Source organism: Podarcis raffonei, chromosome 1, assembly GCF_027172205.1.
Source record: "Podarcis raffonei isolate rPodRaf1 chromosome 1, rPodRaf1.pri, whole genome shotgun sequence".
Classification (NCBI taxonomy): Eukaryota; Metazoa; Chordata; class Lepidosauria; order Squamata; family Lacertidae; genus Podarcis; species Podarcis raffonei.
The window spans coordinates 99493111-99637289 of NC_070602.1; the positions used below are offsets into that span (position 1 = coordinate 99493111).

Consider the following 144179-nt stretch of genomic DNA (forward strand, 5'->3'; position numbering starts at 1 on the left):
GCTAGGTTGGCAGGAGCAGGGACCGAGCAACGGGAGCTCACCCCATCGTGGGGATTCGAACCGCCGACCTTCTGATCTGCAAGTCCTAGGCTCTGTGGTTTAACCCACAGCGCCACCCGCGTCCCTTAATATAGCCCTTATGAAGCAACAAATGAAGCATCTTAAGTGTGCTCGGGAACATGAAGATCAACCATTATTTTTAACCTGTTCTAGTACATGTTTATTCAGGACATTGGAGAGGACAATCACCTGGGATAATATGTTAAGGTGGAGAGCAGAGGACTCCTAACTGATGAAAGCAACTGTAAATCATTTACAAACCTAGGTGTGAGACAGGACTATTTACATTGTATTTGCATTGAATGTTTTTTTGGGGTGGGTACATGGGGTTTGTTTGTTTTATTTGTTTATAGAAACTACAAAACAAGCTTAAGAAGAAAAGAAAGAAAGAAAGAAAGAAAGAAAGAAAGAAAGAAAGAAAGAAAGAAACAGGCAGACCATCAGAACAGAACTACACTTGTTTACGGTTTGGCTTTGAGAGACTTGTTCTGCAGTACAGAGGAAACACAGAAAGCTGAGAGGGTGGAGTGGGTTGCACCATTTCAGACTGTGTGTATGGGGAGGGAGGGACTACAAATCTTCTTTCCGTGAAAACCTGCCAGAATACAGAAAAGGAGCATAGCCGGGAGGAAAGATCTACCCCATCCCTTTGGCCACTGTGCTGTTTTGCTGTGTTTTCAACTGAAGCTCGGTTTTGAATGCAGGACAGCAGTCAAAAAAAGCCCCCCCCCCCTGCTGCCTGGAATGGCACAGCCCATTCTCTTACCTCAGTTGCTGCAACCTGTTTAGGCCCCACCTGAGCTCTCACATCTGAGCTCACCTGCAACCCCCCCCCAACTTCATTCCCAATTTACCTCTCCCTACTTCCCGGAACCAGCCCCCCCCATTTTTCTCTGGCTTTCAGTCTTAAGGAAAACAGAAAAGTTTTTGGGAAATGTAGTCCTTGAACTCAGCACTCATAAGGTCTCTTTGCATTCAGATTTGTCCTAAAAGCCTCAAGCTGGGCTAGGCCCTGACAGTCTCCATTTTCCCCTCAAGCCACGATTAACTGTAAGTACATTTTAATTTTCTGTGGTTTATCCCACCATTCCCCAATTTACTGCTACCGTTCTCCCACTTCTGTCACACTTAAGATTTTTAATTTATTATTATTATTATTATTGATACATTTATTTACATTTTATACATTCTTAAAAAAAATCTTTTTGGACAAAGTAAAGATTTTTAGTTCCTTGTGGAAGCAGGCCCTGTGTTTCGTTTTGCTATATAAATCACCTTTTACTGTGTGGTTGTTGTTGTTGTTACAGTTATTGTTTTTACCACCACCAGCAATTGCAACTGCTTACTTTTAGCAGGGTTGTGTTGAATATCAATCAAAGTAAATAAGGAACATGAAATCTTGAATTTTACCCAATAGATGTTGTATTATGTGTTATTATTATTTCATTTCTATACCGCTTTATATTTTTAAGAAAAATCTCAAAGCGGTTTACAGCATATTAAACATCAATAAAACAATGCACAATCAAACATTTCTGAAGAAAGTCAAACATAAAGTACACAGTCAAAGCAAAACAATTAACAGGAAACCAAAATACCATCTCAAAGGTTTCAAAATAAAACATTACAGTGGAGGTCAACTACAGAATACATATTTAACACACAAAAAGTTAACAAAAAACAAAAACAAAATCTTAAACATTTCAAGGAAAACATTGCTAAGTGAAGTCAAATATAAAATGCACATTTAACCCAGCATAATTAACAAGAACAAAATATTATAAGCATGACACGGCTGTTTGGCAGTAACAAAAAGAGGGGGCAAAAGAATACAATACAGTGGTACCTCGCGTTACATACGCTTCAGGTTACAGACTCTGCTAACCCAGAAATATTACCTCGGGTTAAGAACTTTGCTTCAAGATGAGAACAGAAATCGTGCTCCAGCAGCGCGGCAGCAGCAGGAGGCCCCATTAGCTAAAGTGGTGCTTCAGGTTAAGAACAGTTTCAGGTTAAGAACAGACCTCCAGAATGAATTAAGTTCTTAACCTGAGGTACCACTGTAATTAGGATTTGTTGTCAGGCATAGCAGTGTCCCTCCAGTATCCCCAGGGGCCTCTGTAATAGAGCTGGGTGAGTCTGGGCCCCGCCCTCTCAGCCAGGTGGAAAAGGCCTTGCAGGGAGTGGCCTTCACGACTCATAGGCGGACGTTGTAAATATATTGCAGGTAGGATTCAGCTCCAGGTAAGATGCAGCTCCATTAAATAGATTGAATACTGACTTAATGAGTAAGATAGAAATATGAGGACCTGGTAAAAACCCAGAATTATTTCTCCCACCCCCCACAGTGCTTCAGAGACAAAACAAGGGGGGAAAAAAGAAAATACATTATTGTCAATACATTATTGATTTTATTTATTTGAGAAAAATTCTACACCGCTAACATTAAGGGGGGAAATATGGTGGCGGACAGCATAAAACTTACAATAAAGTTGCATTCATAAAAGAAGTACAAAACACATTAAAGTCGTTATAGGTCTTAATAACGAACAGGCACAAAGGATTCTGGACAGATTCTTGAAGATTCTAATTCCATTTTCTTTGTGAGTGTAAACATGCTTTTCCAAGGAGACTTGCTCCTCCTCCTGCTACTTAGAGCCCCACTGACCACTATGAGTGGAACAGAGCAGGTGAGCAAGAGTGCTGGCCTTGTAGAGGGACAAAGTGTGTGGTGCATAGTTTTGTCACAACTCGTGGCTGGATCTATTGCAGGGGTAAGCAGAAATGATTCCTCACTGGATGACCCTCTTAAGGGATCTTCGGTTGTCACTTCGAGGCCCTGGCCTGTTTGGGAGCTAACAGGCCTGCCACACACCTAGGTTCTACAGATGCTCACGGTACTGAGCTACATGTGAGCTTTCTGACACCCCTCAACATTTTCCTACCATGTAGGCAATGTGGTTGTATTGGCCACTAGTTAGCCTGTTTATTTGGATCCTCACCATAAGCCACACCAAACACTGTAAACTGCCTGAAATCAATAATAGTTGTGACCATGTTAAACCTATTTTTCAACATTGAAATAGATGTTATGCTGCCACACACTGCAGACAAGGGAGAACATAACACTTAAAGTATGGCAGGTTTTTTCACTCTGAAGTATATACATTTTTACTGAGAAACAAATACCATTGATTTCAACTTACTTTCAAATTAGGTACGCTCAGAAATGTAGTTTTTAATTTTGGTCATGTTTGCAGCCTTTGCATTTTTTCCCCAGAGCAGCTGAATTTATTGTAGTTCATTGTGTTGTCTGTTGCTGCTGCTGTGGTTGCCTTAAACTTTTTTATTATAAGCATGCAGTCAATGCCTGCCCTCTTTTATTGGACAGGTTGAAGGATGAACGGAGAAGCAATTGCTTTTTATTAATTGTGTCAATATCAACAAAAATAAAGTAGGATTTTCTCAAGCAGAGTGTTGGATCTATGTGTCACACATCTACTATTGTTACGCAGATGCCTTCCAATCTTTTTGCTATACTCTTTGCTACCTCCATATACTGACTGCTATGTTCTCCACTGCCTTGCTGTTTACTTATCTGCTTACGGTTTAATTACCTTCTCAGTTGAGCTACTCCGGTACATATGTGACAAGCAACACAGATAAGCATTCAGAAACATGTATCTGATTTAAATCTTTGTCCATTCCAGTCATAAATTCTTGCTTTAAAAAACAAACAAACACATCAACCCATTCATATTTCCCACCACAGCTAGAGCAGTGGGATCTTGTATATCGCTTGTCCTCTGAATGACTAATTGCAAGGCTGTAATTATAAATAAGTATTTAAATTTACTATAATGTAGATAAATCTGATTTTTCCCCTCCCACACCTCCTCAAAATATTTGTTTGGAAAAATTCTAACTTGATACACAGTTTGACAAGTTGACCTCTAGTGGTATTTAGTATTTGAACTCTGACAGTATGTTAACGTTGACATCTGTATAGCATTTTGGTATTTTTTTCACCTGAGAAAAAACAGGATGTCAAAAAAGTTACTATGGCAGAATTTGAATTGTGAAGTCAGTCAGTCAGTCAGTCCAGTCTCTCTTTCATTTAGCTGTGAAGTCATTTTTTAAAAAAAAGTTAAATTGAAATTTGTCAAGTTTTCAAAATTTTCTCTTAATTCTGTGTGAGAGACAGGATTTATTTATTTATGGAGTCTTAAACTTCCAACATTGTTGCAGTTTTTGATAAGGTAAATGGACTGTACAAATTATTCTCAGTAACTCAGCCTTTCTCATTCCACCACCCATGCCACAGTCTGTTATTCCAGATGCAAGCACCATATTGCATAACTTACTTAATTACACGATTAGATGTTTGCTGAATGGTTGATTTTGCATTCAGTAGCTATGGCATCAGTAATACAGTTATGAATGCTTACTGACATCTGATCATGGGCACATCTTTTTGGAACCACATCTCAGAGTTCAGTTAAACTTACAGCTTAGAAAGGTTGAACTTCTGAACAAACATGCATAATAATAAACTGCATGTGTGCGTTTTTTTTCTTTCCAAAATATAACCCAAAACCTTTAGCATTGTGTCTTTGTATGATGGTTTACATGAGACTGCATTTTTTTACTCTTTATTTGAGACACTTTATTGGTGCACTAGCAAATATTTTAAAATATTTCAATTCCTTCTGCAGTGTGATAGTTTTTGAATCTCCATGGACTATATGTCATTGCGGTTTGTTTCATGTTGTTTTTAAAAGCGATATTAATATGTAGTATAGCAGATATTTATACTGATAGAATAATAGAGTAGATTTTCCCTAGCTTAATATAGACCGTATCTTGTCTGTTAAATATATAGATTGCCAAAGCTAGTGGTGAGTTCTGTTTTGTGAAATCATTTTCTAAAAGATGAGAACTGGAAGCTGATAGCAACTTTACAAAGCAGAAGTGGAACAGAATATGTACACTTAAAGAATAAGTGTGAGAAGTGGATCATAGAACCATAGCTTAGTAGAGTTGGAAGGGACCCTGAGTGTCATCTAGTCCAGCCCCCTGCAATGCAGGAATCTCAACTAAAGCATCAATGGCAGATGGCCAACCAACCTCTACTTAAAAACTCCAATGAAGGATTGTCCACAACCTCCCAAGGGATTCTGTTCTACTGTTGAACAGCTCTTACTATCAGAAAGCTCTTCCTGATGTTTAGTTGGAATCTCCTTAAGCATTAAATCAAAGATTTGGAGAATGAAATTGAAATGCAGCTTAAACATATGGAGGTTTTAGGTTTGTTGTACAGTGGTACCTCTGGTTACGTACTTAATTGGTTCCCGAGGTCCATTCTTAACCTGAAACTGTTCTTGACCTAAAGCACCACTTTAGCTAATGGGGCCTCCCGCTGCTGCCATGCCGCCGCCGCACTATTTCTGTTCTCATCCTGAAGCAAAGTACTTAACCCGAGGTACTATTTCTGGGTTTGCGGAGTCTGTAACCTGAAGTGTATGTAACCCGAGGTACCACTGTATTGTGCTGTGTGAGATAGGAACAGGATTGCTGACAAGTATGCTCGAGTTCCAGATTGAAGTGGGGGTGAAAAGAGGTCAAAGTCCAAAAAGTAGAAAGGAAAAGCAAACAGAGGAGATAGTAAGGGGAGGGAAATGTGTGTTACGGTGCAAAGGGGAAAAGAGAATGAATTCGTAAGAAGTAACATTGTTAGCTGAAGGTAAGCAAAATCTGTTTCAGGGGGACACAGCACACATTAATTTTCATCTAATTTAAGATTACTAGAAGAATCAGTGGTTCAGTAAAACTGATATTATTCTTGGTGCCAATTGCAAAAGGTCTTGTAACTAGTAGTAGTCACAGTATTTAATTAATGCAAGGGAAAGTTATTCATTGTTATAAAATCTAGTGTGTATTCTAGCCAAAGTTAGGCCTTTTAAAGTAATATCAATAGTGGTGTAGAAATGCATGTATACTTCAATCTCCCACTGAAATGAAAGGACGACTTAAAAGTGCTTAACTTTTGACTTGGGTCACTACCCTAATTGTTATTCTACAAGTAAAATATTTCCCTTATTGGTTTCCTAAAGTTTAGACTTTAGCTGTTGTTGTTTAGTCGTTTAGTTGTGTCCGACTCTTCGTGACCCCATGGACCAGACCATGCCAGGCACTCCTGTCTTCCACTGCCTCCCGCGGTTTGGTCAAACTCAATCCATAGTATTTAATTGATTTTCATTTTAGTTATTTTACTACACTTCATAATTCTTATATTAAATTGAATATTTTCCATTTTTCCACTTAGATGCAGGACTTGTGCATTTACTGCTCTATTTATGTCAAAATTTAATATAACTTAAGTATCCAGATTTAATGAAAATCACTGTTCAGGCACATCAACTGCACTAGAGATGCAGAAGTATTTTAAAAAACAAAACAAAACCCCCCAGAATGCTAGCTGACTGTTAATAAGAGGATAATTGGAAAACCAGGGGATAGGGATCAAATGGAATATGCTCAGACAACATGGCTGGCTGGCTGGCACAATGCAAGATTTTTTTCTGCAAGCACCAGTTGTAATCTGGGCCTAGCTGGTACCTATTAGGGCTGTTCTTATTTTAGGCACAAAAATAAAATGAATTAATGCTGTTTCTCTCTCACACTCTCTCCAAACTATAATTCTGTGGAAGAACCACATTATCTGGTTCTTCAACTCTAGTGATAAGGTGCCATTTAGCTCCTAGCTTTCATATCTCAATTTCTAACACTGGTTAGGCTGAGAGGCATTGACTGGCTCAAGGTTACCCATTGAGCTTCATGGCCAACTTGGGTGATTTGAGCCCTGGTTTCCCAAGTCCTAGTCTGATATTCTAACCACTGTACCATACTAGCTCTCATGATGTGAATGAAACTGCCTCATACTGAATATTTGTATGATTTTTGTGCAATTGTTGGGTATGAGGGAACTGCATTCAAATCTTGTATGTGCCAGCTCCATCCCTTTGTCATCTGGTTCTGAATAGCTGGATCAGTGTTTTGGCCCATGGCGCACAATGGCCTTGTTCACACATAGCACTATGCCAGACTATGCCCTACCAAAAACAAGCACAAGGAGAAAATTTCAGCTGCTTCGTTCTTTCCCCACTTACGCTGTTTCCATGCTACTCAGAGCTAAGTCATGATTTGGCTTAGCATTATCCTAACCCAGACTCATGGTTTGTTTTCCCCCAACAAACCACAAGTAGTTAACCAAGAGCAAATCTTAGCTACAGCATGGTTTGTTTGAAGCGAGACAAACCACTAGCCCAGGTTTGCACATAGCACTGAGCCATACCATGGCCTAGCTTCTGGTAGTGCAGCAGGAGCAGGGGAGAAGCAAAGTGGTTGTGACTTTCTCTTTCTGTACCAGCACACTTGCTCGCTTATGGTAAGCTATAGTTTGGCTTAGTGTTATGTGCAAAACAGGCCAAGGCTTTTGATCAGTTTTCCAGATGCTGCGCTCGATTGTGTCTGATAGTACAAATGAGGCTGTATTTTGAAGCATTCTGTGTGCAATGATGGAGGAAGAATAACTCTCTTGCTCAATTGTGGAACTTAGGTGAATAGCAAATTATGTTTTGAAGGTGACCAAGTGGTGCTCTTCTATTAATTAGGATAAGTAATTAATTAGTAATCAGTACTTACTTTAATTAGTAACAAATGGATTCTGTGCTGCAGAAAAAGCTTGTTTCATAGTGGATGTAGGCTGATTCATCACCTACCACCAAATGAATGACTAATTCATTATTTGCATTAATCAATGGAAGTGGCTAAGTTTTGAATAAACCTTTTGAAAGCCACTATCTGGCCACTTTCCACATAAAAATGGCTTTTCATTAGGGCCTCAAATTTGAGCATGCAGAAATATGTAAAAGAAAATATTTCTGTCTTGTAGCTTTTGTTTGATCTTATTTTTTTTAACTGAAACATGAAGGTAGTGAAGACACTATGAGTGGTGACCACTTTGAATGCTCCAATTGCCAGATTTGTGCTCAACACAATTTTAGTCAACTAGAATGTTGTCTGAGTTAAGACAAGTGGAATCAGGATAAGACTGGAAATAGAAAATAGGAAGGCAAGAGGGTACAATAGTGAGGCCTGGGGAGATGCTGAAACTAAATAAAACTAAATAAAAAATATTATAGAAACCATTTTGAATATGTGATTGTGTTTTTCACTTTCAGTAGGGATCTCATCTGTACCTTGCATTGAGCTTCTTTCTGCCACACAGAAAGAATCACGCTAGTTCATCAAGATGTGTTTTCCAGTGATGCAGACAATCTGATAAATGTAGATGGAGGCCAGAAACTGAATCTGGCTCTATAGGAAATCTTGGTGTCAGTGAAAAGGAATTTTAGGGGACAACTGTTTAGATTTTATAGCCTTGTGGTTTGTGAGAAAACAGCTTTTCTCCAGCAGAGGCCTATTCAACTGAAATTTCCTCTTGCACTATTTCTTTAGTGCCTAGTCTGCCTATTCCAGTCGTGCCTCCCAAGCTAAAAACTTACACATCCACATCAAGAAGCTAAAGGAGCCAAAAGATTGCTCAGGCTTGAAAATGCAAGTTTAAATGTGGCAATGCACCTGCCATTTTCAGGAGCACAGATTGTAGAAACAATAATGCTGCCTGCGGCTTTCTGATTCTGCAAGTTTGAATGACACTATAGAATTTGTTACTGCTATTGGAGCAGTGGTAGAAAACAGAAGTTGCTGATGTAGCTCTATAGAGAAAGCATTGTATTTAAAACTAATGGCTTTAGGGCTACAGCAATATGCTGCCTTGAAAAATGCTGGAATTGAGAACTTCTCACTCTTTCCTTACACTCCTAAGTATTTCACTTTTTAAAGCTGGAAGGCTGTACCTCAGCAGACATAACTATAATCTTTGCATCAGACACTAGCCAACAGAATCTAAATGAAAATATTTTCTCCCTTTTCATTTTTAGAGTGAGAAATGGATCTGTCTTCTTATGCCTCGCCGGCAGCCATTATAGAAACCGTTGCGTCACAGCTAGCATGCAGTCCAGTGGATAAGGAAGTTGCTGTTCAGTTAGATGAAGAAGATGAACTAAAACACCTGCGTGCATGTTTTCATATTCCCAGAGTGAAGGATCTGCCTCCAAGTAAGAACCACAGTTATACCAAGGTGGCTTTGTATCTCCTTGCATATGTTTATTGCAAATCTGCAGGAAGCCTTGCTGCCTAAAGGATAAATGGAGCGATTGGCGCCACATCCTTGATCACAGCATGTCCCCTGCGTTGTAAAATCAGCACCTCAAGTTGAGTGCCTTATATGCTCTCATTCCCATTCTGATTAGAATGGAAGAATACAATACAGCACTTATGCCGTGCTTAGGCTGTCACTCAGTCTCTTTCAACAATATAGTGACTGATTGAAAATTATAGGCAGGAGTGTTTTTTAATGGATTTGAGCTACTTTGCCTCCAGGTGCTTATTGCCAAAAGAAGCTACTACTTTGGGCATTCAGGAAAGTTTTGCACTATCAGTTTTTTATGGTTGATTGGAATCCACTGGGGAGGCCTCCTGCACAAACCTCATTTGGAAGGAGCAGGAACAACACACTTGGCAGGAGGGTTGCGTGCGTGGTTATTGTGGCACTATAAGAGTCTTTCTGAATACTTATACCAGGTATGAGGGTTACAGTGTTGTTTGAGTTGATAAATAAGTTAAATTAATTGACAAAATATTCTGATCAGTTAAACCAATGTCCCTGATTAATTGGACAGCAGGTTTTAATGTCACAGCAATCACCATCTCATGACATGCTGCTTTGTTATACACAGGTGAGAATGCTGCTTCTGAGATGGCTAATGTCAGGGAACTGGAGGCAGAGAGGGAGGAGGGAATGAGAAGTTATCGGGAGACAGCCCCTTTGATTAGCAGCTTTTCGTCTTCCGAAGAGAGAGAAGATGAAGGGGGGTCAGAGGGGAGTGAATCTGAGAGGGAGGAGGTACTTCCGAGGGCAAGTACCTCTCGTCACGGAGGAAGGGGGGGTGTTGGACCTAGACAGTGGTTATGCTGGCCCCCAAAGTGGAAGGAAGTTATTTGGGACAACTTCCCACCATGATCGGATCGCTTTTTGAACTACTTGTAAATATGCCAAGAAGCAATAAAGACTTGTAAAATATGGCTGAAGTCCCGGACTCTTACCTCCCCTGAGCACTCACAACTTAATCTGCTGACAGCTAATGCTGCTACTGTTGCATATATTGCCTAAATTCAAATTTGGAACTACCGTATTTTTCATCTATAAGATGCCTCCATGTATAAGATGCCCCCTATTTTGGGGGACTCAGATTTAAGAAAATGGGGGGAGACGGCTCCGTGTATAAGATGCCCCCTAATTTTTGACATTCTTTTTAAGGGGAAAAGCCTAGTCTTATACATGGAAAAATATGGTATTTTTTATTCATATGTGTTAGGGCTGGGCGGTATTTCAATATATTGCCCAAATCCGGTTTGAAGTCCATATTGTGATATTGGTTTTGTATTTTTTGACCTGGCAATATATCACAAATCATGGGGTGTGCATGCTATGCAAAAATCACAGTGTGGGGAAAAACTCTGAAGCCAGCCAATGCCTCTCTATATAGTAGCTCCATTCTTATTTCAGACATTGTGATATATCGGTATATTGTGATGTTTAGCTGGTGATATATCGCAGTGTTGAAAACCAGGTTATGCCCCTGTCGTAATATGTGTGTGCATAATATGTTTTCAAGTAATATATTAAAACTCATATAATTCATTGGCTAAGATTTCTTTATTCAGGTTGCAACTCTTCTTGTTTTAGGAGATGTGCTTCTGATGTGAAAAAGTAGCAATGGGAAACCAATTCAGCATAATACAATGAGATTTTTTTTTTAAAAAAAGCATGCAAGGAAGGAAGGAAGGAAGGAAGGAAGGAAGGAAGGAAGGAAGGAAAAGGGGAGAGGAATATATTGAATAATTTTTTAGCCAATCCATGACCCGAAATATGAACCATGTCTCCTTAACTCTGTTCCATTACATTCAGTAGGAGTAGATTTATGAGATTTTAGGTGCAAAGTCCAAGGATGTGTAGGGGAATTCACCACATCTGGGACTGCAGCAGGAAATTGGGTTTTCCCTCATCTTTTATTTCAACCCAGGATCCATAGGCTGAACTACCTGCTTTGGCAGCAGGGGATTGTACTGAATGATAACTCTGTCAGCTCATGTGATCTCTGGCTCCTAAACCAGCCCAGCCCTGTCTTAGAGACAGCCATGGGGAATTTCTGAGCCTGGGATGGGCAACCCCCTGCAAGCTTTGCTGGCCTCGGAGAGCTATCCTGGCCCTACAAAGCACATGTCAGCCAGGGAAGCCAACAATTTGTGTGTGTCAGATTTTAATTTGAGCCAGAGAAGAATTCAGGGGCTTGTAAAGCTTATCTTTGCTTTGAGTTCAGTTTTAACAAGTCCCTAAAGTTATTCTGCTGTGCCTGGAAAAGGAAAACTTCACTAGGATATCTGTTAAAAAGTAATGAAGTTTATGGTGATAAAGTTTTAAAGGTTCTTAAGCTAAAGGTTCTTGAGCCAAAAGTAAATCTGGCCAAGGAATCTATAATGAATGCTCCCTTTCTCTTTTTAAAGAATTCTTCAGATTCCCCATTTATGAACTATTTTCAAATCAGTATTTTCTCAGTTATTTTTTCAGAATTATTCACTAACTGATATATATATAGCAATTGAAAGATCTTATTTTCCATTCTGCCTTTGAAATACCTTTTAAATAATTCTTATTAATGATTTTGACAGGCAGTCTAGTTTGGGAATAGATAGCTACTGAAAATGTAAAAAACATACATAATATACAAAGTCACATGACATTTATCCAGTCTCCTAATTGAAGGTTGATATTCAGGGGCAGGGAGGGAGGTCTGTCCCAAACACTCAAATATACGTTTGCAACCCTTCTTTATGAGCATTCTGCAGTGTTTATTTCATAATTAAGCAAGCAGACTGGCTAGAAATCCCCACTTTTCATCCTTGTGTTTGTGACAGCTAATCAATTTTGTGGTAATTTTCTTAGTCTGAAGTCCAAAATAAGCACTGTGGAGCAACTCTGAATTCATGTTGTGGTTGTGAGTGTCGATTGTGAATCCTGGGAACTTCTCTCTCTGTGTAAGCATGTAAAATATTCTCTCTCTATATTTGTTCACCTGATTTCCCATTTTTTAAAAAAAATGTGGGATCAAGGTGTGAGTGTTCAGGATACTGGTGATTTTCTTTTTAAACAACAATCTACTAAACTAGAACATTGAATTGTACAACAGATCTATGCAGCTTGGTGTTACTGCCTATGAAAGTGTTGTTTGCTGTGTTTAAAGATATCAAGATCTGACCTTTATTCTGAAGCATGTGTTTTTTGAAAAAAACATACACCATCCTATTATCTTTAATGTGGTTAAAATAGAACCATCATTTACAGAAACTAATGCTTTCTGGGGGTGTTTTTTTTTTAGTTAGTCTACCATAAATTAGATAATTAGGCAGTTTGATTGATTGGACATCTTTAATGGCTTTGTGTTAGCTTACCAGTGGCACTTAGCAAAACGCCAGTCTAAGGCTTCCAGTCATTTATCAGGCTAAAAAAGATGAACAGAATATATCGTAATGGAAGATCTTGAGATTGTTGTATAATCCGTGAAACTAATCAATACATCAAAAAAGCCAGGGTGTGGTAAACAGAAAGGTGATGATTTCAGGTAAGATAATAAGGACATAAGAAGAGCCTGCTGGATCAGGCCAGTGACCTATCTAGTCCAGGATCCTGTTCTCACAGTGACCAAAGCTGTGCAAAACCTGCAAGCAGGATTCGAGCACAAGAGCACGCTTCCCTCCTTTGGTTTACAGCAACTAGAGCTCAAAACTTTGTAGCTTTCTATTTATTTGTTTACATGATTTGTATCCTGAAACTTCTGCATAAATTTATGTTCCTTGGGTGGCTAACAAGATAGTTAAGAGACAAAAGAGTACAGTTAACAATAACAATCATATTTTTAAAGAAACAAACCAACCAAAAAAAGCAACAGTCTATTCAAATAGACAGTAAAATCAAACTGCTCTGAGGGTGCCTTCACAGTGTCATTATTTTGCAGGAAAGATTCAGTCGCCTACCAGATCTTTAGTTTTGCACTTTTAAAGCCACAACATAAATCTTCTGCCCTAGCAGATGGGCTTGGGCTGTGGCAGTGGCTACATCACTCCTTTTGGCCCTGCTGCTTTCCAGCTGGAAGTTAAGATTGCTCCCTTTAGCTGTCACTAATGCCAGTTACAGATCTAAATAATAGTTGGGGTAAACATAATTTACATGGTGTGTACAAGCATGAGTGATCTTGCTTGACATTTATCTGTGCACCGAATGGATCTTGGATGTCTCACTCATGAAGCTAAAAGAGATAATCCAAGTTCTTTATATATTTACATAAAACATTGTACAGCATTGTCTTGAAAGCAGGGTAGAGCAAATCTTATAATACAGGTATGCCATTTAAAAGGGGGAGGGGAGAAGCTTATAAACTATATATTAATCTTGTCAAAACTAAGTTTTAGTAACAGCTTGTTTTACGTAGTCATGACATAAATCAAGTGAGAAGCTGCCAAAGGGTTTTTTTGCATTCCACTTCTTTCTGCAGTTTAAGGTGGCAGAGATTTAGCCATTGTAATCAAGAAGTGTGCAAGGGAAAATACAACAGACCTATTTTCAAAATGTTCCGTCCAGTACTTGTTAAAGCACTTGATTGCCACATATTTTGTCGGCCTTCACATCATTTGTGTAGATAAAAAAATTAATCAAGACACCCGGGTGTAGATATGCTTCTGTATGTTGAAACAGATTTCTACATTTAGATATCTTGCAGTTTGTCTCAATTTGCGCAGAAGTGAGTTGTGTAAGAGATACTACCCTCTCACACAAACATACATCTTGTCCTTGAATCTCAGTGTTCAAACTCCAGTAGTATCATATCAACTTCTTCTAAGCAGGTAATAAGCAACCTTTATTTAATTGGCAGGGAGATGCTGGTAGGGAGGGTTTTTCTTTAAAATAGTTTTTCCTAATATTGCTTTGAGTCACTGAAGTCTAATGTAAACATGAGTCAACAATAAGTTATTGTACCAAATGTCATATTGGAATTGTATTAAAAGGAACAGATTCAGAATGAAACCAGTCTCCATATTTCCAGCTTGACAGTCTTGATTGGTAAGTGTCAGGGACTGGGCAGAGGAGGAATGATGGAGACCGCCTCCCCATCCGGACCCTTCCAGGGAGGAGGAAGAGGAAGACAGTGTAGATTAACAACAGGGGTTTGAGGGAGGTCACAGCTCAGAGGCAGATGAGGGGGGAAGTTGGGAAATCATAGGAGAGCCAGAGCAGCACCTGGCTGACGCATTGTCATTAGAAAGCGTTCCAGGCCCTCCATCTCCCAGAACCCGATGAGTCTTAAAAGTAGGAGAGCAATGAGCTTGAAGACAGAGGGCACTTAGCAGCACCCATAGAGGAGGTGATGATGGTGACGAATGAGGAAGTGGGAGAGACGGGGGATGGAAATTTACTTGGGACAATGCCATTATCCAAGAGGCTGGGTTCTATAGCCTCTCTCTGTAAAGATTGTAATAAAAAAGGACTGTAAGAAACTTTTAACTCAGAAACTTTGGCCTTCCAGATGTTGCTGGACTACAGCTCTCACCATCCCTAGTCATTGCCCATGCTTGCTGATGCAGGTGTGAGTTGTAATTTAGCAATATCTGGAGCGCCAAAGGTTCCGCACATCTACTCTAACTAATCTTATTTTTCATCTGCTAATCTTTATAGCTTCCCCAGCTTCTTTGTTACACTCACACAAACATATACATATTCAAGGTATGATCTCACTCACAAAGTGGACCAAGCAATCAGTGCTGTTTGTCCTCTGGAATTATTAAACCCTATTCACCACTTAGAGGTCACGTCTTCAGAAGAAATATTAGAGGAGCTAATAAAATGAGCACACTGAATTCCAGACAACAGGAGAAGTAGTACTGCAAAGCAAGGATCTATTTAGTGAAAGTGAGGTGCTGTGAATGATGGACTGTGGTGGCGTTTAGATAGAAAAAATGTAAGTTGATTCAAAGTGGAATGGGCAAGCAAAATGGTGTAAATCTGGACTTAAAAGGGTTGAGTCTATCTAAATCATTGTGCACGTAGAATGATATCTGCAAGTAAAAGGTCACCCCAACATGCTTCTTATGGACAACACAGAGCACATGTGCATGTGTGTTGTGCGTGTGCACATCTGCCCGGGAGGAGGAGAGGGAGGGAAAGTTCTGTTACGCTCATGGAAATGGATCCGTGCTACAGTGATTTGGTTGGATACCACACCCAGTTAAGAAAATATCAGTAAGTAGCAATCTAGTATTGTGCGCCAATGATCAGGAACAATGGTTTTGTATATTTAAAACCCTTTAAAAATGCCTTATATATTAAGCACTAAATGGTATATATTTATTAGGAGCAGATGAAAACATACCTTAACATTGCCTGTTCTAATGCTTGACTGGATTTCAATGAATCCTTCTGAAAATTGCTCAAAGATAATAATAATAATAATAATAGTTTTATTATTATTTGTACCCCACCAATCTGACTGGGTTGCCCCAGCCACAAATAAAATGCTTGCTTCCTCTAATCTCAATGAGACTCCATTATTGTTCTTCAGAATAACGAAGGCCTGTGAACAGAACCAATTTGGAAGTGTGAATAATATTTACACCTCTGTTATTGCTCATTTTAAAAAAGATGCTGATGAAAACAAGGAGAGCGTCTGTAATATAGATTAGATTGAAACTGGTTTTGTGATTTAGGCTTTTTAAAAGCCTTTAAAGCTTTAATTAAGAAGTTATCTTCTTTGTCTCTTATGCCTGGAAAATGTATTAGTGGTTGAGTTCAAAGTAGTATCTTTAAAATGTAGTTTGAGTAGCTTTGTGGTTTAATGTTTCCCTATAGCCCTAAAATGAAATTGCCTCAGACAAATGTAAACTTATTCTTCTTTATATAATGTTAGAAGTGTTTATGTAAATTTTAATGCATTTCCTCAAGCTGCTGACTTGTATACATTCTTGCACAAGCTATTGATGACTGAGACATGCAAAAATGAGCACTGTTCCTTATGACCCTTGGCAGGAAACAGTAGCATATAGAATGAAAGGTGATGAAAAGGGCTAATCACCCCTTTTATCATTTATAGGCATAATAGCGTGCATTTCCCCTATTGAGCAGAAAACATTTTCAACAGTTATTTTCCTCCTTCACAAGTGAACTGTGCTTGCCCACATTTCATCTTGGCAACTTATGAAAGTCTAAAGAAATACTTAAATTTTTTATATACGTATTTCCAGCTTAGGGAATATTTTGCATTATCCATCAAAAAAGATGAGTGTTATCCAACATTAGGCATGCTCAGAGTAGACTCATTGAACTCAGTGGACTTAAGTAACTTAAATACATTAAAATGAATATATCTACTCTCAATACAACTTATTTGGATATTGCCCTATATAGGGATATTGCCCTATATTTTTTAATTTTAGAGGACTAGTGCTACAGTCATATACATGTTTGCTTCTCACTGGATCATCACCTTGTCATGGTAAGTGGGCTTGCATGTTCCTATGATCCTTGTGAGCAAAGCCGTCGGGAGTCTCATACTCCCAGTAGGGTCACCCAAGTCAGTAAGGTCAAGGGGCAGGAGCTAGACAAAGAATGATCCAAGAAGTCCTCAATAGCAGAACAGGCAGAAGATAACAAGCGGTATGTTACAACAGCTGTGAAGGCTGCAGCAGATAAGAATCTACTGGTCGTGGTGATATTCATGCCATCGGAATAGAGCCATACCGCGAAGAATCTGCGTTGGTCAGCGAGCACTGATCTACACACATCAAGCAAATTCACGCATAGGTGTCTTCCAAAAACCCATCCCAATCCAAAAAAGTCTCATGGTGGTCGGCAAATGGTAACGGGGGCAGAACCGTGAAATCTGGAACCCCCTAGTCAGGGACCTGCACATGAGTGGTGGATACAGATTCAGTTGTTCTGACTCGAGGAATGAGGCAGTTGACTAGCTCGGCAGCTGTATCCACAACTGAGCAGTCCTATTTAGGATCTACTCTGCTAACCCCAAAAGGGGAAGGGGCTAGAAAAGGTGCCCTAAACATAGTCTGTCTCCCTTTTTCCCTGACTGGATAACAATGGCTCTCAAAGTGAACCATTCACAGTGGGATCAGGTGTTAAACAGGGATGTGTTATCTTCATTGATGTTTGGATGCCTGACACCATTTCAAATCATGATGATGGACTTGACTTCGGCATGATGACTCCAAACTCTCAAATTGCACTATCCATTTAAAAATCATAGCATTTTTTTTGGTTTCTACAAATTTCTGAGCAGCACAAGACTCCCCCTGCTACTAGAATAAATGATACAGAGGGACCACTTCAAAACATTTATTTATTTTTTGCTTAAAATTTGGAATTAAAATTCGCAGTTGCAAATACATCCCTGTAAACAAAAGATAGAAATGCGAAATCATATGCTAGTGTATAGTATTCCTTTCCTTTCACTGATGTTCTGAGTTCAGTTAGTCTTACCTAACTGCATGTGCAATGGCATTTGACTTCTAATGTCCCCAGTTTGCCCTTTTCGTAGTAAACATTAGGAATTGTCTTTAAAAAAGAAGATGTGATATATGGAATGGAAGAATCTTGTGCTAATATTTTACCACTGAGGCTGCAACCCATGTTAGATCTCTTATTTTTGCCATTTATATGAGCAGGCACTGTTGACTAAGCTTGGAGTATCATGTTGACTTGGATCCACTGAAAGACAGTATCAGGTCCATGGAATTTGTTCCATGCGCAGTGGTACCTCTAGGTGCGAAGGGGATCCGTTCTGGAGCCCTGTTCGCACCCTGAGCAGAACGCAACCCTCGTATGCGCGGGTCACGATTCACCACTTCTGCGCATGCGCGTAATGTCATTTTGAATGTCTGCGCATGTGCGAGTGGTGAAACCTGGAAGTAACCCGTTCCGTTACTTTCGGGTCACCGCAGAACACAACCTGAAAATGCTCAACCTGAAGCATCTTTAACCCGAGGTATGACTGTACATTTATATTTTGCATTGGAACTTGGGGAACGTATAGCTTTTGTGTGATGTCTGGCACCCAACAAACTGCTGAATAGAAGTTTAGCATTATTATTATTATTATTATTATTATTATTATTATTATTATATCAGTATTAAGTACAAGTACTTGTATATCAGTATTAATTAATATACTCTGGTTTCTCTTTAGAAAATAATAGTAATGGAAAAACCAAGAAGTTCCTTTCTCAGATGTTTTGCCTTTTGTTACTGAGAGAAAGGGAATAGCTTGCTTCTACTATACTTTTAACACAGCTGGTATATTTTTCTACACTTGTCTGTACTATGGTGAATTTTATGTCAGTATTTTTGGCATAGTTTTCATAGAATCTATCACATAATGAATAAGTGTTTTTTTAATGAAATGAATTTTATCTGTTTGTTAATTGGAGGGCTATCTCAGGAATATAGTTGTATATTGGGTTCATCATTAGTGAATGGATATGACGTTTTTCATGGGGAATCTTTTGTGTAAAGAAAGGTAATGGTGGCAGCATTTTTAATGGCTTTCTTGGATTTTCCTCCTTCAGCCAATCTAGCCTTAGTGCATAAGAATGAGACCTGTGTCTACTTTGCTGGGAACTCTCTTGGTCTTCAGCCAAAGAAAGTTAAGACTTACTTGGATGAAGAACTTGACAAGTGGGCTAAACTGTGAGTAGTTCCTAGTGACATAAATCACTAACTGTGCTTTTTTGAGGGTAAAGAAAAAGTATTTTATTTTGAAAATGGGCCTGAATATGGTGATACTCTGTTAAAATCCCTTTCTCATGGAAATACAATGAATATTCAGTGCTTTCCCAATAATATACTGTCCTTTCTGTAAGATATGCTCCATAAATTAGGAAAACAAGAAATGGCTGCAGTAACCTTTAACCAGCTCACATTGGAAGGATCCTCCTCAGCTTACAGCTATTTGCCTAATGGTTTTTTAACTGTCCTAGTTCAAGTCTTACCTATTGTCTGTATGTGTGTAGTTGTTGATACTAGTCTATGTGATTATCTCATGCAATCCTTGTATCTATCTCATAATTGCTGTCCTGATCTGTGCATTTCAGGCTACATACACCATATCTATATCTATCTATATCTATATCTATATCATCTATATCTATATCTATATCTATATCTATATCATCTATATCTATATCTATATCTAGATAATGTGTATATCCCAAATAATCATGGGAACTGTAGTTTGTTGAGTGTGCTGGGAACTCTAGCTCTGGTGGGTGAATTGTAGTTCCCACAAATCTTTAGATGTCCTTTGATAGGTAACCTGGTGCCTATTTCAGCAGTATTCAGATTGACCCTTTGCTTGGTCAGTCCTAAATCTGAGACACTAGAATAAAGAATATTGCTTTGTAGCCTCAAACTTTTGAGATGCTTGTAAAATTCACATTCTGAAATCTGAAATTTGTATTTCAAAAAATAAAACAGAGTTGTAAGAAGGTCTATCATAAACTCAGAATTTGGTTCAGTTTCAAAATCTGAAATTGTGGAACTCCAGGCATGCAATATTGCTGTGCTTGCAACTATTTCTTTCTTTTTTCCTTGGCCCCTCATTATTACTAAAATCAGCCACTGAACCCCATTTACTAGTCCCACCAGCATTTTTGTGTCCATGGTAAATTCTTCAAGTGGTTTATTTCAGTTGCCCATATTCACACTCCTCCCGGGAGAAATGGCCCTAGGAAGGTGGTGGAAGATGGAAGGATGGTGTGAGTAAGCATGGATTGGTGGCCATAATTAAAGTTCAGGAAGGGAGAATCAAGCCCAGAGAGTTAAGGTTGTGCTGGGCTGAGGTTCATAGCAGCCTGAAGAAATCAGTGCTCCCGTCTAAGTTGTGAAGAAAGCTTATATCCAGGAAATGTTTTTATCATTCAAGAAAATGGTGTATTTTATCTACTCTTGAAATACTTTTCCTCATGTCCTTAAAGTTTTTCTATTGGTTCAAGCTCATCTTTTGCTCCATCATATTAGATTTAAGACTGATTTGACACAATCTGACTTTGCTGTGTGATAATGCCCACTGATTTCAGTGGGTCTGTTCTGACCATGACTTAGATATCACCTACTAGCAGTTCAATCCTACATCTTCCTACCGGGGAATAAGCACAATTGAACACAATTGGACTTCTGAGTAGACATGCCTATGACTGTGTTATAAGAGGGAAAGAGTTGTCCTTACCTATTCTCTTGTTAAAACAGGAGAGTTGCAATTAATAATAAAAAGGCAGTTGCTTTTTTAGATAGCTGTGAGGGAAGGAAGGAGGGAATAGGAGCATATGAACTTCAGTTAGCACTTCTCTCTGTTCATTTAGCACAGCTCTGCAGTTTTGCCAGCCATTTTAAGAAAATGCAATCCTGTCAATTTTTCTGTGATTATTGCAGTAGCTCAGGGAAATGGCTGACTTCATTCAAGAAGTTAAAGTTAAATAGCTCTCTTCTCCATTTAAAGGGACCAAGAGAGGTAATATTTCATTTCTCACACATTAACTTTGCATTTGTTCATTTTCCATGCATCTGTTTGCCTTGGGTACAATGAAAGAATTTTATACTCAAGACCGATGTACTTAAGTGTGGTGATAATAGTTTGAACAAAATTCACTGCAGTCCAAGGCATTTATTTTCAGGGAGCAGAATCAATTCCCTTCTTTCTCAGTTTGTGAAAAGAAGTAAATATGATTCTGTATATCTTATATGTATCTGTGGTCCATTACCTTTCATGAAACAAGGAATACAGTTTCTGCCTTATCTTTGACACTCCTGTAACGAAACAAACCCATCACACCTACAACATGTTTACTATTCAGCGGGGCTTACTGCCGGGTAAACTGTGCATAAGATTGCAGCCTCCCTTGCTTGGGTCTATCTTCACTCTTATTTTTATATACAGAATGAATGCCAATAGTTATAAATAAAAGAGATGATCATTGTGTTTGGTCTAGAAAACTACAGTTACAACAGTGTGGACAAGCAGTGCTCCTTTTCAATGTTCCAGTCAGCTAGCCAGCCTTGTCCTTTTCCATGGTACTCCAATCTATTATTTACTGCCCCATGCCAATCAGTCAGCTTTCTGAGCATGCTCATTCCTCATTTGGCTGGTTTTTGGTGGGGGTGGGGTGGGGTAGTGTTCTTCTCCCTTAGTAGTTTTTTGGTATGTCTGCAAACTTTGGAGTTACTTGAAGCTTGGTAATATATGCCTGCTAATATGTTCATGGTGCTGTTTTGTGTACAAAAGTATCAACATTCACCTCTGAACTTTGGAGATAGAAAGACTGATATTAAGTATGATTGTGTGCTCATACATGCACACTCCGGACACACCCACACCATACATTTAAAGCACATGACTTCCCCCAAAGAACAGAGTTGTTCCATCACAGAGCTACAATTCCCAAGAACCTTCACATTTCCCAGGATTTATGGGGAAAGCCATTGCTTTAAATGTGTTTTAAATATATAGTGTGGATGGGACCAATTGTAGATAAACATTAGTTTAGATTGTGTAGATAAGACAGTTTCAAAAATATAAACTCAGGCCAAAGCAACGTATTGAGAAAATATTAGAAGTAGATAGCAGTCTGTTATTTCAGAGAAACGAAAGAAAAGAAAATGTCAGAATAAGGCCAGACCAAAATAGAACAGTAAGGGAAGAGCAGCTTATATTTAGAAAAGTCAGTGCCCAAAATCCAGTACAAATGCAAGCCTTTCAGAAGGCTAAAGACTTCTGAAAAATGAATTGGGAACCTTTTGGTCCTATCTGAAGGCAGTGCCAGTCTGTCGTGGCTGAAGGTTGCTATTTCATGGCTACTTAGTAGTTTATAGAGCTACTGAAACTGGCAAATTAGGATTTTGCTGTGCTGAGGCAGAGAAGACTGCAAGAAAGCAATAGAGGCAAATGAATGTTAGGCAAATTTTTGTTACTTTTAAGAAATGCAGTGACTATAATGTTTTACTATAACATCTATCTTACAGTGATTTCAATTTGTTAATGAGGAGCCTGATGTGACAGTGTTTGAAAGTATTCTGTTAGAAAGGGGTACAACATCATTGTTTTACCCTGTATCTTATAAAACACATAGCTTTTCATCACCAACACTATCCCCAAATTATGTTTAAACTGGTCTTCCGTTGCCAAGATCAGACCTTGGCTACTATTTATGCTTTGAAGAGAAACAAACCACAAACCCAAGTACAAATGACACACCAAGACATGTAGCATGTTGCTTGTGGCACAGCCAGGAATGGGGACAAGGTTGGAATTTTGGTGCACTATATATCAGCAAATTGCTTGTTTATATTAATTATGGTTTCATGTAACGTGAAAACCAGTCCTAGGTCATCTATCCTTTTGCTTCATGAAATTAGTTAACATATCATATTGACCATATGCCTTTCAGGTTGGGAGTCGGGAATAAGTGAGTGCTGAGTCTGATATACGGTAAAACTAATTGATATAGGTGTGTTTTAGGGTGCTATATATTGTAAAATTTCACAGCTGTTTTCAGAACTTTCAATCTATATAGTATACCCAGTACTTCAGAATTGAGTACATAGGAAAACTATGACCTATCATCTTATGTAAAAAAAGAAGGTAGGAAAATGCGCCACTGAAATCTGTTTAGTCTAGATTAAATATTAATCTATGAGTCACTAAAGAAATACTTCTGCCTATGTGATAATTGAAACTTTTCATTCAAGTGACTCAAGTGAACCTGTTTCTTACTGTCTTTTCTTTATGTTTAATTTAGTTTCTTGGGTTTGGATTTATTGTACACAGATCTTTTCCCATTGTAATAATAATCACATTGAAAAATCTGTAATAGCTCATAGGAATGTTACATAAAATATTTAAAATGTGAGATCCTTTCTGTTGGGGAATTGGCAGAGAACGAGGAAGTTTAACAGTGAATCTTGTAAAATGACAGAGCAAATGAGAGGATTCATTTGCGGGCACTTTTCTAAATCCTACTAAGTAACTGAGGACAAAGATGTGTAATATAAAAAGAGGACACACCATTAATTTTCTAGTACATTATTTAGCCAGGTTTTGCCTCTGAACTGAGAAATTAGCCCGTCGCCCATTTCTGCCAGACCCATTGCACTCTTGTACGCTATCACCATTTCATCTTGCTTCGTGGACAAGCAAGTTACCTGACATAGAAGAGACAGGACTGTTTTGCATTGTAGGCCCCTGTCTGCAGGTTCACTTTGGATGCATTCACACATAATGATAACCTAAGCTTCCTGGCTTACCGTAGTTTACTCTGAACTTGGTTTACTGTGACTTTCAACCATTCACAGTTCTATTCCCTAGCTGTTCGCTGAGGGCTGTTGCTATTTTTTTTTTCTCTTATAACAAAGCATGAAGATGGCTCATTAGAATCTGTCCCGTGTCTGTTGACTTTTTTTTGCGTGTCGAGGTCCCCAATACACCCCAAAGGAAAATACAATTGACACTTATTTTTTGTTTAAATTTTTTGGCATAATTTTGGCTACAGCTTTATTCAAATACAGCAATGTGAGTGGTTGCTTAGGCATTGGTAGCACTAACTGCCCCCGCACAGGGACAGCTCTGACATTTGCACCCCCCGCGAAGTCAGGAAGGGTAAGTCACCTGGGGAGAGAGATGGGATTGGGAACCATGCCTCACCTCCCCCCAGCATGCTCCCAGGGGCTTGCGTGGCCCTAGCCCCTTGCCAGGGGGTTTCGGACAAAAGCATGGGGGAGCCCCTGGGTTCCTTTAATGGTAAAACCCTTCAGCAGCAGCAGCAGCAGCATTTTGGAGGGGCAGGCACAGCCGAATCCATACCCCTCCACCACCAGCAGCATTTTGGGGGGCAGGCACAGCCGAATCCATACCCCTCCAGCAACCAATTCCAGACCAATGCCTAACCGCAAACCTTACAAGTTGTGACGATTTGCTACGCGGTAGGCGAAAACCAAGTGGCACACACTAATCAGCCACATGGCAAAATTCCTACCGGGCCCCTGCCCCAAAGCAGACGACCCCATGACAGGCAATAGCAAGGTCAAGCAAACAGCCTAACATTAGGGAAGGGAGGGTGGGTGATCCGAAGCACGCAGCGAAAGAGGACGTCCGTTGCTGCATGCCTTGTATTTAACAAATAGGGCTGTCAATCACTAAATGGCAACATCTAATTTTCCCCAGTAACAGCCCGCCCCTGCTTACGAGTTGGCCAAACCATCTGCCCAGAAACAGCAAGGTGTCTTGGAATCCCCAACCGCAACACGTGCTCTCCGTGATGGAGAACACGCTTTGTCTGTGTGCAATACAAAACTACAGTAGACTGCTTGTTTGCTACAGATGGATGTGGTGCAATAAAATTATTTATTTTCTCTTCCAGCTCCCCAATGAGTGTTGCATTCTTGATGTTAGGACTATACCAAAGGCACATATATGAATTTTCATTTGTTCTCTCTTTCAGGGGTGTTCACGGTCATTTCACAGGGAAACGACCTTGGGCTTTAGGGGATGAGTGCATTGTGGAGCTTGTGGCTGATATTGTGGGTAAGAAAATATATTTTTTGGAAAATATTTCATTTTCCCCCCACTGTTTATGTAGCACTAGAAAAGATATCAGACAATGGAACTTTTCTTCCAAAAAAATACCATTGGTTTTTTTTTTGTTCTGCTCTGAGTGCTTCTCAGTAAGTATGTGAAGTAACTGCATTTTAAAACTTTGTACTGAGAAGATTTAATGCAGACAGTAATATATGAGCAAATGTATATCTTGAAACTAATTGCAGTATGTGGTTCTGGGATCGAAATAAACTATTTGGTCTAATGCATGAAACCAAAGAAAACTTGGCACTCCTACAAATGTCACCATGAATCAGTGATCATTTCTTTTGTTTACAAAGCAATAGCTGCTTGTTACATGATAATGTCTTAATTGCTGTCAAGGAAGTCAATTTTTTTTGAAAAAGAATTAATAGTGCAGAAAATGATGAAAATTAGAGTTGATACTACCTGTCAAATTGTCTAAAGAATCTTCAGGGAAGGGAGAGGACTTGGGATAGAAATGAAGTAAACAGTGGAGGTGTGAATAGTGGTGCCACTCCTCTGCAATTATGCCTCAAGCAGCAGTCACTAGATGACTGTAACACTTGAACAACCATTTCCCCCAAAGCGGTCACAAAAGCAATGGATGCAATACCCAGGGTAAGGGTTGGCATTGCTTATTCTCAGACATAATTATTTTACTGTGAGTGATATGAAAATAAATTATCCTCTCAATAACAGTACTACCTTGAAGGAAACATGCCAGCATACAGATCAAATCTGAGGTGTATATTTACTGTGCAAAAATTGATTATACAGAAATAGACACTATTGCGGGTAGCCAGAGTACCCTTCAAATGTTGTTGGGAGTCCTGCTCCCATCAGCCTTAAGCAGAATAGCCAGTGGTGAAGGATATTGGGAGATGTCCAAAAACATCTGGAGGGCCCCATGTTAAGTAGTCCTTCCTTATCTAATATCTCTATTAGTTACACCCCCAACAGCACATATGCTTGTGTGGGCCTCTCTATTAATGAAATACTATATAACAATTAATAGAATCAAAGAGTTGGAAGGGACCCTGAATGGCATCTAGTCGAATGCAGGAACTTCTATTAAAACATCCATGTCTTGGAAAGTTTACCTTCCTTCATGTAACTTTATGCATTTGATGAAGTGGATTGTGGTCCATGAAAGCATAAAACATAATAAAATTGGGAGCCTTTAAGTTATCACAAGACTGCTTGTTCATTATTCTAATTGAAGTTCTTCATCACATCTGTGAGTATTTCCAGAGAGGCACTGCAGTGCTGCCTCTGGTCTCATATCTTGTGTGTGGCCTTGGCTGTCCTTCTCTTGTGCTTCTGTTGCGGGGCTGCTGTAAGATGTGAAGGTGAATACACTGGAGGGGGTGGATATAGAATTCAGTGGCTGGCTGCAAAATCTGGTTTTTCTGCCTCCGTTTGGACTTCTTGCTTCAGCTAGAGAGTCAGAGCTTACCTAATGTCTGTGGCAATCCATGCCACACACAATTAATTCTCTGCTGCAGGGTTGCCATTCTGTCTTTAGCAAAATCTTCAGTAAGGCCACGGTCCACAGTGTCCTTTTTAAAAACAAATGGGGTCCAGAAAATAGCAATGCAAACCAAGAGGAAGGGAAGCTAGAGCCACAGAACGACATAGCAACAAACAAAGCAATTACTGGCTGTGAATGTAACATGAGAAAATGTAATGTAAAATCTGCTAGACAGCCAATAAATCTGTTTTACACTTTCTTGTTCACCTTGGTCAGAAAAAAAAGAATCTTGTTATTTTTAGATCTGGGACCCACATATGCAGTCAAATATAACAACATTTTCTCAAGGAAAACAAGAGTTTTTTTAAAAAAAGACTTTTAAAGCTTTGCTCTTTCAACTATGCCTTTAGCATTCAGACACTTTTTTTAAAGTTTGGAAGTTATTTTGCCTTTAAATACAAGTGGAGTTTTAGAACTAATAGGAACATACTCTATTTGCTGTCACACAGCTTATGTCTGCTCAGTGAGGCCCTTCTGCCCATTTTCCACCAGCTAAGTTTTCCATACCCAAAACAGTAGATCTGTATGCAGAAGCCTATTTGTATTCTCTTTGTTGGGGAACCATGTTTTAAGCTCTCTATAAAAGAAACTATGAATAAAGATCTTCACATCCTTAACCTGTTTTGTTTTGCTTTGGGCAGTATTTCATAGCTCTGTTGCACACCAGGGGCTATTAAGTTTGCTATCATGTTAGTGCTATCATGATCTCTCCCTCCTCGCTTGCACAGATAATCCCACCACACCCCTCAGTGGCTGTACAACTGAATTTCAAAGTGTGGCTTGGCATTCAGCTTCCAAGTCTTAGCATTATTTTATTGTGGGTAAATTTCACTTTATTGATTTTGCCACATGTTAGTGAGTTGCCCCCCTCTCCAATAATGAGAAAGGAAAACAAATTAACTTTTCAAGAATTCCAAATTATGGTCCCGTTATGTTGACAATCTCAACTGGTTAATGACTACATCATTTGCCTTTAGGTAAAAAGAAAAAATGCAAAAAGGAGAAAATACAAAATAAACCACTATTAAAATATTGTCCATCCAGCACCGTATTTAAGATGGATATGCATTCTTTCCAGTAACAATGGATGCAGTTACATGGAGGAAAAGAAGGGATTTGTGTTCCTGTGGTAGGCTTGACAAGAGAAAATAAACTGAATTTTTAAGTTAGTTTTTTTATGCTTAGCATTTTATGGAGGAGGAAGAACCGCTGGAGCTTGTTCTATCTGTAGAACAAAAAGTGAGTGTTGTCTTGTGGGATTTATTCAGGAATACAATAAAGGCAGTAAATGGTTTTTCCTTTGGGCCATTTAAAGGTTTATGTCTCTATAACACCTTGCTTATTAAATGAGCATACCTTTTTCTTGTTAAATGAAGACTCCAATAGTAAATATGTTGTGAAATGCAGAGTCAAGGTCACCAGAGACCCAAACTTTCTCCACCCCTTCTTCCATTCATTCCCATATTAAGCAAAAGAACAGAAAAATAAAAATGTGTTCTTTTTTTCCACAGCATGTTATTAATATATTGCAACCTTGGCAGTATCACCTTCTGATGGAATAAGATTAACTGCATTGCTCCTTTTTATGCTTGTGCTGGGAGAGAATGTATACTGAGCTGTTTTGCAGTAACTTTGAATTATAAGGATTATTTGAAATACCCAAACTGGCTTGTCTTTTCTTTTTGTGAAGTCTTGTCTTCTTTCTTTTTTCCAGTTCATCCATTCATTTCTCCCTTTATTTTACACACAAATTTCAGGCAAGGGCTTGGTTCATGTTGGACTAATGCAACTGCTGTACTTTCCAAAGTTACAGTGGAAATAGTGGTTGGCGCATCACAAGTCATGCTTTTTTCCATTACAGAAAAGATTTATCAGGAAGGACATATGGGGGTTTATGCTGTCCAGGATATGTGGTGCTGAGTAATGAGTTGGAGAGAGCAAACTTCATTTTGTCTACTGGATACTTGTCTTTGAATATTGTAATAGATTAATTGGATCACAGAAGCATCATTTCCGAAATGCAGTGCAGGCTATGAAGGATAACGATTTTCCTAGGGCACAGATAAGGCTTGTTTTGTGGGCACCAAAATCCAATAAAGAAAAGCTTTTAATAAATATATCATTTACAAGAGTCTAAGACTTACATGACAAATGTGGTGTCATATTCAATATAGGATATTGGCATGCATCTAAAGGTGAACTTCAGATTAACCGTTTATTTTTGGTCTGTGCTTTGAACAGCAAGTGAACTAGCAGTAGTTATATTTATACTCTGGAAATATTTTGGAAGTGGATCAGTCAGGTTGTAAAAGCACCAGGATTTGGGGCTTATGTTTCAGTACCCTATCCATAGAGTGGAGTCCCTAAGAGGGGTAGATGGCATCTTGTACGCTTCCTTCTGGCAACTCCTCCAGCCATGATGGTGCCAAAAGGATTGCTCTGCTTTCCTTTGGGGTCACATCAGCAAGGCCGAGAGGAGGGTCTTGTTGTCTGCGCAGCCCAGGACCCCCATACATATTACCCTGGCTTGCTCCCCAGAGAGGTCTTTTTGGTGTTGCTAATGCAACAAAAACAACACAGCAGGCAGCAGTTATGAATCAATGGTCTTTGCAGCCACAGCAGGCACTGTGATTCTCCAGCGGTTTGACTTCACCCCTGGAGGCACATTCCATTGTCTCTTGAGACAGACAGATGACAGCAAGTGTACATCTAGGACCATTACTTTCATAGGCAGAATCTGGCTCAGCCCACTGATGAGCCAAGTTGAAGCTCCCGCCTCGAGTGGAAGAAGCCCTAAACACAATGCCTGCCTTGCGTCTGCCACCCATCCTGCTGTCTTTGCCAGTAGCGGAAAAACTGCACCTTTTATTGGTGAGATCTCACCAAAATCCTGCGAGATCTCACAGAGTGCATGAGATCTCACGAGACTTCAGCAAGCTCTTGCCATGCAATGCAGGTAGCAGAGGCGTGGGAGGGACAGAAGTGGGGTGTGCACAGCAAAACAGAACGGGGCCCCCCTGGGCAGAATTGTATAGACTTGCAGGATCTCTCTTGGAATAGAAAAGGCAGCAGAGAATGCAGATAGCAGTTATCTCTGTGTGTCTGCACACATTACCAAAATCTACAATAAAAATAATGGCATTTAGCAGTAAATGTTTCTCACTCAGGCAGCATATGTGCTGTTGTTCTGCATACAATTCAATATATTCACATACTGCATGTCTGATACATGCAAAATCCAGAAGAGAGATGTAGTGCAGCAATGTGGACTACTATTGGTTTTTTTATGCCGGGGAATTTTTCTTTTTCTTTAAGAGTAAAACTCTGGACAATGTACCATACATTTGTGTAAATTTGATTGGGCCAATTTAAGAAAATGGAGCTACATATTATGCTCACCACATGCAAGCAACATGGCTGTCCCTGTTTAGAAATTGTAGAACTCAATCCTCCTCCTCAGCAGAGAAAGCTGAAGCAAATCCCAGGGAAACATGCAGAGAAGGAGAACCTGAGAACCTGTTGTCCTGGTTTTGTTGTTGTCAATCTCCATCCATTTTTCTCCTTTGCGATTGTTCTCCTGGTTATCTCCCTTGCAACTGCTAGAAAAATGAGCAACTAAGAACCATTGATAGAGAAAAAAGATGATAAAAAACAATCCAGCCAATAACGCCTTCCTCTTTATGACTTAACAAACCACATCAGAGTTAAAAGCTTCTTGTAATGCTTGCATATTTTTCTGGTTCATGTTATTTTCATCTAAACCCTGGGGATGGTTTTTTTTCTTTGTGTTCTTCCATTCGTAATCTGAATTTATTCATCCTTTTCTCTCACCATATTGACTAACAGGAGTCAGAGAGCACATTATTGTTTCTGGTGTATTGGAAAAATCCATTTGTTGTGCTTCTGATTTCCATTAAATTTCATTTATTTTATTAATTGCCATAAAGCTCAGAATCCATGACCAAAATGCAATAGTTTAACCATGTTCCCTTCTTTGCACCAGTTGTCGTACAGACCACCGTTATGTCTACTGTAATGAAGGTCTGAATAATTGTTAGGCAAGACTCTTTGTTTTTATTAAGGGCACATTTTAGCTTGGCATTACAATGGCCACTTTAAAAATAGATGATTGCCCCTAAGACAATTTAGGCCTTTATATTGGAGATATATTTAATGGGCAAAGGCACACTAGTGCTGAATTTGACCAAGTTGTTAATGATAGCAACAAATCAACAGGTAGATTTCAAGGAAGGAAGTGTTACTGCTTCATTATCTGCTTTATTTGCCACAACAGAATGGTAAAAATAAATATTTCCCTGTTAGAATGGTGTACTATGTCAACAGGGGAACTTTTTTTACTTAAATTTCTCCGTGGTGACACATCAAACATGTATTTACTTCTCAGTCATTAGGGAGACATTGACTGCAAGCCAATGTCATGAGGTTTTGCACAGCACTGGCACAGACCTTGCACAGGACAAAAGAAATAAGGAAACATCTGCCTTATTGCTTTTCAGGGGCTCATAAAGAAGAGGTAGCATTAATGAACGGCTTGACAGTTAATCTGCATCTCCTAATGGTAAGTCATAAGAATTTCTTTGCTAGATATATCTAGTTCAGAATTCTGTTTAAAAGAGAGCTTGATTCCTCCGTCTGTGTATGAAGGTATTATTTGTCCATGAGCATCTGATATTGAAAACTACACTGTCTGTGAACATGAAGATTCTATTTTAGTTGTCTTTTTATTTTAATAATTTATATAAATACCACAGTTTCTAAGCAATGTCTACTAGGAATACTAGAAGGATAACAAAGGGATAAAGCATAAAATAAAATAATAAATCAGTTAAAATTAACCATAAAATTAGAAAAAGCTTGCCTACTTAAAATCATGGGTCCGACTTCGATGGATCAGTGAATGCCCTTTTAAAGTCTTCTAACCTAGTTTCCTGCACCATATTTCAAAACAATGCATTCTGTAAGTTATAATAAAATGCATTCTAATTTAGGTGTTGTGTCAGGGTTACTTCTTTTTATAGCCCTAAACAGAGTTTGGGTGGCTTTCTGTCATGTATGATCTAGTTGAGATTCCTGCATTGCATCGGGGTCCCTTCCAACTCTATAATTCTTTGATTCTGTGATTATATGGTTCTAAACCCGTGAGGCCATAAAATCCTTATAAGGAAACATAAGTGGTCTTCTAATTATGTGTGTGCAATACTTCGTTTACAATTTACAGCTTACCACAATTATCCCTAATGTCAAAGCCCTAGTTTTTCATTAATAAACATATTCATTGAACAGTTTGAATTGGAACAAGGTCATGCTAGGAAGACATCTCAGGTTGGAAGCCTAACTGCAAAGAGCCCTTTGCTGCTGTGAGCATCTGCAGGGCTTTCATGAAACTTTTCATTGGCTACCTTGTTTACACAATAAGGTTAGTTCATTCCCAACCGCCCTGCCCTATGAATTTCCTCTCAGAGTTCTACCCACCCACCTCACCCTTTTCAAAGCACTATCAGATGCTCACTCCTGTTACTTTCTTCTTAGGCTTCCACATTCATCTCTAAAATGATATTTTGACTGCTTTCCGGACATTTATCAGAAACTGTTGTAGTTCCGAACCACTTATTTGCCAAAAGAGTGTAGAAGTAAATTTTCAGAGGTCATTGGCAGAGGCAGACTAAATATATTAGATGCATGACAATCAAGGTGGGGTCAGGGAGATAGGGAGGGATAAGCCCTGGTGTGTGTACCCTGAGTATGTCAGACTTATTACTGTGTGGTTCTTGCAGTCAGTTCTAACAATATACTTGGTTACCAGCTTAAACTAAAGAGTTGTTTATTTGAGTAGCATACTTGTGAGCAGTGTATCATGAGAGCCATAAATTCATGTGAGATTGCAGTTCCTCTTTCATAGAAATAAAAATTTGCAGGTCCCATGTTGCACTACCCATGCTAGTATACTGCACGCACCACCAACATATCACTGTCACTGAGTGAGGACTAGAAATAGAGAATTGTTGAGATTGAAATCTTTATTTCCCAAGTTCTGAGCAGTCTTTCTATTGCAAATAGAGATAGATGCCCATGAAACTTGTATTTTTGGAGTTAGGATACAAGTTTCAGGAAGTATTAGGAGCCCCAAATTGTTCTCCTGCTTTGATCAAAATCCAAGTCAGAAACAAATTCCCACCCTACCCAGCAAACTTCCTTCCCTGCCAGCCTCTGGTTCTTTTCATGCTTTCTATTTACTTAGGTAGTGCAGACACATTTCAGCAACGCAAGCAGCTGTGGGGAGAAGGAAGACTGGAGAATTTAGCCACCATGACGGCATGCAGGAACCATTCATCTTGTTCCTCCATCAATTTCCAAAGAACTGGGTTATATGTTGTTGTTGTTGTTGTTGTTGTTAATACCCCACCCAGCTGGCTGGGTTCCTCCAGCTACTCTGGACAGTTATATATCTATTTTGTATTGGCATCCATAAATTTCATAACAGTATCTTGCACCATGTTGATGTGGCTGGTTACTTCTGAAAAACTTGCAACTTAGGGGTAGGGCCGCCTTAAACTAACGAAATGAATAAGTGTTAATAATTATGGACTAATAAATATTTTACCTTTTTTTACAGTTATCATTCTTTAAGCCTACCTCAGATCGCTATAAAATCCTTCTGGAAGCCAAAGCTTTCCCCTCCGACCATGTAAGGAATTAATATTGCATAATATTTGTGTTATCCATTGTGACTTTCAAAAGCATACCAGCAATCCTGTCTCATTATTTATTACCTGATCCTCTTTTAGAAATAACAGGAAATCTGGTCATGTACTCTTGGGCTTGGCATATTTTACTGATCATGCCTTTATTCTTTTTGTTCAAATAAAAACCTTGCACAAGGAAAAGATTGAATGGCCATATTGATTTATTAGTCCTTTTAAAGACATTGAACAAGCTGTTGGTCTAAATCAACAACAGGTTGTAAATGTTTTATTAATTCTTGTTTCTGTTTTACTTTATGAAACCAAATCAATACAAAGCTCACAACATTAACAGTTTTATATCCCTAGACAGATAGGGAAATGCTTGTCCATGGTGCTTTAGATTACTAATTCAAACATCATTTGTGTGCTATAAAATGAGACAATAGCCCATGCATCACAGATTGCAGCAAATTAATCTTCAGATTTGTGACTCACTGCTACTTTATCAAACTCTGTAAACACTCAGAAAATGATGGGATATTTGATCACTGAGGCACTATAAAAATCCTTACAAATGCAACTCACATAGGGTGCAATTCAGACCCTTTCTGGGCTGCCAGACAATTAGTTGACATGACACCTTTTCCCAGCTAATATTCTTTTGTTGCTCATATGTTGTATGAAATACAGACATCTTCCTTCAATGCAGTAGTTTAGTTCTGGGAATATTACAACATTTTTTCAGCTTGGAAACTGTACCTGTAATTTACTTTGCATGAATGGGTGTCTCCTTCACTTCAGTGGGAACATTTCCCCCTCTATGGAATGCATACATGGAGTTCCCTACTTGGATTGGAATGATAATGGAGGACAAAGAGTTCAAGTCCCCTACCCATGTAAGAATTTGGGATAGGGAGTTATGTATGCACTGACAATTTACTTTTAGAAAACCCTGCATTTAAAGGCACAACTGCATAACTAATGTTAGATGTTGTTTGAGCCATAGACAGATTCCAAGGCATCTCTGGGTCTCTGCCCCTGCCTGCCTTCAGCTAGCCCACCAGTATGGTTTTGCCCTTCCGCCCCTGCATGGAGTTCTACCTCAAGTTCTGGCAACCTTCTTTCTACGTCCCAAGCTTTGTTAAGCAGCCCCTCCACTTCTCCAAACTTTTCTGTTTTAAAAGGGAAATGTTTTTTCCCTGCATTGGCATCACACCCCTTCCCTGTAAACTTGGCAACCTCTTTTTTTGCACAGACCCCAGGATCTTTCTTTGATGTGTTGATGTCCAGCCACTGTTTCATAATGGCTTGCACTCAACTAGCCCAGCCAGGCTAGATTGCATAAGCTAAACTTCCACATTTCACCCAGTTCAGGAGAACTTCTGCAGCCTGTATGTCTCCTTCAATACCCCAAGTATTAGCTAAATTCTGACATTCATTAATTTCCAACATTCACTAACTTCCTAGAATTGTGAGGGCCTTTGCACCTTCAGACTCTGTTATCCCAGATCTATAACAATATGAAACCAAGGAAGAGCTGCGTTTTTGTGCTTTGGTCCCACGCGGCTGAGGGCTGCATAGAAATAATACAAACATCCAGGGAGGGCAGATTGCATGAGTGTATTCCATGTAGTTGGCATTTCTCTCCCAGTGCGCTGAGTGGGAAAGACCCCTCAAAGGTCTTTTCTCTTCAGTCTTTTACCATTAACCCTTGTAGCTGTGATAAATCCGATGTGTCTTCTGCCTAGTCTGTTTTCTCCCTAATTGTCTCTGCAGGCTGAGTATTCCTCTTATGTGCTCTGGCATACATTACCCAGATTTTAAAAGGAAGATAGTAGCATGCCTTTCCTCCATCTGATACCGCAGTTCTGCAACTAACTCTCAGTTTAAAGGAAATTGAGTGTGGGGAATGGGGGCAGTGCACCTGTGAGATTAATACAACTTGCTGCTTTTGACTATCAAGCTGGTTATACGTGCTGAATTTCATTTTGTCCTGCAATAACTACTGTATATTTTTTATTATGATTTCTGTTGGTCTCCCCAAGTATACCCATTTAGCAAGCCTACTTCATAATACTATGCATAATCTACCATAGAGGTTGCTGTTGGAAAGTTATTTCTTTCATTTGTATCAAGCCATGGATGCAGTTCCAGAGGACTGGTTTCAGGCCAGGGGTTTGGATGGAAGCTAAGCGTTTTGAGAGTGAATTCCTAATTTGCCTGTTCCACACCATCCAGCTGCACTCAGATAAGGAGTGGGTCCCAAGAAAAAAGTGACAGAAATTCCTGTGTTTGCATATAGCATTGTATCCGAAGAGCTTAGGGGAAAACCCAACCCCCAATAATCTTTAGAAGCACTGAAGCAAGAGAAAGATAGCAATGATCTGTGTGGGCTTAGCAGGGCCTTTTGCTGTTAGAACATGTCAACCATACCACTTAATCAAGTATTATCTACTCCGACTGGCAGCAGCTTTCCAGGCTCTCATGCAGAAGTCTTCAATATCATCTGCCACCTAGTCCTTTAAACTGGAGATGCCAGGCACTGAACCTACAACTTTTATGGATGCAAAGCATGTGTTCTACCACTGAGTTATGTCCTTGGATACTGGCCCTTGGATAACTCAGTTGATTAGAGCATGATGCTAATGATGCCAAAGTTGCAGGTTTGAACCCTGTATGGGACAGCTGCTTATTCCTGCATTGCAGGGGGTTGGACTAGATGAAACATCCTGATGATTGTTGCTATGCGAAAGAAATGCTTCTTTTGTTCTTTACATTTGCTCACTAAAACAATCAATATTTTATTTACAGTACGCTGTTGAGTCTCAACTCCAGTTTCATGGGCTAGATATGGAGAGCAGTATGCTTATGATAGAACCACAAGAGGTTTGTAATGGGTATTTTATATTGATATCTAATCAAGAATGGATATTGGTATGTTTATGCTTTATTTTCTTTGCAACTTATTATAAATAACCTATTGTGAACTTCTGAGACAAGAAAACTAAATGCATATTATTCTTAGAATCTCCTTGTCTTCCCAGATCTACTTTTTTGTCTAAAAATCTTCCACGTCGATGGATGATTGTGAAACCCCTGCTGATGCTATACTTGACTGTATAGGGGTTATTCATCGCACCCTGTCTAATATAGTACATCTCTGTTAGCACTTTGCTAAAGTATATATTCAGTTTTCAGTGTAGCCCTCCAGTGGTTCTTCACAGGAAATTCCCACATCCTTTTAAACATTCATGAGTTTAAGAAGTGATTTGGGATTTTACCAGCATTGATTGTGAAGGTGTATAAAATACTGACAGTGAATTGTTATAACTTCATTGTGCTGTGCATTCATATCTTCTGGATCAGAACCTGTATTTATGATTTCCTTGCTCAGCCCCTATATTTCTTTCTTTGTCTCTAATGTGAGATAATTTGTATTGTCACTAATTTGACCCTGGACCTGCATACTTAAAGGACCACTTTCCCCCATAGAAGCCTGCCCATTTTCACAGACCATAAAACCATGGGCAGGAGCAACTGCGGAAAGGGTGTATATGTTGCTGTTGTTGTTTTGCTCACATGGAATCAGCCCATATGTCTTTTTAACACCAGGCAAAGTCACTGGTTTTTTTTATAGGTGTTACCAGAAAGTATCAGTGCCTCCCTGCATTTTGTCTCTACCTTGACTCAAATTCTCTTGTTTTTTCTGGATATCTTAGCTGGCAAAACCTAACAAACTTGGAAGTAATTTATTTTGCAGGTCTCATTGACATTTCATTGAAATAGAAAAGAGAATGCCCTAACACTATATATGAACACTGTATATATCAGCCTGGCAACATTTGGTTGAACCAAAGCCAAATCTTTGTGTATTATTTCACTCAAGACAACACTGTGCCCCAAATCAATTGGCTGCTGAGAGCCCTGAGTCCTTATATGACCTTTCAATTCATGCTGAAACACACTCTCCTAAGGCCCAAATACCCCTCTATTCAGAAAAGTACAAATGACGATATTTGTCTTTTGTGCACCTGAAAATTTCCCTTTGTGTTGCTGCCCTAGTTTTTGTTCATCATCCTCAGTCTATAACTAGTCTTTGAACCCTGAACATAGTGTGATTTCAGGTTGAGGGGGGAATTGTTGCTGAGATGCACTCAGTAGAGTAGAACCACAGCCACAGTGAAAAAATGTTCTCCTTGCACCAGAACTTCCCCTCTCCAGGGGGACTTATTCTCTGAATGCAGGAAAGTAGATTTTAGATGACTGCAGTGGTACCTTGGTTTAAGAACAGCTTAGTTTATGAACAACTTGGATTAAGAACCCGGAAATAGGTGTTTTGGTTTGTGAACTTTGCCTTGGAATAAGAACATGTTTCGCTTCCTGTTGAGTGTGTTCCATTTGTAAATTGAGTCCCCTGCTGCTATGGGAAAGCACGCCTTGGTTTAAGAACATTTTGGTTTAAGAACGGACTTCCGGAACAGATTAAGTTTGTAAACCAAAGTACCACTGTATATAGACACTTATCCCGAGCAGTTATGATGAAAAAGCTTTTTTTAAAAAAGACGAAGAAGCATTAGCTTAAATGAAATTGATTTTATCCACTCCTCTAAGCTTTAAATCTTACATTTTTAAAACCATTGTTTCATTGTGGATTGTTTTTTACTTTGTTATAGTATTAGATATCCTGATTTTATTCATAATTAAGGGAATTTACACAATTAAATAGGTTTCCACTTTATTATTTTGTATGTGTTTTTAGGACTGTATTAAAAATGGAGTGGACTTATATTTTTCAATATATATATATAAATCATGTTTTTTATTTTTTAAAATGTTTCTACAAATCTAAACTGAATAATTGGAAGATGATATTCCTTACATTGAATACTCCTACACTGATACTCGTATGTTCCTCATACTGTATTTCCTCTGAGTACCGTGTATATATATTTGTGAGCTTCAGTATATGTGAGTCTCAGTATGTAGAATACTCTCTGTTTTATAGAAGTCCTATGAAGACTACATACAGTTTCCTTTATTACTACAGCAACACGTTTCTGCTTGGAGGAGTATGTAATTAGGATCGTTATAAAAGAATGCCATGAAGAACTTTTGTTACTTTATAGTAGAACTGTTGATGACCTTTTGATTCCTGAAAAAAGTCCTTTTCCAGAGAAGTGAGAAGCTACTCTCAAGTCCTTGATAGATGTTGAGAGATCGTTAAGATAATAGGAGCTACTTTCAAATCAGCAAATCTTATCTCAGCTCTTTGCAGTGGCATGTCTAATTTCATTTGGAGTTTTCACTGCTTAATTGATCCCTTGGTGATGGTGTGTTTTACATGATCCCTTGCTAAGAGGAAATAAGGAAAGAGAGTGGGGGATACAGGCTTTAAAGGATAAAAAGTGATTCCACCTCCCACCCCCGTTCAAATTTCTCTATATTTAATGACTTAAGGGTTTTTACATTTTTAAATTATATGAATGCTATTGTTTCTGAAAGACAAATACAGTAACATTTTTAATAGCTTTCTGTGGGATACAAAGTTTGTCTTAAAAGTGTGAAGAGGGATGCGGAGGGCTGCTTTTTAAGTCTTGTGCAGATGTCAGAACTGAAAATGTCATATAAATAGATTGCTGAGTCTTGGACCAGCTTGACATCTTTATGTTGTTGTGTATATGTCAGTGGTGACATGTTGGGACAAATTAGGATGTCACTGAAATCCTAATTTGGCAGGGAACCACAGGATGCACGGTGATTGACACTGCTTTTCCCTTAAGAATGGCAGTGTCCATCAACTGGGGTGTGTGTGGCCATGCTTTAGGCTATACACACAGGTTCACATAAGAAGAGCTCTTCAGAATCGGAACAAAGGCCCATCTATACCAGCATCTTCTTTCCCACAGCCATGTAACTCTGGTGAGTCCACAAGCGCAGTTCAAAGGCGTTAACTCTCTCCCGCTGTTATTCCTCAGAAGCTGCTATTCAGCGGCATATTTAACTCTGAATCTTGAAGTTCCATACATTCCACATATTGCCATGACAAACACCTATGGTTATGGACACATATTCTGTGGATTTTTAAAACTATATGAAGTAGTGCACATTATAACATTTTGTGAAAGCCTGCAAATAATATGACTAAATTAAGGCTCACAGGAGATAGAAATGTGGCATGCTTGGACAATTGTCATGTGTCCATATGGTGATACCATAATTTCCATTCTCAATTGCGAGTGTCTTAATTTTAGATTGGAAAACTGAATCTTCTATTGATGATGCATTGTTGAGAGCAAGCTGGGCCATAGCTTCTTGGGGAAGGCTCACAGTAGTCACCAGCATGTCCCCCTCTGTGTGTGCTCTTTGAATCAAAATTTACATCTTTTTACATCTTAAAAAACAAAAACAAACCCAGTTAAGGGAATCTTGAAGTTCAGGCAAGCAAAACATATAAGGAAGCAACGTGAATATCCTTTTTAATAATAATGATAATGATAATGATAAAAATAGTAATAAGAATAATTTACCATCTTGAAGCTATGTTACTAATGATCATTCACCCATTCAAAGGTTACTCCAGGGCTCTTACTTTCGTAGATTACTGCCATGTTAAGGATTTGCTTTTGATCGCTTACTGAAGTCAGCAAGGCACATCATAAAAAATAGATTATGAAACAAGAAATGACAGTTTCAGCACTGCCAGGGTTGATATAAAATATGTGCTTAAATTTATTTCAGGGGGAGGAGACCTTGAGAACTGAAGATATCCTTGCTGTAATTGAGAAGGAAGGGGACTCTATTGCCATAATTCTGTTCAGTGGTGTGCAGTACTACACAGGACAGCTGTTTGACATCCCAAGAATAACAAAGGCTGGTCAAGAGAAGGTACAGTTGCTACACTAGTAAAGATTCACACATCCTTCCCCACAAAAAAACAGAAACCCTTGACAGCTTTGACACTTTTGTGAAAATGAACCAATGACAAATGTCACCAACAACTAGACCCACCAACTCTATGGGGCCAAGATCTCTCTGATCCCCTCAATATCTGTTGGGAAGGGGCTGAGCCCCCTCGGGGCAGAAGAGGCTGAGCATGGTGCGGCTTCAGTGGCTGGCTCCTCCTGAGCATGAGAGAGTAGGAGCCTCTGGTCATTGAAGCCACGCCATGCTGGTCTCCGTGCTTGGCCTTCTCCAGGCGATGTAACGTATGCATGATTTGTGTCACACACATAATATCACACATGATACACGCATAACACCATGTGTACCGCATGTTGGGCCCCTCAATCTTGGGTGCAAGTCGGCGCCTCTGCCAACAATGGTTCAAGTAGAAATCAAAAATGGTTTCTTGCAAATGTATATTGGTTGCTGCTAGGGAACAGTTGTGCTGGCTAAGTGTTTGACATAATAATGAGCAGCCTGCTTAACAATACTGATACTTAAACAAATTGTCTTTTTTTGAAAAAATTGTCTATTCAGGAGATACTGTTGAGGGATAGGGCTGGGAAGTGAGAGGCTTGTCAAAATAGAATATTAGAACTGCACCCTTTTTCTGCTATTAAGCCTGGCAGCCAGACTGAATTAACCATTGTGCTTAATTAAGGTTACCAGATGTCCCCTTTTCCTGGGGACAGTCCCCGGATTTACAAATCAGTCCCCATAAAAAATCCATTGAAATTGAAAAGTGTCCCCGGATTAATTGAAAAAAATCTGGTAACCTTATGCTAAATGTGCTGTAACGTAGAGCTCCACCTGATGCATCCGCTTTTCTGTACAGGCATACCTCAGGGATATTGCAGTTCCAGACCACCACAATAAAGTGAATGTCGCAATAATACGAGTCAAATAAATTTTGGTTCCCAGTGCACTTAAAAGTTATTTTTAAACTGTACTGTAGTCTATTAAGCCAGGCCCCCTTGGCTGCAGGGGCGGAAGTGGAAAAACCCAGCTCCAGCCCTAGCCAACTCCATTCCCATGGACAGTACAGAGGCTGTAGGGGCTTCCTTCCTTTGGAAATGGCCAGCTGCCTGGAGCTGCACCCACATCCTCATAGGGAGCAATATCTGCGAAGCACAAGAAAGTGGAATGCAATAAAATGAGGTGTGCCTGTATTTGTTCGAAACTACCACCTACTTAGCAAAAGATTGGCTGTGTTTTCTATTCATTGACTCCTTTAACACTAGCTAGTAGACAAAGTTGAAAGGTCTTGAAGTTTCACTCATTTGACACTTGAGTTCCTCCAGTGTCATTGGAACCTATTCTCTGCCTTAAACTCCAGAAATGTTGTATAAAATGATCTCCAAATTGACTGCATTCACACTCCTTAAGTGCTCTTCTGTGTACCATGTCAGGCCTAACTAGTTCTTTGTCCCAACCCTTTCAAGAAATACCCAAGTGCTCACATAGTTCAAAGATCTATTCATGCTGCTGTTGTGAAAAACCATTCCTCTAATTCTCTGGAGAGGCTTTATATTTCAAAGCCAACCATTTTGGGTGTGAGAAGCTTTTCATCGATGAGTGGCACCAACAATTTTATTTATAAAAAAAATCCAAGAATTAAGCACACCCTCTCAGGTCTTCCTTTTTAAAAAAACCAAAACCCTGTAATCAACTTTATACAATTAGTATTGACAACTGTTGCCTAAGATCTGGGTGTATTCTGTTCATCTAAATCACACATGCAGAATTATGTATCCAGAATCTCAAGAAAGGTTGTTGTTTTTTACAGCACAGTCTTGTGCACATTTACTCGGAAGGAAGAAGTAAGTTCAGCTGAGTTCAGTGGGACTTACTTTCAAGTAATTTTTGGGGTTGGTTGTTTAAGGCCATTGTTTTAGTTGCTTAGGTTGTGGAACTATACTTGAAAACATCTGGGCAGTGTATGCTAAGATAAAGTAGGGAAGGAAACAGGACCTCCAGATGTAAAGGGTTTTGTTCTTTGCTAGCAGGCATGCCAAGCTATACATTAAAATTTGCAAATGAATGCACATTTTATTAATATTCACAATATGTTCAGCTAGCAGGATGTTTTTTGGTTAGGAATTAAGGTTTTATTAATGCAGAGTATACATAGCATTCTCCTTGACCAGCTCTTAAAAGCCATGTTGAATTTAAAGGGCTCCGTTCAGGAGCTCTCCAGGGAGCAAGAAGCCTATCTCCGTGGGTGGGTGAAGGAACCCTGAAGTGCAACCCTGACAAATCTAGTTTTTTAGCATGCCTTGCTTTGAAAGTTTGGGGAATAGGTGACAATGTATTATTTGCTTGTTTATAATATTTATGCCTCCTCCAATGCAGTTACAGTGGTACCTCGGGTTAAGTACTTAATTAGTTCCGGAGGTCCGTTCTTAACCTGAAACTGTTCTTAATCTGAAGCACCACTTTAGCTAATGGGACCTCCTGCTGCCGCCATGCCACCGAAGCACGATTTCTGTTCTCATCCAGAAGCAAAGTCCTTAACCCGAGGTACTATTTCTGGGTTAGCGGAGTCTGTAACCTGAAGCGTATGTAACCCGAGGTACCACTGTACTAATAAGAGAAGAACTAATATATAGAAAACAAATAAGCAGTTTCGTATTTACGCATTAGCCTGACAAACAGGTAAGAAGGGAACTGGATGTTGGTGATTGCATGCAGGAGAATGAATGGCTGGTGGAGGAGGGACAGAGTACCTCATTCATATTCACATAGATGTGAAGTAGGCTCTTGCAGGAGGGATGGTGTTCTTAAACCTCCTTCCACCAACCCTGAGCCTACTAGCAAACATTTTTTTCAGGCTAGTAACTGTTACGAACTTATTTACAAGGGATACATAATATGATACCTTTGCAATTCAGTGATGTCTTACAAAAGCCCTGATGGGAAATGTTCACTACCCAGGCTGCAGATAGCACTGTTGCTGATACCGCTTAAACTCCTGCTCTTTGAAAGTACCATGATGGCCATAGTGGGAAATTATTCTCTCTTCTCTCCCTGCCCCCTAGCAACTAGGGTCAGGTAGGACTAGAGGTTTTGGTCCATGGGGGTGGAGTTTCTCCTCACCAGGACAGCTGTACGCTCTGCAGCTCTTGGCTCTTCTCAGTAGCCTGATGAAAGTTCTGAACATGCAAAATAGGGAGGGAGGGCGGATGATTGAGGAAGCGAGCCCCGGCCACGCCCCCCGGCCAGTGGATTGGCTGGCCGGGCTCTGACGTGGCTGGGATCCCCCAGGCAATGGGGAACAAAGTCCCCCATTGCCCCCGGTAGGGAGTGGGTGACCGTGCGGTCCACCGCAACTCCTCCCCACTGGGAAGTGGAGCGGATTAATGGAAAATGTTCACTGCTGGGCCTTCGACACTGCTGCTTATTCTGGCAAGACTGGCATTTGTGAGCTATAAACTCGGTACAAGTTCCACATGATTATGGCCTTGAGGTTGTTGCTAATTTAGTCATTTAATCTTGTAAAGTTGTGGCAAGGAACCACTGGTCTGCTGGCGCAATTAAGCCTGGCAGGGGCCCAGTTTGGCTCGCAAGGCAGTTTTCCCCAAGCCATGCCCACCTGCCCTGCACCTATGGAGTCTGGAGTGGGGCAGGTAAAGAAGTGGCTCCTTTCTGAAAGCAGGGCTTACAGATGTTGATCAACTGATTGTCAGAGCTCATAACTCATTTGCCTTTGCTCATGTGGTTTGATTTCATGGTGATGTCAGGTGACTTAAAAGTGGGCAGTGGAATTGGAAAGGGTTGAGGGAGGGGGAGGCTGGGGGAAGGTCAGGATCTGGTCTGCTGGTTGGATCCAGTTCCACACCCCTGCTATAAAGGAACAAAATTAGGCACAGTTTGCATGGTGGTCTGTTTTTTTAAAAAATGGGCATCCATATTGTCATGTTTTACTCACTTTATTTTTCAGAATGATCTGTACTGGGACTAGAGCAATTGCAAGGCCAGTTCAACATAGCCAAATCCACTGAAACTTTGCATTCCTTTTTAGTTCAACACATTAAAAATGGTCAAGCAAGTTGAAGCTTAATTTGCTTCAAGATAAGAGGTGTTTGTGTATTTCATCAACAGTTGGTTCAGGGACAGCCTTTCCCCCAACTCAATAGCATCTGCTGTTGCAGTATTTTGCATTCTATCAGGAGGGCAGGTTTGCTCCTGGTGGTACTGACAGTATTCCTATTCAGCTCAGCAATTTCACAGGAGACAGGCAGATTATTGAGTATATCACCTCCATGAGGTAACTCATTTTCAGTGACTCATCCTTGGGGGATTTACAAAAAAGACAGACTCTACAGGCATATCTCAGGGATTCTTTTTAACCTCAGGAATCAGAAAGAACAATTGTCAATTAAGTGTTCTTATCAAGAGGTCAACAGAATTTCAGGAGGTGTATCTTTTATTGGATGTGCCTTATCTAGCTAGAGACATTTTTAAAAAGCATTGCAGGAATTGAGAGAGTCACAGTGGACATGCTAGCAATTCTAAATAGTAAGTGAATATCCTAATACATATCAGAACAGAAATGATCTAAACATCTTACAATAGTAAGAAATCCATTTTCATGTAAACAGTTGAGTTTCAATTAATTAAATATTAAAACTAGACATTGTATCTAAAAAGTAGCTAGTCTTTATGCACAGATTAACAGTTTACTAAAATGTAACACTCATTTCAATAAGATCACTTCTAAATACAAGTTCTTTCCATTATGTTCTGAAAATCTCTAAACTGAGGATCAGGAAATTCTCCCTTTGTCTGAAATAGAAGGCTACTTCATGAGAAATACAGTACACATACACCATGCCCTAGTCCTAATAGCTGAATGTTTGGTGGAGGTAAGGGACAGCCTTAAGCTAGGCTTCTTCTGCTGAGCTTTCTTAACAGATGGGTTTCATATTGAGAAAGATGTTTCCTGGTAGGCCTATCAGCGGTTCTCAACCTGTGGGTCCCCAGATGTTGGACTACAACTCCCATCATCCCTGAGCTCTGGCCTTGCTAGCTAGGGGTGATGGGAGTTGTAGTTCAACAACATCTGGGGACCCACAGGTCAGAAAGGGTGGTAGATCATTGCATCTCCTTCTGTAAGTAAGAACATTCAACACATTAAGCTACATATCTCATCTTTGGCCTAAACTAGACATTATGGTGAATATATTGCTGCTATCAAAAATGTCAGCCACACCTGTTGTTGCCAGTTTATTCTCTATATTATCTCATAGATTATATTTGTCACCTGATGTCACGATACCCTGTGTTGGTCTGCCCCTGTTCAATATTATTAGCTGTCACTTGTGGGAGGTGAGAGTGAAAGCACAGAGCACCATGACATTGGTAAGTTCATAACTTATAAAAATGAAACCGTGAATATTAATAAAAGAAGGAAAGCAGACGAGAGCCATTTTGTGAAAATCTGTGCTGTGCAAATATTTATTTATTTAGTAGATAGATTTACAAAAGAAATCAAAAGACAGTTTTTCCTTTTGTAAGTTTGTAATCATTGTTTGAAAACTTGCTTCTGTAAGCAAGTTTTAAACACAATATAAAAGAAGGAACCCACACACAAATGCGTTCCTGCCAAGATTGGCGGTGGAAGAAAGCATTTTGCAAAATAGTTGTCCTAGCATGGTTGGATGCTTTTTCTTTCCCAAAACATAACCACTAACTATATCATGAGTTTGTAATCCGGTTTTATATTGCATGCTTTTTTCCCAACCCATTCAGGAAGCTTTAAAAATAATAATAATGATTGTTTCAGTTTTGTCTTTTATAAAAGAAATATTTCACATTGATTATTTGTGAAAATTATTTGTGAAAATTACGAGTTTAAACTACTGTACTACTGCTATTGTTGTTCTCAACATTATGCGGCAACTGAGCCTGTTCATGGGGGCCACTAGGGGGCGCATTGGAAGATGGCCGACAATACCATCTCTCCGACCCACACGGGGTAATTAAGAGGCTGTTATGGGAGTAGGCAGCCTCCCTTGTTGCCCCAAGGAAATGGGGAACACTGCCCTTGCCTGCTGTGCCCATAAATCACCCCCTAATTCGAAAGAAGGGGGTGAGGGCCCTAGGCAGAATGCCCCCGTGTGGACCTCGGCTCTCCTGGACGCTGTCTCTGATCACGCACTAGTTGCAGCAATTTGGAATAATTAATTACAAAAGAAGCAAATGCACATATTTCAAGTGAAGAAGGGGAGTGAAGTCTGCTAATTTAAGTGACCTCTGCAAAAGAAGACGACGGGTTGGAGAAACAGGAATATTTTACGATGAAGATACACCAAAGGCTGGGTATGTTGACAACAACGGGACTGAATGGGGGGGGGAACCTTTTTTACTTTCCTTCTATGTGATTTACAAGAACCCCTCCTATTAGAATCGTCTGTTGAACTGACCCAAGCAGGATGATTAAGGTCTGTGTGGAGATAAACTTTAACCAAAAGTATGCTTTATGGAGATCGAGAAGCAATAAGAGCTTTTGGGAATGGTGCAGCAATTAATTCGGAGTTGCCATCTTGCCAAAGGATTTATAGCCGGGAGGAAGAACGGACTTGTTTTCAGACTGCATTCCTAGTGAATCTCCTCAGAGGTTTTGAGAAAGGAGGCAGATTGGTGAAGATTAATGACGCTAAGACTGTTTTGATGTATGGAAGTGATGTTATATGGAAAACGTCTGGATATGGCTACTGGATAAAAAAAAACAATATCCACGCAGGATTACAAACTGTTCTAACTAGCTTGCGGAGATTATCAGAGGTCACAAAGAGAAAGGAAAAATATATGAAAATAACAACAAGAGATGTGGAAAAACAATAAGAAAGGACTGGATAGTACTGTGAACATCATAAGATATTTGTGGACATTAAAACAGCAGTAAGAAGCAAGAAGTTGATTGGATCCCCTTCGAAACTTGAAATATGGGTACCCCCAACAAAAATTTAAAATTCGGCTGTGTAATTTGGAATTTATGTAATTTGGTTTGATTTGATGTGATTGGTTGGTTAATAAAAAATTATTCTTAAAAAGAGCCTGTTCATCCCTCATTGGACTGTTTGGTGGTGGTTGTGATTTGGCCCCTTAGAGGGCTTCCCCCTGCATAATTTTTTGGGGGTACTTCTGAGTCTGCTTTTGCTTCTTTATTGTTTGTGGGTGGTGCCTTTGTGACAGGATAAGGATGGATGGTTGGAAAATGAGTTCACTATTAATTAATGAGTTCACTATAAAAACTGGCCCTGCGATAAAATGGGACTGCTCATGTTCAGAGTTTCATTCAAATACTAATACTTACCTCTAGGATTCTCCATTTCATTCTGCTGGTACATGCCTCCCTTTAGATTGTAAATAGTGTCTTATTGGCAACATAGGGATTAGCAAACTCATTATGAGTCTGCTATTAATGCATGTCAGCGTCACCAACATGGTGCTCATGGGTGCTCATGCGTCATCAGAGGCCTTCCCTGGCACCCACAGGATATCACCCTCTGGCTGAAGATAGGTTTGAAAGAAGCATTCTATTGTAGCCATATAATAGGTTGTGGGGTGTGTTTGGTTGTAGGGTGCATCACTACTCATGTGTAATGAAGCCTCAAACATGGCCTCAGCTCAAACAAGTCACTGTTCAGAGAACTGCTCATTATATTCATTTAATTTGGTTAAAGCAAAGTGGATGGTTTTGGGCAACATGTTCACCACTCCCAATGTCTGTCTTAAAAGTGGTGTGATAATTCACCTAGATGAGTAATTATATAATTAAAAATTAAAAACACTTCTAATGTCATCAGAAGAAAGTACATGTATAAGAGTATATTTGGAATGAAATCTATATTTGGAAAGAAGTCTAGACCACAGTGTCTCCATTGCATCTTATCAATTGATTTGTGTCCAGATAGCTAAATCACACTTTTATCATTGGCACATGATAAAAATACTGAAAAGGACAATGAGGTTTTTGCTGCAACTTTTCTGTATTGGTATTCATGAATAGAAGCTAGGTGATGGTATTGTAATTTGTGAAATCTCCTCACCTCAGTTTTTCTTAAGTACATAATGCTTCTGTGACTGTTTACTTGGAAGTAAATGCTACATGCTAAATGAGACAAAGAAGTGTATATAAGATTACCACTTCAGACAGCTAACTGTCTTAGAGAGTCACTGCTTGAGTATTATGATGTTTTGGATTTTTGTGGAGGCATTAATATGTTTTCACCCATGCAATACAAGCCATTTCATCTTTCCAATGCATAAAGCCTTTTATAAGTTATCCCCAAACCAGTCCTTTTTGTGTAACTTTTATTCAAAGGGATTTTCTTGTTTTAGGAACAGAGTATATTCCAGTATTCTTATGAGGTCGTGCTTTTATAGTATTTATACATATACATTGAATATTGCATATACTATACATATTGCATAGTGCTGCAATAACCTGTGTTGGCAAAATGGTAATGGTAGCAAGAGAAGCTCAGCAAATGAAACCTTAACTACTGCTGGAGAGTTCAGCTAAGCTTTCCAGTATATAATAGACTTTGGAACATGGATCTTGATAAGAAAGTAAGAACTATTGATCTGTGCTCTCAGCTGACTTCTCACTTGATGGTCAGATCTGGACTTACTCTGAAGCAACTGAGTTCAAGATCAGGGGGCAGGTTTAGAGTGAGGGAAGATTTTGAGTGAAGCCCACAGTTTTGGTATGCATGGTGTGAAGAAGTACTTTATTTCTGCCTGTCCCGAATCTTCCAGCATTCAGCTTTTCTTTATCCACTTTCTCCTTACCGTGCATATAGCCAGATTGGGTTTAATGCTAAACTCTGGTTAGTTTAAATTATAGCTGCATAAAGAGAGCTTGGTTCTGTGCAAGCCTTACTTCTGTCCCCTCACATAGTGCTAAACTATGGTTTAGCATTATTTATTATTATTTTGTTTATTACCTTTCTATACTGCCCTTCTGCCAAGGATCACAGCGCAGAGCACAACATAAAAATACAAAATGAGAATGCAAAATACATAATAAGAAAACCAACCAACCAACCAACCAACCAATAACCCCTTCCCACAAACACATTTAAAAGGCCATGAAATGTTCACTTAGTCAAAGGCCTGGTTATAGATAAACTTTATGCCTGGCACATAAAGATATGAAATGAAGTCTCCCGGCGAGCCACCCTGGGGAGAGCATTCCACAAATGGGGAGCCACGGCATAAAAGGCCCTTTCTTGTATTGCTGCCCTCCAGGCCTCTCAGAATTATTGCAGCGTCTGGGTCAGGTCATATGGGGAAAGCCGGTCCTTGAGATATTAATATCCTGAGCCATTTAAGGTTTTATAGGTCAAAAGCAGCACTTTGAATTGGGCCCAGATTCTAATTGGCAGCCAATGCAGTTGGGCTAGAATTGTGTGACCTGCATCTAACACAGCACCAAGTAAGTGTCCTGTCAGCACAAGGATTTACACTTGTGTAGTAGGATTTCCCCTTTTACCCGCCCCCCTGGCCCCTTACACCCCCTCTAACTGTACTGGGGTTTCCCCAAAACCTCTGGAGCAGATTTTGGGAGGGAGCAGTTTGTGTGGGGCGTAGGAGAGGGAGAGAAAGTCTTGTTGCACAAGTGTAAATCCTTGTGCTGATGGGACACTCAGCACTGCATTGGCTACAAGCTTCTGTGAAACAGGTCACTGTACTAACTCTATTGAAAAGAAGTCTTGTTTGCTGTGATGTTATGTGTGAGGATTCATTTACATAGTTGCATATGATGAGAAGCTGTGAAAGAGGAAGAACAAGTACTTTTAGTCAGTATGTTACCTAGTCACGAGATGATATCTGCCCTTATCTGAGCCTCGTAATTTCGCACCAACATGTTTTAAATGTGTAACGCATACTCAGCTTCTATCCATAGTTAAGCCATAATTAACTTTCATTAGGTTATCCTCCTGAGTATACCTTCCTTCAAAATCACATACAAAATGTCTTCCCAGTTCAAATCATGCTTGCCCTGTCCAGATTCTTTGCAAGAATCTTAGCAATCTGTCAATAGAATATTGTCTCCCTTTTTCCCACCCCTTATATAGTTTTTTTAAATCCATCATTTCTAGCTACATTTGACAAGTGATGAGGCCTACAAGTTCATCCCTTCATTTTGAAAGAATTTTATAGGCTGACAGCCTCATTAGTGGCTTCATTAGAATTAGCACATCACACTTATAAATGCAATTATTTTCTGAGAGCTACGTAGTTTAGAGGAGATTTAATATACCGAAGTATTGTTTTAATAATTTAGATGGAGCATAAGGAAGAACTCAATAGTCTCAAGCTTTCGTGTTATTTTTAGGTAAAGATACAGGAATTTATGCCCTTGCTATTCATTTTCACACCTTGCTTATAAAGAGACCTTTTGGGGGGGGGGGTAAAATATTCTTTAATTTGTAGTCCATGCACAAAATGTACCATCGTTTTTCTTCAGTTTCATGAATACTGCAGCTTTATAATACTAATTTTTGTATTATTCTTTACTTTAAAAATGCTGCCATCAAGTGGTAATTTCTATGCATGCTTACATAGTTCATTTCTAGTATTTTCTTGGAGTTTCACATCAAAATGCACGTAAGGCCCTGTAGAGCCTGCCTTCCCTCAGAAATCCTCAGTAGATTTTGAGAACCTGCTTCTTCGCTTGCTTCCAGTTGTGGGGAGCTTATTTCCATAGTATGGAACTACAGTAGATGACAGAGCAATCCTATACATATCTACTCAGATGTAAATGCGGCTGAGTTCATCATTGCCAACAAACAACATACTTGAGGCTTCCCAAAGGGTCATGCTGTTGTTTAATCAATGTGCAGTTGTTCTTTGCTGGGGGTTCGGGTATGTTTCCCACAACTAGCATTCTCAGGTAGGAAAAGAGCATGTTCTAGGCATGTACAATATTAGATCCTATCAAAGTGAATCCAGCCCACCCACCCTTGCTTGCTTATGTGCCTGTGACTGAGAGAGGGAGCCTGGGACCACAGGCAGGCCCCATCTAGGTTGTGAGTTGCATTTGCTTTCAGGAGTCCTGGGGTTGAATAGTTTTGGTATACTGGTGGTTGTATCACATATTTTTTGGGCCACAGCTAGCAGTCCTATTACAATAGCGTTGTACAGAGCATTAGTTGTGGAAGGGTCATGATGCTTCTTGCCTAATTTCTAGACAGATGCAGCCCATTTTCTGGCTTTCCAACCATTACATTGCATGGAAATAACGATTTCTGTATATACAAAGCAAACTTAAAATCACTTCTTTGTCCATAAGGGTTGCTTTGTTGGATTTGACCTGGCTCATGCTGTAGGCAACGTGGAACTGCATTTACACGAATGGGGAGTAGACTTTGCCTGCTGGTGTTCCTATAAGGTGAGAATGTCTTTAGTATTCTGGAGTATTTCTAATACAGTTAAAAATCAACAGATATTGCAAAAACAGCCAAACAGAACCCTTGGTTAAAGACTGAAGAGAACTGCTCATTATTTGTTTCATATAAACCTGTGTTATATGTATTACATTTTAAATACATGTAAGCTAGGTAAGCTGCTTCAGTACAGCTTTGCCCTCAACAGTTGGCAATTCAAAACATGGTCATGAAGAAACGCTTTCAAAATATGCTGAAGGTTCTGCAAGATTGTAGGAAAACGGAAATCCACTAATATGGAGCATCATCTGAAGAAACCACTTTACGTGATCTTAGCCAATATTACAAGAAGCTATGCAATTTAAAATATAAAGCTGTTTTAAGGAACACTTTCCTTACTGGTTCACACTCGCTCACATTATACTTAAATCAAAGTCAGTCTGCAGTTTCCAAAGAGAGGTCAGTTATGCTTTCCTGCATGATAAAACTAAAAATATATGTAAATGCTTACTTCTATCTTACAGTACCTCAATTCGGGAGCAGGAGGTCTAGCTGGTGCTTTCATTCATGAGAAACATTCCCAGACTGTAAAACCAACGTAAGTATCTTTCACATTTTCAAAAAACTATCCTAATAATGAAGAGTTTGCTAAACACATTTGTGTGTGTGTGTGTGTGTACTAACATATACAATTCATTTATTTTTGTGTGTTAAACCCAACCCTACAAATGGAAATGTACACTAAGGTTGCAGTCCTATACACACTTACTTCCAGAAAAGTTTTTCCCCTGAGCATTCATTTATAAGATGATGCTGTAAACCAGCCAGTGTTATTTTGCAGGAATACACAGTTTTAAAAGTAACAGTGTTAATACTTTTTTAGACAAATAAAACCCATCTGAAGAAATAAAACAAGCATGGTGTTTGAATTGCTGTTTCAAAATTGTGATAACTTGCTTTGTTTATGTGCACACACAGTCTATTTTGCCTTCATGGAGATTGATATCAGCTCAGTCATACATAGCAGCAAACCAAAATTTCTTAGCGGTATTCTTTTAACCAGGGAATCAAGTAATCAAGAAAACCACCTCCTTCATCCTCGTGATTCTTCATTTTGAAAAATAGCTTCCTAGGAACTAACTGCTTCTACTTCCTTGAGTATTCTTTGTTGTTTTCAACAGCCTTGATTTTCTGAGACTATGGCACTGGGACTGATCACACTGAAAGAATACCACAATGCATTTTATTGTATACATAAATAAATGCATGAAATATATTTTCGCTTCTGTGTGATAGAACTGCAAGAGTGTGCTAGAAGCACAATAACAGGTTCAAATCCACGACCCTGAGATCAAGAGTCTCATGTTTTACTGACTATATAGTATGGAGAATTGACAATGAGATAGCTTTTCTTTTTTTAATACTATGAAAATATGGAGAGCAAAAAGTAATATGGTGATAAATGTGTGTGTGTAATATTGTATTTAGAAGTAGGTAAGTGTAAGAGGTTATATGCAGCTTGCTGTCAGTTGCTGCATATACAAGGAAGCTGTTATAGGCCTTTGTGGTTCATAGTTAAACCTGTCAGCATTTATACAAGATAGGAGGATTCAAAAGGTCACGTTATGAAAGGCCAGTTAATTAACGTTCTGCTGGCTCACATTGACTCATAGTTATAAACCAATGGGATGTCAGATAATAGAAGTGATTGTTGGTGAAAGGTCTGAAATTGTATAAAAGCACACTCCCAGAATTGCTAAGGATCAATGTGTGGCCTGCATGGGCACTGTGAACAGTTCAGGCAGAAAAGAGCCTGAGGAAGTAGCAGGCAGAGGAACAGGAGTTGAGATGAAAGGAAGGCAGAAGGTATGAGAGGGACAGCAGGAGGCAGTTTGCCTCAGGAAACAATAAGGCTTAAGACAAGATACATGTATGACCTGACCCAAAGTCAAACTTCAGGAGAAGCTGAAGGAAACTTGCCAGATCTTTTCAACCCTGTATCTTTCCATTAAGTACTGAATCAGAGAGCAGGTGCAGTCCGAAATGTGAAGATTTTGTTGCCATTCCGCCACCACCTCTTCTACCTGGGCCATGTGGTGGCACCCACTAAGCAGCAGTGGTGATGGAAGTTTCTGGTGATATTTGAGTGGCCACTGCTGCTTCTCCACTAATGGCAGGGTGGGCAGGGGGCGTGCAGGGGCACTGCCTCTTAGTGTTCTACCACCTGAGGCAGCTGACTCAGCCTGCCTCTTGGGTGGGCCGGCCCTTCAGGAGAGAGAGCTTCAAGTCTTGTCCATTAGCGTTTCTGGGATTTTAATCAGGACTGTCCTTTAGCGTTTCTGGGATTTTAATCAGGACAATAAACTGAGATAAGAATATAACCGCTTCCTTAATGTAACAGTACAAATTTGAATCAGAAACAGTTTAAATGTAAAGGTAAAGGGCCCCCTGACCGTTAGGTCCAGTCATGGATGACTCTGGAGTTGTGGCACTCATCTCGCTTTACTGGTCGAGGGAGCTGGCGTTTGTCCGCAGGCAGTTTTTCCAGGTCATGTGGCCAGCATGACTAAGCAGCTTCTGGTGAACCAGAGCAGCGCACGGAAACGCCGTTTACCTTCCCGCCGGAGCGGTACCTATTTATCTACTTGCACTTTGAAGAGCTTTTGAACTGCTAGGTTGGCAGGAGCAGGGACTGAACAACAGGAGCTCACCCCGTTGCAGGGATTCGAACCACCGACTTTCTGATCGGCAAGCCCTAGTCTCTATGGTCCTCTAGTCTATTAATATATATTGTATGGGCAACATCCAGTGCTGTTTGTCTGCATGTGCAATGGGACTTCAGTTTCTCTTCTCACCCACTTGCAGCCCCCTCTTGCCACCCATATCTGCTCTGGAGGGTTCACCAACTTTCCAGAGCTGATCATAGGCACTTGCAGTGCAGTTCAGCAAAGAGAAGAGGAAGTAGAAGCCCCATTGCATGAGTGGATGACAACTTGGGCTTCATTGAATCTCACCCTATATAAACAAAGAGTTTAATAAATGCAAACGTATTTCTTTAACATTTTAAAACACCTGTGCATGTTCATTCCATTATTCAATCATCACCTTATACTACAGTACCAAGGGTGGTTTATAATAAAAGAAAGAAAAAATAAGTTTCAATAAATTACATATAAAGTGGACAAGATAAAATATTATTAAAGATTTTATGGTGGCAGCAGAATTTGTAAACAAAGAAGGTGTGTGTGTGTGTGTGTGTGTGTGTGTGTGTGTGTACGTGTACAGGAAGCCCACAACTTGTGCTTGCTTTACTTAAGCAATTGCAACCTTACACATGATGGGAGACGAATAAGTAAATAAAAAAATGGCAAGTGGGGGAAACCCACTACTCTCCACTTATTTATTTTTCCCACCAGTGGGTTTTCCTTGCTTACTGTGCTTTGGGAAGGCAGTGTAAGGGCTCTGGTAGTATTGCAGAGCCTGTTGAGGAAGATGCCTTCACGCTTCCGGGCTCTGGGATATTCACAGGAAAGCTTTGAGAAGTTCTCAGGGCCCTCCTATGATCTTCCCAGGCCCCAGTAAGCAGCACTCCACATTGTGGGATGGGGCGGTTCTGCGGGTACCTGACTTTTCACAATTTTATCTTTGCATGCAGACCCCCAGAACCGAACACTCACATAAGTGGCAGGCTCACTGCATGTGTGTACACACACACACACCCTAAATATCTGGAAGGGTTGTTAAGCCAAATCTTCCACAGTTTGGTAGCATGGTAGCATCAGTCACAGTTTAGGGAAGCCATCCCAAAGTACTTCAGCTTTGCATTGAGGAGTTCAGCCAATGTCAGTCTGCTGGGAATCTGCTTTCTGCTATAAATGCATCTAATAGTGAAAAAATAATGTTTTAAAATAAGTAACCCCAAGTCATGTCAAATAGATGCTTTAATAGAGTAGTTTCGATTTTTAAAATTATTCTTTTAAACAGTATCTTTAATGTCTTTGGTTTGTGAACAAAACCAAAGAGAAATTCAGCTCTGTGGCTAATGGCTTTTTAATAGTGTCATGTTTTCATTAAAATTATATCCAACTATAAAGCTAGGAAGCATTAGGCAAAGATATGCATTATCAAAGCCTTTATAATCTATGAAAATTAAGTGCTCTTCGATGGTACGCTTGCTGCATGAAAACAAATATTTTTCAGTACATCACATTCTTTAAGAATAGTAGCATTATATATTCTAAAAGATCTTAACAAATGTAAATATTTCTTTCTAGTGCTAATGTTTTAAGACACTGCTGGTTTATATTTTGATATTAGCTAGAATTAGGAAGTCTAAATCTCAGAGTAAAAGTAGTTATGGTACAAGCACAATTGCATTATAAGCAAGGCTGTCTAGACAGATAATATTGTTCGCAACAGTCTAGACACAATAATTCTGATTAATTCTTGGAATCATTTTTAGTACTTCTAATTGAGAAGAACTCATTATGGGAGATAACAGCAATTTACAAGCTGATTCTTGGAGATTCTGATTTGCTTGAGATAAATGTCAAGAAGTTTGTTGCTTCTTTAAACTATTTTCTTTGTTTTTCTTTCACTTGTCTGTCACCTCTCCTGTCCCGTATAAATGTATTTTATGGATCTTCTTACATTGTCTTTGGTAATTTATGCACAAAGGGAGCATGACAGAAATATTACTCCCCCCCCCCCCTGCAATTTCCATCATCCAAATTAAAGAAATAAAAATAGTTGGGGTTACAAGGCTATTGCTTCTCACAGAATACTAGCAATGCCAATTATGTTCTACTGGATGTATAAAATGCTTGCAGCCACTAGTCTCCTGTAACCTTGTTTGAAATTTGCAGGTCTGTTTTAAAAATGCTCCAGGAGGAAGCCTTTTCAGCTTTCTTTGGGACAGAAAGATCCAAGAACCATCACATAGAAGACTAAACTGTAAATTGTGAAACGTTCTATTTTAGGAGCATTTGTTGTAATGTGTTTTTTCTCCCTTGGGTGTTGAATTTCTTCCAATAGACTTAGCTCCCCCTACTGCTCAAAGGAAAGAAACTCTATAATTTAGAATGAAATTGTTGCCTTTCCCTCTCTTTGAGGCCTCAGTTCATTTCCTGTCTTTGCTTGGAGCAGACCATTTGATCTAGGTATACTGTTGTCTGTGTCCTCTTCCCCAGGCCTGTGTATTTTGTCCTTTTCCTTGACTTCTTTGTTGTGTGTGAGGTTAGCCTCTCCACCTGGTCCTTTCTTGATTTTTTTAAATCTCTCAGTCAGCTTCTTAGCTGTGACTGGTGCTTGTTTCTCTCCCCACGGCCACCTCAGTCCTTTCCAAAGGTTCCTTGATTAAATTTCTGGCTAATATTATTTCCATCTGCTTCTGAGCCAAATTCTCTGCATCCCCCCCTCTCAGCATTCTAAAAAAAAATAAAAATATTCTATAGTCTTTCTGGCCCCTTCCCTTCCACACCTCAATTGCCTTTCTGTTGCTCTGGTGAAGGCAAGGTGAGCATCAAAACAATGGGAAAGTCATCTAGGAAAAGATTCACTACCTCTCACAACTCAGTGTGCATGTTTCTCATCAAGCTCAGCAGTAGCTGCTCTCGGAGCACTTGTGGGTATGTGCTAGCTAGGATTCAGGATCTGCAGCACCTCCCAACTGTGGTGTGCACATGCACGCGCGCGCGCACACACACACACACACACACACACACACATGCTTTGGCGGTGGACTGTCCCAGTTCCAGCTGAGTAGACACACGGTTACAGTGTTAGCTCAATAGAGCTAGGGAGGGTGTGGTCAATTCTCCTGCATGGCTTTTGTAGACTGCAGCCTTTTGTAGACTTGGAGAAGGTCCAAAATCCACAGGCCTTGAGAGGGAGCCTGGAACTCCTTCACATCTTCCATCGTGAGCAAGACATGACTCTCAGATGACGACGAGTAACATATTTTGCCATCAAATTTAGACTCGTCCACATCTGAGGATGAGTTTGTGGTGTTTCAGCAGTCCCCATGTCTAGTCTCAAGCAAGGCCCTTCGATTCTTTTGTTTAAGTCAGGGGATCTCAACGCAGATAAAAAGCACCTTATTATTGGACCTTTCAGCTGAGATGCTTGGGCAGAGCAAGGCTTTGGGGTCTCATCCCTCAGCATTGAGTGGTCAGGAGAGCATCCATTCTTCAGGTCCCCCAAGTAACATGCTAAGACTGAAACAGCACTCCTCTTCTGAAGAGGATGTGGAAGGAGCTTCAGAGCTAAAGACAAGCCCTAATAAAAAGAACAACACCTGCACATAGATAACTTTTGCCTGGCAAACTTGACCGCCTGGATCTATTTCTGTTATCCTGAGTTGGAGGATGGGGAATGAAGTGATGGGTCTGAGATGGAAGAGGAGCATACTTGAATTACTAGACAGTTTTGGAAAACCCTTTACTTACCATTATTATGTAAAACATTGATGCTCTGGGACCTGAATGTTTCATCTCTTCAGCCCACAACATTTAGGGCATGAGTTTTGCCAGACCTGATGCCTTCTGGAAAAGGCATTTTTTGTACCTCCCCATTTAAGAAACCAGTCAAAGCTGAATAGACCATGCCTTTGCAAAGCAAAAGAACTGTAGCATATGCTGACTAGGTTTATATTCTGGATCAACCTTTCCTGGATATTCATAATAAACTATGACTGACAGTATAGTCTGTGGAGCAGAGCTATTAACTATGGATTTCCAACATTATTTGGCATAAAAGGTTAAACGCCACTTACACAATGATTCTCTTTATTTCAAATAAAGGTAAAAGGCTATGTTTTGCCATAATTTCTGAAAGCATAATAATGGTAATAATGTGGATTTGTACACCTGCAGAACTGTATGTGCAATCTTTAAAACTAAAAACAAGACAGAACACAGACACACAGCAGAACAAAGCAATGGAAATGCAATGTCTGCTGGAGTATTTTATAGTACCATCAGTGTACAGCATGCTTTTTTCAGTGACATAAACTAGTAATTCTCATGTCCTTCCATGCTCAAACATAAACAGCGGGGAGGGAAATCTAGGAAAGCAAATACAGTTTAAATCTGGGTACCATGGAAAATGTGAAACCTTCAAAGTTAGCCTTAGTATTTAGCATTTATTTGGGACTTTAAGATTAGTCCTCATATTGATTTCGAGCAATTGCATCCTTGTGTTTTTCTGCTTTTTGCTTCCTACGTCACCAGGATGTTCCAGGTCTCCAAATAAGGGAGTGAGACAAAAGTGAATTTGTCTATGTCAGAGTATTCCATTTTATAGCTGATTTAAATGCAGAACAATTTGCTGTATCCCATACAATCAAATAGAGTAGAATTTAACTGCTGTTGAAGTTGCAGGTGTTATGCTGTGTCTGGAAGGTCTTTACTCCTCGTTTGAATCAAGGATGACACCCAGTGGCCATACAGGGTCATTCCAACATATAAACTGGTATTAAGATTTCATTTCCTTGCCTTTTAGTCTCCTCTTAAAGAAGTAATTAAATTCCTATCCACTTGATCTTCCTGATGCCATTTAAATGATTTGATCAATTGCTTTCATCCAATGACCAATCTTATGGCTACCCTTTCCCCTGCCCATTATAGATTTGTTTATAACTTCTCATCTTTCATATTCTCCTCACTTTATTGATATTTATAGGAAAGTAATTTTTCTGAAATTTATTAAATTACAATGTATGCTGTAAATTATAGCTTTCTTTAAACAAAATGCCAATGGGGTAAGCCACAGAAGAGTCCTTATTCTTGTCCACCTGTCAAGGAAGTTTAATATTTAATACGACTTAACAAGATGTATTAAGATGCAATCTTGGTCTCTAATGTAATTTATCTTGCTTTGGATCAGATATGCACTTTATATTTATTCAAAAACACAGGGCATAAAACAACACCATTAGCTACAAACCTTTTTTTTTTTTTACATTTCTGGAACATTCAAGTATTCCCTGTCTTGCCTTGTATCAAGCCCTAGAAACCACAATTGCATCTTAGCAAATGGTGATGTTATTAATGTATCTTGTGAAAGCCGGACTGATGTAATGGCTAGTCTTTAGCTGAAACTGGAGTGACGAAGTTCAAATTTCTACTCAGTCCTGAAGCTTATTGGGTAATCTTGGGCTAGCCATATTCCCTGATAGGGTTGTTATAAAAGTAAAAATGGGGTGTGGGCTGGGAGGGAAAAATCATGTATGATAGCCTGAGATCCTTGATAGGATAAAAAAATCAGTGAATAAGTTAGGGGCTGCGAAGCATATCTGTATGGGAATTTCCATGCTTCCAGTTCAGCACATTATTGAAAAACACAGGGAACCCAATTTTCCTAGACTGGGAAATATTCCTAGAAGTAACAAATATATTGATATGTGATGATATACTATAGATGGCTCTACCATTCTTACAGGCCACCATCAATTGTTTGGACATGGAGCTCCAGAGAGGAATATATGAACTATATTGTTTGATAGCCATTAGATGTTCAATGACATCCATAAAAATGTTGAAACAGATTCTAGCTAGAAAAGGGTTCCAGTGCGTACATAAGCATTAGTCTAGGATACCGTTCTAGCTTATTTGTATTTTTTTTATTTGTACAGTTTGTCTCTTTCCCCTCCTGCTTCTCTCCACAAGACAGACTACAAAAGAACTCCTGCTGCCCACCAGAGAGTACTGTTAACATGCTTTTAAATTGCGTTTTTAATTTTTTTAATTTTTTCTCTCGCAAAAATGAATTGTTTTTAAAGGTTTTTATGTGTTTTGAGGGGGGTTATTTGGCTGATTCTGCTTATGTATTTTGTGTTTTTATTTTGCAATTTTATCTTGTGAACTGCCCTAAGACCTGCAGGTATAGGGTGTTATATAAATTTAATTAAATAATAATAATAGTTATCATGGGTCAGTTCATGACAATTTAAAATATGGTAACAAATAAAGACAAAAAAATAAGCTATAATTTAAAAGAATAGTTACTTACGTGAGGAATTATGAAAAAAGAATGAATTGTATTTGGTGAAAATAATTGATATAGTGCCTCAAAGTAGAGCTGTTGCCATATTTCACAGAAGACATTTTTCTGATAAAATTTCTTTTTCTCTGAAGGCTGCTTTGCCGAATTTCCCTCTAATACTCTTCTCTGCTTTTGTGATGCCCAGCAAGCCACATCTACTAAGGCAGTTGCTGCTGCTTCCACTTGTTGCAGAAGAAGCAGCCACAATACCTTTGGGGCTGGAAAAAGAATACTTTGCTACTGTCACTGGTAGTGAGTTACACCTCCAATAAATTGTTGGAGAATTTCTCTTTCTCCTCCCCAAAGAGATTTAGTGAAATGGGTCCCTCGTTTTCTCTACTTACAAATAAGGTGGGTAATTTCTAGAGTCCATTTGTACACAGCTCTAGTTCAAAGAAGTGTAGAGTCCTGTCACTCTCATAATGATGTTATTGGAGACACAATGTTAGCCTGTTCCTTCCCCTTCTTCATCCCTACACCCAGTGCTTTTTTCAGGGATACCCAAGGGTACATAGTACTGACACCTCTTTTTTATTATTTAAGAGTGTGGCACTTACTTTAACAACTTCGTGGTGAGTACGGACACCTATTTTTCTATTTTAAAAGCCCCTGTCAGGATGCCGTCAGCTGCTCCTGGCTGGTTGCCCAGGAAAGCATAAAGACAAGAAAAAGTTTCTTACCATCCTTTGTTATTCAATATTTACAGAGAGAGGCTATAGAACCCAGCCTCTTGGGTAATGGCATTGTCTTGAGTGACTCTCCACCACCCCATCTCTCCCACGTCCTCATTCGTCACTTCTGCAGGTGTTGCTACATGCCTTCTGTCTATGAGCTCTTTGCTCTCCTACTTTCAAGGCTCGCTGGGTTCTGGGAGATGGAGGGTCTGGGATGCTTTCAAATGACACTGTGTCAGTCAGCTGTCGCTCCGCTTCCTCCCTCTCCTCCTCCTCCTCTCCCATTATTTTCCAACTTTTCCCCTCATATGCTTCTGAGCTGTGACCTCCCACAAACCACTGTTGTAAATCTATACTGCCTTCCTCTTCCTCCTCCCTGGAAGGGTCAGGATGGAGAGGTGATCTCCACCATTCCTCCTCTGCCCAGTCCCTGGCTACAAACAATTATCCCCATCTAGTTGGAGAAAGCTCAAAGGAACCTTTGATCAACCTTATTTGAGATGGGGGGACTCATATTATGAACTCCTGCATCTCAAACATTTTTCCATTCTTAAACCCAGCACTTATTTTCAGTGGCAATGCTAAGCTGTTCAACATGTGAAGCATGTAAGAGTAGAACATGTTGTGTATATCCGGCATATTAATGCTTTTTTTTCATCCCAGCTAGGTCTGATTCAGACAGAAGCTCATGCCATTACTGCATTTCTTCCACCTGTTCGCAGATTTCCTGTTTGAGCAACTTCAGTCCTATGGGCACACATAATCTAATGAACAGGGTACATGTAGAAACTCATGACTGCAATTGCAGGAATTCTTGTTACACAAAATGTTTGCCCTATGCATTTATGTATTATGCATGCACAGTGCTATAAACATACAGATACATATAAGACCAAGGGTAGATGTTCAGGTCCCATACTGTCAAGTTGAGGGAAACTGGCTGCCATAGCACTAGGCAGAGTATGTCCCAATCTTCAGTAATGGCAACTGATTTCTGCATATATGAGATCCAGTGGGTTTTCTGGTCACAGACATCACAATAATTTGTACACAGGGTAAACCGTGGGGCCTATTGAGTGCCCCAGTCAAATCAGTGCAGCTGTATTACATCACAGGAAGGGAACAACCCCTCCCAGCATATCAGAAATGGCACCTGTTGCTTCAGTGGTGAGACTCTAAAAGTCAATCCTATAAAGTGATGTCAGTTCATAGTGGTTCGTAGAATGGCTCAGTAAGTAATGGCTTTCTTTCCCTTTTTATAATCAAACAATAAGAAAGTGAAAAGCATTAAAAGCAGGATCCCTGCCAGAACCAAATGAATAATTAGCATCTATCTTCACTAAAGGTACTGGTGAGGTACTCATATCTTAAATATCACTTTCAGATGACAAATTTAATGAATCCCCACACATCAGAAGCTTTGTGTAAGAGGTTTTAGAGTAAATAGATTAAGCAGCAATATGTCGCTAGGTATAGATTGGGTCTGGAAGGTCTCAATTTTAAAATTGCTGAACCACACATTTTGAAATGTAAATGTCTCTTAACACCAGCCTCTCTTTTAGAGGGTGAGATGATAGCTAAAGGAATACCATTATTATTATTATTTTAAATGCCTGGAAACTTCAGGCTGCTGAACATGATTTCAAGACCATGCAAATTAATAGGGAGAGGATATATATAAAATTGTGCATAATTTGAGAAAAGTGAAGAGGGGATATTTTATCCTTTTACATAGTGCTAGATATAAAAAGATACTAAAGTGAGGACACATCAAGTGCCATGTGTTCTAAGCAAGTTGGATGAAGCAGAACTGAAGTATATAAAGGAGTAGTTAGGAAAGGTCAGAAGTGTATTAACTAGTAGAAAGAAGCACTCTAAAGCCATTGCTTATGCAGGAAAGGCTTTATGGACTAAATGATTCTCAAAATAATCTTGAGGGATGGTGGAAATAGGTGCTTTGTAAAGAGAGAGAGAACAGAACCTTTATTCGTATAGTCGGGTAAGAGAAAGCAAAAAAGGAAAAGGTGACAAAAGGCTAGCAACTGGAAGTGAATTGGATGATCTGAACAACTCTTGCTGATCTGGACACAGCAAGCAGAACTCAGTTCCAGCACTTCTCATTTGGACACCATTGCCCTTATAAGAGAACAAGGGAGACACTCATGGTGAGTTCCGACTAGCACAAACACATAACAATACCATTGCAAAAACTCAAAAAGTTTGATTTTGCAGCACTAAAACAGCAGAGTCCTCTCACTAACACATTTCTTTTTTCTGAGCTTTTGTTACCTGAGCCCACTTCATCTTAATTATGAATTTATCTGTAGCTGCTAGGCACAAGAGTGCTTCCCCTCTTTGTACAGAAAACCAAAAGGCTATGAACTGAAAAGGGTAATGGTAGGCCTATGTAGAAGCCCACATCTATGTAAATAAGAACAGTGTGACTCCTTCACAGCACTCATTTTTGATGTTCTGATTTAACTCTTAGAGAGAGTCAAGTATTATTTTTTTCTGTTATATTTTTATTTGTTTTTATAAATTATGCCGGTCACAATCCAGTTAGTTGACACTTACATTCTATAGGGTGAATTCAACAGAACTAAACTTGCAAGTTCTAGTTCAGCCCGTTAACACTTTGAAGAAGAACCCTCCTGGATTAGATTGAAGTCCTAGTTAGTCAAGCATCAGGTTCCTATCATGTCAAAGTAAATGACTCTGAGAAGCACAAAAACAGGACTTAGGGGCAATAGACCTCAGCTATTGTTGTAGCTTCCCCCACCCTCCTACCCAGCAACTCATGTTCGGAGGCCTCTTATCCTGGAAGGCGTATATCTTCATCATAATGAGTAGTAGCCATTGATAGCCTTATCCTCCAAAAAAAATTATCTAATCCAATTTTAAGATTGGTGGCTATTACCACATTCTGTTGTAGCAAAGTATATACTATCTACAAACTTTTGTCTATGTATGACAGCAGGTACGGTATATATGACTAGCTCATCATAGACTATGACAGCTGAGAGGTATTTCCCTGTAGCAACCATGTGCTGATGTGAGAATGGTCCCTGTTCATGTCATAAATGTGTGTTGAACTGTGAGTTATGTGCATTGTGAAAGTTGATCTTACAGCAGTGTCTGCAGTGAGATTGTAAATAGTATTTAAATATATGGACTAGTAGCCAGAAATGCAAGGGCTATGGGAATTCAGAGGTGTGAATTTTGGTGGTTGGAGGTGGAGTAAAAAGACAAACATCATTATGTTTTTAGCATCTCCGAAACGTAGGCTGATCAAAGCGAGGGACGGCTGACTTATTGCCATGCGATGCTATCATTAATGTCTTTAGCATATGGTAGGTATCCATGGCAGGATATTTATGATCATTAATTTGCCTTAAGTAAGGAACGTCCTGAAGCCAGGGTAGGGGTAGCATGTTTGCTGTTGCAGCTTCGTGGTTCAGGCAGCACAACAAAAGTCTTTTTTTCTGAGCAATTGAGTTCTGGGGTGGGAACAACTTTTCCTAAGCTGAATGCTTTCAAAATGTACAATTCAAAAAGATGAAAGGGTTATAAATATATGTAAAGCAGGCAAGAGAATAATAGATAAGCTTCAGCAGAGGATTAAAGCAAAACAGTACACCGCCTAGTATTAAAATGAAAGGATTTATTATGAAGTCTTAAACTTATCACAGGCTTACCAGCAGGTAGGGTCTTGAAATAAAACAGAGTTTTCTGTGATGTTTTGGTGGGATGCTGTACCGAGAAGAAACATGTTTTAAAAGCATCAATCTTTTTTTTTAAAAAAATGATAGAAATAAACAGCTATTCAAAGTTTAGTGGGGGAGGGGTGGGTAGGGAGAGACATACCTTGCACAGCAGGCTCCTGGTTTGAAGGAAAGCTTATAATACATTCAGATGACTTCTTGGCTGTCAACGAGGTGAATTGCTTTCATTCTTGTGCTTTATTCTTTCATTCTTCTGCTTCAGACTACAGTTCATAAGTATGTTTTTTCCTTCATGTGTGGCTAACCTGCACTAGGGTTAGAAAGAGAAATAAACAACTGCATGGTTTCAATGATGCTGTGTCAAAAGCATTACAGGGCATCACTGTCACGTGCTCTGGAAAATGCCTTATTTGAAGTGGGATTTGAAACAGGAGAGATGTCATGACTTTTACAATGAAATCTTATCTGTGTACACACACACACACACACACACACACACACATATTTATTCTGATAATAAATAAATGACTTGACCTGAAAGGCTTCTATTTCAAGAGTGTAAGCAAGTCAGCTTTGATTAACATCCCTAAAAGTTGTTGTCATTGGAATGAGATGAAAGAATTTAGTGGTAATATAGAGGATGTCCTTGGAAAGATTTGCTTCTATTACTGATAGACTGTAATTGTTTCTTAAGAAGGGTCATTTGAAATCAGAGCAAGGGGATTCTAATGACAGTAATTTACAAAGCTAATAAAGGAAATGGTTTCTAACTATTTAGATGCTGGTGGTTTAGACGGCATTTGTATTGAGACTTTGCACAAAAGGAAGGAAAGTGAATTTCTCATCTGAGCAGCTACCCATTTCTCATATAATGTTGCAAGATAACATTAAAATGTTCATGGGCTGTATCAAAATTTTACACCAACTTCTTAAAGTACCCTTGACTGTACTCAAAAATAAGCTATTTTTGCTGCCAAATGAAGAAGGGAGAGCATTTTAAGTGCCTCTAGCTCATTTGAAAACCAAAAGTTAAAACTTCCCCTGAGTAGAGGCAGTTTAGGAATAAAGGCTTTGGCTAATTAGGTTTAATGGGACATTGTCTTGGGAGATGTGATTGATTAGGCCAATCTAGACACAGAATAGGCCTGCAGGGTTTAATTCTTGGATTCTCCAAGTGAATGGCAAATATCCAAGGGCATTTTTTAAAAAAAAATATTAGAGGGAACATTAAGAAAGTGTGCGGCACCTACATGTCATGCACACATTCATGTAAAGTTTTGTGGATGAAAAGCAGCCTCAAGAGGCTGCAGTTTTGAGTGTAGAAGTGGTGAGCATTGAGTTCCTTAAACCTTTCCCATTCAAAAATGCCCCAAACTTATTTTCTTCTATGGGATTCCATTGGGATTCCACTGAGGTTTCATTACCTGCTCTTACATGTATACCCCTAAGCATGTAGAATGTTGCACAGTTGATCCATATTTTCTTTTTACCCTTCTCCCTTTCAGTCACTTTCCTATAGCTAAGCTATCCAGATTTCTAGGAGTCCTTTCACAAAACAGGCAGAGTAGAGTACTATGCAGCACTACTTACACATCTGCCTCTTTGGAAACTAGTCAAAGCTAAGATGAAACTAGGTGGGATGTGTACGGTGTAAGAGTTTGGGCTTCTGTGTGGGAGATTTGAAAAGTCTTGTATCAACGTGGAAATTATCACAATCTCTTTGGGGAGGCAGATGCATCATCATACAGAGAGGATTCATAATACAGCTTCACACACAAGCATCAGGATGTTGAATGCTGACTGAAGAAGTTTCTATAGTCACATTATGAATCATCAGGGAGGTCATCTTTATACTGGAGGCAATTGCCTATTAACATAAGCTAAGAAACCATATTGTGCTGAATATGTAGGCCTTTTGTCAGTTTCTGTTCTGTATATCCACCCAACACTCAGCTCCTCTTCTCAATAAATGCACATGAGAAGTCAAAGCTCACACCTACCTGTCTTGGGAATTTGACAGAAAGAGGTTGTCAAGGATGCCCAAAACTGTCAAGAGAATTGAATAAGGATAATCTAAAGTTCTGCAAACATCTGGAGCTAGTAAGGAGTACAAATTTCAAAAAAGAAAAGAGCTATTTTGTTCGGTTTATTTTACACAACACAATAAGTGTAATCATTTACAAAGTTATATGTATAGCAAAAACAGGGCAACCTTAAATATTCAGCATGTGACTGATACAAAAACCAAGCCATAATAAGTATATTGGCTTGTATTATTGTACAGTTCTGTATAATGTGGGAGAATTAGCAAACTTAATATATGCATGATCCTTGTCACAAGGTAAACAGAAAAGATCACCTTGTAATAAGGAGAATTCATTCTTGGGTGCTTTTCTATATTTGATTCTAGCTCTTTTAACAAAGTGAAAGACGTGTTCATTAACAAATTTCTATTTGGCTATCCTTAAACCTTACTGGGGGAAAATGATTATTATTGCATTATTAGCACTGGAAAGTATTTTTAATTGAATATAATTTTGCATCACTGCTTTATATTGATTTCTGAGATGTACAGTATATTCAGCTTAGAAGGCAATGCAAAACGCTACTTGCAATTCTTGACCCAGTTAATATATTCTTTAATTTCTGTCTAATAAAGCAGTTGTCCTAGTAGAAATATATGTCATTTTCTCTGTTCAGAAATGTAGGGCCCTTTAGTATTGCTTATTTTGATGGATGCATTACGAGTACTCTGCATAGTTACATAGTCTTAGTGAATTAATTCATGGTGCTAAAGAAAGACAAAGTGATTTACAAACTATCATGAGAGTCAAAAGCAACTAACAACGTTAAGGAAGAAGTTGCATCTCTGAAACAGCACATGTGTTATCTTTAATCTTTTTGAGGCACTCTAGAAAGTTTTATCACATTTTCATAGGCTTTTTAAAGCAGCAAGGCACTGTCTTATAATTTTTCACTATTATGGTATTGGTTTTCCCCCAATACTTTTAGAACAATTACTGTGCACTTCATTAATAATCTGTAGGAATAAATTGTCTCCCAGGTTGATTTTTAATTTCTGAAGGAAAGCAGTGAATTGATACTCTCAATAGCAGTTCCAAAGTATTTCTGGCTGTATTCTCTCCTGCCCCCCCCCTCTTCTCTGTAGATGTAGTTAAATAAAAGTGATATATGTACACTCTGCAGTAACAGTTGATCATAAGCTGATTTAACAGTTTTAATTCAACTTCATTAGCCTTAGAGGGGTTGGTTTGGGTAAGATATTTTCTTAGGATGTAATTTAGACTTCAATTCTTTTTGCAGCGTCCTCATACTTTTTCTCTGCCTGCTCTCTGTGAATGAAATTACCTTTCCTCATCACAAAAGCCTTAGAGGCTTCCAGAGGAGTTCTGTATGAATTCAACAAGCCCTGATTGGATTCCCAGTATAATGGCTATTTCTCTTTCACATACTCTGAGCACAGAAAACTTGTATCTTGTTATAAAAGTGAACTCAATCTCCCTTTGTTTTGACCTGGAGGGGTAATATGGAGGGACATGCTCAGAGATTGGTGTATTCCCAGTTGAACTGAATCTAAAAGACTAACAAGGAAAAAAATATATCTTTAAAGAGGACATCTGCACCCTCTGTTTTCAAATCCCCATCAGCAGTAAATCACCTTGCACTTGGTTGACCAAAGAGCCAATGCGTTTTTCATGCACAGAGTGCATTTGCTACAACCGTTAAATTAAACTCTCTACCGAATGTGAAAATAAAAGCTGCAATCAGAAAGGACATCCAGTTACTTCTTGGGTAAAACAATTATTCCAAATTGTGGCATTTTACATGCCACAACCAAGTCAAGATAGTTATGCCAGTCACTGGGGTTTGTTTTTTGTTTTTTAAAAAAACACATTATTTTTCTCTCATTAAATTTTGTTCATGGGCTGCACAAAAGGCTAAATAGGAAAAAAATTGTTTTGCTTCTAATGAAAATGTCTCATTATTTGACTATTGTTAACTCTTGATTTTTTTAACAACATTTTCGTAGAACTATAGGATAGCTACAGCATTCTAAGAGACAAATCTGCTAATAATGAGCTGCAAGGATGTAAAGTATGTAGATTGAACACAGTTGATATAATTAGACATGCAAGAAAAGTTTTAACACAAAAGACCCTCAACTTATAACAGTTTGAAATTAATCTTGACCACTACCACCCCTGCAGATCTTCCTTAAACACAAGTAGTATAACAGTGTAGTAGTATATCATTGTTTTTATTTGGCTTTTCAGTTTTAAACTATGTATTTTACGAATCTCATGTGGCTTGTTCCTTAGAAAGCCATGTGATGTAAGTTAAAACTCTGGAAGAGTGATAAAATGTGTGTTGGAAAGGGGAGGAAAAATAGATAAGCCTATTTCCAGGTGCAACAGTGCTTCAGCATAGCTCAGCTCCACTTCCTTTGTCCCGCTATTTCTTCCATTTCCCCCATGATTTTTAGGCATGGATCCAAGAGGTTTTTCTTCTGTCCTGCCACTTTCCCTGGGGCAACCCACAGTTTATTGCTGAATCAGAACAAATGTCAATCCGTAGAAGACTCAGTTGACATTTGTTCTGATTCAGCAGTAAACATCGGGTTTTCCTGAGGAAACTGGCAAGGCAAAAGAAGAACCTCTCAGACCCATGTCTAGACATCGTGGAACAAATAGAAGTGTGTATGAGTCCAGAGTGCAACATGACCATCTCTGCCCATTTCTGCTCTGCAAAGCCTGCCCTTGTAAGCTTTGCAGGCATTGACTGCACTTTTATAAGTGGTGATCATAAATTCTGAGGGTGCCTCTTTCAAAGCTGAGCAGGAAAAAGACAAGTGTGATGGAGCAGAGAAAGCTCACGATGAGAATGTTTATGAACTACAGCGCTATAGAAAAGTTGCCCTTTTTATAGGGTGTTTCACCTGCTGCCATTCATTTGCTTCTCTGTCTTGTTGACGGTGTGTGGGGAATGCCCAGACTGTCCCCTTGGACAGGAAGGTTTGCCCTGAAACTCAAGCCACATAAATACAAGCCCAATTTTGTTCATTCTTTTTTTTAAAAATAAAATATAAATCAGTAGTCGGTGTGGATGGGATCCTTCCCTCCCTAGAACACAAATGAACCTTGTGATCCTCCGGGTTATAAATTATAAATGAGCAGCATGCTCATCTGTTATTCAGAAGCAAAGGTCAAAGGATTCCCCCCACCCTTACGTTCTTTAAACTGGATCTCCTTTGATGTCTACACCACATATACATAGCAATCATTATATCCCACACTCTTGCATCATTAATGCAACTACAAACGAAACAAGTCAAGTTTTGAATGCCCAGTGCTTCACTATAAGCACACAGATGTGAAAGGAAATCTTGAGCTAGATAAAAACACACAAAACTTTTACTGATGCGATTGCTCCCTAGCGTAACCATGCTTGAAAGCAATGGGGGCAAATTATGATCCTTTCGGGCATAATTCTTGCTCTCCAGAAATTTTCTGTCTTGCTGCCTCTTGACTAGCAAAACGGGAGTTTGCTGTGTAGGTTAAAAACCAGACGCTGCTGAAATATGCTTTTAATTTCTAATCATATGACATTACCACCTTGAAATTGGGCAACAACTGTATACTCCATCTATTATTACCTGCTGTAGCTGTGCACTATTACTCCAGTTTAGTTTTGCTTCTTTATTTAATTTGGCTCCTGTCCATCCAACAAGTTCCCAGGGCGGCTTACAAAAAGTTACAATTAAACCAAACAAAAAAGGAAACCAGCAAAAATTAAAACACACACACACACACACACACAAAATACAGCATTAAAATAATGTACAGTAGATTTAAAAGGCTCTTAGTGTGTTGCAAGAGTATATAGGGCACCATATGTATTCACATAGGGGTCCATGGCCATTGGAATCCCAGTCAATCAGAAGTCTTGCAAGGAATCCAACACATGCACACACAGCCTCTTCACATTGATACCAAACAGTCAGTAAAGTGGTCACTGCATGTGTTGGCTTCTAAGGCACAGAGGCAAAGGTAAAAGGTAAAGGACCCCTGGACAGTCAAGTCCAGTCAAAGGCGACTATGGGCACAGAACCAGCCCATGTCTTTACTACCCCCAGCTATCAATTGCCTTTTGGGTAGCATCACATCAAGACACAAAGCCCGGGGGACCACCAAGTATAAGTTATTGCAAAATGGTTATTCAAACTCTAAAATGAAGAAGCCATTTATGTTAAGCATGTTTGTGGTGTCTAGAGACTGAGGATATTCTAAATAGTTAATGGATTATAAATACTCATTTTGCATTCCAAATATTTGCTCCTCAATAAATTTTACTTTAGCATCTTATCATTCAGTTTTACTATATTTTATTTTTAAAAACATGTATTTGTAAAGCCATTATAGTCAGGTCTTAAGACCTTAGCTATTTCAAATCACCACAGGCTAATATTTTGCAGAAATTTGTCAGCCCTAATTTTATGTTTGCCCTCACCCTTTCCAGAATCAATAATCCTTTAGAGTTTCAATTTGCAGCCCCTTCTCAGGTCATAAATGTTTATGGAGGTCATTAGTCGGGAGGTAGAATGCCCCCAAATGTACAACTAAGAACAACTGAGAATTAAGTGCAACTATAACCTGAGCTATGTCTATGGGATTCTAAAGAAACAGTTCATGTGATAAGGTAGAGGATGGGTGGGGGCAGGGAACACAAAGAACAAGAAGCTCACCACTGAAACCTAACATCTCCATCTTGGAGATTTAATTGCTCTTTATTTTATTTTTATTGTATCCACTATCCTCAAAAATGCTTATGGACTACTTTTGAGTGGTTATCACAAGGGTTACAGAATGCATTCACATGTTGCCTTCTTAATGAGAAAATGTGTGGAACAAACCAACTGTTATATTGCCTTTCTGGGGAAAGCTTTCTTGCTCATGGAAGAAGGCAGGAGGTGTAGGCAGCAGTCTCAGCACTCAGTTGTCCCCCTGCAAATGACCTCTGCCCAATACCACCTGTCCTGTCTTGCTGTCATCTCCTGACATTCCAAAGAAATGGTAGTTCATAGCACTAAGGATAATGCATAATTTCAGATAATTGAAAAATCTCGTACACAAGGCAGTGACTAAATTAGCCTTCAGAAATAATTGGGGAGTTAAAATAGATTTTTCAGTTATCTGAAATCTTTATGTTGGTTCACCATCTTTTTTGTTGACATTTTGCTATTGAACACTTTATGACTTGATACCTGAATCTGCATTAGCAGAATAAAAGGCTAGCTTTGTTGGTGTATTTGATGAACACCCAGGTTTTATTACTTGCCATTTTTCTTCCCGTCCCATCTGCATTTTGCACTTCCTCATTTCCACCCTCTCAATATATTGTGCTCTCTTTCTGTTTCCCCCTTCCTTGTGTTTTTGTTGTGGAAGATGAGAAATGTCATTTTTTTTTCACAGTGCATGCTGGTTGGTCATTTTGCTGATTCTACAGCAGAGAGATTTGAAGCCCATTTGAAGGCTACTAATCAGTCTTTGGAATTTTATGAAAAGGTTGTTCAGAGACCCTAAAAGGCCTTCATTAACATCATTTTGTCCCATTTCCCCTCTCAGGAGAGCTACCACCACAGGAAAAATTAGGGTTGTGTAGTGACCTCAACATGGTCAGCACCCAAGATTTGAATCTTATTTGTCATATGGTTAGGCTACTATTGTCCATGTAGACATTCTGAGAGAGTGTTAATTTGCTCTGGTGTTTTTGACCTTAGTTTAGAACGTCATTCTGTGAAGCATCAAGATCATTGAGTTAGTTTTTGTTTTTTTGCTGTACCAATCCTATTAAAATGATGCAAGACCTGCAAAATTGAATTAGTTGGGATGTTGCAATAACATGAATATGTACTAACATTGTGTTTTATGGTAAAATATAAAATGTAGCTTGAAACTGTAAAACGGTTGCTGATGTTTTCATATGTGATTCAAAGCATCATGAACAAAATCTCTCAGGCATTAATTTTACGATGCTTTATATATTTATTTTGACAATTCCGTGTTGTGTCATAACCAAAAGCTATTATTTTGTTAGTGGTTTCAATAGAAATTTGAATGGCCATAATAATACTAAGCAGTAGTGTGATGTTTCTCAACTTTGTTGTCTATAATGACATTCCATTATAGATTAGTGAGGATTGTAAAGAATCTATTATCCCCCCAAATTAATATTCACAAGTTTTAGAAAATCAACATGTTATTTGGTACAGTTTATTCTAATAGTCACTGGCACACATTGTGACTAACCCCTGCAACTCATGAGTTGCTTAGAATATATTCTCAGGATGGAATACAGTGTCTGTCATTGCAGCACAACATGACTGGCTCTTGTGTTGTACTGATATCATAAATTGATTCACGTCACTTCACTGCACCTTCTGAGGGCCTTCTCACCTGTAGAAATGGTCAGAAATTGCTCCCAAACTTGTGTGGTCAGGAGAGCTCTCTCCTGGTTGTACATAAAGCATTTGAGACAAACGAGCTACAGCCTTGAAATCCTCCAGTTGGGTTGGAAAGTCCACCCCCTGCAGAGGTTCTGTGGACCAAGAGGGTTCACTTTGGGAAGGGGCTTCCCCATCAACCATCTTTGTATATGCTGCCTCATCATTTGCAGGCCTCCCCTATCCCTTGGCTGCCTCAGACAGCTTTGCACAGCCAACAGAAGTCTGGACAGAAATTTGCCATTTACGGCTGTTAATTATTGAGCCTCCATGATTTCTGGTTGCAAATGCTTCCTGTCGCGGGATGAGGTCCTAGTGGAAACTTGTCCGGACCTCACAGAGCTGTCATTTCAGGAGTTTGAGTGGTATGTGTCTGTGTTTGGGAGCAACAGATGGGCTAGCATTAGTCAGGAATGCTCCTCCAGCTTGGATTTTATTCTGAACAGGGGGGGGGGGGAATGAATTTGCAATGCTTGTATCTTCATTGAGCTGAGCTTTTCAAGGCCCTGAAGCTCTCATCCAGGCCAGACTCCAGAGAACTTCATCAGCATCTGTACATTTCTGTGTCTGTTGACACTGGTCATATTGTTCATTCAACAATATTTTTATTGTGTCACCAACTGTGCTCTTACCCCTTTACCTTCTTTTTAGGCTGGTAGGATGGTGGGGTCATGACTTCAAAACCCGGTTTCTCATGGAAAACAGTATGTATATTTCATATTCAGTTTTATGTAAGGAATTATTTTATGGTTTATATAGATTGTATAATCAGATTCTTTCCCCCCAACCATAAAAAGAAGAACAAACAATGACCAAGAAGGCCACATTCCTACTTCTGATTTAACAGGCCTTTGCAGAGCGAAGTTTTATGTCATTTTTTGAGTTGCTGTACTTTACAGCCTGGTGACTCAATATTAAAATGTTTTTAAGATGCTATATCATTTTGCTATGTTGTGATTTGCTGAGCTGAAAGGCTTTTGTAATAGTGAGTAACAATTATTCCTTCTCCCACAAATCCCTGGGCCAGAAATAGAGAAGTCCAAGAACATGTCAGATACATATATTATTTCCAACGACTTAACATGTACTAGAGCATAAACTTCTGACTGTTTCACGGCAACAGGGATGGCAAAGAAAGCTTCTTTTGCCGCTTCTATTGCACTCTCAAGTAGCTGTCCAGCAGAGTTTTTCTGAGTGGTGAGAGGTTTGTTAACATCTCTCCTGATAAATGGGATGTTGGCGCCCCCTGAAGATTGCTGTGACATGTTTGCTAAGCACTTGAATTATAAAAGTATTAGTCTTCACAAGAACTTGAATGTTCTGGTTGTGGCAGGTACAAATGAAGTGTCCAACACACCACCTGGTCACATTTTATGGGATCAGTTTCATTTTTTGAGTCCTGAAAATGTGAACAAGGTGGTTGCAGCTGTCAGCCTTCTTGATTTGCTCACTTTGCCTAATAAAGGCGAGCTGGGTGTGGTCAGGTGGGTCTAGGGTGTGGTGAATGTCTCACTGTGTGAAGGAAAAGGATATACTGCCGTGAAGAAGAAGATGGTATTGCATCTACTCCTTAAAAACTGATGTTGGACTCAAAGGCTTTTGACAGCTACCACCTGATTGCTAATACTTTTTTTTTTTGAGGAAGGTGCTTCAGCTGCAGCAACTCTTGGAAGATACTGATTCTCTTTATCCTTCCCAGGATAGGTTCAGGCCCATTTCACGGACTGAATCATAATCTGTTGCCCCATTGACCTTTATGGAGAGAGGGGTAGGACTGCAACCCTGTGGCTTCCACTCAATATTTTGGCTGGTTTTGATATAATGAACTATGGTGTTTTATTAGGCTGTCTCTGTGGGACTCTGTTTTGCAATGGTTCTGCTCCTACCTATGGCAGGATCCAGAGAGCATAAGGTGATTATACCATGAATCCCTGGAGTTCTGCCATAGGGAACCATTTCATTGCCAAAGCTAGTTTAACTTCCAATATGAAGCTGTTGGGAGCAGTTATGTAGAGATTTGGAGCCTGGTGTCATCAATATGTGAAGTTGATAATGCTTAGCTATCTTTCTCTATTTGGGGGGGGAGGGGGGCATGCAGGTCCTAACCAACGCTGTATGCATTGCATGTATGATGCCTTTATGCCTTGGTACACTGGATGAGGGCTAACAAAACCAAATGTACTTTCTGACAAGATTGAAGCCCTGTGAGTGATTGGTTCTTCGTTCTGGGAACAAACAAAAGCTAGGGATCTAATAGAATGTGTTCATCTTGCAGAATTGCAACTGAGCCCTGGCATCAATGGATTTCGACTATCAAACCCTTCGATTTTATTGGTGTGCGCCCTCCATGCTAGTTTAGAGGTGAGCAATTACATTTTCATGACAGATCAAGTACAAACAAATGAAGCAATTTGTGTAGTATTAACCTACATTGCGTTCTATACAGCAGTTAAACAAAAAGTCTGGTTGAAGACTAATGTAATATAAAAAGGATGATCTCACTGCTATGAATATACTGCCAGCCTTAACATCTGCTTGTAGCATACCAGGGAAGAGAACACTGGAATTCTTGCCTGGTTGCTGCCTCTACCATGGTTTCAAACAAAATGCCACTCCTTCCCTTCCCCAGAGTGGCTGGAGAAACCCAGCCATATGGTCAGGGTAATAATAATAATAATAATAATAATAATAATAATAATTTTGTGCCACATAACTTGCTTGGAGGAGGAGAAAGCAGAAGTAGCATCTTGATGGAATGCTAGAGACAGGCATTAATTTTAAAACAAAGCTGAAGTATGTTCTAGCACCATGAATTCTTTTTTAAAAATAATGAACCTGTCTTCAGCTAGTTGTCACTTATACTAAAGCAGCACTTGTGTGTTCACATATGGATTTTTAATTTTTTGGCAAGAAATCAAGAGGTCACATAGGTGTCGTATACAGCTACGGGTGAGCTGAAAGTCCCTTAAGGATGTTTTCCCAGTGAAAATAGGGTGGCGCTGTGGGCAAAGAGAAAGAAGAAAATACAGAAGTAAGGGGGGGATTGGTGCATTGGGATTTTCTAGGAAAAGTAGTAGCAGTGCCCCTTCCCCTCTTCTTGCTTTATAAAATAATTTTGCTGCTGCTGCCAGTAGTAGATGTCACCATCCCCTCTCCCCCAACAGTATCCTAGTACATTGTCCCAGGCAAGGAATGTGCTGTCTGGATTGTCATTGCTTTCAGTGGCAACAAAAGTACAGTATGTTTAAAGTTAAGAAATTGTGCGGAGAGGGTGGGTGTGCTGCCAACATCACTTTTCACAGTAAGTCCCTTTCTCCTGAAAATAGTTATTTTATGCCCAATGGAGAAAAATAGCCAAAACAGTCCCAACTTTCACAGCGGTGAATGGGCATTCAAAATATTCATCTCAGCCTTATGGGGCTGACTTACAAATATTAATTTGAACTAGCCATATCTTGGATCACAACCATCTGCTCTTCCTTAACATCACTTAATTTTGAATGTTTTACACTACTAGACACATAGTGCCAAGTCACTAGGTCATTTCCCCCATTCTTATAATGGCTACAAAGTAAGACTGCTTCATCTCATAAAATTTCCAGGGTCATTTTCACTTGCATTTCAAGATACCTTTATATTTTTTCTGTTCATTGCTTAACAGACTGACCTGGACTATGTACCAAAAGGCCAGGCATGTGACCACAGATGTTTGTATCTTGACATACATCTAGCAGTCACCCATAATGTAGAATAAGATCTTATGGCTCCCTTGCTTGATTTATCAGTTGATGCACAGGAGAACAAAATGAAGGTAGATGCGAAATTTAAATGTGTTATAAAAGTTTCCCTTGTGAATCTGCAAGGTTTCTACAAGGAAGTAAAGTGCCCGCCCAATACAGATACAATGGAAATAGATAATGTATCTTGGAACAATATTTGAGATAGGGAATCATTATTGTCCCAACTTCCTTCTCATATGTGAGTTCCTAAGGGGGAAAATATTTTCTCAGAGCTTAAAAGAGAGACTTCTATCAATTGTCATTTCCATGCACAGAATGTCTAGTGTTCTGTGATGATTCCTGGAATTGGCTTGTTTGTAGAAAACCATCAGCAATCTTCAGGATGGGATTATATAATGATGTTGACTCATAATGCCACTTACATGCTGATTTCTGTCAGATGCTAATTTAGTGCATGCATATTTGAATGAAAAATAATATTTTATAACTTTCTGTAACCTGCAACATTCGAAGTTTTTAAAACGTACTTGTATTCATTGCAGCCTTTAGTTGTCTGTTAGGGACATTCTGAATCCATCTGGGGGGAAAAATAATTTTCTAAATGCTATCATCAGTCCTAAATAAATAAAGCCAGAGAATTATCAGTAATTTTACTGTTTGCTTTTCCTGCTCTGAAAAATTGCAAAGGGGCACGGCAATACTTTTTCTTCTGTTTGGCAATTCATTTTGTTTGTCCTTAAACATCTCTTGTATTTTTGTAAACTTTATGTGACCTTAGAGATGCTTCTCCGCTCTGACCCAGATGGTGCTGTTCATAAGGGGGAGGGGGAGCAGCCATTTAGCCCACGGCAGGGGGTCAAAGGCAATGAGAGCTCATCAGTTTCTATGGACTTGCCTTTTTGCGCCTGTGTTCCTCTTTTGGCACAGTCAGGATTCCCTTGTGCTAATTGCTGTAGTACAGTGAAATAGAATGTGTATCTGGCAAGAGATGGCTTGCAAAATTGTTTCCCATCTTGCTCTGGGATGCATTAAACAGAGGGTACAGCTTCTAAAGAAAATACTAAGCAATGTAAGTGTAAATGCACAGCAAGGACAATCTCTTGCCTTTTGCGAGGGGAGAATGTTTGTTGTGGGGACATTATTCCTGGCAGCATTCCCACACCCCTTGCAAAGTCACAAGTGAATAGACTTTATATGGCCTAATCTTGCAGAAGAAACCCTAAGTTTCTGCAACCGTAGGCAGCTTCTACATAAAGGCGCACAATATTTTTACCCCCTTGTGCATCCCCAAGTCTCAGTGCCATTAAACTGGTGGCATTCTTATTCTCAAGGCCACCCTCCAAGCAGTGTAGGGTACAAGTTCCAAAAAACAATCGCCTTATGCTGTTCCTAGGGAAGAGGGAGAAATTCAGTTCAGTTCACATTTAAAGGCAAACCTGCCTAACTGCTTTCCGAAACAATATTCAAACTGGAACACGGCCATCCTTGAAATTCACTCTTCTCCAAATTTTGCAGCACAGTTCTTCAGCTAAGGAATGTATATGCAAAAAAATGCATGTACTAGAGTCAAGTGTGCATAAAAATGTAAACTTTAGCAAAAATAAGAGAAAATGTGTTAGATTAGGGGAAACTGCTTTGGAAGATGTTTATATTAGGCAGGATTGCTTACATTGAGTATATTAGGTAGAAATTCACACTACAATTCTGGTGAATTTTCATGACACTTAAAGAAAAAATTCAGAGTGATGTGAGAATGTGTAGAAATGAATTTAAGACTGGAAAAATAAGAAACAGAGAAGAACATAAACTGAAAGATTCTCCCATCCCTAGTCGTTCCTTTCTAGGGATGAGTCTGTTCTTCCTTGGAACTACAGCAATCAGATTGAAACAACAATTTCATTAGATGATAATGAAAAGATCTTTACTTGGTGCCAGAAAATAGAACAGACTTAGAACCAGGAAAATCTCCCTAGGATAGCACCACCAAGAAGCCGCTATCACCAGTCATTACCCATCTCGCATCAGCCAAAACGGGGACCAGAAGAAGGGACTTTAAATATAGCTGTACTATGAGGATAACATTTCTGACCTAGTTTGCATTGCTCTTATAAGGATTACTGAGAGAAAACATTTTTCTCCTGAGCACAGCATCTGCGTATTGTGGACAGCTTGAGAATGAAACTCATGACAGCATTCATACATTTATGTTCACAAATGTTCTTCCCAACCATATGAATGCTCTTGTGCACTCAGGTGCAGATATATCTACTTTCATTAAAATGACTGGCTTTATTTCTGGTACTAAGTTTTTATCTTACAATACTCAAAAGTCACTTTTTGCAATGCTAAAGTAGATAATAGGATATAGGCTTTGTAGAGAAGGATGCAGTTTATATTTGTCTGGGCTCTCTTTGTTTTGCTGCAATGATGTAGTTGTCTGTTTTTATTTTAAATATAGGTATTTGGCCAAACTACAATGAAACTCCTGAGAAGGAAATCCATTCTTCTGACTGGTTACTTGGAATATTTGATAAAGCATTACTATAGTGAAGATACAAATGACCCTGAGCAGCCCTTTGTAAGAATAATCACACCTTCCCAAATTGAAGAAAGAGGATGCCAGCTCACACTGGTCTTCTCAGTTCCAATTAAGGATATTTTTAAAGAGTTGGAAAAAAGAGGTGTCGCTGTAAGTAACCAAGGCTTCACATTGCTTTATTTAACAAAGATAGTGGGCTCTGTGATAATTCTAGAATTGCTTCTATTCACCGCTGCTTAGGTCAGAAGGAAGAGGGGGAATCAGAATACTGATATGGTTCTTCAAAACACATTAATTGGTTTATAGTGGTGTTATTATGTTTGCCCTGGGGGACAAACAAAATAAAGAAAAGGTATCACTTGACTATCTTGAGCATTTTAAGGCTTAATTCAAATCACTTTTGAAGCTGTCTATATTGTATTGGACTTAAAGTAGTGGCACTGATTAACTGAGCTGGTGTGATGGCCCGGAACGCTCACAGAACTAAACAGTTCGCAGCTTCTGGAAGAGAACAGAAAGTTGCCAGTTGGGCTAGGATTAAAATCTTGCACAGGAATAGATTAAAAGACTGGGGAGAGGTCCCAAACAGGAACTGTAGAGGTGAGGAGGCTGAAGGTAGAATGCAGAAGAGTGAGTAATGGGCTGAATAGTTAGAAGAGAGTGTAGTTCAAAAGGAGTTGAGAGTAGAAGACAGAGGAAATGGAAAACTGAGGCAAGAAGGGACTAGTTGGAGAAAAGGATCTGAAGCAAATCCACAGCATTAAGATTAAGAGGAGTTGTGTGCTGTGGAAGGGGAAACTAAACTGTGAAGGAGTCTGCCCAGGAAAGAGGCCCTGCTTGTCACCTTCCTCATATCTTTCTAGCCACTGACAAAACAAAAGTGACAAAACCAGCCACTGACAAAACAAAATCTACTAGAAATGGCTTCTTAACGTATCATTTGAAAGGGCAGCATGTGCCTATGTGTTTCAATAATATGCTGCCATGACAGTCTCTCAGCTATTACTTATTTGTAAGATAAGTACCTAGCAGTCCGAACCTAGCAGTCCGAAAGCACCCCTAAGTGCAAGTAGATAAATAGGTACCGCTTTATAGCGGGAAGGTAAACGGCGTTTCCGAGTGCTGCGCTGGTGCAGGCTCGCCAGAGCAGCTTTGTCACGCTGGCCATGTGACCCGGAAGTGTCTCCGGACAGCGCTGGCCCCCGGTCTCTTAAGTGAGATGGGCACACAACCCTAGAGTCGGACACGACTGGCCCGTACGGGCAGGGGTACCTTTAAGATAATGTAATGCACAAAGTCAGAGGCAACTTCCCTGACCTAACCTACTTTATCATTCTTGCTCTTCCCTGCCACTATGTTTCCCACCCACAATCCCTTTTCCTCACAAGAATTCTCAGAATCCCAGAGCAGCAACATTCTAGAACAGCAGGTCTTTGGGGGCCACCACCACAATTCCCTTATCTTTTAAGAAACCAATCCTGAAAATCAGTATTAACTGATTAGACACATGACTATTAGTTTCCTACACCTTCCCTGTGTAGGAAATGACAATCTGGGCTCCTAAAGCAATGGGATTTCTTATTCCTTTATTTCTGCATTGGTCCTTGTCCTCTGGCATAGGGTGTGACTATGCCAGAGCTCAGAGGTCTCTGAAAACATTCTGATGCATATAGCAACTAGTTTCCAAATATCACATAACAACTCATTTTTATTAATTTCTCTTCCCCTTGTCCCCCTGATTTTTCAGCTTGGAATGGCAAAACATGAATTAGTATCTACCTTCCCTTCTAAAAAAAGGCTTATTGTGATTTTAACATCCCAACCCTACACTTAGTTACATAGCAGCAAGCCACACTAAACATGAGACTTACTTCTTTGAGTAAACATATATAGAATTGCACTGTAAAATATACCATGGAAAAATCAATGCCAAGAACCCTAGCTCTCCATCTTTCCCCTCTATTCTCAGTTTATATGGGCTAGAAATGGGAGAAAGCATTGCATTTGGCCAGCATTATAACAGGAGCACAAACTTTATGTTAGCTTTGCTGCTTTTGGAGTTTGGCAAACAAATATGAAGCTATATTAATTTGCTAGATGTTTATTGGCTGTTTTGCAGTGTGACATTCGGGAACCCAATGCTCTCCGTGTTGCCCCAGTTCCTCTCTACAATTCTTTCCATGACGTGCACAGATTTATTGAAATCCTGGGATCTGCAATGGCATCTGTAAAGCAAAGAACAAACACTGCAGCACTTTCCTGATCTTACTGACGGGGCAGCTATACTTTTTAATCTCTTACTAAGATGCATCAATGCTTCTGAGCAATTTTTGTTTGTTTGTTTGTTTCTCTTGGGCTGGGCTATATGCATTCCACCCATTTGCCCCAAAAGATTAATTTTGCTTGGATAGTTATTTACAATAGATACACTTTTTATTAAAACTCATTATTTCTACTTATTTGGGCTCCATAAATTAATATGCTTTATGTATTTTAATAGGGTTAGTCTTTAGCATTCTAGATACTTTCTTCATTTAGATAATTCTGGTTTACTTCTGACAGGCGAAACAGAAAGACAGCTGCAAACCTAATCTTTGTCTAATGTCACTGTGTGGAATAAGGCACTATATACAACTCTGTGGATATAACCTACATTGGATTTTAAGCACAATTTCTATTAAAGGGAATTTTAATTTGCACTGAAATTGTATTCATAAACATCTAAATAGAATTTAAGAATTCACAAATGACTTAAGTTTTAGACATCTCAACTTTTGTTTAAATGTATTTAGCGTTTCTCACAAACCTTCTGCTGAGTTGCTTTGCTCACTTATAGCCGTTTATGAAGGATTTACAGCTCCCCTGGATACCCAGGCAAAATAATGGCCCAGAAGCCTGCTTCTTTAGAAGAACAGATCCAGGGGGATCCTGATCTATATCTATTTGGGCTCTTGTGGTCATCAAGGTCTATGTGTTGACATCGTACCTCTGACATTGGTTTTAAAAGAATGCCAATCTTCTGGAATGCTGAGGCATCATACTGTTTTGTTCTTCAACGTGCTCAATGATTGTGAAACACTTCCATTAAGCAAGTGGGGCTTGACTCCTAATTCAGTGTAGAATCATGGGCTTATCTTGTAAGTGCACCAGATGTGGTATGATTGAGGCAAATGTATGCTGTTTAGTAAACTGTCACTGTAATCCACCACCATATCCGTCTAATCACTGGGCCATCTGAAAAATATTTAGACATTATGCTGTCTGAATATGTAAGGAGCAGCAAGAGACCAACATTTTGTACATCAACCATCAGTGTATATTGCACCAAACTCACTTTATCCCACTGTAACAAACTTTGCATTAATCTTGTACTTCAGGGGTTCCCCCTCCCCCAATATGTTGCATATGGGGAACTATAATCTATAAAGTATACATTTTGTATGAGAAAAATATGGCAAAATGGGTTGAGTGTGAAGACAAAGGAAAGGTGGAGAGCACAGTTCTGGTAAGTCTTGGTGACATGGTATCTAGATAGCTGGTGATCCTTTAGTCCTTTTTAATATGTTTTTTTCTGAACGCTTACTGGATATTCATAAAAATTATCTGGGTTTGTGTTTGAATTCAGCCATGATGCTATAGCCAGTTCTGAATGGATGTATTTGTATAAGACAGCTCTCTGCCAATACTTAATTTACATGGGTACTCTTACAACATTTTCAGTGTACTGCTGATACCATGTGTGAATAAGCCCCAGGAAGCCTATGTTAACTTACTGTGCTGTATAACATTCCATATATGCCACTTATTAAATAATGAGGAAAATGAGGACTTTAAAGAGTAACTTTTAAAAAGCAAACTTTTTTTTTTTTTTTTGCAGAATTGTAACTCTGGAAATTTGCATTTTTAGTTACAGCAGGTAGTAAAGTCAAACCAATGGAGAATAACAATAACGGCTGCCTTCTGCATTGTTTTTGCTGCATTAGCAGCACTGAACTGGCCCTTCAGGACACAAGCCTGGGCAGTGTGTTTGGAGGTGCTGGGCTGTTCAGATAACAAGACCCACCCCCCTCAGCCTTGCTGATGTGGTCCACAGGAATAAATTTGGTACCAGCTTGGCTGCAGGAGTTGCCAGAAGGAAGTGTATAAGACACCATCCAACCACCTTAGGGAGTCCACTCTGGATTTGTGTAACTCCTTAGCCTTTTATTCTCCTGAATACCCACAAAGCAGTGGGTACAGATTTTTCCTTGGGGTTTACTCCTGAAGCAGGGATGCGGGTGGCGCTGTGGTGTAAACCACTGAGCCTCTTGGGCTTGTTGATCAGAAGGTCGCGGTTTGAATCTGTACAATGGAGTGAGCTCCCATTGCTCTGTCCCAGCTTCTGTCAACCTAGCAATTAGAAAGCATGCAAGTGCAAGCAGATAAATAGGTACCCGCTGCGGCGGGAAGGTAAACACCATTTATGTGCGCTCTGCTTCTGTCACGGTGTTCTGTTGTGCCAGAAGTGGAAAGTTGTCTGTAGACAAATGCTGGCTCCCTCGGCCTGAAGCGAGATGAGCGCTGCACCCCATGGTTGCCTTTGACTGGACTTAACTGTCCAGGGGTCCTTTACCTTACTTTTACTTACCTTACTCCTGAAGCCTTCCTCACAAATGAGTATAGCTGCAAGGCAGCAGAGGTTTAAGATCAGAGTTTTCATTCTCCTAGCTGGGCTACCTTCCCAGGCTGGTGAGCCCCATCTGCCCACATTTCCGTCTGCAACATGCACTGTAACCAACTTCTTTTACCATTTGTCCCACTACTGGTCTCATCCACTCAATCCGCCAGATTCATATGCAGGGGAAGTCCCTAATTCACCAAGAGTTTGAGACCCATTGGCTACCCTCACCTGGTTTAACCAGCCAGCCAAAGCCATTTCCTGGGGTGTAACAGCTTCTAGGATCCACAGGTGAGAGCTGAGTGCAGGGTGGGGACCGAAGGTGGTCAAACTAGCCCAGAAGGAGCATGATGTCTCCTCCACCAGAAGTACTACCCCTCCCGTAACACCCCATACACCCCCAGAAACAGTGTACACTACAGTAAGACAAAATACAAAAGATTAGACTCTAAAACACAATAAAACCATTTATTAGTTCTACAAGTAAAATTTCAAAAAAACTGAGTAACCAGGGAAAGCCTACACACACACGTGCCCACACACACAAACACAGAGAGAATCTTCAGCAGCCACCTAAATATCAAGACACTAAGTAATTGTTTAATTTCAGCTGGTAATTGATTCCAGAGGGTTCAGTTTCTAGTACGAGCTAAGTGTACCTTTGGGACAAGTGGTATCGGCAGTGACTCTGAGAAGCGCAATTGCAGGACAAGGTTATATATGAGGGAAAATTGTTCATAAGGGGTCAATGGGCACTACCTGACTCACTCTCACCATGTTTCCTTGACTGATTTCCCTGTAGTTTTCTCCTTTGTGCAGGGGTTGGTACACAGGGTGAGCCTATGTTTGACAGTCCTGCAGTCACTAGTTAAAGACCTGTTGCAGACTTGAGTGCTGACACTATAAGCACAGAACTTTTTGTGTGTTCACATTTACCATATAAATCCACTGGGAGTCTGGGACTGGTTCTGCTACTCTGTAGAATCTATGTCAGAACTGTAGTTCCCCAGCTTGAAGAAGCCGGAGAGAGAAGAACGGGATGGTTTTATTGCTTTGTCAAATGATGCCTTCATATCTCAACACTGCCATTTTCCTAGAATATATGAGCTGCTAGCTCAGACCAGTAGTTCGCATGGTCCAATACAATTGTGATGGGCAGAAGCTTTTCAAAGCTTGAGACAAGTCTTTCTCATCTCAGTTTCCTGGGATTATTTAACACTGAGGCATCAGGAATTGTATATAGGTTCTCGGGGGTGCAAAAAAATAGCTGAAACATACTTTATGCTTCTTCAAGTGTTGTGCTCACCTTGAATGTGTACCTACAACTGACTGGAAGATGATGCAACAGAGCTTCCCAAAGCTTTGATGTCAGCCATGGGCCTTTTTTGGGGGTATTTTCTACCAGCTGCAGAACAGCATTTTTATTCCTAAAATTGTTAGAAAATGCATCTCAAGGAAAATACTCAAACTTAACATTAGGTGTCAGCATTTTACATATTATTTGCTGAGAGTAGATATCCCAGAAGAGCTACAGCACAGAAAATAAATGTTTCAGGCTTTCATTTCTAAAGCTTTGTGTTACGATAACTGGAATAACAAGAACAACAACCTGTTTGAGTCAAATAAAACATACGTTTTCATACCTCTATCACAAGCAACTCATTTAAATATCATTGTTTAACTTTTAAAAAATGGACTTCTGATGAAATAATACTTTCATGACTAAAAAGAAAAATGGAACACTTGAGTGGAAAAAAGAACAGGAATAATGGATAACCGCTTTTTTTTTTTTTTTACAATCAAGTGTTATATAAATCTTATGAAATAAATATAGGAATGTTGTAAAATCATCTACAACCACGTTTTCAGGCATGGTGACAAACTTTTTCTGCTTGTTCGCATTTACTTCATCACTACCTACATCATATTGTATTAGAATATTGAGACCCAATCAAACAAAGTCAAGTTAGTGCTTCGCTAACTTAGAAAAGAAAAACCCCACTTTGCATGTTATCAGTAATCATTTAAAAGCTGCTTGGCAAGCAGTTTTCTTTGCATTCAAAATCTGCATTAATAGATTTAACATGATAGGTGAACTGCAGTACAGATATGTTTGTGCCACACGTGCACCAATCAGGAAACCATTTTGAAAAAAATACCCAGGCCATGTTTCACAGGAAACTTGCATTCTCCTGCCCATAGCTTATCTAGATATCAGAAAATTGTGGTATCTGAAGTAGTCCTCATGGGAATGGACAATCCAAACAAATCTAGAATATGGAAATAGTTTTGTTTCCTCACCTAATGTGAAATTGTTCCCTTCAAAGTGATCTTTTTGTCAATATTTGTGAAATCTATTTATATGGCTCCTGCAGTTGTACGATGAACTTGATAAAGATCAGCAATTCCTATTTTTTACATTCACAGCATGTTTTTATTTTTAAAAAACTAACATAAATGTACTATTCTATGCATCATTTTATGTTTCCTGTTAAATATAAGTGAAAATTGATTGGGGCATTTCTCCATGGAATTCTATCTATATTTCATCATAATTGCTTCTTATTTGAATAATGACAGATTCATTCAACTGCAGTTTTTTTAAAAGCTTTGAAGTCACAATAACAGCACCGGATTTAAATCCTGAAGCTATTATTGTGGCAGGAAAGAGATCGGGGGGGGGGGAATTAAAACTTGGGGTCCTAAAAAGAAAATACCGTATTTTTTGCCCTATAGGACGCACTTTTCCCCCTCCAAAAATGAAGGGGAAATGTGTGTGCGTCCTATGGGGCGAATGCAGGCTTTCGCTGAAGCCTGGAGAGTGAGAGGGGTTGGTGCGCACCGACCCCTCTCGCTCTCCAGGCTTCAGGAAGCTCTCTGCAAGCCTTGGGAGCCCGCGGAAGTTCCCGTCGGGCTCCCTAGGCTTGCGGATAGCAGCCTGCATCTCAAAGCCTGTTCCCCAACCTGCTTTGGAGGCTGGCGGCGGGGAGAAGCGCGCTTCTCCCCGCCGCCAGTCCCACAAGCTGGGGGACAGCAGGGAGGCGCAGCACCGCCATTCCGTTGTTCCCTGACCTGGTTTGGGCTTCAGGCAGATATCCGCAAGGCGTGGGAGTCCGGCGGGAAGTTGCGCCGGTCTCCCAAGGCTTGCGGAGAGCTGCCTGTTCTGGGGTCGGGGGAAGCTCGGGCTTCCCCTGCCCCAGCCCCGCGCCGGGGGGGGGGGAAATAAAAGTTTTTTTCTTTATTCCCCCCCCCAAAAGAAACTAGGTGCGTCCTATGGGCCGGTGCGCCCTATGGGGCGAAAAATACGGTAGTTTTATGAAGTAATAGTCATCACTTCTGGTTGTATTCACTACCAGTTTCTGCAACTTCTACATTGCCAAAGTGATCTAGCTGTACAGCTTTTAAATGCATTTAATTGTAATAGACGAGGGTCAATATAGTGTTGCATATCACCCCAATCTCTTGAGTGATGCAAGATTCCAGGGTTTCAGGCGCTTATTCAGTGTTTGTTTTTGCAAAGACAGCACTGCAGAGACTCTGGTATCTTTATGTTACATGACTTATTTATACATATATACAACTTGAACCTACAGTGGAGGGGGTCACAGCATAACACCCCAAAAGGCTCGTTTGTCCCATAGCCATAGCCCTGGATTCAAACAGAAATCAAACATTGCTCAGACGCACTCTCCAGCTCGCTGGTTTATGTCTAGGTCACATCCGTCTCTAAAACTCTGAAATCTGGCTTTATCTGTTGGGGAAGGGGCCCCCACCCATTTGCTGTCTCACACAAAGCCCCTTAATCCCCCTTAATGGCTCATTACCCAGGCTTTCACCATCACCAGGAGGCTAGCCTGGCTATTCCAAGAATTAGAAGCCTTGATTAAATTGTAACACTTGCTGGATCCAGGGATTAGAGGAGCCTGGCATCCACTTTAACTCCCCAAACTCATAACAATAGTAAGAAAACTTCTCTTATGGTTATTTTAAGATTGAAATCATATGCTTTGCAAAAAAAAAAAAAAAAGTTTTAAATTCAGTGCAGATGCAGAGCTATATTTTGCCAATAAAGAGTTCATTAGATCTTTTCCCTCTCTGACATTTACATCTACTCCAAAGTATAGTTTAATACTCCAAGGTATGAATTTCAAAGTTCCCTTTATCTTTGTATTCCAATTTTCAGCCATTAATCAAATAATATGAAACAGCTTTACAAAAAAAAAAAAAACCCTCTAGGAATGGATCACACATTCAAAATGTGCCTTCCAGAAGTTTTTTGAGTATTATTTTGGAGGGGCGTATGCATGTAATCAATATATGCACAAAAATACTTAGATTTTATATTTATATATATATGACAAAATGTGTGTTAGAAAGGTGACAAAATCACACGTACCTCCAACAAATCTTTTTAAATGGTACCTCTTAGAAGAATACAAATATGAAGTTATTTACTCGCCTTGGTGGATATATGTACCCATCTCTAGCAGTTAAACTAATGAGTGTTCTTCTGTGTATAAGGCAGAGGTAGGTGCTCAGATGATGTACCGTGTCTCTCATGAGACCCAGCCAGTATAGCCAATGGTCAGGGATAATGGGAGTTATAGTACAACAAATAGGGGGCACTACAATGGCTATAAATTCTGTGTCGCAGTTGCCAACCCACATGGCTGTTAATCCATTTGAAAAATTTCCTGCCTGTATTGTACTAGCACATCAGAATGTGATTCTAGCCCTGTATGGGGGGAAAATTACAGGTATTTTAAAGTAAGGACATATGCTATAGTCACTATTGAGACAACAGGCAGGTAGAATTTGTATCATGGTAGTACAGTACAAAAGGCTGTGGAGAAAGTTAAGGCATTTAGTCAGCCCTTAATTCCTGTGTGCCCTAATCTGAGGCCAAAGCACACCAGTACAAAAAGATGCAGTGGGTAGTTGAATTGCAGTGGACCCATTGAAAGGAATGGTCTAATGTTAGCTTATGTCCATTGGTTTCAGTGGGTCTGCTCTGAATTGGACTAGCGTTGGGAATAATCCTGAAGCTGCAATCTTTTGCCTACTTACCTGGGAATAATCCCCGTTTATCTCAATGGTATTTTGCTTCTGCAGGGATATGTTACAAGATTGCACTTTTAAGCAGGGATGGATGAATCGGCTTGTTTCCATTTCAAGCCAGTTTTGCATCCCTTCAACCACCTATAAAATATTAGTTTAAAATGGTACATATTTTTTATATGCACTTTCCCCTAAAATACAAGTTTTGTATGTATTTCCCCCCCAAGAATACAGTGGTACTTCGGTTTAAGAACAGTCCTTTTTAAGAACGATTCGGTTTACGAACTCTGCAAAACTGGAAATAGTGTCCCAGTTTGCGAACTTTACCTCGGTCTAAGAACGGAATCCGAGCGGTGGAAGGGCACCAGCAGTGGGAGGCCTCATTAGGGAAAGCGTGCCTTGGTTTAAGAACGTTTTCACTTTAAGAACGGACGTCTGAAATGGATTATGTTCATAAACTGAGGTACTACTGTAGTTGATACAGGCAGCAGAAAGGTAGTAGAATGAAATGTAACGGTAGGTTCACATTTTCAATGCTCTTCTGTATTGCAGGTTTTTTTAAAAACCACCTGCAAGTGGAGATCTTGAACAGGAAGGAGTGGATTAGAAGCTTTTCTCCTTATATGCTAGGTTTTTACACATGGGAGCCCTGTTTAGGCACTCATTTCTCTCATGTGCTGAAAAGTATCAGGGTTCTGCTGGAAGGAAAGGCACCTGCTAGCCCTTGTAGCCTGTGACTGCTGGGTGAGGTTAAACTGTAATTCTTCTTCCTAACCTTGCTAGAAGATGCCCTCAAAGCTGCAGCTGTAGCAAAGGCACATCTCCAAAACCTAACAGCAGAAGGTGGCATGGCGATTCCACCCATTCGTTTGCAGAAAGAGGGAGGCTCAGACTGAGGGAAGTGAATGGCCTGCAAATTCTTATAGATCCTCACTGCAGTTTTACAGTTGTCACACTCAGGATGAGAGATTATGTTATGTCCACAATCCCATGGAGAGTCGATGGTGAAGTGGGAGCTTCCTCTTGTTATCTCTTATCCATTTCCAGGCATAACAGATAAGTGGAGAAGTGGAACAGTTCGCTCATGGGAGCCTAAATTGTGGCTCTTTCTTAATATCTATACAGTATATGATATCCTATGAACAAGACCTTAGCAGCACAGGGAAAAAGGGCTGGCTACCTTTGAAACAGCACTCAGTTGAAAGGAAATACAGTGAGATTCTTGACCAAATTTAAATGTGTTTGAAGTTCATTCATCTCTAAATTAGAAATAATTAAAGGGGCCCTCATTAACATGAATAACTTGTGTAACTTTTGTTTTTGAGTTAACCCTGAATCATAAACAAAGTCTCTCCCAGAAAAATATTTTACCTTCTGGTGCAAATCTTTACATATGTGCTAATGAATATATAAAATACTGCTTTTCAGCTTTGGAAGCTTGATTATTCCAACTTTTTTTAAGTTACGGAAAAGATAAAAAACAGTTCAATTTCATCAACTCAAACATGCAGTGAAATAAGACATTGTTTTTGTAGGGCTGTTCATTCTTTGAACTTAGATGACATTGTCTCAGAGGACAAGATGTTTGATGAGTTTTATACTTTAAAGCCTCTCTTAAGAAAAAATTAGCTCAGAATCTGTTTTGTGTAGAATAGTGTATGTATGCGTGCAGAATCATTCAGTCTTCAAAAGACCAGAGGGGAAGCTGGTGTCATCTTCTATTTACTTTCAATATCTCTCTTTTAAAGTCACACATTGGGAAAAGCTGAAGAATCATAATTTTAGGTGCTTATTTCTTACCAGTTCAAAAAGCATATATGCATCCAGTTGACCTCATAGTGAAGTGATGAGGAAGGGTGTAACTTTGCTTCTTATTTTACGTGAAGGAATAAAAGATCAGATACTTGTTCACAATTCACCTAATGAACTCTATGTGTACTACAGTGGTACCTCGGGTAAAGTACTTAATTTGTTCTGGAGGTCTGTTCTTAACCTGAAACTGTTCTTAACCTGAAGCACCACTTTAGCTAATGGGGTCTCCCGCTGCCGCCGTGCCGCCAGAGCATGATTTCTGTTCTCATCCTGAAGCAAAGTTCTTAATCTGAAGCACTATTTCTGGGTTAGCAGAGTCTGTAACCTGAAGCGTATGTAACCTGAAGCGTATGCAACCAAAGGTACCAACAACAACTGCCCCATATGTATTTTCATAGTCCATTGTAGAATTAGAAGGGACTTGGAGGGTCATCTAGTCCAACTCTCTGCAATGCAGGAATCTCAATTAAAGCATCCATGACAGGTGGCCATCCAACCTCTGCTTAAAAACCTTCAAGGAAGGAGAGTCCACCACCTCTCCTGGGAGTCTGTTCCACTGTTGAATAGCTCTTTTGCACCTCTTTACTCTGGCTTTTGACACTTGAGGTATACACGTATTTGAGGACCCACCTTACTTTTGTGATTGAAAGTTATTATAAACTGTTTTTAACATTGTGTTTTATATAATGTTGTAACCCGCCTTGGGACCTTAGGGTGAAAGGTGTGTGATAAATTAATAAATAAGCAAATTCTGTTCTTACACAGGGCACGTGCAGCTTTCATTCGGTCACCCTAGATCATTCACTGCTCTCCAAAATAGAATAAAATAATCATAGGTAAAGGTAAAGGTAAAGGTACCCCTGCCCGTACGGGCCAGTCTTGACAGACTCTGGGGTTGTGCGCCCAACTCACTTAAGAGGCCAGGGGCCAGCGCTGTCCGGAGACACTTCCGGGTCACGTGGCCAGCGTGACAAGCTGCATCTGGCGAGCCAGCACCAGCGCAGCACACGGAAACGCCGTTTACCTTCCCGCCAGTAAGCGGTCCCTATTTATCTACTTGCACCCAGGGGTGCTTTCGAACTGCTAGGTTGGCAGGCGCTGGGACCGAGCAACGGGAGCTCACCCCGCCGCGGGGATTCGAACTGCCGACCTTTCAATCGGCAAGCCCTAGGCGCTGAGGCTTTTACCCACAGCGCCACCCGCGTCCCAGAAAATAATCATAGTTAGTGCCAAATATGCAGTATATTGGGACTTTAAATATTAGTGTATCTGAATTTCTGAAGCCCAAATTTACATTTGCCTCACTTCATTGGCTGAAAACTTTCCTTTATAATATGGAAAGGGATATGTCAGTTGCTAGAAAAGGTTTCTGCTGAAGCAGACATTTAGAGCTGTTGCACTTACAAAAGCTATGTAGACAACTCTGGATTTCAGTTTAAAGCAAATATTGCTGGGAAAAGGTTATCAGCAAGATTGCAACTATAAATACACTACCATTTTATTTGATCTGATCTGAAATTTTCATAATGTGTTACTGTTTGTGTTATGCAGTATAGGCATATATCTGTATGTGTGTGTACACACACACACACTACAATATACACATACATTACAATAAAATCTATTTTAAGTATTGCCTTGCAAATGATTTATTCCCTAGCTTATGTATCTTATTCTATAAGATGGCGTTTTGATATGTTATTCCTTACATCTGTTGTTTTCTTAGAAACAAAAAGCAGTGTGTTCTGCGCATGCTCTGGAACATTCAGCCAACCCTGGTACACAGACTCTGATGAGCAATTAATAGAATTCAAGTAATTCCTATTTATAATAGTTTCCATGATAGACAATAGTATAAAATACCATCCAAAGTGTAGTTAGTATTTTCCAACTTTTAAGTGGCATGTACAAGTGATAGTACAAAAAAAAGTGTATATACTGCTTTTCAGGGCAAAATCCCACCCAAGATGACTCACAAGCAATATATAATATAAAACAATCAAGTTACTTTAAATTTACTTAGAACTGTTGTAGTTTAACAGACCAGGACAGTAGTTCATATGAAACATCAATTTTAAAAGCTAGCAGATATGGGGCCATTCATGAAAATATGGTGTAGTGATTAGACCACTGGACTATGACCTGGTTCAGATCCCCACTTGACCTTGAAGCTTACTAGACGATCATGGAAAAGCCACTGACTCTCAACCTAATTTCCCCCACGTTTGTGGGGATAAAACTAAGTGGGATATAACTATGCATGCCACCTTGAGCAACTTGGAGAAGAGGTGGAATGTAAATGTTACACTTAAGCAAGTCATTCTTTCAGGAGAGAGTTCCAGAGATATAGGATCACCACTGAAAAGGCCGCATCTCTATAGCCCACCTATGTGGCAGACTTATGAGCACAACCTCTGAGGCAGATATTAAGGCCAAAGCAAGTGTGTATGGTGTCATGGGCCAGGAGTCATCTTCACCTGCTGAACAGCAGCCTGAAGGGGGGAAAGGTGGAGTGACTCCACCTGCAGCTGATTAGCCTTCAAGGACATAGGATAAGGGACTGATGAGAACCAGCTGGCTGTAGCCTTCTTAAGCAGAACTTCCAGCAACAGTCAAATGCTGGTAACACTTGTAGTTCCTGGCTCTACCTTGCTGCCTCCTGCTCATCTTAACCCCTGGACTATCTGACCATGTGAATTGCTGTTTGCTGAACCCTAGGACTTCGACCTGACTTCGTATGCTGACTCTGCCTCCAGGTAAGTATCTCAGAGATTCTTCCAGTTGGCTGGCCTCCTACTCCACTGAGCTCTGCGCATTGTTGCTCAGCAGCGCGACTACAACAGTGGGTACAGGTGGTCCTTCATATATAAATCTGTTACCTTTTCTTCTTAACTGCAAAAAGATTAGAAATACAAATAGGTACAATGCCTTTTGATAAATACAAAGTTAGTAGCATAGTCACCCATCCATCCACACTAGGAAAAGACAAAAAGGCAAGAAGGAAAAAAACACCTGTCCTAATATATATATATATATTACAGAATTTAATAATGAATGATTTTTTTAAAGCATGAAAATAGAGTAGAATGGCTGATAGGCAATTCTTGTGGATGCTAGCGTTATAACTGAATGGTCAGTTTTCCACTTAGACCATACCTACTTTTCCAGCCTCCTAAAGAGTTGGCAGTGGGCCAGTGTGGCCCTCAGACCAAAATACGTTGATTACTCCTGTTCTGGACAGCACTAGTTGCATATAGATAAGAAATGAAGAAAACAACCCTGGAGGGATGTGGGGATGTGTGTGAATTCCCATGTACAGTGGTACCTCGGGTTAAGTACTTAATTCGTTCCAGAGGTCCGTACTTAACCTGAAACTGTTCTTAACCTGAAGCACCACTTTAGCTAATGGGGCCTCCCACTGCCGCTGCGCCACCACTGCACGATTTCTGTTCTCATCCTGAAGCAAAGTTCTTAACCTGAAGCACTATTTCTGGGTTAGCGGAGTCTGTAACCTGAAGCGTCTGTAACCTGAAGGTACCACTGTATATCACAAGATAAAGAGAAGGCATATCCTATGTGAATGGTGCAGTCACGATGAAGACTTCATGGCATTAAAGTCTGGATACACATGTGCACCCCATCTCATCAACACCTGCTGTGTGTATGCCACTGAATGTGTAATTACCGAACTAGCATTATTATCCCACTACCCTTTGTTGATAGTGAATACAGACATCCAGACAGCAGGTCCAGAAATGCATGCAAAGAGCCTTCTTCGACTGAACAATCTGCCTGGTAGGATCAGAATTTTGCATTTGAGAAACATAATGGCTATTTGTAGCTAGAACATTGCAGATGCTAAATAAGGAAGAGGACGAATAAGCATTTTGGCTCACATATGGACATTTTATTTCTGAATTTGTTGTGGTTGTTACAAACAAAATAGAATCAAGGAAATTCATTTAACAAAAAAGTTTGGATGTCACAAATCACATAAAAAATGAAAATATCACAAAATGAAACAAAATTTTGAGTTTCACAGCATTGTATCATTCAACATCATTATAAAACACATGCGTACTATGTGACGCAAGAATGGGGTGTGTTTGATTCATCTCAAATTTCTTGATATTTCTAAGCTTATGTCAGTTTCTTTTTCACAATGATGAATTAAATTAATTAGATGCACTAAAGAGATGCATTAAGCAATTTTCACAAATGAAGACAAATTTCACAAATCTAAACTAAAAGGCAAATCAGATTATAGGAAATTAAGCTACTATCAATCAAAAGGCAAAATAATCAGGGTAGAAACCCAAGCCAAAATACTTGTCAGATCATGAAATGTTATTAGTAAATGAGGAAAAAAACATATTTGACGTTGGGGTCAATACCTTGCTTTTATTAGTAAATTGACTAACTGCTGTAAGGATGAATGGCTTCAACCATGTACAGGGCATAAGTGTGGGTAACTAGCTGGATCAATGCCAATTTGGCTGCTATGTTTAGGCTAGGGGGGAAAGGTTCCCTTGAAAGCTATGAAGACCGTTCTGCTTTGGGTCTGGCCTCTTTCCATCTCTGTGCCATGACAATGTCATTTTTTTTATCAGGTCCATATCCTAATATAAGAAGAGCCCTGGTAGATCAAACTTAAGGCCTATCTAGCTCTGCATCCTATTTCCCACAGTGACCAACCAGATGCCTCTGGGAAGCCCCAAAGAACCAGTTTCTGTTCACTGTTTCAGCCCAGCAAGTGGTATTCAGAGGCACACCTCTAGCATCTTCACCATGGCTAGTAGCCAATGATAGCATCCTCCATGATTTGTTTATTTAATTTCTAAATCACCCTTATCCTAAAGGGATCCCAATATGGTGTACAGCAAATAATAAATACAATAACAGCATATACATTACCACCAAGAGTCATGTAACTTCCAGTGGTATCATCATGACAAGCAAAACAGTTCCCATCAAATTCTCCCAAATACCTGATAGAACAAAAACATGTTTACCTGAGGACGAAAAATCAGTACTGATGGGGACAATCATACTTCTGATGGAAGGAGTCCACAACAGACACCACAGCAGTGAAGAACTACCCTAGGTTACCACATAATGTAACAGATGCAGATGGAACCATAATTAAGGCCTCTCCCACAAATCCTAAAGCTTGGGATTGGAACCTGAAAACCATTTACATCTGTGTTGGTACAGAGAGGTAATGAGCTCTCCTCCCTCCATGCACAAGAAGAGAAGTGTGATCTCTCAAAACCAACATTTGCTGCCACTAGCACTCCTGCATTATGAAGGGAACATCCAGCCCACCCCTGTCTCTGCCTAGGAGATCAGGACAGCTTGGTTTCCTTAGGCAAATCCCGTTGATATACACATGTAGTAGGATGCCAAATGGCCTAGATATGGGGTGGGGTAAATACCCTTTTAAGTGTGGCGCAAACATTGGTAAAGGTAAAGGGACCCCTGACCATTAGAGGTCCAGTCGTAGCCGATTCTGGGGTTGCGGTGCTCATCTCGCTTTATTGGCTGAGGGAGCCGGCGTACAGCTTCCGGGTCATGTGGCCAACATGACTAAGCCGCTTCTGGCAAACCAGAGCAGTGCATGGAAACACCATTTACCTTCCCGCCGGTGCAGTACCTATTTATCTACTTGCACTTTGACATGCTTTCGAACTGCTAGGTTGGCAGGAGCAGGGACCGAGCAACGGGAGCTCACCCCGTCACGGGGATTTGAACTGCCAACCTTCTGATCGGCAAGTCCTAGGCTCTGTGGTTTAACCCACAGCGCCACCCGTACAAACATATGCACACACAAGAAAGACCCGATGGACGATTTTGAGAGACCTTATTAAAAGGTTTATGTAGGCAAAAAAGAAAAGGTTCATGAAAGAAATTAAAGCAACAAACAGAATGGGCACATACCTCAAACAAAGGAGCTTAAGATCTTTGGGAAATGGGGGTCCTCAAAGTGGTAGCTGCCACTTTTAACTCGGGTGAAATATGACCTCCTTACTTGAACATAATGTATGACTGGAATAATGTTAAAGTGTTAAAGGAATTTTGCTTTGAAAAATACAAATTTTATAGAGACTGCATTTTAATAAAGTACAGAGTCTCTTAAAAGTACGTACAATTAATGTTTCACTTCCCTCTAACCCCCATACTGATATAGCAATGGATCTGTTTTTTCAACATATTGACAGTAGTAAAGAATTTGACATATTTTTCATGAGAGGCTTATTGTTTAAACTGAACTGAATATATTATCCCCCCCGCCTTTTTTTCTTTCTTTTTTACACCACAGTACTTCTGTCATGGTGCTCTTAGCACCTAAAGGTCTTAACATTATCACAAATGAGAATGCTCTGCATTTGCAGCTGACATGTTCCTAAACCCTGTCAAAAGCATTCTTTAAATAATGCATCAGCATGTGTTTGTGATGCTGGCTTTGTACATACACTCTGACTATTATAAGTGAGGGTTTGTTGTCAATGGCACCAGGCACAGCTTCCAGCTTGTCAAATATCAGTTATGTGACACTGTCACTTAATGACAGCCACCCCTAAACGAAAGGATGCACAGTTGCTCACAGCTTACTTATATCGAGGAAGGGGAGAAATTCACACATTATTTGACCACCTCCAGCACACCTCCACTGAAATACTGATAGTGGGCTTTGGTAATGGGGAGTATTGAAGCCTCTAGCTCTGTTCTGTAGACTCTGCTATGTTTGGTGCTGAAACCAGTGGCATCATAAAAGTTGAATGTGAACAAATCTAGAGAGAGAGGAAATTTGGATGGAGTGAAACTTTAATCACAAGTTTAATCACAGAAACTGCTTCTATAGACCTGTTCTGGGTGCAAATATTTTCCTTTCAGCAAACAACACACCTTGCTCTAGTTACATTGGGAGGGGGTCCCATTTATCAGTGTGATTATTCTTCATGAGCTCCTGTATTGTGGATTATTATGAGAGAGAGAGAAATATTATCTGATAGGCTTGAAATGTACTTGTTGTTTATTGTAATCCAGTGTCCTTTGGTGAACTCATCTGTTCTCTCATCTTCCTTCACTGCTGTTGCCTTCAGGGCAAACCCTCCTTCAAGTCTTCCCATCTGCATTGCCTGTGTATCATCTCTTATTCCCCCGAAATTTCTTGAATCTGGTGCATCTTATCAAATGGAGGTGGTGGCCACAGGAGGTGACAAAGGAGTCGGGCCGGCACAGAGGAGGTGGCAGTGGTTGCAGGAGGAAGCATTTTCAATTTTGCCTGAAGCAGCAAAATGTCCTGGACTGGCCCTGACAATTATAGTGAATTTCATGCAGTATTTAGCCTAGAACTGAAAGTTTTGTTTTCTGGCTGGGGCATTCTCGTTGTGTTGAAGTAAATTCAACATCCAATTTGTTGTGCTGAACTTGGTCAAAATTTCAGATATTTTTAGGCAGGAAGCCTGGAAGGCTCAAGTCTGAGCAACATGCAAAACTACCAGCTCTTTATAGTATACAACACACTATTAGCTTTATTGACAAGAGGAAGCTGTGTTGCACAACTTCTTTCACTATGATACTAGCAGTTTAGAAAAGGAGTGTTAAAAGCACTTGCTCCTTGCCTTAACATCATACAGGGCTTATCTTCATGGGTCCAAATGAAATTTTGCATAGATTTTTATTTTTATGTTCTGCATTCCAAAGACTCTGGGCATGTGGCAGGTTTACAATATATTTGGCTAGTTAATTCAGTTCAGTGTGGGCTTGTCAACTTTCCTCATATCTCTGTTTTCTGGCTATATAAATCTCATTGGATTGTTCTGTTGCAGCTGCAGTTTATACTTGTCTATATTTAGAGGTTTGTCTATTTCAGAGTTTCAAGACCAGCCAGTCTTCTCTATATGTATGACAGAGAGAGGGGGGAGAGAGAGGCAAGGCCCACCAACTTCCCTTGGTTACTCTTCCCGCCCTTAATTTCTACACACAGTGCCCTCAGGTCTGTAGGCCTCATTTTGTAAACTGTTCTCTCTCAGTGCTGCAGACCTTGTCATTTAAACTTGTGGTGGGGAGGCCATCTTTCCCAGTTCCCATCATTTTTGAGCACTGACTGTGTTTGCTGGGGCTGATGGGAGCTGGACTAAAGAACCTCCCCTCAGGGCTGTAGGCCTCATTTACTAAATGTGCTTCTTTAGGGCCATAGGCATAGGAGGCCCAGCATGGATAGCCCTTCTATACCTCTTGGGGATATTCAGCTTTTGTTTTCATAAAGTGTTTTCATTTGTAAGCGATACAAATGACACAATGTGGTCAATACTCAGTCCAGTTGTTTACTAGCATTAGTGAGAAATACTAGGCCCTTGTTTGTAAAGTTTTCCAAAATTATATAATGCAATTAAGTAACTTTAAATGCATGACTGCCCCGAGATGAAATTTAGAATCCTTTTAAATATAAAATCCTCTCAAAATTGCCAAAATAAAAAGGGTTGCAGCCAAACAAGGCATTATCGAATTGGACCCAATGAAATCAATGGGCTTCACTAACTTAAATCCACTGTTTTCAGTGCAGTACAATTAGGTAGATACAACCCTAATGTAAATTATGCCAGTCTGCTCAATTTATAAAGCTTGCTTCAGCCCTAGAATACAATTTTTTTAAAGTGCAGAATTATTTTAAAACAACAACACTTATATATAAAAGATCATGGAACTTGCCTCTTATGTTTTTTTCTGTGTGTACCTGTGTGTGTATTTAAGGCCTATCTGGACACAAAAGTTGTTGAGCTTTATATATAGAGAGAGGCGCGGGGGGGGGGGATCCTGGGTATGTCCCTGGACAACCCTACCCTATGGTTGAAAATGGAAGTCAAAGAATTGAGCACAATCTGTTAAAAAGTCAACAGTGAACAAATCTCAGATAAACTCTGACTAAACATCAATAAGAGCTTTCTGACAGTAAGAGCTGTTCTCCAGTGGAATGGACTACTTTGGAAGGTGATGGGCTCTCCTTCATTGGAGGTTTTTAAGCAGATGTTGAGTGGTCATCTGTCATGAATACTTTAGTTGAGATTTGCATTGCAGGGTGTGACTCAGTAGAAAATTCTACACAGTTCATTACAGAATGAGTGGAAATTGCATAAGAGAAGGAGATGGAAATTGCATTTCATAGTGCCTTATGCCCTAATTATAGAAAGTCATAATACAGAGCAGTATTTTAGACTTGGTCTGGTAGAATGCTGATACAAAAAATGCCAACATGTAAGCTCTTTTCATTTCAGTGCAACTGACTTCCAAACAAGGATGTATGAGGCCTCGGCAAAGTCTCTCATGTAGGTAATTTTCAAACAGGAAGTTGACAAAGCAGGATCATTAACAGCGGCACATTAAGCTTGCCAGAAGTGCAACACCAAAAACCTAATGTTATACGCAAATGTAAACTAGATGCAGTAGTTAGAGCTGTAATTCAAGAGCTAATTAGATGGCAAAAGGCAGCAGAACCAAGCATCTGCCTCCAACATGCCCAAGTAAATTTCTGCAAGACTTTTTATTTTCTACAGAAAACAGAGGAAAAGAAAGTTGGTTCAGACTCCAGCTAGTTTAATTCCTCCTCATATTTCCTTTTCAACTGCTTTGCTGATCTTCTGAAAGTCTGCTTGTCTACTTGAAGTAACTTTAAGTAATTTTCATGCTAGAGCATTTGCCTGTTATACTCTTCAGTTTCTTCCTATATATGAAACTGCATGTATGACTTGCTGTGGGGGTGCTTAACTCCCTTTAACAGGAAGTGGTTACATCGTGCTTTCCTCTTTGCTTTCTTTCTGTTGCTTCAGGGGAAGAGAGATTTGTGTAGCTTTCAGATACGTAACTGCTTCATGTTTTCCATTTGCTTTTTAGAAGCTACCGGTGGATGTTGGTACAGTGGATAAGAACGTCATGTGTAGCAAACTGTAGGTAAGGAAACTTCATTTATTTCTGAAGTCTTACATACAACCTGTTGCTAGATGTGCATGATAAAATAAGCACAGTACGTGGATGGGGAGAGAAACAGATTGCTTTGCGTTGTTATGTTAAATGTAGTAGAAAATACACCAACAACTTATTCAATGGAGCCTCCAACATAGATATATAATATGAGAAAGGGTCCAGATACTGGCATCTGTATTTGCACTGGGAGCACAAACAATAACTTTTACATTTTCAAGGGCTTAACTGGTTTTGTCAAAAAATGTTTGCCAGCTTTGGCGTGTCACTTCTAACAGAAATCTGGTCAGCAAATGGTTTTGATTGAGAAAGGTATGGTGAGTATAGTGGGAGTGAAGTAATGAAGAAATTAAAAGATGTTACGGCGTGATGATAAAGCCACTTTAGCAAATTTTGGTAAGAAGTCCCACTGCTGAAGTATTGCAGCAATAGTAATAAACCGTGGGAATGCTAGTAAAAATAGTATCCTGTGGGCATATCATTAAGAATGAAAAACGTGCTCAGCTACAGTATCGCGTGTGCACTAAAAATCAGTGGTGGAGCCATATCAGCAGTAATGAAAGTTAGGAGATTTCTCCAAACGCTAATGCAAAAAATGTCCAACAGAGGCAGAGAGAGCACAAACCAGCTCTGCTCTACAATGCTTATGGAGAGACAGAGAGGAAACTGCTGCCTTCTGCATCATTAACTGGAACCCCAGAGTTACAAATTCTTGAGCAATGGATAGTTGTTGTTTTTCTGAAAAGTTTGTATCTCTGAAAGTTCTCCTTTCCAGATGTCTTTCTGCCATTTCCCTTACCTCCCCACACCCTCAGAGGGGAGGCAGCCACCCCTCTATCTTCTCAGCTTTCTCCAGAGCCACCCCCCATATCGACCCCTAATATCTTACAGAAAAGACTTTCCCCTGTAGTTCCTCAGTAATTTGGTAGTATCAATAGCTTCCTGGAATGAAGATTTGGTGGCTTTTGCTTGACTGCAGGGTATCTGCACAGTGAAAGTCAAATTCTAAAGTTACATCTTAAAACATACAGATGAGTCTTTCAAGTCACACCAGTCTCCCTTTACCCTGTTCTTCAAATCCTTACACAAGAAACTGCCTTTTACTAGGCCATACTATCAGTCCATCTAGCACATTACAGTCTACATTATATTGCAGCAGCTCTCCTGGCTCTGAGCTCTTTCACGTCACTTGCTACCTGATCACTCCCTGTTCCCCTTGCCATTCTTAGTGGAATAGCAGGTATGCATTCCACCCCTTCACCATTCTCAAAACAGAAAGTGTGATGCAGAACTTATATGTATGAAGACAAGATAAAGTCACACAGTTCTTCCCCTTTAAAGGAGGTGAGGGAGAGATCAATATAACTTGGGTTTCCACATCTGAGTCTAAATTTGCTGGATCCTCTCACGTGTGTGTAGGTTACAAAAGGAGATGGTCTATGAATCCTTTCTTCACAAACTCAGAACCTAAGGTGTACTGCTAGCTTAGTAAGTGTATATAAATAGAGCCTCTGAAAATATGTGCAAATTTCCCATGAGAATTACAATAGAAACCACAGCCTCTGCAAGGAGGATCGTACCAAGTGAGATAACAGAAGCAGACCTTCCTTCTATGCTTCAGTAATATTCTTTGCATATTTATTATACCTACACACTCCTTCCAGCACTGAGAGTTTATCTTTAGAAAGTTTTTTAAAGATAAATACTCATGACAGCCGTATGCCCCATCATGCTTTGAGTGGGCAACAAAACAAAGAAGAAAATGATTGTGAATATTGATAGATCTCTAAAATCACTTTAGCTAGTAGAACACTGGTCAGCAACTAGTTCTATCAGGGGACCACTTTTAGGATCAGATGGACACGGTCTTACGGCCCGTTGCCAATCCATATACTTGCGTGGGTGTTTCCATCACTCAGGTTTAGCCCCCAATTTATCCAAGTCAATGGACCTCAGGTACTGAAAATGGGAAAGACCTTTGCCTGAGATCTTTGTAAGGTGTTTCCAGTCAGAATTAAACTATTACTCCAGTCCAGCCCAATGCTGTCAAACTCAGCATAATTGAGCTTCATGTTTTCAGAAGAAGTGGAACCATGCTTGAGCTATGCAGATGGTAAGACCCGATTCTCAGTGGCTAGATTCACCAGTTTCAGGAACAGCCTTACCATTATGCTGGTGCCTGGGGAAGGAGGTTTTTGCATACCATTAAAAATGAGCACATTGCCAGTTATTTAGTTTGTTATACTTTAGCACCATGAGGTGGAGCGCTGTTTGCATTTTCTGCCTCAGATTCCAAAGTCTCTTTGGCCATCTCTATTTGGGAATCAGGTTTGCAGTTCACTCCCATATAAGCAAATAGATAGCTGCCATTTACTTCTGTGGTAAAATGTAGGGCACACGGGGACACTGTTGTGACAGAAGCACAATCTCATCCAGGGAGGATCAATGTGTGTCTGTAGAATAAATGCACCACATTTGCACATAATGTGAAATCATGGTTTATCGCAAGGAGGAAAGAGCCAGAGGAAGGTTTCAGGCTCACGTGCTTCTCTCCTCTCACCCGCCTGCCACTCCTCCTGTCGCATGGCTGGGAGAAGGACCTCAGTTTCACTCTCCACTAATTTGTACAAACTAGAGATTGTGGCTTAAAACAAAGGCCTGATTCTCATGTAACACCGTAGCTTAGTGTTATGTGGATTATGGATTAGTGTTATGCATGAACCGGGCCATAGAAATGTACTACAGTGGTACCTCGGGTTACATACGCTTCAGGTTACATACGCTTCAGGTTAGAGACTCCGCTAACCCAGAAATAGTGCTTCAGGTTAAGAACTTTGCTTCAAGATGAGAACAGAAATTGTGCTCCGGCGGCACGGCAGCAGCAGGAGGCCCCATTAGCTAAAGTGGTGCTTCAGGTTAAGACCAGTTTCAGGTTAAGTACAGACCTCCGGAATGAATTAAGTACTTAACCCGAGGTACCACTGTACATCTACAGAGGTCATTGCCATAGAGAAGTCCATCATAATGGTAGTAACCATAATGGCAAATACAAATAAAAGCTGCTTACTAGAAAATGAATAGCAGTTCAATAGCAAGATTATATGCCATTATGGGATGTTTGTGCAGACTGTCATAAGAGATAACATTTGATATTTAGGACGTTTCAGGGTGTTTACCTTCAAGCAGCAAGTTTCAGAAATTAAGGCCTACTCAGAGGAGGAATCAGGATGCAGCATGGCTTGCACCTTCTATTTGCTATGTTTAGATACACATATCACACGAAAAACAGCTGATGCAGACAGATACTTCCTAGCAAATATTTGGCAAATGTTGCTCTGCATTTCATCCGGAAGATGGCATTCTTTGCATCAAAGTGCCTATACTTCCCACAGCTCTTAGGCTTTCCTTAAAGATTTCCCACCTAAGCACAAATCTGGCCTGACAACCCTATAGTTATGAGATATGGCAGATTTAATAATAGCCCAAGGTCCCAAATACGAAAAAATATCATGTTACAATTTAAGTAAAATGGATGAAGCTTTGAAAATGTGTTCTCTTTCTGAAACTAGATAAGCATGTTTAGTGTTTTAAAAGCACTGAACGATGTCTGAAAACGTGGCTAATATTTGAGTGGAAAATATATGCATTAGCAGCACCTTGACATGTAGCCAAAGAGTTGCATAGTTTGGTGACATCTCTACCAGTGACCTTGATGTCTGATGCTGACCCCTCCACCCCAATGCAATAGCAACATATTTGCCTCTACTTTGCTCTAGTCTGTAATTAGTTCCATAACCATCTACCTATTTTAGCCGGCATATAAGAGGTTTTATGGGGTGCATTTTGAAACATAATATATGAAGCAGGCGTGCATGCAACATCCTCCGCTGGTCTTTCTGGCATAATCAACAAAGGCCAAACACTTCACTTTTAGCCTGTGAGCAAACTTGAGATATGTGTCTCAGATGTGAACATGGGAAGACCAAAGGCAAACTGTAAGGCCTGCCAGCTGGATGTACTGGAAAGGTTACTGAAAGATTACACAACAGAAGAGTGGCCTTTGAGATAAAGATAATCTTTTATGTAAACTTTGCTCTTGGGCGAGTTGGTGAGTAATAAGGTGTCCTAGATTATTGATTCTACTGATAGATTTTAAGAGATACTCAGCTGGTTTCACTATTATTTTTCCTTATTACCTAAACTGGAATAAAACCTGGATTAATCGACAGTGTGTTTAACATTGTCTTCTTACTGACTAAGATGGAATAAAACCTAGATTAGTGCATGGTGTGTCTGACCTTACTGGCTATTATATTTTTCAGGTTGACATAATAATCATGCAGCGGTTCATGTCTGCTGATACCAGTGCAGAAAAGCTGCATCATTCCCATGAAAGCACAGGTGCTGTTCAGATGAGGATCAAAAATGCCAACAGCCCCCATGACAGACACAGTCAAAGCAAATCTATGATACTGTCTGATAATGTGAAAGTCATTGAGCCCGTAAGTACTGCTCTACAATAATTTTCTGTCTCCACTCATTTGTTTTGTTATACAGTGGTACCTCGGGTTAAGAACTTAATTCGTTCCGGAGGTCTGTTCTTAACCTGAGGTACCACTTTAGCTAATGGGGCCTCCCGCTGCTGCTGTGCCGCCGCCGCACGATTTCTGTTCTCATCCTGAAGTAAAGTTCTTAACCCGAGGTACTACTTCCGGGTTAGCGGAGTCTGTAACCTGAAGCGTTTGTAACCCGAAGCGTTTGTAACCCAAGGTACCACTGTATATATTTTGCATTTTTTGAAGTTTTCTGAAACTAATTAGATTACCTTCTCCAGTATAGGGAGGACTAGAGTATCAGGAAACTTTGCCGGAGACACCAGAAAACCATTAATTAGCCACTGTTTCATACCACTGAAATTTGTCCTTCACCCTTGCAGAGGTTAGCAGCAGCATGTCGGTCACACCTTATCAAACAGTTATATGCCTATTAGAAATGAGTCATTATTGGCTCCCTCACCTACAGATCACTTTCTCCCAATCCTTTCCAAAACACCAGCTCTGGGGTATGTTCTGCCATATGTGTCGGACCTGATATAATTTGAGACAAGCCCATAATTACATTGGCCACCATGTGGTGCCACACCTCTTCAGACAAGCTTGCACGATTAGGTGTGTTGAAGGTCCCCAAGACCAAAAGCCTTGTGGTTCCTCAACACCGTTCCTGTCTTAAGTTCCCTACACCAGATACAGACACTACAATTATTGATGAGTGGACAAAGTGGGAGATGATATATTTATAGATACAGTCATATATTTATAAATAACAGCTACTTCTCCTTTCTGCCCAAAGAGATACATCTGGGAAACATTTGCATCTTCCCCTTCATCCAGTCAGGTTTCAATTACAGGTTTCAATTACAAAAGCCAGGTCAGCGTGTCCTTCCTGGGCAAGATCAGAGACAGTAATTGTCTTTCCATTAGCTGATCTGGAATTTTCTCGTTTCACCTTAACAACTTCAAGGAACCAAACAGCAAGGCTACTAGTATCAAGGCTGGGAGATGGGCTGGAAGGAGAAGTAGCTTGAAGACATCTAACCCAGCTTTCCCTCACCTGAGACATCCATCCCGTTGCCATATCACTTTGTGTCCATTATAATTCCAGTGGTAGCCCTTTACTAAACTACCATTTTCAGTAGGGGCTGTGCCAATTCATTGTACCCCGTCCTCCTAGACCTTGCCACACCGTCATGTGCCTTTCCTCCTTATGCTGCCACTGAAGCCAAGCCAGATGAAAAGTCAACCTGGTAGAAGCAGCAGCAGCATCATGGGAAAGAGGCCAGAAATGGTGGCTGATCAGTTTGAATATTTTCTGCTGCTGGCACTGCCTTATCCATACTGACTCTTCATCCTAATAGTGGATTACCAGGCGTGCTGGTCGCTGCTTCTGACCACCTTCTTCCATCCTGAGCTGCTTTTCCTTCTGAGGCAACTCTAACCACTAATTCTAACCACTGGGGGCAGAAGCAGCAGATCCCCAAGCTGGCCATGGAGGAGGAAGGTGGTGAGTAGTGGTGCCTGCTGCCTGGGCTTCTGGATCCTGTGGGCAGGGGCCCCAGGGCTGGCAGGCATAGGAGCTAGCAGAGCAGGGGGGCTGCTGATGCCTGTCCTGGCTGTCCCTCTGCATTTCACCTGGACCACCCACCCACCCATTGCCTCTTGTAAGAATAAATAAAAATGGGCAAAACATCGTGGATTTATTGTTCACCTGCTGTTATGAAAAACTGTAACTTACACAGTAATATAGTTTTCCTCCAAATGTTAGTGTCACTGAGAACATTTCTTGCTGGCTGGCACAAAAGGCAGGGGGGAGGAAAGTGATTTGCCTGCATAGGGTGGGGCCAGAAATGGCATTGTGTAGGATCAGTGATACTTCACAGCTCTCTTTTTCCCTGCTGGGGAGTGGGGTGGGCATTAGAATTGCAGGAAGCGGGGCAGGGGGAGGGAGGGATGAAGGTGTTTAGTTTTCCTCTCCCTACAATCACCCTTGTGTTGCTCAACTGACTAGGAAACCGCTGAGATTGGTTAAAAGGGGGCTGGATTGAAGGGGAAAGGGCTCCTTTTGAGGAAGAGTAGGATATAAATTAAGTAAATAATGGTACAAAACAACAACCCACCACTTTCTCTGGAGCCCCTCCCACCTTCCTGCTTCTTGCCTCATCGGTGGGGAGGTTATGTATAATTCGGAAGCAGCCTGGGAACTGAAGATTGCAAACGCCTGAACATTCTTGGAGATGCATATTGCCCAGAGAATGTTCAAAATGAAGTTGAGATACGTACAAACCCGCCCACCCCCCAGCCTCTTGGGAATTATGCCTGGAAAATGTACAAAATTCAGTCACTATATTCACATTCCACAGGCCTGTTGGGAATTATGTATAGTGACCAGGAAATGAAGGATTATGTGCACATTCTCCATGAGGCCTGGTGAATTGCACAATGGCCAGGTATTATTCACATTAACTCCTCAACTTACACTTTCCTTAACACATAGATATAATTTAGAAAGTAAAAACAATTACGCAGTTCTCCTGCCATCTCACTAGAGATGAATAAAAATAGGATGCTTCCCAAACCCATTTCCACCCTTACTCATATAAACATATTCAGCTACAACCAGCAGATATATAAGGCACTTCATGATATTCCTGTAACAGACCATTAAGGTATAATTAAATGCCAGAGCATTAGAATGGAAAAAAATCAAAGCAAGGGAAAGCAAAAATTACCCCCCCACACACAAATGTAACAATCCTTCCATTCCACCTGAGGCATTTTAGGTACTCATCCATCCACTCACCTACAGTCATCTTTATGACCATTCATATTCCCACAATGACACTGTTACGTAGTTTGGGAAAGCATTTGAAGAAGTCTTGCATCTCTTTATTCCATAGAGTAAGAAACACGTTCAATGGGAAATTTTGGATTGCCAGCTGTGCCCATGTAAAGCTCTTACTAATCAACTAAAAATCCTTTGTGTTGCAGCCATTGGATTATATTTTTGAAAGACATGGCCTAACATTGTATTAAGATAGGTAAATGAGAAATGAAAGCTCTTCCTAGCATGTAACACTTGTTAATGACCTGTGCAAAAATACTATGATTGAGATTATTTTTGATATTTAAAAACGGGAGTCTGAAATAACCCTGACACATGGCAGAGAAAGCCAAGTGGTACTGGATTTGTTTATTTTATCCCTTCTGAAAATATTTAAGCGCTAATACTTTAGAGGTGAACTCTGTTGCCAGTCATGTCCCTTCCCTTTTACTCATCCTGTGCTACTAAACAAACTGATTGGTGTGAGCCTCCCTTGGTTCATTTTCCTCCATAATGGCTGCAACTTGCAGCTGAGGCCATATGATATTGCAAAATTATTTATGCAATGTTAGTCACTCGCTTTGGATTCCAGCTCAGTTTTTCAAATCAGAGCAAATAAGTGAAAGCCCAAAAACTCTACTAGCATCCCACACCAGCACCAAAAAATTCTCTTTTCAGAGCCATGGAAGCTATTAATTGGCTATTCTGCTGATATGACAAGCCCCTATGAAATATTCAGCTATTTAACTGAGACAGTAAATGGAATAATCTTGCTGCAGTTGTTGGTCCCCCCCCCCCGCACCCGCCCTTCTGCTATTTTTACCTCCATGTTCAAATGCAAAATTAACCACAGCCGTTTCATCACCATAGCTCAGCAAATACATGATTTTAATTATTCTTCTCTCAGTTGGCAGAAGTAAATCTTTAGTTCAGAGAAACTTGCATTGCATTTCAGAACTGAATCCCTTCCTCCCCCCCCCTCGATATCAACCTAGTAGCTGATGAAACATTCATTTCCTTATGTTTGCTTTCCAATTTAAAACTATCACTTGCTGGCGACACATTTGCACGTAGTACTTAAAAAACACACACACCAACCCCCAACCCCCATAAGTGAGATGTTCTGTTAGGAAGTTAAAAGAATGTTTACTGTAATTTATTTGGAAATAGTATAATGTATTATCAGTAGGAACTGTAACTTTGAAAAAGTTTAAAAGTTAAGTATATTTAATGATGCCTAACATATTTTATTGGCTGTGTTTAACAAAAGGCACTAGGCTGCAGTTGTTTTTGACAAGCATGAAAACATCACAGCATGAGACTGCAAAAGGAATTATGTAGAGAAATTACAAGTGATCCATCTCTCAATGAATTATCCACCTCAATAGCCTGCAGAACTCAGCTACCAATTAACACCTACTTTATTACATGTTGGGATGTACTTAATAACTTTCATGTGTTTATGCACTATTACCTTGACTGATGCCTCTTGTACAATTAGGCATAATTGGCATATCAATATGCAAAAGTTAAAAGGATTAACCCTCTTAAAACTAATGAGCATTTCTGTATCCAGCTGCTAAATGAGACAAAATTAGCATTTTTCACTTTTGGGCAGGATTTTATCATGCAGTTTCTCATTGTTGGTATTACCTTGTTACATAACTTTCGGTCTGGGATGAGGCTAGGTGAGGTGGGGAGGAGAATACTTGGGGATGATAAAAGAAAAAAGGATTCTAAAAAGTTCCACCAGACACCAAACATTTGCTGCTGGGTTTTCCACAAGCATAACAGTTGCAATTTATGTTCTTTTGTAGGGAGCTGAAAAAGTTGTGCTTTCTTAGCAGCTAATTATAGAGACGCAGGGTATGTCATTTCACCATGCAAACTTGGCTCTGATATAATAGATTGAAAGCTTGCCATGCTCCTCATTTCCTCGCTCTTTCTAGTATTTTCATCTCTCTCATTTTTCCATGCAGAGTTTCCTGACTAGATATTGACAGAATGCAAAGTATTTTGGCATATTTGCTCGAGCGAGTCTGTTAAGTGGCTGGCGAAAGGCAAACGGGAAAGGCCCAAAGTCTTAAGCAAAATCCCAAACACTACAAAATACCTCCTGAAAAACCAGTGGGATTCTGAATGGAAATGATTTGCACAGAAGTACATGTTGGTTGATTGTTGTGCCAAGAGTCCTAGAACAGAGAAGGTTAAAAATCTTTCTCTGCCCCATATTTTTGAAATTAAATTATGTCCATCACGTTTGTAAGCTACACCAACTATATTGCAGTTTGTGGGAATTTATGAAAAGGTGTACCTGTATAAATCTGGCAACACCAAACAAATTTGGCAGAGCAAAAGCCCAATATAGCAGGAAGCAAAGTGGAGGAAGTTGGAAATACCTGTATCCAGCTTCATGCACCCATACACAGATCTTTCTCCTAGATTTGTGAGTAGATTATACCCTGATTTTGGTAGGGTTTCCCAATAAGCATTTTAAAGTGCAGCCTCTGTAGATCTCCGTAGCTGTTGGCAATTTCACTTAAATATAATTATTGTCAGTTTTATTTGGATTTCTTTACTGTGTAACCCATCCTGGGACCTTTGGGTGACAAATGGGTAATAATCATCAGTAGTAAATAAAATATTTAATGAGCACTATTTTAATGTTAATCATTTATATCTAAACATGCTTTTAAGTATTTATGTGTAGAACATTAGCATAACTCTACAGATGAGTTTTTTTAAAAAATGGGCAAAAGCTGCTACTAAGTCTAGAGTTGGCCTAGAATCGGAACCCATAACTATTAAGCTCAGCACTTTGTTCACTGATCCAGTCTGGTTCATTGGGGATGTGTAATCATAGGGTGATAGCCCGTGGTGCCTGTTGATGAGTGAAACAGACTTCTTCTCACACAGTAGGAATTCCCCTTCCTCTCCTCTTCCATGCATCTCACCACTCACCCATACAAATCTCTTTAGCAGGGCTGGGACAACCTCTGTAGAAGATTTTGGGGACATTGGGGGTGGGGGTGGAGGCTGCAACATTCAGTTTTGTAGTGGATTAAAATACTTTCACCAACTAAGGTGCACCAATTAATGGAGAACTAGATATTTATTTCAAATCATAAGTAATTTTTAATGCACATACTATAAGCACTGCAGGTAGCAGATTTGATATTGCAGGAGACTTTCCTACTACTACTCAACACAGAATGGAAGTTGCTTCTGATATAGTTTTCTGTGATGTATGTACCATCTGAAAATGTAGAAATTACATCCCCCCACAAAAAAGCAATTGATTTGTTCATCAGAATACATATGTGGATTTAATTCACTAAAAACTAATCAATCGAAAGCCATATGATTAATCAGCTAAAAGTTCTTTAATCAGGTGACAGCTCTAGTTTCACTGTATTCATATTCAGCAATGTACTAAGCCTGCTGTATTGGAACTTTTGACTCTGTGCCAATTTTTCTTTGCCAACTCACTGAATTTGTCTAAGCCTTCAGATGTTGCTGCCAATCATACAAAAAATATATGCTGCAAAACATAGTTGAAAAAGTACAAGGCCTTTTGTGGCAACCATGAAATATTAAGGTTCGTTTGATGTTGCAGATGTGTAGAACATGCTGTATTTTTAACATTCATGGCTGCATACATGTACATACTGGGACTATTTTTCAGATAGAGATCAAATTGTTTCACCATTATGCATATAGGACTGGTGCTGTCAGCTGGCAACTTGGAGCAAGAAGATGCTTAGCCCTTCTGTAGTTTTGCCTAGTTTTCAGTGGGAACTTCCATGCTGCTAAGACTAGTCCATAATAGATGAAATGATATTAATGTCTTATCTCAACTACACAAATCTTAAGGCTGGGCATGGACTCTATTAAGCAAGAGCTCTTTCTATGCTTTCTGTTCATATGCAATCCCTCATTGTGCATGAATATTAACCATTTTCATCTCTTAAATCTCAGAGAGGTGCATTTTGTCTCATTCAGTGCAAATTCAAAGCATGTAACGTCTTTCATTGGTGCTCAGATTAAGAATCAGAGTCTGTTTAGTCATTCCAAAATGTTAATGAATTAGAGTTCTTTTTGATTAGATGAAACAGACTTGGTTGTCTTATTTATCTCTCTAATACACTATCAAAGATTCAGGATGCCGTTTTCCTTTGTTTCTTGCTATCCTCTTTCTCCTCCCCCTTCCCGGAACCTCGACTACTTGCCAAAGTTACAGCTAGCCAAAGAGACAAATAAAATTGCTAAAATTACTGGTGCTTCTGTTGAGTAGAGCTTTTTGAGCAACGTCAGGAGAGGCGAGGCTGTTGTGTGTGTTTACTTCACATCAAGCTTGTAGTCAAGTTTGAGGCTTGCTTTGTGAAGATTGTCCTGAAGTAGATCCTGATATTTAATTAATATGACATTAAATCACATTGAATTGATAAGAGTTGGCATCTCAAAGAAAGGTAATTGCCCGTATTGGTTCTGTACAAAAATAGAGCTGCTTGGAAAATGTGCAGCTAACACAGACTGTCAACTCCATTTATAGATCAATACGTGAAAACCGTTGATCAGGCAGGCATGTGTAACAGTAACACTTTGCATTTATTTCTTGTTTTTCTACTGCATTAAGGCTTACAGGTTTATCAGCTTCCAAAATATTTTGACTTCTGCGTAAATATGTAATCTGTTTAGTTTTAATTAAAAGAGACTGCAGTCCTTTCAAAATTGTTTCTAGCTTCATGATCTCCCCCTGCCCCCTCCCCCAGTTATAGCTGCAGGTAATTTTAGTTGAAAATGGATTATTTCCTTCTTGGAAAGATCATTAGAACACATTTTTAAAAGAGTATATTTAGTGGAAGGGCTTTTTTTTTGAAGATTTGTTTTGCTTTCTACTTTGTTCTTTCCTGGGAGAAATATAGACACTAACAAAAACATTTTCTCAAGCAATAATGGGCAAGACACCCATAAGATTCTGTTTTCTAATAAAAAAAAACCTTGCTGCTTCAGATTGCCTCAAAACTAACATTATTTTACTCCTCGTGCCGTCCCTCCCCTGTCATCGCCCCCCCAAGAGCTTATTTTCTTAGCCTTTACTGAACACAGAGACATTGCACATGACAATCAGTGCACTGGATTATATATGGCTCCTCCATCTTGACTTTTACCGTGAGGTGCTATATGACAAAATGGCAGCGTCCAAATGGAAAAAATCTTGGCTGACAGATTGAAAGAATAAATTGAAGGGCTCTCATGGTTGGTTCAAGACCAGCATTGAAAAGTATCTGTTCCAAGCCAGTACTTATCCCAACAAATTAACATCTGTGACAGTCTGGAGCACAAGCTGAATGCAAATAACCATTTATCAAGTGGTAGCCTACAATGGTGTTATATAACCACTTGCAAAATCAGTCAGGTTTTACATTTTACTAGGTGGTAGTGAGAATTTTTAGTGGTAGCCTACAATGGTGTTATATAACCACTTGCAAAATCAGTCAGGTTTTACATTTTACTAGGTGGTGAGAATTTTTAGTGCTATTCAGCTGACCATTTTGGGGCCAGATCACACCTGCAGTTGACTTCACCTGCTCTGGATGCATTTTTGTTGGGGGCCATTGACAAGTGTGAATTGGCCCCGTGTATGCCAATACTGGCATACACTGCAGATGATGACAGCAGCCACGTTGTTATCACCTTGCCGACAAAGGTCCGTATAGTTAAAGCTATGGTTTTCCCAGTAGTGATGTATGGAAGTGAGAGCTGGACCATAAAGAAGGCTGATCGCCACAGAATTGATGCTTTTGAATTATGGTGCTGGAGAGTCCCATGGACTGCGAGAAGATCAAACCTATCCATTCTTAAGGAAATAAACCCTGAGTGCTCACTGGAAGGACAGTGAAGCTGAGGCTCCAATACTTTGGCCACCTCATGAGAAGAGAAGACTCCCTGGAAAAGACCCTGATGTTGGGAAAGATTGAGGGCACAAGCAGAAGGGGATGACAGAGGATGAGATGGTTGGACAGTGTTTTCAAAGCTACTAACATGAGTTTGACGAAGCTGTGGGAGGCAGTGGGAGACAGGAGTGCCTGGCGTGCTCTGGTCCATGGGGTCATGAAGAGTCAGACACGACTAAACAACAAATGCCAATAATGTTTTAGATCAGTGGTGGTGGGCAGGGCCTTTTTCAAACTTAAGGCTAGGTAGCCTTCTGATGGCCACATGCCAGTGGTGGGCAGGGCCAGAGGCTAAAGTGTATGGAGCAAACAAATGTAAATTGCACCCTTGTACAGTAGGCTAGTTTCTACACACCCTGTCTAAACACTCCTTTCTATACTATATTCAGGAGGCAAAAGTCAAGTACAAATTCCAGCCAGGCAAAAACACTTGAGGTGCAAAGCAGGACCAGTGAGGGGTGTGGCCTGGAGAAAGTTCTAAGGTTCAGGTAGACAGGCCTAGAAACATATAATTGTAGAGTTGGAAGGGACTTTGAGGATCATCTAGCCCAGCCCCCTGCAATGCAGGAATATGCCGCTGTCCCATATGGGGATTGAACCTGCAACCTTAGCATTATCAGCACTATGCCCTAACCAACTGAACTATACTGGAGAGGCACATTTGATCCCCTGCACAAATATAGAATGGGGGACACCTGGTTTGTGAAAAGGATATATGGGTCTTACTGGATCACAAGCTTAGCATGAGTCAATGCTTTTATAAGCTGTATTAACAGAAGTATAATGTCCCAATCAAGAGAAGTAATGGTCTTTCTTTCTTCTGCCTTGTTCAGACCACACCGGGAGTACTGTGTTGAGTTCTCGGCAACACAATTTAAGAAGGATGTTGACAAGTTGGAAGGTGTAAAGAGGAGGATGACCCATATGATCAAGGTTCTGGAAACCAAGCCTTATGAGGAATGGTTGAGGGAGCTGGATAGGTTTAGCCTGGAAAAGAGACTGAGAGGAGATAGGATAGCCATCTTCAATATCTAAACTGCTGTCACATGAGAGATGGGGCAGTCTTGTTTTCTCCTGCCTGGAGGGTAAGACTCAAACCAATGGATTCAAGTTACAGGAAAGGAGATTCTGACTAAGCATCAGGAATACCTTTCTGACAGTAAGAGCTGTTCGACAGTGGAACAGACTCCCACAAGAGGTGGTGGACTCTTCCTTGGAGGTTGGATGGCCATCTGCCATATATGATCTAGTTGAGATTTCTGCATTGCAGGGGGTTGGTCTAGATGGCCTTTGGGATCACTTCCAGTTCTACAATTCTATAAAGTATTCAGAAAGTGTTTTTGACTATTCTCCTATCAAGTGGAACTACTTAAAGCTAATTATTTTGAAAAAACTCTCCCCTGGTGGGATGTTTTGAGGGTAACACAGATACAGCTTCATCTGCAAGTCTTACATTTTTTAGGTCAACTTCACACAGTGCTGCACCATAGGTGTGGGGTAGCTTCTCTGTGCTTGAACCCATGGCAAAAGAAACACTGACATAGTACTTCACACGTGATCATGTACACACACACACACACCCCATGTATGAAAGCTGACATAAACTAATTATCAGTGAGTTTAGGTTTTGTTCAGGAAACCTTGTCTCTAATCCAGATGAAGATGAGTTATCTCCCCGCATTTGCTTTCCATGTTACAGCCCCCTGGTGGGAGCTGCTTTTTTATGTGTTCATTCCTGTTGCATTGTGGCTTTAATGCTAAAGGCCACAAACCACAACTGGTGAGACCCCACTGATGTAGTAGTAGGTATGTGAATTCAGGGGCACAGGATGAACCCATAGAAAAGTGACTTCTACAGCATGATTATAACATGTAAACTTTTCACTGTAAAGGATGCCCGAGTCAAAATATAAACCAAAGCAATAAGGTTCTAATGTAAATCCAGTTTGGGTGGATTTACTTCTAACTTTAGCGGGATTGAGCTTATAGATATATGGTGTTCTTCAGATATTTTCCAGCTGCATAAAAATTACTTATTCATGAGCAGTTCTTGTGTGGTTACAAGAGCATTTCAGTAGCCCAGCCATGTGGGCTGTAGAAATGGTGCTGATTCTGTAGAAAAAGACCCATATAATCAGACCATGCCCCCATGGTGGAGGGTCATTTAGATATTCTCCCTGCATGTACAGGAGGCAGATATGAATAAGTGGCTCCCATACAGCGTGAAGAACATCTAAAGCTGGAATGTGTGCAGAGGAGGGCAACCAAGATGATCAAGGGTCTGGAGACAAAGCCTTATGAGGAGCGCTTGAAGGAGCTGCATATGTTTAGCCTGGAAAAGAGGAGACTGAGAGGAGATATGATAGCCATCTTCAAATATCTTAAGGGCTGTCACATGGGGGAGAGAGCATGATTGTTTTCTCCTGCTCTGGAGAACAGAACTTGAACCAATGGCTTCAAGTTACAAGAAAGGAGATCCCGACTAAACATTTGGAAAAACTTTCTGAAAGTAAGAGCTATTCAGCAGTGGAACAGACTCCCATGAGAAGTGGTGGCCTCTCCTTCCTTGGAGGTTTTTAAACAGAGGTTGGATGGCCATCTGTCACGGATGCTTCAGCTGAGATTCCTGCATTGCAGGGGGTTGGACTAGATGACCCTTGGTTCCCTTCGAACTCTATGATTCTAAAGAACATCTGTGTATAAGTCAATATGGATGACCATTTTACCACAGGTGTGACCTTGATATGGTGAAATTGTCCATACTATGTGGCACGGAATGCTAAGACAAACAGCAGAATGAGGCTCTAAGTCTGCTGAGGTGGTATAAAGGACTGTGTCACCTTAGACTACAGCTGAGAGACACCATTTTTGAATATTCCCATATAAAACAAAATTCTCCCTGCAAACTGAAACTAGCGTTATCGGGAAGAAAAGCCCAGCCCATTGTCAGCTGTGCTGGCTTCCTATTTGCAGGGAGTTAATACAGGAAATCATGAAGTGAGGCTACTGCCCATACTGCTGCCATTTTCCATGCATTCTGCTACCATATTCTGCATCATGTGTAAACTTAGGCCTGGTGCCAAGTAAGAGAAGGCAAAAGAGCTCATCTGGACAGCTGGTTGTTTGCATTCTTACTTTGAAGGGCAGTGGGCTGAATTCTGGTTTTGGAGAAATGTGTGTGTGTTGGGGGGAGCTAGTATGAAATCATAGCAATCTGAGCATTTGGTTCAGTTTGATAAGAATCACACTTTGTTGTTCTTTCCCTGGCCAGTAATTTCTTCCTTTCCTGTTTTTCTAGCAGCGATTATCTTAATACTTAAGACACATAGCTTGATTCATATGCAGAGTTAGACACGTCTAAGCTCATTGCTTTAGGGCTAGGCATCTTCAGTGTATTTTGCTACGTTTTGTTGATAGCAACACTTCTAATCCTGAGATTCCCCTATTTTATTGATATGCTATATGTTATTGGTAAAATAGCTGTACTCTATATCCCTCCCTTTCCCTAGCCTGTTGGAGCAAGTTTCAGGTAACTGGAAGTAAGGATGAGAAAGGCGTCAAACTAAAATTCCCCTCCATTGTAAATTGCCCCCCCCCAATAGTTTTATCCATCTAATTTGCTGGAAAACACTCTAATGGTGTTTCATAGAAGAGAAATCTTCAGTACAATTTTTGAAAGCCAGATTTAATTTACTCCAACCCCTTGATAGAAAGGTTAGGCAGTATGATGAAAACTAGATGAAATACTGTGTGAGCTGGGATGGCTGCTCCATCACAACCATCATTTTTATTTTTATTTTATTTTATCAAATAGAATGCGTAGATTGGATAAAACGTTTTGAAAATTTCCAGGCTCTCCCCTATCCCCTACGTTCTGACATGTCATGCTGTGAAAATATTTTAGTCTATTTACCAAGTACAAATTAGTCTTGCCAAAGGTTCTGAAAGTTTACTTCTTCTGCTTAGATCCTTGCACTTCAAAGGAGGATGCAACTCTGCACATTAGTGATCACACTATGTTGCCGCAATTTTAAACTTGAACTTAGCTAAATTCGTTTATAATTCACTGCCGATTGAATGCTGCCACAAATGTACGAGGGGATACTTTTTTTTTGGTAAAGTTAGTCCTCTGATTACTAATTTGAATCAAAAGCTCTAACCTTGTTAGCATCTGGACTTATTTCCATAATAACAACCCCTTCAGAACCTACAAAGTAATGAATAATTGACAACAAATGAAATGTTTTGATAGTTGTCGGCACAAAGCATGTTTAATGTTTTGTGTTGCTTCCTAGCTAATTATGTAGATGACACATTTGTCAGACCTTGACTGCCATTAGAAACGTGTTTCCAGAGGGGAGAAAAACAGGCTATTCATAGAGTAATTAACTAGAATGCTCAATGACCTGTGAGAGATTCAAATGGCTGCCAGTTCAGACATTGTTTTGTTACAGAAGCAGAGGGGTAATTAAAATTCCAAATTACAGTGCTATGATGAAGCATTTGTTTGTTGACAGTATACTCTTACTCTAGTTTGTTAAAAAAAAAATTCTTTCAAAAAATGGCTTCTAATCCATTTTATAGCTTTAGGAGCTCTGTCTTTGAATTTACTGACAACTAATATTATGGTAAATTGCTCTTCCGAGAAGTACTGCAGGCTTTGGCAGTTTCATGGGAGCACAAGGTGGGTGGGATGGAATAGCAGCTCTTTCCCCTAAACTGACATACCATGTGCTGTCGCTGAAACGCCACTAAACTGCAGCCCATCTTGTGAAATGATATGTTCATAATTCCGCACAGAAGATGTCTAGTTGCAGGGAGGAAATGGTTCAGGGAGAGGGATCATAATCAAACAAATTGAGAAAGGTGTCTTAAAACATTACGGCAAAGCCTTAATAGAATCGGCACAGCGATGAGCATCGTTTAGGCAAATGTTTCGGGAAGCAGATGTAGTTGGAGGAAAAGTGGCCGTGGTTGGGGGGGGGGGAGAGGATTGAAAAGGGAAAGTATAACAGAAGACACCCCCCTAAAAAAACACTGCATCGTTCCCCCATCGTCTCTTATTAACAAATGGCCACGGCTAAGAATTTACATGTTGAGAGAATATGTTTTTCAAACAAATGTAATGGGGGGTTTGTTGGAAGAGGCCAAGGTGGTAAAGTTCCCCAACAATGAATTTAATGCTAGCCCAAGTGAAATATTTATTTACTTTGCCAAAAGTGAGAATATGGTTCTGTTAAAAAGATCTGACAGAAGTAACATGGTGTTTGATGCAGGGAAGCTGACAGCGGCATGGAGTGAGCGCTGATTATCCTGAAGACACTGTCAGCTAGGATTGATTTCTACTTTCTCCCTTTATGTAACGGTTCCTGTAATACAGCTGACCCCAAATCACGTTACCTTGTCATCTCTCTGAATGGATCAAGAAGAGATGAGCTGAAAATAGCTAGGCACTGACCTTGAACTTGCCAGAACAGTGAGAAGTGACAGTGGCTTTGTGTGTGTGTGTGTGTGTGTGTGTGTGAGAGAGAGAGAGAGAGAGAGAGAGAGAGAGAGTGGGTTTCATGTACAAAGACAGCCAAGCTGCTTTTCAGTCAAGTTCACTACAGCAGCACAAGGGGGCAGAGCAGCATTAGAGATTACAGGTGAAGCCAATATTCAACTTGCTTCCTTCCCTGCTTCAAAAGTGCTTGCTTGTGCCAGTCAGATATTATTATTTTTTGTTATCGTGCCAGTGAAGTCTTCTATAAAAAGCAGATTGACTGAAGTCTTGAGTAAAATTTGGACCTAACTGAAGAGTCCGAGTAGAACCTGATGGTGACTTCCTACACCTTGAATTCCTTGCTCACTTGTGCCGATGAATGAGAAGCCAAATCTAGAAAATAAAATGCCAAACAATATCAGAAATGGCAGGCTACTTCCATGAGCTCCATGGTCCACAGTGCAGCTGAACTACCTTCCTTTTGAAGCCAATATGAGAGAGAATAAATAGAGTTGCATACATGAAAAGGCTCATATAGTTGGTAGGTTTCTACTTTTCTTATTTAATTTTTTAAAATCTAAGTTTGTGGCATGTTAGTATGCAAATTGCGCTCTTCAGTTCACCCCTCATTTGTCATGCACACGTACCTTAGAAAAGATGCCAACACAGATAGTTATGATAGACATCTATTAACGTGCCTGATGCCTAGAAAAAAAATACTCATCTACTGAGTTTTCTCCTTTCCAACTTTTTTCCTTAGCATTTTAATGGAATCTTGGCATCCCTGGTATCAAAAGCTCCCTGTATCAAGGCACCTGGCTTCAGTGTTGTTTTCCACAGTGAAAAATTGCTGAGAGCTGACATGTGTTAAGGATGTGTTTCTTTTGTGCTTCATTTTGTCGTGGTCTCGTTCCCCCCACACCCCCTTTACTGAGCTTCAAGCAGGAAAACCATGTTTCTCAACTTGGCAAAGAGGCTGTTGATAAAATGAGGGCATGCATGCCCCCTCAGTATGTCTTGATTGCTTGGGCATAATCTAAATTCTTAAGTCCTTTGATTTCAGGCTTTGACTGCAGCACATGCATTCTGGGCTAGACACCCTTGCTTTGCAACTCCCAGATCTTAAGGGGCTCTTAAACATGCATGTTGGCTTTTAGCTTGGCAATCTGGAGGTGGAGCGACTTCAAAATCTTCCTTTGGTATGAAAGCAGTTCTCTAAAGAGATCTTGTTCCTTATGTACAACCTGGTTGAAAGGTATGGGCTAGAGGAAAAATTTTCCCCTGGAGTTTTGTTCCTGCTTTCATTGTGCTAGGCTTTTAATAAGGGACCCTATTCCCTGACGTGCTAGAAGTGAGTTTATTGCTACCATCTGTTTAATTGCCCTCTCAGTTTTCTTTGGGGAATCATGAAAGTATTTTACCCTGCCTTTGAATCTCTTGGTTCTTTTAAAAGACTGGGTAAAGTACACATCAATTTCCAAAGAGTATATTAAAAACTGATAAACAGCAGCATCTCTGAACAGTAAAACTCAAGGAAAACAATTTTTTAGATGAATGTTTGTTGTTTGTTATCAGCAAACACGGTGCTTGCTGTACAAGTAAATAAACAGGGTTGTGGGCTTTTGGGTTGTTCATTTTGCTTTTAGCTTTTCCTCATCTGAAACTGTTATTTTTCATTATTTCTATCTCATAATTTCTTATTAAGCATAATTTATACAGCCCTCTTACCAAGGGTATCACAGAAATGAAGTTGTATCTTGAAATATACACGTGTTTTAAGGAGAGCTGTGACCACTGGGGTACAAATAACTCTAAATGGAACCCCCAACTCTATGTGTGGGTCCATTACACATTCCTAGAAACAATAATTGTAATAACTGTGTGTAAACTTTGTATTACACACTGTGAAGTAAAGCAGTACACTTCCAAAACTATCTTATGGTAACCATGATTTGAAGAATAATACAGGCCACCATGGTTCTGAAAGTGCTGGTATTCTGTAGTAGATAAGTGGCTGGATTTGAACCACCTGAGTTCAAATTTCACCTCAGCTGTGAAGCTGCTTCATTATCTCTTAGGCTACCTTACCTTCATGTATTCATTATGAGAAAAGCAAGGGACAACACCTGTAAAACCTGAGCTTTGTGAAGGTGATGTATTTTACTTTTTAGATAACTCCTGTTGCTTTTCTCAAGGTCTGCATGATTACTAAGACATACTGCAAATTCTTTATAAGCATCTGTTTGAAGTGGAGGAATTGCAATTCTAAATACAGATAGAAAATACTGCTCAGAGGAGTGGTGGCACTGAAGAATGCACATTCTGTAACATTTGTATTATTTTGTTAAAATTGGGACAATCAGCTCCCTTCCATGTACATGTCATGCTCAAAATGCTATTAGATTCGAAATATGTAGGTACTGAAACTGAGAAGATTTGATCAAATTTCCCACAGCTAGTTTTGAGCACCTGACCTGCTTAGTTTCCCACAGGGGAAAAGAAAGCTCTGTTTCTTTAAATTCCCAATGAGAAGGGACATGTGTCTCCTTGCATTGAGTTACATTACATCACATCATGTGGCACAAAGTGACCCAACTCAACGTGACAGGAGAAGTAAAGAAAACAGATTCTTTTAACCATGCGTGTATATATGTATAGACCACTTTTAACAAAATGATGGCAATAAAGATATAATGAAGGGAGATGCGTACTTTTTCCACAGAGCCTAATAACATAGACTGCAGAGCTTGTCAATTCTACTTTACACAACTTAAATTACAACAGGCATTAAGAGTGTTGCTTGCCATAGACAAAGAATAATCAAATGTTGCTTCTGCCTAAAGCAGTCATTTTTTGATTAAAATGTAATAGGTCGCTGTATATACATTTTTAAAAGTTATTATTGACTTGGGTCCTAGTTCAACTGAACATGTATGCAGTGGTGGGGTATTGGCTGTAGTGCCTCCACTGAGCTCACAACTAAGTCCTATGATTCAGAGATGTAATCTGTGAGAACCAGCACTCCCCTTCCTATAGGGTTTATATGTACAATCCTAAAAGTACAGCTGAAAACTGTAGGGGTATGTGTAGACCTGAGGAGAGGTGTACAGTGCCTGGCCACTTACATGGAGGACATCATTCATCCCAACATGAATCTGTATATTAACATTAGAAAAATATCTAAGCCTCAGTTTAGAGGTACAGTCAGCACCTGAATGCATTTCAGTCAGCACTTGAATGCATGAACTGACTCCACTGAAAAATATTGTTTGAAGTGACAGGGAAATTATGCTGGTTTGATTTGTAATTGCTTGTTCAGACGTGGTAGTTGTTGTTTGATGATGGAGTCATCAAGTGATGAACATAGAATGCTGCAGCAACTTTGTGTATGTCAAGTTTTGTCTGTGTAGCTCCTTGCCTGATAGTATGGTGCCTGATGGAACTTTGAAACACTATTTTATCTATCAGAAACTTGTGATACTTAAAAAAAACCACCACCCCCCCCGAGCAGCGACTACAAAATATTTGTACCTGATAAATTCTAAACTGCATTAATGCACAAAGTGTGGCTGCCCATGGTTGCAGTTATTGAAGTTGCAACTGAAATGATGTCTTGCTTATTTGATCTTCAACCAGTAGCTCTTATCCAGAAGCTTTTGTTTCACATTAAAGACATTAACGATTGTCTCCACAAAGTGAGCCGCTTAATAGTCAGAAAATGTTAAACCAGGGGGGGGGAGGGGGTTGATAATCACCTTTGATAGCTCTTCATTGCAACATCATACACCAGCCATGAACTGCAAGCCAAGTATTAATAGATCTGTTTAATAAAACAACTCAAAGTCCAATTTTAAACAGGATTTATTAGCTTGTGCTCCTCTAGGCAAAGCCACAATTATTCAGTTTATACCTGAAAAGGGAGTGAGGAATGTTTTCCCTGCTCCTGCATCAAAACTGTGCTCAGTTTGTGTGTATGAAATGACAGCTTCCACCTTCCTCTTTTGAATCCAGCTTCTAGTTTTTCAGAGGGAGAGGGAAGAGAATCATAAACACAGTGTTCATCTGCTATAGAGCTGCTGTGACTGCCTTTAGGCAGGTAACTATGGGCATGTGTTCCCATCCATGGTGTCTGCATTGGTAATGGCTGACTACCAAGTTTGTTGAATGATAGACACATCTTATCCCCACTGCAATGTTTTCCCCAATTGCAGAACTTTAATTTCTCCTGTAGGAATGAACGACAGCCATTCCGTGTGTAAAGACATATCCTGGGGTACTCAGAGTAAAGCCCAACAGAATTCAATGGGATCTTCTGAAACCTTAGTCAGGTTTTCAGGTGTCACAGGACCCAAACTAGGGCATTTGTGGTTCTGGTTAAGATATCTTTGTTAATATCAATATCAAAGTAAAATGCTGCTTCTCAGCTCTAGAGCCCAAATGAAAGAGAACAGTATGTAATTACAGACACCTTTTAACTGTTGAAAGAGAAAGAAAAACACTCAAAAGCAACTTAGTTTTTTAAAGGAAAAGAAAAGAACAATACTTTTGTAATTCGGCATTTCTGATGAAAATCACATATAGGGGTTCTTGAAGAATTCAGTCTTTGTAAATTCCTAAGAATGTACCTCTCATCTACTGGGTAACTGGGCTAATGTGTGGATCAGAACTTAAGTTAGCCACTGGATTTTTGATGCTCACGTGTTCTGGTGTAGTGCTCTGTTAAAAAAAACACATATTAAAATGTCTAGACAGACAAGCTTTGATGACAATGGGGTATACTATGTATGTATGGTATTACCCTTCTAAGTATTACCCTTCTTGGAATTACAAATCTGGCTTTTGCTCAAATTGGAAGAAAGCTTCCTCCTAAGATCAGATCCCTAAATTTTATCTTGATGAAATAATGTTTGATCAGTGGATGATCAAAATGAGGAATCTCTTCTTTGAAGTTTGATTGACACAGGTCATTCTGAAGTCAGAAACATGTTTGGTCATATAATGTACTGTAGAACTCAGCTCTGAAAGAAGAGGCACTATGAGTGGCATGGGAATATAAAGTGTTCAAACTTTTAATTTGGTCATTTTTACTGTCTGTGAATACGAATTCCCTTACCTGATTACTGTGTGAAATGTACCATGTACTGGAATCCAGGAAGATAGTCTTTCAGTTGTAATTGTGAGTTTAAACAATGGAAAGACATCTTCCCTAACATCTTTCCTGGGAACGGTTCATACCAGATAAATGTAGCCATCAGCAGACAGCCGTGTTTTATTTGTGATGCATTCTGACTTTGTTTATTAAGTAATCATTTCTGGGTACAAGTGTCAACACAATTTGCTTTTTGAATAATGTGAAGCAGATAACCTCAATTAGCAAGCAATTACGGTAATTTTCATACTAAACGCTCTCCTTAATTGTTTTCGAAACCTGAAACTAAAACTGTAATAAATAATGAATGGTGAGAATACATTGATTTAAGGGGCTCCATGGTGATTTTTCTATAGAGATGTGCTCAACCTACCAAGCAAAATTCCAAAAACCAGTATGGGTTCAATGTGGATTTGGCAGGCTGGGATAAAAGGCTTAATCATGGACTTATACTTTGCCTTCTTCCTCACAGTAACTCTTCCTTATATCTCTTCTTATAAGATACCCTTTTCTTCTGTTCTTCTGTTCTTTCTAGAATCTATCCAATACATGCTCCTTCCTGAACTTTTTTAATCTGATAGATGTCCTGCTCAGTAATTTCTGTTAAAGGAACCCTAGTTTTCTATTGGCCATTATCTATTGCCTCATCCACTGAAGTACCCACTATTTCCACTTATGTCTACTTATACTTTTAAACTAGGCTGCCAAATCCATATAGGTATCTGAGAGATGAGGGAAAGGGTGGGTTGGCCATATGAAGCTGTAATTTAAATACCGTGGAACATGCTGGATGCTGTATATCCTATGGCAGTTTGTTCAGTTGCTCTGTTTTGTAAAATCTGCATGCATTGTTGCTCAGATCCAAGACTCGTGAAGCCTGTGAACCCGTTGATTCACTCCTGTCTTTCAGGAGACCCCATAAGAGCAGCAAAAGAAATAGCTGCTCAACGATTTGTTTTTGACTGGATTTTTTTTTTATAAACATGACAGAAACCCAGTCAATAATATGAATTTAATACCTGCAGTGGGTTGAATGTATGTTTAAATTGAAACGGGTCTATTCTTCAGTATTAACAGCATTCACACATGCTCACAAATGGGAGTGGGGGAACAGGATCAAAAAATTAGTGTCACGTGCAAAAATGCCCTCACACCTTATTTTCGGATCGTAAGATCACTATTTTTATAGTCAGTTGTTCAGGCTGTTGCAATAAACCTCACAACCAACAGAAGCAAAATACCAACAGAAGCATCTTCCGAAGTGTGAAGGAAGAAAGTTTGTAGGAAAGGGCAATGCTAATGGTACTGGATATAACAGGGCACTTTAATATTTAATTCTGCGGCTTTGTCTTAAGTTTCTAAACGGTCCGTTAATAAATGCCCCATAGTAAGCAGGGTCATGTGTATTACTTCAAATGGATAAACAACAGCCCAGATTCAACTAAAGAGTTGTTCTAGCAGGAACTGGCAGTGCAATGGGGCTTTCTCCCTTCCCCTCGCCATGTGTCCCCCATCAGCTCCAGGGGCTTGGGAGAACTCCCAGAACAGCATGCAAGGAGAGGAGAGGTGTGCCTTCTAGGAAGCAGAAATACTTGTGGTAATGGAACAGTCCTCGTAATGAATTCACCACACCACGTGTGTTCTGTGCCCCTGGTCAGATTATAGGAAGTGCTAGCCTCCTATCTAAGGTGAGGAACCTGCAGGCCTCAAAATGTTGCTGCACAGCAACTCCCATCATCTGTAGCTGTTGGCCGTATATGTGAAAGGCTGCACCTGTTAAAAATCCCAACAACTGGAAAGAATTGACTGAGGGTATCTGCAGTGCATCACAGGGACAGATAGCAACTACTCTGGAGTAAACTGAAATGTTTGGGGGGAAATTCAGTTAATGATATAGTAAGCACAGGTTCTGAGCATCTAAAAGATTTCACTGATGAGTAAAAACATATATGTTTAAAAAGTGCTTTATGTAATTTTGTGACATATGCCTAAACATAAACAAGGCTCCAAGCAGCGGCAATGAGAAACATTTTGTGGGATCCCCTCCCTGCACCCCAATCCCTTATTCACCTTGTTAATGTAGATGTCCACTGCAGTCTGTTAGATGTCTAAATAGTTGAAAGTTGCACCTAGATGTTACAGGTGGTGTGTGGTTTATAGTTTTAGCCATTCTACACTGTACACTGCTTCATCCACAGTGTTAACAATAGTACATATTTCATCCGTCGTCTTCTAATTATTGTTAACTTCAGCAAGCACTATTGCAAAATCCATCAAAAATGAGTTTTCACAGCAGTGCTTTATGTGGCCATTGATTTTCTCTCGTGTGGTTTTTCTTCATGTGCCTTGTTCTCGGTGACCCTGAGACTCAGCTTTGTTCTGGACTTGTAGCCCATGGCAGTAAAGTGGGGGAGATGAGGCATGAGCTGAGATGTAGAGCATGCATAAAGGAGGAGACATGTAAAAACTGAAATGACATGGCAGCTGAAACATCTTGTTGCTCATCCGGGTTGCATGTTTGAGGAGGTAATGGGAAGTAAATTGTGATATGCAACTGAATAACAGCCGACAGGGTGGATGGTTTTAAGGTATGTGGATGCTCAGTCACATAGCACAGGCAGAAGGCCAAAGGACAAGGAGCTGTTGGGTGTCCTTACAGTCAGATTGTAGCCTTATAGCCTAAAAAGACGAGGAGGCATTGATTTACAAAAACACAAAACACAGAGCTCATCTAAACTCCGGAAAGACAGAGAGCACCAGGCTTTAAAATGAATTCGACATGCTGTTTTATAACAATTTGAAATTCAATAGCTGTCATATGTGACATAATATTTTTGCACCTTAAGTATCTAATTGTTATGTATGCTTGCTACTAATAATAATGGCACACCTGCCTCATGTCATAGGAAGCGTACATCAGTCACTGAAACATGCATGGCTTTGTGATTTTCCCATTAAGCTTGTAGCATTGTTTTTCAGCTCTAACCTAAGGCTTTGTCTGTACCAGCTATTGCACTTAAGTTATTCCCAGGACTCACCTGTGTCCCAGGAGACCCTTGATCTGACCTTTATGTGCTTAAAGATGATGTGCAAAATCGCAGGCATAACTTGCAAATAAATCCTCTGGCAACCAGAACTCTAGCCAGCTGCTTTAAAGGGTGGGTTGGAAGCTTTGTTGCTGTGCAGATTCTTTGAAGTGGGCACCTCCTGGTCTAGTTACTTTTATTGAAGTGAAGTGTTTCCCTTTCCTAATCACAAAGTAATTAGACCACATTATGCTTATGAAATAATTACCGGGAGAAAAGGAACCTGTTTCTTAAGCAGGCTGTAGGCATGCTCAGGCCCGAACACACAAATGCTCAAACTGTGAGGCGGGTGGGGACAGAGGTACACATGCAAGCTCCACTCCCAACACCCCCAGGGATGTGGGCTCCTCTTTAGATCTTTGTGTGATTAAGCCCTGTTAAGGCAGGGCTCCCAATCACTGAGCCATTTCTGAAAGCATTCAGCTACGTGTGCTGAACCTCCCTTCAGACCACTGTGTTAAAGGCCCAGTGGTCTGAGGAGGCTCCCGCACACTTAGAGACAGGGATTGTATGTATGCCCTCATCCATGCTTTGAGCACTTGTACGTTCACATGAATGCCTGACCACAAGTTGTATAGCAAGAAAAGCTCCAGCCATCTTGCATACCTGAAACAGCAGGCTGCAAGGCCTGTCTATTTGCACTTTTATTTTTAAGCATCTGTTCTAGCATGTCAGTTCTGGAGTTTTCTTTAGCCAACATTCACAGGATTTATCACTGTAGGAAATGTCTACCTTTGATTCATTCTCAGTGGAGAAAACCCAGAAGAGCCATAATTGGAGTGCTACCTTGGATATGAAGAGGACTGCACCTGCTGTTCCAATGGCCTTACCCTTGGAAGCGCAACTGGTGCAAACAGTCCTAACTGATTAAGACTACCCCTGAGTTGAAGACTACAATCCAAGGGTGTTTGTCGCACAGTTTTGAGGCACTTATTCATTATGGTCCAAGCCACTGAAGGGGCCACGTGCCCTTCTTCACACACAGATAATTGGAACGAAAACAAAACAAATGTGATGCTGTTGCTGAGCTCACTGTCTGAACAAGCTGTCTCAGTAGAAACATCAAGGTACTCGGCAATATCATCACATTTGAAATGAATTGACTATCCACCTTGTTTGCTTTCCAGCTTTCCTAATTTATTGGCTGTATTTGTTTTTCTTATCTATCCTGTGACATACAAGGAAATGGAGGAAGAGATAGAGAAATGGCTATTCCCCAGGTTGGGGTTTTCTTGTTTGCTTTTTGTCAATTTACTTTTGGCCCTTTTTTCATTTATTATATTGTTCTCAGAAGTACTTTAAGAAACTTTAGACCTTAAAATTATAATAAAAAGATGTATTTCACAAAAGAAAACTTAGCCCTCAGACAGTTCTCTGTGGAATAATAAAACAAACATATGCCCGCATCCAAAGCCCCTTCGTGAAATGAAACCGAATGCTGAGAAGGAATCCCATGACCTTCACAAGCAGGAGAGCCTCTTCAATTTAAAGCAAAAGAAACAAAAATATTGCCCTGCTTTAAAAATGCCACAGTCGTCTTTAATTAATTACTCAACTCTGAATGAGACACTTTTTGCTGTTGTTGTTTATACTTACAAATATTTTGATCAGGGCTAAATTTAAAATGTGTGTTTTGTGAATAAACTTCCTTGGCTGCTCTTTCTTTATTGGTGCCATAATTTTGACTTATGGGTATTTTGATCCTGTGTAGAGGCTAGCTGCGGCTGCATGATGATAATCTAAATTATAGTCTGATTTCCATTCTAGCAGCTTTCTCCTCCCCCACCCCCAACAATCACCTTAGTTTCAGGCAGTCATCTTTGTGATAATAGAGGTATTGATAGAAAGAGCTATTGAAAGCATTCCCCTTTCTGTAGCTTTATCATTGTATTAGATTTGTTTGTTTGTTTGTTTGGAAATGGTATGCCGCCTTTGAGACTTTTACAACAGAAAGATGGTATATAAATATCTTACATAAGAAATCACAATTTTTTGCTTGGCATGCTAAGTACGCACAGTTTTGATTAACTGCGACACAGCACACAGTGTTAGCATAGAGGAAGGACTTCCTGCAGGAGAAAAAGTGATCACTTACAATATTTTGCAGGCTGCCCATCTAAACCCATCATTGCCTGGCACCTACACACTAAGGGCAAGGTTCCAGCGAACTTGTGAGTGGGCAGCATGCCATCTGAACAGATGGGCATGGAAGTAGGCAGCCAGTAGACCATGTATGTGCATCAACTGTGGGTGTTGAGGGCAAGATTCCCAATGGAGAGTGTCCAAACAGCTGTCTGGCCTGAGCCAACATGCCTACGACCAAGGAAGAGTGCCATCCCTAAATCCTGCTGAGTTGGATTAACCTTCAAAAAATAAAAATTGCTTCTGCAGTAGCATAAGGTGAGCTTTTGGCTTGTTTAAATCTGGGAGAATGAATTAGGCAGGCGAGATAAAAAGAAGCACTAATGAAGCATCCGCTAGAGGGGAATAAATATAGGGCAAGGAGTATTAAAAATACCACTAACACAAGGGCATTTCTCAGTAGATATTAGCCAGCAGTTTGTAGCATTCTTGTTAACTCTTCAGCTCCTGGAATGGTAAAAACTTTCAAAAAGGGCAACATTCCAGCAGAACTGAAACACCCTTCTGGTGGAGCTATCTCATTTTCCAATGTGTCATTTTAAATACACTGGGAACGTTGTTATGCCCTATTCTGCAGCTCTAGTTGTATGCAAGTATGAATGCGTGCATAAGAATGTGAATACTATGGATGTACTTCAATTTATGCCTGCAGTTCTCAGCCCAGCAAATGAGTTGTCCTTAGCTAGATCACTTTATTAGTATCTAATTGTTTGATATAACATGACACAATGGGAGAGAAAACTGCTGCTGCTTTTGCCAACAGCTTTGGTATTGGACTTGGACCTGGGGAAACCACTCTTCATATTCTGTTCTTGATGGTCTTTGAACTTGATGGTTCTTTAACTTCCGTTACCTATCTGTAAAATGGGAGTTACTGTGACCTGTTTTTTAAAAGATGAGTTAAACATTTTGAAACATGCTATATTAATGCTTATTAAAACTCAACTAATAAACCTGGCTAAGTGCCATGGAAACTTTATGAGAATTTTTTTTTAAAATCATTGTAAAAATCAGAAAATGAAGCTGAGATTCAAGGCTTGAGCGACAAAAAGTCAAGTACAACTAGGATGTGATTGATTATAAGTTCATGCACTAGTTTATATGTTATGTCTTTCATAGCAAACTCATTTGCAGCATTTTCCACTAGGTTTAGTTGTTTCATGCCTATAACTTGTAGCTCAATTTCCCATGTGAAATGGCTGCATAGGAATCATGTCCTACAACCATACGTTCTTAGTAATGGCAGGAAAGCTCAACATAAGACAGAGTAAACCACGTCTATAGAGTAAGCAGCTCTACATACTACTGTAATTATGCCATTCTGAAGATTGGTTCAGGCTGATTCTACATATTGCCTATAATGTATGGCCTGGCTCTAAGATGACTGATACAATTTCACATTTGTAACTGAGCAGATTTGGGTCGGGCCTACACTTGTGAGAGAGACCAAATGAGAACCTCATGTATATTGCTTTAAGCCACATACAAGAAGGATGTGACAAAAGAATAGCAGTGGAATGAAAGGAATGAATTGAGTCAGGGAACTAAGAATATAGCTTATCATTTTGTTGTAACTAAGATAATAAAAACAAAATATGACCCCTGGCCTATATAGTCTAGTATCCTGTTCCCCAAAGTGGCCTCTCATGTCCCTTCAGGAAGTCCACAGGCAGGACATGAAAACCATAGGCTCTTCCTTTCTGTTGCCCACTTCCACCAGCTATTATTCAGTGATCAATAAGCTTGGGCTCTGAATTTGACCAGTCCCTTAGGCCATCTAAGATATTAGCCACCATCCCATCTTGCAGAAGTGAATTTCAAAAATTATGTGCTGTATCATCAGACGTACACCCTAATTTTCCTTTAGAAAGTACAGAGCACATAAGCACCACAGCATTAGGTGTTCCCAGATGATTAAATGTGTCCACCATGTCTTGCTCCTTTTTATAAGTTGACCCAATCTTATAGGAGAACCTATTGATTTATATGTATACCCCCAACCTTATGGCTTTAGTTGCAACAGCAACCAAAATACAAAGTAAGCCATTGCCATTGCCCTGATTCAGCTATTGTGACATTAGGAGCAGTTCTTCTTTCATGCAGTCATCCAGAGGGTCACACAATATTCTGAAAAACTAGTCAGATCTAGACATCTGGCACTTGAGTCTCCTGAGGTTTGCTAGGACAATTAACATACATAACAGTGCGAGCAGATCAATAAGGCTGTAACATGCATCTACATACAGATGTGCTCCAAGCAATGTAATCCAATTAATCCATGGTATGAAGTAAGGTGCATAGAAGGTGCAAGTGAGAATGTATACACTAACTAAAATATATTGGACCACTGCTCAAGGTTTTCAATCCCTTGCGGGGTTACTCACAAGCAATGCTTGTCGTTCAGGACTCTTAAATCAGGGCTCTGGTTCAGTGCAATATGAGTGCAATAACACATATTGATTTTCTTTTATTTAAGATATTATACTGCTCATTATCCAGATTAAGTTGAGACTGTTTATAATAAATTTCATTGATATCTTGCAGGATTGGGAGGGAAGTACCTTCATAGGCTTGAGCCTGAAGGAAGGCTCTCTTACTCTGTTAAAAGGTCTATAAGGTTTTGATTTATAACTGAACTGAGGGTCAAGGCAAGCAAAGCCATTATCATTATTCTTACACACACTAGGGAACTGAACTGTGTACAGAGGGCAGTGTACTTAAAAGGAGATGTAAGGAAGGAGAATGTAACACAGATCTGTGTTGTTGTTTTTTAAAAAATCTGACGTTTACAGATTCAAACAAAGGAATGTGATATAGTACTCAGACAGTAAATGTACAGTCCAGCTTCTTTATTAAACAATGTGTGGCTAAAAGTTCTAGTTCCAAGCAGGAGTGAAAGCAACTTCCTTTTACTTGTTCTAAGGACTTGTTTTAAGGACCCAGTATTATTCCACTGCAATGTCACTCTTTTTCACTAGGAGCTACTTCCTTGTTTCAATAACGCTGGTAGCCCTCATTCTTGGAACATGTTGCAGTTGTGTTCTGATTCTTGGTAACCCTAAGTTACATGCATTTGTTCCATTTTGTTTATCACAAAGCTGTTCGCCATAAAGTTACATTGTCAACCCTTGGTTTACTTCAGGATAACTGGCATATTTTTGCAGAAATTCTGCCTTTGCAGAAACTGACAATGACTTCATTCCTGGATGCTAGGAGAAATCTAGCAGTATTGTTATACCCTTTAGCTAACTTGGGGGGAGGGAAGAGGGGAAAGTTGCTGAGGTTGAATTTAACAAAACCAGATTTGCCCATAGACTTGCAAGCGCTTAGTGTGTGGACTTTTTAATGCTTCAGGTGACATTGCTGCTGACTGAAGAACGTTCATCAAATCATAAAATTGCTGATAAGCCAGCTTTCCCGAAAAGGAACCTTCTGAAGGTTTCTCAGACTTTCTTAATACTTGAAGCTTAGTGGAAATGATTGAGATTATTAGAATATGTGGTGGAAAATGGGAGAGATCACAAGGGTTTGACCATGCACTATCCCTTATGCCCGAATCTTAAAATATCATACCTGCTTGGAGTGTTAACAGCACAACATTATTGTTAACATGAGTGTGATATCATTTTGGGGTCATTACACTAGCACAGTGACATTGGCAGGCCTCATCCTAAGTACTCATATGCTAGACCAACAATTCTTCAGATTAGATTATTAGTCTGTGGGAAATTGTCATTTTTCTATCTTTCTTTTGTCTAGTATCAACATCTATACATAGCAGTGCCAATACATTGTCTAAAATAGATATACTATATTAGAAAGGTGACACACTGATATATAAGCATAGTGTAGTTTTCCTTCATTGATATGTGCATAATTTTTATTGATTCTCATGATAGCTCTTTGAGGGAGGTCAGTAATATTCCTTTTTAAGGACTGCCCACAATGTTATAACACTTCTCACTTTTCACTCATCTGTTGAAATCAAGAATACACAACATATGCCTGTGTGTGTGTGAAGAACGTCCAATTTTCCCTCGGCTTAAAATTGCAGCGTTAAAGTGCTTCACTTTAGCTTGATCACTCCCAACGTATTCTCTTTGAATCACTGATGGAGTATCATTTATTGACCCCCAAGGAATGCTGGGAGGTCATTTTCTTTCATTCTGGGTAGAAAAATGATCTCTCACAACTTTATCTGCTATGTTATATGTAAAAGTATAATTAAGAGTGGGGATCTTTGAGAGAATAAAAATGATATAGACCTGAATAGTTTAGATAGGGATGTTGTAGCATGAATATTAGCACCAGATCTGTATAACATTAAAAGATATGGAGAGGGGAGATAAATGGAACTAATTTATTTTGAATTTACACACATGCCTCAGTTTGTATTAATATTAAAGTTCTATCCAAAATCTAAATGGAAAGTCTGACATCTTAGAAGTTCTCTCAACAGCATCAGCAAATCATTCTTGTTTACCCTACATGCTAATAAAACGGGAGCATGACACTCCTGAAAACAAGATTGCAAAATACAGAAAATGTGGTCTGACATTTTTTTTCTCCCCAAAGGAGGGACTGCCACTAACGAAAGTATTTCTTATGAAGGCTCGATTGCTTAAGATGCAGAATATTAAGAGAGAAAAACACTTTAGGACACAGCCATGTCACCAGCTGTTACTCATTTCTAATGAAATTGTTAAGTGATATTCCTCATAAATAGGTCAGCGAAACTTTTGAATCACAGAGACTGTTTTATCTGTTTTCTCTGTGAAACGTTGGTATTAAATTTAGAATGGGTAATTCATTAAGCTCATTAGCTATCACTGGGAGAGTAGAGCACTTTCTAAGATGTAGGTTTCAGGGCTTAAAACGTTAGTGCTTACAAATAAACATGAAAGCAGTGTGTGCCGTAAAATATGGGATCATAATATTTTAAAGTATATTTTGAGGGAGGCCCTCTGGATTAATTATGAACATTTTGTAGAGTCCGACATTTACATACCGGTATAAACAGCATATATTATGGCTTCTTGTTAACTGTGTTTTACTATGAAAGAAGACAGGGAGCCTAGTTAAAAAACCAGTCAAAATTTACTGATTATTTCTGTTTTGGATAAAAATAACACATTTCTTTATGTGTTTCAGTCCCGCATGGCAAACTGTGGTTCCTTTTAAAACAAAGCACAATTAAAATCTACCAAGAAATAGTTTCTTATTTTGGTTCACTTACATAAAATGATAAGGAGGTAGCATCACCTCCACCCTTCAGGCAGATCAGTGCCTGGATGGGAGGCCAGGACCTGTGCCATGGAAGAGAAGTGAAAGATGTAAATGTATTAATAAATAACTTAGAGCAAAGCACCTCTGATTCTTTCCCTCTTTCCTTAAATTTCATTGACATATTTTAAATACATATGGTAAGCTCTTTTTTTGGGGGGGGGAGAGCATAATCCACAAATAGAAAAGAAGGTGCTAAATTACATGAGAGCTCCCATAGCAGGAATTCATATGTGTAGCACTAGGGAAGGAAGAAGAACCTACCTGCTGCTGTCACAGCTGCCAACATTGCAGGCAGGTAGAATGTAGTGGAGGTGATGAAGTTGGGGGAAAGCTAGGAGATAACGGGGCTGGGAATGATGCTTTTCTCTCAGTGGCAATTGGGAGAGCAATTGCATTTAACAAAGCTTGTAACCTGGCTTGGAAATAACCGATTGTCCAACCTTTTCAGAAATGTTTTCAGAGTCCATCTATGACTTGAACTGAGAGGTATTTGACTATCTCAAAACAATACCGACCGACTTTAAAGAGTTATTGAAAGGGTTACTGAGCAGGCTCATTAAACACGGAATTATTATTACTAGAGGTAGCGAGGGATAAAATGTTATAAATAAAGAAGGCTGCGTGTCAGTGTTATTAGCATGCAGATTCTTAGCACTTAGCGCAGAGCAAACTGCGTATGTTCTGTTAAGTTACTTTCAATCGACCCTTCCTTGTTCAGCATTGTTTGATTTGATGCTAGCAGGTTCTAACTTGTAAATGAATGCATTTTCAGATATCCCGTCATAGAAGGAATCATTCCCAACACAATTTAACACTTTCTGAGTTCCTCAGCCCACTGGAGCAAACGGTAAGCAATTGTATTACAGAATTTACAATTTATTGATGTAGTTCTTTACTTCAGATTTCATTAATCAAAATGTAATGCATGTTTTTTGGAGGGTAAGTACTTAGGGCTGCAGATGCCTCAATATATTAATAGGGTGAAGAGAACTAAAGATTTGGGGGAAGGTTGGTTAAACAGTGAAAAGAATAATTTTGGAATCTACAAACCATTGTGGTGAATGATATACAATTTCAATTACCCATTAACTCAAGAAAATTAAAGCTGACATTTCAGCAATACTAATAGATATTTATTACATGATGACATTGCTTATCCAAAAATGGATGTGTTTAGCAAAATGAATAAAATCAAGAGAAAATGCTAGGCATGAAGTTGCTTTCTGAAGAGTTTGCTACTCAGTGAGGAGCAGGGATAAACCTGTAGAAAACCTGTAGAAAAATTAGTCCTGGTGTGTTCCCCGTTTCCACTTGCACTATGGTTCCTAAAGTAGATGAGAAACTCTCAGATAGAGATAAGTCTGGATTTGCTGCCAATGTGCGTCCAACTCTGTTGTTCTGCTGGCACAGCATGTCTGCAGTAGCATGCTGGTCCCAATTAGTTGGCACCACCATGCCAAGTCCCGAGAATGAACCCGCATGCTTGGCTGGCTCCCTAGTGGTGTGGCTGAATAGAGAGAAAGCTTCTTCCCTCTGGTTCATGCCTAGGCAGTCTTTGCCATTACCACCTTCTCCATCCTCCCTCCAACACAGCACAGCTCAGCAAATATAGTGAAATTTGAAACACCTAAAATTTGAATAGCTAGATGATGAAAGTGACTTTAACTGAGAGAATGATTTTTGGAGGTAGGGAGGGCAAACTGATTCTGTTGCTATTCTGCTAAATCTAAGAACTATAGCCTGCTCTGTCAAAAAGAGTACAATCCCAATCAGGGCAGATAATTTCTTAGGCATAGGAACCAGTCATGCATGGAGCCTCTGACTTGCCAGGATTCAAACTCAGTTTATTTTCCTTCATTCAGTCCACCAAATTCTTTTTGCAGTTTTTATAGAAGAAGAAGAAACCCATTTCCAGCCGTGCATCTTTTTTATGTACCTAGAACCTCCCCTTCCTCCTCTCAAGAACGTAAGAGGCATACAATCAAATGTTGCCACAATGATGTGGGAACTGATTCTCCATGGTACACCTCAGTGACTCTCCATAACATCTATATTGAGGAACCATGGGATGAGTGCAAATCCTTCTCATATAAATGTTGCCTGGTCCCTTGGAGAACAATGTGGCCTTGGAAAGTCACTATGTCATTGTCCGTACTCACATGGTTCCTCAATACAAATATTACCCAAGAAGAGTATATAAAACAAGACCACAGGTCAATTTCTACCATACTGTTACACTTATGTATGAATTGGGCCATGGAAGCTTTTGTTGACAGTAGTGCTCTGTATATGCACAGAAACTTCTTGCCAGCAAGATAAAATTCTTCTACGGGTCTAACTTCCAAACCTCAGATCTAGATTGCAGTTGTCACCATCCTCCTATGCACTCTTTGCTTTCAGGTAGATGTTCAAGGCCTCAGAATGTGAACTGTATGAGAGAGACCTCAGAATTAACTATTTAGCAGATGTTTATTTGTATAAATAACAAATAAATATCAAACTAAGTTTTTGGATCAGTTCAGTATGGTTTATGGTGTGAATTTATTTGTTGCTTTGCTTTTACGGAGAACCTTTCGAATAGGAGATCTCATCTCCTGAACATTTTCCTAATCTAGGAAATTCATCCGCCCTCTACACTGGCCTCCACCCATTTAGCTGACATATCCCAACTGCTCCTTCCTTCCCCAGTGTCCTGCCCTCCAATAGATTCCCCTTCCCTCTTACCATAACATTCCATTCTCCAGGCAATTCTTCCTCCTATCCAGTCATGCTCCAGAACACAGACCTTCTTTAAAGCAATGCCCCACTGCTCTCAGTAAGACTTCTGAATAATTTTTTATACCGACTTCATAATTCTTTTCCTTGCCATTATGTAAAATATTCAAGCACACAGATAACATCTATAGAGATATTGCACGGCATAGTCACATAGATGCATTAACTGCATGAAATATGAACAAGCATAAAGCAATAAAAGCATGTCATTTTATCCTTTCCTTCGCCCCTATACAGAGTCCTTGAATTCTTCTGCCTTATTTCTGTGCTCGTTTATGTTCAGGGCTATTGCTCCCTCAACCTTTCTTCATCTAGAAAGGTGCAGGAACAGTACAGCTAAAAAACAACACCCCCAAACAAATGATGGATATTTATTGAGGCAGAAAAGATAGCAAGTGCTGTAAGGACATTTCATGTTCAGTAATCTCATGCCATCCATCTGTGGAAGGAATGAAACGATAACCTGAATCCTCCTGGAAGGATTGTGATGAAGACATTTGAACAGATGCTCACCAATGCAAAACACACGTGTCTTTCTGTGGTGCAGTTTTGACGTAATGTTTCCAACCTCTGAGGCCTGGTCATGTGTCAAAGGTTCAAAGAAAAGGACTGTGGGAAGAGAGCATGTAATTCTGTGGCTCACTACCTCCTCACTGTTACATCTGTGTCAGCCCAGAGTTGCAATGTCTGGTTGTTGCCTTTTTCCATTGGAATAAACTACTTCGGCAAGAGGGCAAAATGACCAAAATTGGGATCTGTTTCAGAGAAACTAATCTGAAGCTTGGATGGTAAACAGGAGCCATCTCCAATTCACATTTTAGCCAGGGGAAAATAACTTCCTTCCTTGTACGTATCCTGGCAAGAACAGTGTGCATAAGTAAGGTACAGAATGAGAAGGGGAACAGGCCAGATGTTTGCTATAATCTTGGTGCCATGGGGTGGGAGAAGGCTGGATGATTTATGTGAACATGATCAAAAAAATCCTTGCATTGCTTTATGGAGCAACAACCTGATTCTGAGTGGAGCAACAATCTGTTTATTGAGGAACAGCTCTTTGGGTGATCCTTTTTTTTCTTCGGCATTCAGTACTGAAAATATGGTCCAACATACACAAATCTATGCATTAGTACCTATAGCCTGTGCTTCCAAAAATTTCAGGAGCTCATGAAGAACGTGTGTTATGTAGCATATGCGTTGCCCAACATGTTCCAAAATCTCAGCTGTTCATAAAAATGCAGAGTATGCTCCTGATACTGTAACATACGTTTTTATATTTATATTCCAAAATTTGGCTTACATATAATGAAAACAAACAATATTATATATGAATCTTTTATGGACTGTTTGCATATTTTAATTAAAAAGTGTATTTTAAACTTAATAACTTATTTTATGGCAATAGATAACCTTATATAAAATTGTGCAGCAGTGTAATAAAATGCCTGCATCTGCCAGGCCTGAATAACTGAAGTGACCCACTGTAGTTGAATGCAGCACACAGGTCCAGTGTTGTAGCCTGCTAGTAGGCTGACAAACTCCTTGTTTTGGCAGTCCTGGGGAGAAAAAGCCAAGGAATTTATCAATAGGTTTATTGAGGCTTTGGAGAACCACCACACAGGGCTGGTGGCTCTGTCTTAAGTTCGTAAATTGTGCAGACCTGGATTCAAATATAAGCTGAGGTGAGGTAGTAGTCCAACCAATGTGGTGTTAATTTCTGTATCCTGTCTTGTTTCATGGGCTCTGGGCAGTCTTAAGCCCTATATTCTGCACCTGTTCAGACCAAAGTTCAGAATCTTCTAGGCCACTATGAGAAATTTCATATGGTGGCTTGTAGCTATCCACTGTTGGATCCTAGGGCAAGTGTTTCTACCGGTGGGTCCTGCTAAGCTACATGGCTGCTAGCTGCTGCTAAAGGATGCCTTTTGCTTTTCCCGGCCCTTCACTGATACGTTTTCTTGCAACATTTCTGTTTTCATTTCTGTTCGTTTTTTAAGACTTTGTAGCAAGCCCTTCAACACATAATACCTGCCTTAGCTGGGGAGCACAGCTCAACTAGGTTTAAGCTGCATTTGTGAACATATATTAAAACAATTGGGTGGGAACTAGTTTCTTTGGCAGTATGCCAGTGTAGGGAAACCTGAAAGCACAAATAAGAATTTAGCATATGTTTGTTCTTTATTGCAGGTAATCAAAGAAGGGTGTCTTCTAAAAGCTAAAATTGCAGATGGAGGCAAGAAGCAAAGGTATGAGGCAATAACCAAAACTTACAGTATAAGCAAAAGTGTTAGAAAGCTCATTATCTCTTGAAGGGGTAGCTATAAGAGCCTGACCTGCAGACTGAGCTCAAAGTATCATAGTAATTTCATAAGGTGACATCATACGGTACACAGAATTCATGGGTCTTTCTTCTGTATTATAAATTAGGAAGGGTAATATATTTCTATGTTATTAATCTGCAGCAAATACATAGTTTAAGAACATTGGGGTTTGATTATGGTAAAAGTTTCACAAAATAATGTATTTTATCCATGGGGTGCCTTTTTTGTTTTTAAAGTGATTTCAGTGGAAGCAGAAACAAGATACTGATTCATTATCTTTAATTGTAGCAATTCTTTTTTTGCCCTGGGAACTTGCTAGATTTTCATTTTCTTAAGTTTTAACCCTCCCAATGTTGTTGTTGTTTTAAAAAGCCCCCAAACAGAGTCCTTTAAAAAGAAAAGAATTAAACTGGAGAATCTTTTAGAAATAAGTGCATCCTGCTGTGTTTTCATAATAGGTGCTGTATTAGCAAGCTGCAGTTCTTGTGCCACTTCTGCCCTCAGCCTCAGGCAGAGGACTTGAAACTGGCAGTGGCAAGCACATGGATCACTCTGCCCAGACCGTAATTTGAGGGGAAGGGAAATCGTTGCTTTTCAAACTGGAGGTGGAAATGTCATTAGTAATTAGTGATTATTGAGTGTAGAAAATATATTGGGATTCAAAGGCTGGATTAGCAGATTTTTGAGGCAACTTCAACTCAAAAATTCTGTGTCTGGAATCTGGATTGTCACGGCTGTATTTCTTCATAGTGACTGTGGTAATTTACAGCTGATTTCACTGTATTTACTTTCTGAGGCCGTACAGTCTTATGGACATATGGTATCTTAGTTTTCACTTGGAGAATGGAGTGCAGGAGGCAGGTAGCTATCTCTCTGAAGAGTTAAGTTTTTATGTAGAGCACCATTTTCATGTCAGGAGACCCTTTCGAACAACCAACTCTGCAGGAAAAACTGAAGTAGCATTGTTCTGTGAGAAGACTGTAGTACCAGAGTAAGTGAACATTTAAATTGGTTTATATAGTCACTAAACTCCTGGGTTCTCACTTGGGTTGAATAACCTTTTTCTAATGAAGGAGTAGCCACCATTGTCCTCTCCCAACTCCCATCTTCAACCATTGACTATACAGGCTGGGGCTGGTGGGTCCAAAATTGGCACTGTATTGAGTGCCCCTGTTCTAATCAAATGACTGCTCGACCATTTTATTTATTAATTACATGTATTTTACCTTGCCCTTTGTACAAGTAAAGCTTAGGGTGGGAATTTGTCCTTCTCCTTTCCCCCCCACAAGAGCCTCAAGGGGTAAGTCCCTTATCAAGGGATAAGGAAGGGGAGTCACTCAGTGCAATCCGTGTGGCTGAGAGGAGCTTGAACCTAGTCAAGCAACTCAGCCCACATGAATCTTAAGTCAAGCCTTCATCCTATTCCAAGAATCTTTAGGGCAGCCAGATGAAAGAGGGAGCACGCCTGCTGAAATTCTTGTTTCCACACAACTATTAAAGGTGTATGAGCCTTTTCCTTATTTGGATCTGGCCCCTCTGTGAAGAAGTGAAGCATGTCTGCAAAATTAAATGTTGCCTAAATCTGCTTATGCTATTTTTGAGAATGCTTTTGCCATTTATACAAAATAAAAGATGTTTGGAATCTATTAGTAACTCTTCATGCCCAGTACAGGAAAACAATGCCTGATCTTCCTGCTGCTGTGGTTGAACATTGGGGGGGGGCAGAAATGGAGGTGTCATAATTTTTGTTATAAACCTAGAATTACCTACTTAAACTTAAGTCCCTGCTTCTTTAAGAACATATAGCAATCAATGCAAACTGTGTTGGTCTTATAGTGTGCTGCCATCAGGTGTCCATTTGCCAGAATGCAAATAAAGTGGTCACAAGGAGAAAGCTGTAGAAGTTCATTGCTTTTAGTTTACAAAAAGCTGCTTGAAGTTTGACATTATGTTTTATGCAGCTGTGTAGTTCATATTTATCTTTTTGCATGAAAACAATTTACAGGTGTTTTATATCTGAGAGTTGCAGGGGTTTTCTCTCTCTCTCTTGCATCATTTTGAGGCAGCATTCTATTTGATTTTGTCTCCTTTTAATCTGTTGCTAAACTGTCACTTTGGGGCCACCAGACAAACCTCAACATGGTGTCATTCTTTAAAATGTATTTAATCCATTTTGTTAGGTTAACTTTTATTTAAAAAAACACACCAAACTTTACTGACAATCCAAAGATCAAGAGCTGTGGTCGTACCATCTGTCCAGCTCTATATTACCTTTTGCTGAACTGATTTTTTCTAAGACAGAAAAAAACCACCCCTGGCTCTATATGGAATTGTATATATATTTCACAATGCTAAAGACATGTATTTCTACATAAATGTTAGCGATACTAGAGTATGCTGTCCTTTGCATGTGATAGTTCCATTTTTCTTTTTAACCCAGGGCAAGGGGAAATTTACTCCTCTGGATGTTATTTTACTACAACTCTCATCATTTGATACCACCGGCTATGCTGACTGGGGCTGATGGAAGTTGGAGTCTAACAACATTTGGAAGGTTCCAAGCTACCCTCTGCCTTAGAATCCCTCTTTTTCTTAACAAAGACAAACCTCAAAGCTGGTGCTACTGATACAGTTAACCTTAGCCTAGGGTACAATGCACTTCTGGGATCCCAATCCACCCAATGAATACCAGTGCTCTGGAACCTTTTGCATAGAATACTATTTTGTATTCTATGCAAAAGGTTCCATTTTGTACCCCCCCCCTTTTTAAAGTATTTTGTACTTAAAAAAAATGTAAGGAAATGTTTGTTTTTTATGTGCCAGTATTTCAGAAAACAAGACGAAGTAATGCTAATGAAACTCATATATTACAGACAGAAATCAAAATGTAGGAAGTATGCCATATCCATATGTGGTAAACACTGTGCCACAGTCCATTCTTTAGTTAGGAATAGAAGTTCAGGCTAATGTAATCCTGGCGTTCATTACTTTAATATATTACTGAACTGGACTACAGAAAACCACTGCAGGTAATACATGAACTAGATCTTAAACACATCTAATTTCTGGTTTCTGCCTCTGCCTTCCCACTTTGCAAAGTTGCTTCTACAGGATAGGATCTACATATTTAGCATGCATTAATCCTATTTAAATGATGGACCAGAAGTAAAATATCTGGAGTGGCAGAACCGATTGTCCCAACTTTCTTAGACTGTAGCTGGATATTTCTATTCTGCTTTTCAGTCTAAAGAAACAAACGAAAAAATTGTGTCTGCTTACAAAATGACGACAAACCGTCATGGGCCTTGCTCTAGAAAAACATGAACCTTTGCATGGACTTGCGTGAAAGTGTTCTACTTATTATGCCAACTCGA

At 39.8% G+C, this 144179-nt stretch overlaps 2 protein-coding genes and 1 long non-coding RNA gene across 20 annotated transcripts in view; 2 read left to right on the forward strand and 1 right to left on the reverse strand.

Moving 5' to 3' along the window:
* Positions 1–622: 622 nt before the first annotated feature.
* Positions 623–82424, forward strand: KYNU (kynureninase). 5 transcript variants are annotated; one of them, XM_053405925.1, is made up of 14 exons: positions 623–1110; positions 9066–9242; positions 18871–18991; positions 24793–24875; positions 30960–31021; positions 33077–33148; positions 35958–36032; positions 39885–40031; positions 51394–51492; positions 52012–52085; positions 74098–74150; positions 75722–75807; positions 79645–79875; positions 81845–82424. In XM_053405925.1, the coding sequence occupies exons 2-14, from the start codon at positions 9074–9076 to the stop codon at positions 81986–81988; spliced, it is 1416 nt and encodes a 471-aa protein (XP_053261900.1). In that variant the 5' UTR covers positions 623–1110; positions 9066–9073; the 3' UTR covers positions 81989–82424. The 5 variants fall into 5 exon arrangements, with proteins under 5 accessions (XP_053261900.1, XP_053261891.1, XP_053261909.1 ...); XM_053405916.1 differs by lacking the exon at positions 623–1110 and adding an exon at positions 5693–5803; XM_053405934.1 differs by lacking the exon at positions 623–1110 and adding an exon at positions 5693–5803 and having other exon boundaries at positions 81823–81923.
* On the reverse strand, positions 64845–66993 carry LOC128422226 (uncharacterized). The gene is made up of 3 exons (XR_008332452.1): positions 66926–66993; positions 65068–65235; positions 64845–64953 (listed from the first exon to the last, which is right to left on the reverse strand). It is a non-coding gene; the product is annotated as an uncharacterized LOC128422226 (long non-coding RNA).
* A 16054-nt stretch (positions 82425–98478) lies between the features above and the next one.
* Positions 98479–144179, forward strand: part of ARHGAP15 (Rho GTPase activating protein 15) — a 371887-nt gene continuing 326186 nt past the window's right edge. Inside the window, exons 1-6 of one of the 14 annotated variants that reach the window (XM_053406105.1) lie at positions 98479–98592; positions 100531–100585; positions 101147–101203; positions 105556–105735; positions 136485–136559; positions 140672–140730. In XM_053406105.1, coding sequence (XP_053262080.1) covers positions 105571–105735; positions 136485–136559; positions 140672–140730 — 299 coding nt within the window. In that variant the 5' untranslated portion in view covers positions 98479–98592; positions 100531–100585; positions 101147–101203; positions 105556–105570. Of the gene's footprint in view, positions 98593–98659; positions 99114–99151; positions 99252–99293; positions 99536–99564; positions 99831–100530; positions 100586–100642; positions 100777–101146; positions 101204–105555; positions 105736–136484; positions 136560–140671; positions 140731–144179 lie in introns of those variants that run through there. The other 13 variants (XM_053406066.1, XM_053406162.1, XM_053406134.1 and 10 more) reach the window with 13 other exon arrangements.

Excerpts from the sequence above, each read along its gene's own strand:
- KYNU (XM_053405925.1), top strand. The coding sequence starts at position 9,074 with ATGGATCTGTCTTCTTATGCCTCGCCGGCAGCCATTATAGAAACCGTT. Across the intron at positions 40,032-51,393 it reads CAAAGGCTGGTCAAGAGAAG|GGTTGCTTTGTTGGATTTGA; the intron begins GTACAGTTGCTA and ends TTTGTCCATAAG. Across the intron at positions 51,493-52,011 it reads CCTGCTGGTGTTCCTATAAG|TACCTCAATTCGGGAGCAGG; the intron begins GTGAGAATGTCT and ends TCTATCTTACAG.